The sequence below is a fragment of the Cnephaeus nilssonii genome (genome assembly GCF_951640355.1).
Source record: "Cnephaeus nilssonii genome assembly, chromosome: 14".
Lineage (NCBI taxonomy): Eukaryota > Metazoa > Chordata > Mammalia > Chiroptera > Vespertilionidae > Cnephaeus > Cnephaeus nilssonii.
This window is the reverse complement of record NC_137085.1, coordinates 70,888,058-71,032,236: the sequence shown is the minus strand read 5'-3', so window position 1 is coordinate 71,032,236 and position 144,179 is coordinate 70,888,058. Positions and strand designations below refer to the sequence as shown.

The 144,179-nt window shown below is 44.6% G+C and overlaps 3 protein-coding genes and 1 pseudogene across 5 annotated transcripts; 1 reads left to right on the top strand and 3 right to left on the bottom strand.

Annotated features, from left to right (window-relative positions):
* Positions 1-50,176: 50,176 nt before the first annotated feature.
* LOC307110422 (large ribosomal subunit protein eL39-like) lies at positions 50,177-50,331 on the bottom strand (annotated as a pseudogene). The gene has a single exon. The product of its transcript is annotated as a large ribosomal subunit protein eL39-like (transcript).
* A 34,199-nt stretch (positions 50,332-84,530) lies between these two features.
* On the bottom strand, positions 84,531-117,173 carry LOC307111506 (uncharacterized protein). Of its 2 annotated transcripts, XM_079791484.1 has the most exons (5): positions 116,695-117,173; positions 116,349-116,606; positions 85,373-85,509; positions 84,932-85,045; positions 84,531-84,833 (listed from the first exon to the last, which is right to left on the bottom strand). In XM_079791484.1, exons 3-5 carry the CDS (start codon positions 85,496-85,498, stop codon positions 84,696-84,698), a joined length of 378 nt encoding a protein of 125 aa, XP_079647610.1. In that variant the 5' UTR covers positions 85,499-85,509; positions 116,349-116,606; positions 116,695-117,173; the 3' UTR covers positions 84,531-84,695. The 2 variants fall into 2 exon arrangements, with proteins under 2 accessions (XP_079647610.1, XP_079647609.1); XM_079791483.1 differs by having other exon boundaries at positions 116,349-117,173.
* A 10,408-nt stretch (positions 117,174-127,581) lies between these two features.
* LOC307111351 (uncharacterized protein) lies at positions 127,582-130,562 on the top strand. Its single transcript, XM_079791180.1, has 5 exons — positions 127,582-127,614; positions 128,866-129,002; positions 129,307-129,477; positions 129,746-129,989; positions 130,088-130,562. Exons 2-4 carry the CDS (start codon positions 128,877-128,879, stop codon positions 129,974-129,976), a joined length of 528 nt encoding a protein of 175 aa, XP_079647306.1. The 5' UTR covers positions 127,582-127,614; positions 128,866-128,876; the 3' UTR covers positions 129,977-129,989; positions 130,088-130,562.
* Positions 130,563-139,449: 8,887 nt separating this feature from the next.
* On the bottom strand, positions 139,450-142,246 carry LOC307111349 (uncharacterized protein). Its single transcript, XM_079791178.1, has 5 exons — positions 142,096-142,246; positions 140,967-141,103; positions 140,535-140,705; positions 140,023-140,265; positions 139,450-139,924 (listed from the first exon to the last, which is right to left on the bottom strand). The coding sequence occupies exons 1-5, from the start codon at positions 142,229-142,231 to the stop codon at positions 139,907-139,909; spliced, it is 705 nt and encodes a 234-aa protein (XP_079647304.1). The 5' UTR covers positions 142,232-142,246; the 3' UTR covers positions 139,450-139,906.
* Positions 142,247-144,179: the final 1,933 nt, after the last annotated feature.

Below are 144,179 nucleotides of genomic sequence, written 5' to 3'. Positions count from 1 at the left end.
GCCATGACTGATATATTTAAACTAGAGGCCCAGTGCATGGATTCATGTACCGGTGGGGTCCCTCAGCCTGGCCTGCAGGGATCAGGCCAAAACCCGAAGTCTGACATCCCCCAAGGGGTCCCAGAGTGCAAGAGGGCACTCTGCAAAGTTGCTGTAGCTCGGCAGCTTCTGCGTTGAGCTTCTACCCCCTGGTGGTCAGTGTGCATCATAGCTACCGGCCAGTTGGCCGGTCGCTTAGCCTTTTATATATATATAGAAGCCTTTTATATACTAGTATGTAGATGGGATATGACAAAGCCTCTTGGTGCAGTAGATAACCAAGGCGCTGACCTAGAGGGATTTCTCCCCACTCCTAAGACTATAATCCACAAACTCTTCTTTGGATGCCAGAGGATCTTTTCCTCCAATCTGAAAAAGACCTCATGAAATAAGGTATATTAGTTTCCTATGGTCGCTGTGACAAATTCCAACAAACTCCATGGCTTCAAATGACAGGAATTTATTCTCTCACAGTTATGGAGGGTGGAAGTCCAAAATAAGCATCACTTGGGCTGAAAAGCAGGTGTTGCACTGTCTGGAGGCTCCAGGGGACAGCCTAGTTCTCTTCTCTTATGCTCCTGGTGGCTCCAGGCACTCTGTGACTTGTGGCCACATCATGCCAATCTCTGCCTCTATGGTCATGGTTTCCTCTCCTTTTCTGTCTGTGTCAAACTCCCCCCCCCCCATTTCCTTATAAAAACACTTAGGAGTGCACTTAGGGTCCACCCAGACAACCCACGGTAACCTCTCCTGCCAGGGTCCTTAATTTGATCACATTTGCAAAATCTTTGCCACATAAGTTAACATTTACAGGTTCCAAGAATTAAGACCCAATATCTTTGGGGTCCATTTGTGAGCCTACTACACAGAGGATAAGTAAAAATCAGTTTCTTGTCAAGGTTGATCAAAACTTTGAGTCTAACATACCTTTAGGTTGGCTTGACTAGGACCGCTAGGCACTAAATTCTATGTGATCTTCCTACACTCTAACTTTTTTGCTCATGGGCCTGAGCACAGCTAACATCTCATGCCTCATCTCAGCTGTCAGTGGAAAGTTTGACAGTTTTTGTTTTGTTTTGTTTTGTTTTGTTTTAAGTTTCAAGACTTCCAAGTCTCTCCCTGGGTAGCTCAGTTGGTTAGAGCATTTACTGATACACCAAGGTTGTGGGTACATACAAGAGCCAACCAATAAATGGAATGACAAATCGATGTTTCTCTCAAATCAATAAATTTAAAAAGAAAAAGAAAAAAGATGTCGCACTGCAGTTTTTATTACCCCCCCCCCCCCCCCCCGTTTACTTTTCACACAGCCACCTCTCCCATAGTCTCTGCATATCCTAGTAAAAACATTACTTACCCACCCCTTCCTGAGACAGTTCTGGTCTAGTCTCTGCGCATCTCCCTAGTGTAATCACCCCCGTTAATTAATGTAGATTCTTGCGTGTCCCCCCTTGATGCCCTCTACATAGTAAGTGGTCAAGACAGAGAAGTCCTTGGTGCTGTCAGGAGAGCCGGCTCCCATCTATAGGAGCCAGCGGCTTGTTCCCCATGACAGGGGTCTCCATCGGCGGGCATCTGGAGCCACAGGGAATCTCAGCATTATTAGAAAGTGTCCTGTGATGAAGACGGTGGTACTAACAGCCGGGTGCAGCTCTGAGCCTGATACATATGCTCCTTCAGGTACTGTTCACAGCACCCCCATGACATGGTTCACAGACTTGCATGTGCATCAGTCACCTGAGGGCTTGGGAGGACAGATTCCAGACTCCCGTTTCCCGAGTTTCTGTTCCAGGGGGTCTGGGAGGGGTTCCTGAATTGGCTTTTCTAACAAGTTCCCATCGATGCAGCTGCTGCTGGTCAGGGGTCCCACTTTGAGAACCTCCGCCTAGGAGAGGGGTGCTGTTGACACAACTGGCTCCAGGCCGCCTGTCACTACTTGAGCCAAAGTGAGCAGACACAGGGTGGAATCATATTTGAGCATTTATTCTAATGATGCCGGCAGCATGGGAGAGCAGTCCGAAATTCTATTACTCCCCTCGCCAGTTGGCGGATTACATACGGGCAAGGAAGAAGATAACTAGGTGCAGCTGTGAGCTACAAATGTAACGGCGGAAGGGGAGGGGAGGGTCTGCAGTCCGGCCTTCAGGAGTTAAAAGTTGGATAACAAGTTGACTAATCTTCTATGATGTTACAAACAGCTCAGCCTGTTCCTGGAACCTGAGAATAGTCAGCGTGCCTGAGAAAAACTCCCAGATGGGGTGAGAGTTCAGGCACACCAGCCAAATCACAGTGAGTCCTGTCCTTGATCTGCTTTTAAAATGCATTTCCTTTTATAACACACCCTCCAGTTTCCCAGGGTCTGTCAGAAAACCTCTTATCTATAGTTAGTAAGATGAATCATCATTAAACAACTGTGTTCCTATTCTTATTACGTGCCCTCCCCCCTTCACTATAGTATGCCCATTTTACAGATGAGGTGGTCCCAGCTGTGGGGTGTACAAAATCAAGGGGGGAGTCAGGTTCCTCTCTCCAGTGAAGGAGTGACGTCAATGTGCTTCAGGCCAGCAGGGCTTAGAAAGGAAGCTGAGCCTGGGGAAATCTGCCCTCATTTCTTTCTTTTTCTTTTTTTAAAATATTTTTTATTGATTTTTTTTTTACAGAGAGGAAGGGAGAGGGAGAGAGAGTTAGAAACATCGATGAGAGGAAAACATCGATCAGCTGCTTCCTGCATACCCCCTACTGGGGATGTGCCTGCAACCAAGGTACATGCCCTTGACCGGAATCGAACCTGGGATCCTTGAGTCCGAAGGCCGACGCTCTATCCACTGAGTCAGACCAGTTAGGGCTGCCCTCATTTCTTACCACTGGCCCCATCGCCTACATTGCACACTGGACTCTGGGTGCCAGAAGGCAGCAGGAGAAGCAAATGGAAGCACTGAGATCATCCTGAGATAAAGCACCAAAGCTCCCAGGGCCAGGCTCTTGACTTCGATGCCAGCTTACCTGGTGTCATGCCAAAAGGAGGAAAAGACAGGTGAGCCACACAGAAGGCACGCTGCTGCCTACACGGACTGGGCCTCCGCATCTTCACGCCCCACCAGCTTCCAGGTAGGTGGTTTGCCCTGTGCCTCCTGGGTGTTTCCTTGCTTGATTATTTCTGAGACAAAAACTCTGCAGCTTCTCTATCTATGATCAAGTCTTTGTCACATGTTTAAGCCTACCTCTGATAACAAGGCTTCAATGACTCATGGTTTTAAGAAACTCAGGTATTAAAAAAACGAGGTTCATTCATTGACCAATTCTAAAGACAAACATTAAACATACTTTTAGAAAATGTAAGTCCACAAAAAGGATATAGAACCATATAGTCAAACTCTCTCGATTCCTATATGATTTCCCAAAAGCCAAAAAGAGGGAAATGTTTTCAATAGAAGCTTTGAAAATTTTGCCGAGTCACTGACTCCATTCTGGTGGATTATGTTTTTTGTTTTTTGCTTTCTTATGTCGTCCTGTGTCCCTTCAACCCCCAGTGGTTGCTGCCTCCTGATCTGGGTTTTATTGTCCTCAAAGCTGACCTGTAGCTCTGGGTCAAGCACATTTAGACTTTACTCTCAAATCCATAGGGCCCACTGAGGAACTCAGCTTCCACTCAGAGAACTAACGCACCCTCTGCATTAGGAATCTGATCTTCCTTCAGATCACTGCTGACATGGCCAGAGGAAATAGCCTGTGAGAGCTCAGTATAGAACACAGTTCCCATCCAAGGAAGTAACAAATACTTCCTTTAAATGGTTTCATTAGTACCAGCATCCTGTGTGCAGATGGTGGTCTCGGCTCTATGAGGAGAAATCAGGCAAATGGTAGAATCCCCCGTCTCATAGCCCATCCACATGTTGAATTAGTAAGGCTTTTAGTCTGGTTGCTCTGACTGAGTGTTTCCTTGTCCAGCATCCGAGGTCCGTAGGCCAGGGAGCAAGGATCACACACAGTGTCATTCCAAAGCTAATTAGTGTCTGTCCATATACTATGGATATGGCATGTGTGTCTTCTAAGTCCATCCACCCCTCTTCACACCATGCTACTCCTCACACATACTTTCCCAGTTGCTAAATCTCCATGGGATCCATGTAAAATGTAACTGACAAGCAGTGATAGTGTCCAGTGATGGTTGCATGACTCTGTGGAAAGTGAGTGGGACTTGATTGAGAAAATTTGGGGAATGGTACAAGAATCTTTTCTCCGAGTTCAAGAGGGAAATGGGATTAGTGGTAACTTGAATGATATAAGAAAAGTGTTTTAGTTTCACCAAGAGGAAAGCAAAAAACTAAGTCTCATCTCTCGTCTCTCCAAAGAAAGCTTCTTGAGACTTTGTTTTATAGTGTTGGGTTTCCCTTGTGATAGACACACAGAAAATACCACCACGGAATGACAATTATTGGTCTAAGAGAGGACTTGCTGCCAATTTGGCTCAAACTCCTTGGGGACCCTGGTCCCTGGCCAGAACTCAGTGGGTCTCGGGTGGGTTTGGGAAAAACCTGCTTCCAGGACACAGAAATCCTAGTCCTTCTTCATTGCCCTTGGGGATCTTAGAAATGCAACAGAGAGTGTAGAACTACCTCATTCCTTAGTGAGTTCCTAAAACCAGAAACTAGCCAGGAGGATCCCCTAAAGTCTCATCACCCCATTCTCAGGGTCCTGGTGGATTCGAAAACTCCCAGGGAGTCCAGTAGAGCAGTGCAAGAGGTCCTTGTGGGGGACATCTTGGGGTGGTAAGCCAAGTACCTATGGTTGCCTGCTTGATCCTCTGAAGTGAGACCTTTTCCTGCCACCCCTCTCCTAGAAGAAATCTAGCTGGACATTGTGGAGAAAGAAGAATAATTTGAGCTGCATAAAAAAATAATGCTAAAAATGAGAATGGAGGCAAAACTCATCTTGATGTATTTAATCTAGTAATTTCCAAGAATACAAGATAATAATCCTACCTAATAAAAGAGTAATATGCAAATTGACTGTACCCCCGCTACACCCACAAGCCATGGCCACCAGCTAATCAGGAGCGAGTATGCAAATTAACCCAACCAAGATGGCTGCAGCCACAGAGCGAGCAGGAGGCTTGGGTTTCCCCGGAAATGGAGGAAGCCAAGCTTCCTGCACACCCTGGCTGGCCCAGGCCTCTGCTCAAGGCTACAAAGTTTTAATTATAGAAGATAAATAAATCCCAACAAAAATGGCTGCAGCCACAGAGTGAACAGGAGGCTTGGGTTTCCCCAGCGATGGAAGAAGCCAAGCTTCCTGGCTGGCCCAGGCCTCTGCTCAAGGCTACAAAGTTTCAATTATACAAGATAAATAAATCCCAGATACCAGGACCTCTGCTTGGGTCGCCGGGGGGGCGTGGCTGGCCTGCAAACCACCACAGGCCTCTTGCCCAGGCTGCCCCACACCCCAAGGGAACCCCCACCTTGATCTGGGACACCCTTCAGGGCAAACCAGCCAGCCCCCATCCGTGCACCAGGCCTCTATCCTATCTAATAAAAGAGTAATATGCAAATTGACCATCACTGCAACACACAAGATGGCTGCCCCCATGCGGACACAAGATGGCCGCCACAAGATGGTCAGCAGGGGAGGGCAGTTGGGAGGGATCAGGCCAGCAGGGGAGGGCATTGTGGATGATCAGGCCAGCAGGGGAGGGCAGTTAGGGATGACCAGGCTGGCAGAGGAGGGAAGTTGGGGTGACCGGGCCTGCAGGGAAGGGCAGTTGGGGGGGAACCCAGGCCTGTAGGGGAGAGCAGTTGGGGGGGACCAGGCCTGCAGGGGAGGGCAGTTAGGGGTGACCAGGCCTGCAGGGGAAGGCAGTTAGGGGTGACCAGGCCTGCAGGGGAGGGCAGTTAGGGGCAATCAGGCTGGCAGGGGAGTGGTTAGGGGTGATCAGACTGGCAGGCAGAAGCAGTTATGGGCAATCAGGAAGGCAGGCAGGCAAGCAGTTGGGAGCCAGCAGTCCTGGATTGTGAGAGGGATGTCTGACTGCCCAGGAAGCTTGGCTTCCTCCATCACTGGGGAAACCCAAACTGCGGGACAGTGGTTGGCAAACAGGCAGTTGGACATCCCTCGAGGGGTCCCAGATTGGAGAGGGTGCAGGCTGGGCTGAGGGACACCCCCCCCCCCGTGCACAAATTTCATGCACTGGGCCTCTAGTACTGGTATAATATGGTTGCATTTACCCCCCATGAGCACACTGAAGATCTAGGCATTGTACCCAACAGGCAACCAAAACTTTTTGTAAGCACATTGGGGAGTAGTCATTTGAACATGAATAATTCTATTACTTTAATGAAAGGGTAGAAAATTGGGGATTTTTTCTGAACTTTTCAGTTTTAATTTTTTGGTTTTTCTTTTGGATTGCAGAAGCAATGAAAAACCATTTATGCTTCCTCTTCTTTCTGTTTATTATTTTGATTGAGGTGGAGGAGAAGGTTGATAAATAAGAATGTTTTGCTGGAAATACTAAACTTTGATAGCCCAAATTACAGAATATCCCAAAGCTTCTATTTTGAAACCTTTCTACATTATAGTCATGTCAGCATTAAAACATTCAGTGGAAAATGACAAACAAATAAAAGCATAATTTTTAGTACCTCTTGACCCAATTTACTACCCAATTACACTGGCCTTGGAATATAGATAACTTCAGTTTCATCTTTGGTAGGCATAAACTGTGAGCAATGACTTACTCTCTCCAAGACTTGGCTTCATCTACCATCTACTATAACACATGGATAATATCAATGCACTCATAGGTTTATATTAAAAATTAAATGAGCCCTGGCCAGGTATCAGTTGGTTACTGTGTCATCCCAATATGCCAAGGTTACAGGTTTGATCCCCAGTCAGAGCATAAACAAGAAACCAATGAATGCATAAATAAGTGGAACAACAAATTGATGTTTCTCTCCCCCACCCCCCTTCCTCTCTCTCTAAAATCATAATGGGTACAGAACCTATCACCTTCCAGCACTCAAGATATTAGTAGAATAACTAGGATCAAAAATGCTATCAAATAATACAAACTCCTATTTTAAATGGAATACTATACTATGGACATCTTTCATTCCATTGTTCAGCCTGTGAACAAAGGGACTATGTAGTAAATCAGACACATTCAGTGACCAAAAGTGACCTCACAGGATGATGTGTTCATGAATTCTTTCTTTTTTTTTAATATTTTTTAAAATTTATTTTTTAGAGAGGAAGGGAGAGAGAAAGAGAGAAACATTGACCTGAGATGGGCCCAGGTCAACACCGAACCAACTGAGCCATACTGGCCAGGGCTGATTGTAAATTCTTAACTGAGCAGGTCATGGTTGAGCAGTCAGGCCTCAGGCCTATAACTTCCTTAGTAAAAGGTTCGTCTTTGCTTTAAGCAGGCCCTGTCCATTGTTCTTGTACACCTAGGTTAACATATCTTAGAAATGTCAGAATAATATTGTCTTTTAGACCCTTCAGAAGCCACTCTAAAAGGAGTACATGATCTTATTACATGAATACCATCCCTATTTACTGTAAATGTTAATAATCTTGTACCCACCGATGTAACTGAGGTCTGTATCTCTTCATTTTACCTTTTATCCAATCATAGGGATTTCCTCACTGCTTCCTCCCACCTCCCTAACCTACCAATGGATTTCTTGCAATCTTCCTTCTGTTCCCGCCTTTGATTCCAAATGCATAAAAAACCCCTGAAAAACTGCTATTCTCAGACTGTTGAGATCTTGTTTCCAGACATGTCCTCAGTTTGGCTCAAATACATAAAATTTTATACGGATTTGGACATTCTTATGCCAACAGACCATATCATAATTTATTTAATGCTCTCCTTTTCTCTCGATAGTCACTTAAATGTTTTGTTTTATTGATTGATTTTCAGATTGTATCATAATTTATTTAACAGTCTCCTCTTCTCTTGATAGTCACTTAAGTGTTTTGTTTTATTGATTGATTTAGAGAGAGAGGAAGGGGGAGAAAGAGAGAAACATCCATTTGTTGTTCGACTTAGTTATGCATTCATTGGTTGCTTCTCGTATGTGCCCTGACCTGGATTGAATCAGAAACCTTGGTGTGTCAGGAAGACGCTCTATCCAATTGAGCTACCCAGCCAGGGCCATTTAAGTTTAGTGTTGTTTTTTTTCATTTTTTTTTTCCATTTACAAATAAGATTGCAATGAATATCTTTGCATATCTCTCTTTACAGGTATATACAAATATTATAAAACTAATTCTTGGAACTGGAACTGCTTGCTGAAAAAAGTGATTCCAGCTTGTGCTCCCACCTGTAGTGAGAATGTTCCTTTCCTGCTAACCTGTAAACCAGCAGTTTTTATAAGCAAAATGTGGTCTAATCGCTGTTTTCTAACATGGAGAACCCAGGGTGCCAGGGACTTTACATACACAGTTGGAACTGATTTAATTTACTTCTTGAAACAATAATGAGGTAAGAATTTCTAACCTTTTTACAATTGAAAAACAAAATGTGAGTTAGCTGTGTGCCTTAGGCCCGTGGTCGGCAAACTGCGGCTCGAGAGCCACATGCGGCTCTTTGGCCCCTTGAGTGTGGCTCTTCCACAAAATACCACGGCCTGGGCGAGTCTATTTTGAAGAAGTGGCATTAGAAGAAGTTTAAGTTTAAAAAATTTAGCTCTCAAAAGAAATTTCAATCGTTGTACTGTTGATATTTGGCTCTGTTGACTAATGAGTTTGCTGACTACTGCCTTAGGCAAATGATTTAAATGCCCGGTGCTTCTAGTAGAACACAAGTGGTGATACTGTCCTTATGTACTACTTGGGTGCTATGGTGTTTTCTGTGCCAATTTAGATAGGCTCCAGTCCCCAGTTATTCAATCAGACAGTAAGGTAGGTGTTGTCATGCAGGTATTTTATAGCTGTGATTAAAACTCATCTCAGTTAACGCTATTGTTTCTTTTGTTTTCATATCAGTTGACTTTAAGTAAAGGAGATTATTTTGGATAGTTTGGGTGGGTCTGATTTAATCAGTCGAAGCATTTTAAGAACAGAGCTGGCCGAAACCGGTTTGGCTCAGTGGATAGAGCGTTGGCCTGCGGACTGAAGGGTCCCAGATTCGATTCCGGTCAAGGGCATGTACCTTGGTTTCAGGCACATCCCCAGTGGGGGTGTGCAGGAGGCGGCTGATGGATGTCTCTCTCTCATCGATGTTTCTAGCTCTCTATCCCTCTCGCTTTCTCTCTGTAAAAAAATCAATAAAATATATTTAAAAAATAATAAGAAGAACAGAGCTGAAACTTCAGGCTTAGCTGTGCCCTGAGTTCCAGCATGCTTTTCCTGACGGCCTGCCTCCCAGATGTCAGTCTTGCCTAGCCAGCCGCACAGTTACATAAACTAATTCCTTTCAATAAATCTCAAGATATATATCTTACAGGCTCTGCCTCTCTGATAGAACATGACGGGGATGTGTTAAAAATAAAAGGACTCTCCATATGGAAGGTGTTTGATGGTGCCTGTAAGTTGTGTGATGGACACGTTCCTTTCACAGTTGAAGTGTGCTGGGGAGCAGGCAGCACGGAAAGAAGGTGGAAGACTGGGTGCGGAGCTGTGTTTCGCCATCAGCAGGCTTAATGGTTTTGAATAAATTATGTGATCTCTCTGGGGCCTCCATTTCCTCGCTTATAAAATATAAAAGGAAGGAGTTTCACCAGATGGACTCTAACTACTTTTTCTGGGCTAAAATGTTTAGAATTTTGAATTTGCTTTATATTCACAGGTAGGCTTTAAAATCCTGGGACCGGAGAATGGTCAGCATTCCTGAGGCAATCTCCCGGAGGGGTGAGAGCCCAGGCACACCAGCCAAATCACAGTGAGTCCTGTCATTGGTTTGTTCTCAAAATGCATTTTCTGAGTAATGGACCCATTGGGGCTCTGAGGTGTTTTATCTGTTTTGTTTGTTTGCTTGTTTTTAATCCTCATCTGAGGATATTTTCCCCATTGATTTTTAGAGAGAGTGAAAGGGAGGGAGGTGGAGGGGGAGAGAGAAACATTTATGTGAGAGAGATACATTGACTGGTTGCCTCCTGCACATACCCCTACTGGTGCCAGGGATTGAACCTGCAACCGAGGTACGTGCCCTTGACTGGGAATCAAACCTGTGACCCTTCAGTCCATGGGCCAATACTCTAACCACTGAGCAAAACTGGCAAGGGTGGTGTTTTATCTTTTTGAAGCCTTTTTTTTTTCTTCTTGTAATTATATCTTCCAGTGTCCCAAGATCTGTAAGAAAACCTCTTATATACAGTATAGTTAGTAAGGTGAATCACCATTAAACAGCTGTGGTCTTATCCCTATTATGTGCCCTTCCTCCTATCACTTTGTCAGAATCTGGGATCCCCAAAGAGTGGGACCCTCCTCAGCATCTTTCCTGTGGAAAGACCATGTGCTCCATTCGCAGTTGCAACACAGATAACCCCTGTGAAGCTCAGTGGTGAATCTCAATGAGTTTGTTCTATTGCGTGTGACCCAGGTAGGCTCAGACTTACAGGTATGTTTGTTCTGTGTTTCATATTCAAATGCACAGCTCCAACAGTTTACGCTATAAGGGCTGCTCTTTGTTTTCCTTGCATTCTGTCAAGCACCAAGTACAGTGTCATCTCCGTGTGGGTGCCCTGCACATGTAATTGGTGATGACCAGGATAATGATGGTGACGAATGGCCGCATGAAACTGGTGAATCATTTAGTGGAAGAGGCGGTACAGCAGTTATGTAATGTTACTTCACCAAACAGGTAATGTTTCATACCTCAGAGCAATACAGAACACGTTGCCTGTCGGTGCCTAGTCATTATTTCCAGTCACAGCCCAAAAGGCTTCTTTGTAGAGAGTAGAACTTTGGGATGGCCTTGACCCTGTAGGCAGACTCTTACTGCAAGAGATACAACTCTTTCCTTTGATTCAGGCTGTTACCAAAACCTGGCTCCCACATGAGTTGGTAATCAAATAAACAAAAAGAATGTAGCAAGAAGTTTGAGTCAGATAATAAAAGCAAATAAACGAATTCATATGAGTATCAACAGCACAATGGCATTGTTCTCACTGTCCTGTGGTAAGGCCTGGACCTTTTAAAGTAAAATAGCTATGGCATAGGTAGATTTATAGAAGATATTTTGCTTTATTTAATGAGCTTGCTGGTATTCAACTATTTTGACCTTCAAAATGGCAATTTCAAGTGTTTCAACTTAAAAGAATTAAGAATTCTTGATTTATTTAAACCTCCAAGCATTTACAAATGTTCTTCTCTATATGACATCTCTTTCTTTCCCTTTTCTCTAGTTAGTACACGTATATTCATTTTTTAATATCCAGCTGAAATGCCAGGCACCAAAGTACAGGACAGTTCTTTGTTTTTGGCTTTTCCATAGTGCAGAATGCAAAATTACATTGCAAACAGTTATCAAAACATGTTATAGATATTTTCTTTGTGTCTATTACCCTTAATTGCATTATGAGGTAATCAAGTAAATGGACTAATTTGTCTAATTGTTTGAATAACATATGAGATGTAGGTAAAAACAATTCACAAAATTATAAAGAATAATGAAATTGTAAAAAAAATTCCTTTAATCAGAATGTGTCTATATAAACACAGATAAATATTAAAGCAAAGAAACAAATTCTTAATACTTGCTTCCTAGGGAATTCATAATTACTCTCCCTTGACCTTTCATTTAGATCTAAGTGAGACAAAAAAGTACTTTACATGTTTTCTAAACATTAAGTTTCACATTGACTTTTTTTTTAAATTATGGCCAAGAGACTTGGCTTAACCATCTTTATATATATATTTTTTGTCATGATCCATTGAGATATTTTATTTATTTTTTATTTTATTTTTCTATTTTTTTATTACGGTATTATATGTGTACATATCTTACCATTGCCCTCCCACCCCACTCCCATGTATGCCCTCACCCCCCAGAGTTTTGTGTCCATTGGTTATGCTTATATGCTTGCATACAAGTCCTTTGATTGATCTCTTATCTCCCCCATCTCTCCCTAACCTTCCCGCTGTACTTTGACCTTTTGTTTGATGCTTTACTGTCTCTGTATCTATCTTTTTGTTCAACAGCTTATAATTTTCTTTATTATCCATAGATGAGTGACATCATGTGGTATTTTTCTTCCATGGACTGGCTTATTTCACTTAGCATGATGTTCTCCAATTCCATCCAGGTTGCTGCAAATGGTAGGAATTCCTTCTTTTTTATGGCAGCATAATATTCCATTGTGTAGATGTACCACAGTTTTCTGGTCCAGTCATCTGCTGATGGGCACCTAGGCTGTTTCCAAATCTTTGCTATTGTAAATTGTGCTGCTATGAACATATATCCTTTCTTATTGGTGTTTCCAGTTTCTTAGGATATATTCCTAGGAGTAGGATTACTGGGTCAAATGGGAGTTCCATTTTCAGTTTTTTGAGGAAACTACATACTGTTCTCCACAGTGGCTGCACCAGTTTACATTCCCACCAGCAGTGCACGAGGGTTCCTTTTTCTCCACATCCTCGCCAACACTTGTCATTTGTTGATTTGTTGATGATAGCCATTCTGACCGGTGTGAGATGGTACCGCATTGTTGTTTTGATTTGCATATCTCGGATAATTAGTGACTTTGAGCATGTTTTCATGTGTCTCCTGGCCTTCCTTATGTCTTCTTTTGAAAAGATTCTATTTAGGTCTGTTGCCCATTTTTTATTGGATCATTTATCTTCCTTTTATTAAGTTGTATAAGCTGCCTGTAGATGTTGGAGATTAAACCTTTATCAATGATAACATTTGCAAATATGTTCTCCCATACAGTGGGCTTTCTTGTTGTTTTGTTGATAGTTTCTTTTGCTGTAAAAAAGCTTTTTATTTTGATGTAGTCCCATTTGTTTATTTTCTCTTTAGCTTCCATTGCCCTAGGGGCAGTGTCAGTGAAGAGGTTCTTTCGGCATATGTCTGAGATTTTGCTGCCTGTGGATTCCTCTAGTATTTTTATGGTTTCCTATCTTTATATTTTTTAAAATAAATCTTTATTGTTGAAAGTATTACATATGTCCCCCTTTCCCCCCCATTGATCCCCTTCAGCCTGCTCCTGCCCCCACTCCAGGTCTTCAGCACCCTATTGTCTATGTCCATGGGTTATGCATATATGCATACAAGGTCTTTGGTTGATTACCTCCCACCCACCCACCCTCCTCTGCCTTCCCTCTGAGATTCCACACTCTGTTCCATGCTTCCATGTCTCTAGATCCACTCTGTTCATCAGTTTATTTTGTTATAGATTCCACATATGAGTGAGATCATGTGATACTTGTCTTTCTCTGACTGACTTATTTCACTTAGCATGATACTGTCCAGGTCCCTCTATGCTGTCTCAAAGGTAAGAGATCCTTCTTTTTCCTGCTGCATAGTATTCCATGGTGTAAATGTGCCACAGCTTTTTATCCACTGTCTACTGATGGTCACTTAGGCTTTTTCCAGATCTTAGCTATTGTAAATTATGCTGCTATGAACATAGGGGTGCATAACTTCTTTCTGAAAGTGTTTTGGGTTTCTTAGGATATATTCCTAGAAGTGGGATCACTGGGTCAAGTGACAGTTCCATATTTAACTTTCTGAGGAAACTCCATACTGTTTTCATAATGGCTACACCAGTCTGCATTCCCATCAGCAGTGTACTAGGGTTCCCTTTTCTCCACATCCTTGTCAGCACCTGTAATTTGTTGATTTGTTGATGGTCACCATTCTGACAGGTGTGAGGTGACAATTCATTGTCATCTTAAGTTGCATCTCTCTGATGATCAGTGACTTTGAGCATTTTTTCATATGTCTCTTGGCCATCTGTATGTCCACTTTGGAGAAGTGTCTATTTAGGTTCTTTGCCCAATTTTTAATTGGATTGTTTGTCTTCCTTTTGTTAAGTTGTTTGAGTTCCTTACGTATTTTGGATATTACCCCTTTATCAAATGTGTCATTGCCAAGTATGTTCTCCCACACTGTGGGCTCCCTTTTCATTTTGATAGTTTCTTTTGTTGTGCAGAAGCTTTTTATTTTGATGTAGTCTCTTGTGTTTATTTTCTCCTTAGTTTTCTTTGCCCTAGGACAGTGGTCGGCAAACTCATTAGTCAACAGAGCCAAATATCAACAGTACAACGATTGAAATTTCTTTTGAGAGCCAAATTTTTTAAACTTAAAGTTCTTCTAATGCCACTTCTTCAAAATAGACTCGCCCAGGCCATGGTATTTTGTGGAAGAGCCACACTCAAGGGGCCAAAGAGCCGCATGTGGCTCGCGAGCCGCAGTTTGCCAACCACTGCCCTAGGACAAGAATATCAAACATGCTTGCCCTAGGAGATGTATCTGTAAACATATTGCTACAAGAGATGTCTGAGATTTTGCTGCCTATGGTTTCTACTATGAGTTTTATGGTTTCACAATGTACATTTAAGTCTTTTATCCATTTTGAGTTTATTCTTGTGTATGGTGTAAGTTGGTGATCCAGTTTCATTTTTTGCATGAATCTGTCCAATTTTCTGAACACCATTTATTGAAGAGACTGTCTTGACTCCACTGCATGTTCTTTCCTCCTTTGTCAAATATTAATTGAGCGTAATGGCTTGGGTTGATTTCTGGGATCTCTGTTCTGTTCCATTGGTCTATAAGTCACCTCTTGTACCAGTAACAGACTGTTTTGATTATGGTGGCTTTGTAGTATAACTTGGTATCTGGTATTGTGATCCCTCCAACTTCATTCTTACTTCTCAAGATTGCTGTGGCAATTTGTTTGTTTGTTTGTTTTGGTTCAGTATAAATTTTTGGAGCATTTGTTCTAGCTCTGTGAAATATGCTGCTAGTATTTTAATAAAGATTGCATTAAATTTGTAGATTGCCCTGGGTAGTATGGACATTTTAATGATGTTAATTCTACTAATCCATGAACCCGCTAAATTCTTCCATTTGTTTACATCTTCTTCTACCTTTTTTTTCAACGTCCTATAGTTTTCTGAATACAATTCTTTTACCTCCTTGGTTAAGTTTATTCCTAAGTATCTGAATTTTTTTTGTTGTTGTAATGGTAAATGGGATTGTTTTAGTTTCTCTTTCTGAGAATTCATTATTGGTGTATAAAAAAGCCATAGATTTTTGGGTGTTGATTTTGTATCCTGCTACATTGCCAAATTCATTAATTAAATCCAGTAATTTTTTGGTGGAGTCTTTAGGGTTTTCTATGTACAATATCATGTCATCTGTGAATAATGACAGTTTTACTTCCTCCTTTCCAATTTGGATGCCTTTTATGTTTTCTTCTTGTCTGATCACTGTGGCTATGACTTCCAGTACTATGTTGAATAAGAGTGGTGAAAGCAGACATCCCTGACTTGTTCCTGTTCTTAGGGAAAATGGTTTTAGTTTTTGCCCATTGACTATGATGTTCGCTGTAGGTTTGTTGTCAATAACCTTTATTATGTTGAGATATGCTCCTTCTATTCCCACTTTGCTGAGTGTTTATCAAAATGGGTGTTGGATTTTGTCAAATGCTTTTTCTGCATCTATTGATATGGCCATGTGATTTTTGTCTTTCAGTTTGTTTATGTGATATATCACATTTATTGATTTGCGAATGTTGTACCAGCCTTGCATCCCTGGAATAAGTCCCACTTGGTCATGGTGTATGATCTTTTTAATATATTGCTGGATTCGATTTCCTAATAATTTGTTGAGGATTTTAGCATATATGGTTATCAGGGATATTGGCTTGTAATTCTCTTTCTTTATAGTTTCTTTATCTGGTTTTGGAATTAGATAATACTGGCCTCATAAAAAGAGCTTGGAAGTGTTCCTTCCTCTTGGAATTTTTGGAATAGTTTGAGGAGGATGGGTGTTAGTTCTTTGCATATTTGGTGAAACTCCCTGTGAAGCCATCTGGACCAGGGTTTTTGGTTGGTGGGAGGGTTTTGAATACTGCTTCAATTTCATCCATTGTTATTGGCCTGTTCAGGTTTTCTGATTCTTTCTGATTCAGTTTTAGGAGATTGTATTTTTCTAGGAATTTGTCTATTTCATCCACATTGTCCAGCTTGTTGGCATATAGTTGTTGATAGTATTTTCTTATAATCCGTTGTATTTCTATGGTGTTAGTTGTTACTTCACTGCTTTCATTTCTGATTTTGTTTATTTGGGTCCTCTCTCTTTGCTTATTGATGAGTGTGGCTAGGGGTTCATCAATCTTGTTTACCTTTTCAAAGAACCAGCTCTTGGTTTTATTGATTTTTTTTAGTCTCTATGTCATTTATTTCTGTTCTAATCTTTATTACTTCATTTCTACTTACTCTTGGTGTTCCCTCTCTAATTCTTTAAGTTGTTGGGTTAAAAATTTTATTATTATTATTTTTTTGTTTTTTTGAGGTAGGCTGGTAGTGCTATGAACTTCCCTCTCAGGGCTGCTTCTGCTGTGTCCAGAGATTTTGCCTTGTTGTGTGTTCATTTTCATTTGTTTCCAGGAAGTTTTTTTATTTCTTTCTTGATCTCATTGGTAACTCATTCATTGTTTAATAACATGCTATTTAGCCTCCATGTGTTTGAATGTTTTTACTGTAGTTGATTTCTAATTTCATTCTATTGTGGTTCAATATGATACTTGATATGATTTCAATCTTTTTGAACTTGTTGAAACTTAGTTTGTGTCCTGACATGTGGTCTATCTTTGAGATTGTCCCACGTGTGAAAAGAATGTATATTCTACAGCTTTGGGGTGAAATGATTTATAAGTATCAATTAAATCCATCTGATCCAGTGTGTCATTTACAGTCACTGTTTCCTTGTTAATTTTTTTGTCTGGAAGATCTATCCAGTGAAGCTAGCAGGGTGTTGAAGTCCCCTACTGTGACTGTATTGTTGTTGATCTCTTCCTTAAAGTCCTCTAAAATATTTTTTGTATATTTAGGTGCTCCTATATTGGGTGCATATATGTTTACCAGCATTATATCCTCTGGATGGATCAATCCCTTTAGTATTATGTAGTAACCTTTTTTTGTCTCTAGTGATGACCTTCATTTTGAAGTCTATTTTGTCAGATATGAGTATTACCACCCCAGCTTTTTTTTTTTTTTTCATTTCCATTTGCATGGAAAAATTTTTTTTATTCCTCCACTCTCATCCTGTGTGAGTCTTTTCTTCTGAGGTGGATCTTTTGTAGACAGCCTATAGTTGGGTCATGTATTTGTATCCATTCAGCTAACCTGTCTTTTGATTGGAGAATTTAGTTCTTTTACATTTAACATTATTATTGATAGGTACTTATTTATTACTATTTAATTTTGTATGACTATGTTTCTCTCTCTCTCTATTTCTTCTCATTACAGCAGTCCCTTTAGCATTTCTTCTAGTGCTGGTTTGGTGGTGATAAATTCCTCTAGCCTTTTTATTTTGGTCTAAGAAGCTCTTTATCTAACCATCTAATTTGAATGATAGCCTTGCTGAATATAGTAATCTTGGTTTCAGGTCCTTGCTTTTCATTACCTTGATTGCTTCATGCTATTCCTTTCTGGCCTGTAGAGTTTCTGATTAGAAATCATCTGACAGCCTTATTGGAGCTCCTTTGTAGCTGACAAATTGCCTTTCTCTTGCTGCCTTTAATATTCTGCCTTTGTCTTTAATTCTTGGCATTTCAATTATGATGTGTCTGGGCATGGGCCTGTTTGGGTTCTTCTTGCTTGGGACTCTGTGCCTCCTGGACCTGTGTGACTTTTTCCTTCACCAGGTTAGGGAAGTTTTCTGTCATTATTTCTTCAAACATGTTCTCTATCCCTTCCTAACTTTCTTTTCCTTCTGGCATACCTTATTATGCAGATATTGTTATGTTTCATGATGTCCCACAGCTCTCTTAAGCTGTCCTCCTGCTTTTTAATTGTATTTTCTTTTTGGTTCTCTGATTGCATGATTTTTTTCTACCCTACCTTCTAATTCACCGATCGGATCCTCAGCTTCCCCTAATCTCTTGTGTATTCCTTCCACTCTGTTCTTTATTAGTTCTATGTCATTCTTCATAGTTACTATATCTTTTCTCATGCTGTTGAGCATCTTTGCCATCATTATTCTGAACTCTGTGTCTGATAAATTTCTTATCTCTACTTCATTTAGCTCTTCTTCTGGACAATTCTCTTGTTCTTCATTTTGGGTTTGTTTTTTTGTCTCCCCATTTTGGCTGCCTGTTTGGGTTTGTGACTATGTATTAGGTAGATCTGCTATGCCTCCTAATGTCTAGTGCAGGACAATGTCAAACACTGTTTCTGACTAATTATAGCAGGCAATGACTCAAAGCCTCCAGAGGCCACCTCTGCCTGCAGACTGATTGGATGCAGTCTTGAGTAGCCTCAGGCAATCATCCACAGGTGGGGTGAGCAGTTTTCCAACAGGTTGGAGCAATTGCTTCTGCCTGTAGGCTAATTGTTATTCTCAGTCTCTTAATAGGCCTCAGAAACTCCAAGGGGTTTTCCAATAGTGTGGGTCAACTGTCTTCTCCCCAGGCAAAAACTGCCTGTATAGCAAAGGTCTGCCTGAGAAAGATGTCCTCCTCAGCATTAGGGAATGACTCAACATAGGAAACCTGGGTGTCTGCCTTCTGAGCTCTAACCCCAGAGCCCCAAACCTTGTTTCTGCTCACACAGCTCCAGTCTACTTTACTCTCCCTCTGCTGGAGCCCAAGGTGGGTAGCTGCACATGAAATTTTGTGCATTGGCCCTTTAAGAGGGTGCCTGCCTTTCTAGCCACCTCTCCCATCAGACATCAACCCTGCTACTTTTCACAGCCAAATGTTATGTGGGCACTTTTCTCAGTTCTGGTGCTCTCTGATGGAGGGGGGCCCATCTTGGGGTTTTAACCCCAGAAGTCTCAGTGGCAACCCCCACAGCTGAGATATCTCTCTGGAACTTCAGCTGCTGTCTGTAGGAGTCCAGCCAGCCCATTTGCACCTCTGTCCTTCCTACCAGTCTCTATGCTGTCTCCACGTTCTGTTCTCAGTTATCAGGGTTCTCTCCAGCAAGTCTTCAGTTGATTATTCAGGCTTTTAATTTTTTTTTTTTTTTTTTTGTATTTTAGTTGTAATTCCAGTTTGGTCCTGGGAGAATATCTGTGTAGCATTCATTTACTCTGCTGCCATTTTTAATCCCTCATGTTGACTTTTAAACAAAAGTCAAGACAAAACCTTCAACTTAAAATATAATAAAATTTTGTAAAATTTCAGAATTTTTAACATAAACGATTTCTTTCAACAGAAGCCATAATCTAGTACTCAGGTGTATTTCTTTTGTTCTTTTTTTTTTTTTATAAAATATTTTTATTTATTTCAGAGAGGAAGGGAGAGGGAGAGAGAGATAGAAACATCAGTGATGAGAGAGAATCATTGATTGGCTGCCTCCTCTATGCCCACTACTGGGGATCGAGCCTGCAACCCTGGAATGTACCCAGACTGTGTCTCAAATCCTGACCTCCTGGTTCATAGATCGACACTCAATCACTGAGACACACTGGCTGGGCTCAGATGTATTTCTTTAGTGATCAGCTCTTTATCATTTTAGGTCAAAGTTAGAATAGCTAAGACTAGTGACATTCAGTCTGCACAATCATTAACACCTTTACAAAGGATAGTCTCTGTAGCGAGGTCAGCACTCTCCAGTTACCAAAGTCCTCACCACTCTCTACTGCCTTCCCTTCAGCTTTCGTTGGCAATTTCCTGCTTATTCCTCCAAAGCATTTCCATTGCAACTTCTGTCTTAGATGACATTGATGTCTCATCTTTTTTGCTCCTCTGATGTGATGAAAGCATTGAATCAAGAAATCAACAGGGAAGTCCTGCCATAGATTTCACCTGCCTTGTTTTCAGAGTCTTGTTTTGAGCAAAAGGAGACAAAGTACTGGAAGAGGCTCACCTCTCATTACCCCAGGGATACAAATTAAAATAAGATATCTTTATGCTTCAAACCTCTCAAGTTTGAGTAAGTGTAAAAATTGATGATATTTGGGGTTGGTGAAAGTGTGAAGAAATAGGTTCTCTTGTTTGCTTTCATAAATTGATATTATTTTTTTGGTCCAGCTATTGGGAAATGCTCACCATTTTGATTATATAGGTTGTCCCAAAAATGTATACACACACTTTGAATGATTATAAAGGCAGTGTTTATTAAAATACATTTCATTTTCAAAATTGGGCTATCAGCTGTTAAAGTGTGTATACATTTTTGGGGACACTGTATATATGTCACATATTCAAATATTTTTATTGTTACTGTTTGTGATAGGAAATTTAAAAATAACCTAAATGTTGATCAATTGGGGAATGTTTAATCACAGTGATATGTATACAAACAAGTAAAGTTGCCTAGCATTTATGGCTGAGTCCAAAAGCAAAATCTAGAATAATGTGCCTAGTATGATCTCATTAAAAGTCAGAATACTGGTATAATAAAAGTACTGCATCTATATATTTTGATGAGTGGAAATCAGTGTGTATATATATAGAAAATCTGGAAGCATATGTCATAAACTATAACAGTTATCTGTAACTATTAGAAAGAATGGGTTATGTTGGAGACACTAACTGTATACTTTATGTTCTTTTCCATTAATCAGCATTTTTTATTTAAACAAAAACTTTAATAAGCATTTTATATAAATTCACATACCAGTAGTTCCTAGCCCCAAAATATATGAAGGTATACAATAAAAAGTTTTCTTTCATCTATGTCTACACCCAACCCATGTAACAGCTATTGTAAGTTTCTTAGGCAATCTTCTATCATTTCTTTTCTTTTCTTTTTTTTGCTAAGCAACTGAAATTTATTTTGTTACAGTTCTGGAAGCTGGAAGTCCAAGATTAGATGTTGGTAGGGTTGGTGTCCTCTGAGGCCTCTCTTTTTGGCTTGCAGATGGCCACCTTCTTGCTGCCTCTTTCACAGGTTCATCCTCCTATGCACAAATCTCCTATACTTTCTTTATGTTTCTATGAACAAATATAAATATAGATTCTTATTCTCTCATTTTCTTTCCACAAAAGATAGTTATATCCTGCTTGACACAGTTTTTTTTCCTATTCAACAATATACACTTTTGTACTGATTGATAAAAACATTTTACAATAAATACTATTCCTTTGAAATTAAAATATATGACAGATGTTGGCCCTTGGGGAATGGGTGAGGATTGCAGTTGTGGCGAGGGATTGCTCATCTCTCACAAAGATGGAAAGGTCACTTTAGCAGTTGGAAATCTAGACAATATTTCTAAAATTGAGGCAAAAATAGTTATTTCAAGTAAAGAAGCATTTATCGGTCAATCATGAGTTCGCCCGCAGAGCACTGAGTTTACTCTGCTTAGAAATGTAGTTCCACATCTCTAGACAGTCACTGTCCCCTTGTCTTGAAATACTTCTGTGAAAGCACCCAGTGTTCTTTCTTCACATGTCTGTGCTAAGCACTTCTCTGCTGTGAGAAAGCACTTTACATGGCTCAGAGTCAGAGCTGGGGCAGAGTGGCCATTATGCAGCTTTCCAGCTGTGAGAACTTAGGTAGGTAATGTAATTCCCTACGATTGTTTCATGATTGAGGAAATGGGGTAACACTAATAATGTCTTCATAGGATTGTTGTGAAGATTAAATGAGATGATATATGGAAAGCATTAGCACACAGTAGGGATGCTTTATTGTGAAATCAAAGGCAAAATCCTTTCAGAGGTCTTGCTTAATTCAGAAAGTATTTATTTGAGGATTTGAGGCTCAGGTTATCCCCACTTCTGTCTTCCTATGAGACAGGTTACCAAATGGGTGAAGTGAGCCATAAAACATATATGTTTAAAGCCAATAAATAAGTAATTAACATTACCAACTTATGCTCCCAAACTGGTAAAATTAGGCAGACATGTCCTAACACTACACCCACAGGCCCTAAAATACAACCCATTGTCTCATATGTTTGACCTCTCGTGATACAGATAAGACCATATTTTAAATCACAGATTGCTTGCCTTATTAGACTTTAGGACAGGCGTCCTCAAACTACGGCCCACGGGCCACATGCGGCCTGCCGAGGACATTTATCCGGCCCGCCAGGTGTTTTTGCCGTTTTGTTTTTTTACTTCAAAATAAGATATGTGCAGTGTGCATAGGAATTTGTCCATAGTTTTTTTTTAAACTATAGTCTGGCCCTCCAACGGTCTGAGGGACAGTGAACTGGCCCCCTGTTTAAAAAGTTTGAGGTCCCCTGCTTTAGGAGATTATTTGAGGTGTGCTAAGATGGCTCAAGTTTTCTTTTTTCAAATACAAGCAAAAGTTTATTTGTAAAGTCACAGAGGTAAAAGAAGGGAGCCATGAAGAAGTGAGCCAGCTAGGCTATGTGGACTCAGGAGGCAAGTTACAGAGGCAAAAGAAGGGCTCTTGGAGCTTAGGAGGAAGATAGCAAAGGCATGCACCTTGAGGGAAGAAAAGGGGAAGGAAGGGCACAGGCATGCTCAAGAGCGAGAGATACCACACCCAAGTATTCTTAAAAACTGTATGACCTGGCCGGCTCGGCTCAGTGGTTGAGCATTGACCTATGAACCAAGAGGTTATAGTTTGATTCCTGGTCAGGGCACATGCCTCCGTTTCGGATTCGATCCCCAGTGTGGGGCATGCAGGAGGCAGCCAATCAATGATTCTCTCTCATTATTGATGTTTCTATCTTTCTCTCTCTCTCCCTTCCTCTCTGAAATCAATAAAAAAATATTTTTTAAAATACTGTATGAGATTACAATGCGATGACATTTCACAACCACGAGAATGGATAAAATTAAAAAGGGGCCCAATACTAAGTGTTGGTGAAGATGTGGAACAACTGGAACTCTCACATTACTAGTGGAGTGTAAAATGGTAAAAGCGCTCTGGAGAGGTGCTCAACAGTTTCTTGAAACATTCATCACACACCTACCCACTGACGCAGCAACCCCAGTTTAGGTGTATACCCAAGTGGGATTGTTCATAGGTAGCAGTTTTACTCATAATGGCTCCCAACTGGAGACCGGTGGGCCTATCCATCCACAGGAGAATGGATAGACATACTGTAATATTTTTATACACGAAATTTGTGTAAGGGGCTCGGCCCTTGCAACCATGACGGCTTGCCTTTGGCCCCCGCAGCCTCGGCGGCTGCCTTGGCCCTCACAGTCCCAGCTTTGTCTGGAAGGTCATCAGGAAGGACATCTGGAAGGCCGTTAGGCTGTCCAGTCTGATTAGCATATTACGCTTTTATTATTATAGATTCAATAATCAAAAAACGAACAAACTATCTCTGTGTGCAACAACATGGAAGAATCTCAAAAACACTATGTGGCAAAAGAAGTCACTTATGGAAAAGAACATATTCTATATATAATTTTTATATGAAGTTTAAGAAGAGGCAAGACTCTTCTCTGGTGAGAGATCTCAGAATAGTGGTTGCCTCAGGGGAAGTATTAGCAGGAACAGGCATGAGGGATCTTCCTAGGATGAAGAGAATTTCTATATGTTGATTCGGGGGATAGATAGGCCCATGGGTGTATACATGTGTCAAAATATACACAAGATATGCTAATTTCATTCCATGTAAATCAGAGCTACCTCAATAGGAACTTTGTTAGCATAAACATGTCAGATATCAAGGTAAAAAAATAATATTGAGAAGATTTATTCCTTTTCTCTGGGGTAAAGAAATCATCTGTAGACAGTTGACAAGAATCTATTGACCCTTGTCCAAAGTAAGACTCATAAATAACTGTGCTTATTGACGCTGGTAGAGATAAGGGGGTGAGAGTCACCCTCCCTCTGAAAAGCCGCTGGAAAAGGAAAGGTTGACCTTTGACCTGTCCTTGCAGCCTGGGCTCATGCACAGGCAGATGGGCAGCTGCTCCAGTGGAACGAAGCCTTCTGAACCCAGGATGAGCTTCCAAGAAGCCTCTTCACCAGTCTGGGCCTCACTTTCTTCTTCTCTAAACTATTCTGAACTACTCAGCTGACATAGGATTTCAACAGCATTCTTTCATCTTTCTGGCTGCAGGAGAACTATTTGCTGTTGAGTGCACACTTCCTTTGTAAGGCGATACAATTTTCCCCAGGGCCTTAGTCCCTGTTTCTAAAGAGGAGTTTGAGAGCGTCTCCCAGGAAGGCTGAGATGCACACAGCTGCCGGGAACAAGACCCGGACTTTCCCTCAGGGACTGAAAAGCCTTTTTTTCCTTCTGTAACCTATGCCTTTTGCGTTCAGACAGTTTTTCAGCCTGCCCTGCTGTGAGGACCTTGTCTCTACTAAACTATAAGCCCAAGTCATTCCATACAAATTAAAAACTCCAGAACAATGGAGCATTTAGAACATGTTTATGTCTCTGGGGAAATATTTCTTTAAAAAAATTATTACTTCAGTCAAACTTATTTAGGGTAGTTATCTGGTCCAGTACATCAAATTTTTAAGATTATGAGTCCTTTAAATATATATATTTCCACTAAGATTTTAAAAAATGCTTAGTGGCCAGAAATCTGATATTGGAAGTTCTTTCTGTCATTTAAACCACTAATGTACAATTGAATGAAACATTATTTGTTAGTGTTGGTAATAGATATATTAGGAAGTGAAAACTTTAGAGATGCCTAGTTTAGTTCCTTTCTCATCTTTGCCTAGTAAATCATTAATCATATCTCTATTTATTTATTATTGATTTTAGAGAAAGAGAGAGAGAGAGAGAGAGAGAGAGAGAGAGAGAGAGATTGATTTGTTGTACTTATTTATGCATTTATTGGTTGATTCTTGTATGTGTGCTACTGGGAATAGAACCCGAAACCTTGGCATATGGGGAGGATGCTCTAACCAACTGAGATACCTGGCCAGGGCCAATACTACTTTATTTATTTATTTATTTATTTATTTATTTATTTATTATTTATTTTCTGTAGAGGAACTCATTTATTTCATGCCGAGATCCTCGTGGGTGACAGGTTCGCGATGGGTACCAAAGATGCTGCGTGGCAGATGGCACGCAGCAGTAACTGTGTTGGAGAGGCCGCGGGGTTGCTGGTGAAATGGTCCAGTCAGGGTGACCCTAAGAAGGTCAGTGGGTGGCCATGCCAGAGCCTGGGTCATGACGCTGGGGTATGGCCCTGGGTCCCACACGCAAGACACTCCACCGTGGGCGCTGCAGAAGCCAGTGGGGTCACAGCGTCCCGTGCATGCTGTCCAGAGCACCTGCTGGTACTCCGCAGGTGGGGCTGGTGCAGCCCCAGGGACAGGCAGGGCCGGGTGTGCAGCGCTGTGCAGCGTGGCCCGCAGTGTGGGGGCCAGCTCCTCCACGATGGCGCGTCAGGAGGAGCCTGTTAAAGATGGGCTGTGAAACAGGGGAAGGAGGGGCATTTGCTGTCCTGCCCATAATGGTAATTTTCCAGCTCACACACTCCCTTGGCAGTTGCAGACAGCTTTCCCATTTCCACCTGTGTTTTGGTCAAACCATCTAAGGAAGCCTGCAGCTCCTGGCACAGCACCTCCAGTTCCCTACTGCATTCCGGAGGCCTCACTCTGCATTTTCATCGCTAGCCGGGCTGCCCCTCTCTGACTCTGTCTTGTCTTTACTCAGTGAATGGATGTTCGTGCTGGCAATGTGATTTGTAGGAGCAAAGCCTGCATCATGCATGTGGAGAATGGCATTGGTGGTTGCCACAGGCAGGGAGTGGGGAGTGGGGTAAACGGATGATGGGGGTCACAAGGTAAACAATTAATTAAAAAAAAAAAAAAGCTCTAAGGAGAAAACTGCTGATTCCTCTTTTTATTTTATCTCCTGTTCCACTTATAGCTTAAATTCCAACTTTAGGCTGGGGTAGAGAATTTAGTGTCCAACCCTGCAAGTAAAAAGATAAACAGAATCTAAATTATCTCCAATTGTACACAGAAAGGTTAAAAAATTTTTTTTTTCTGTCTCCAGATAGACTAGAACACATAAACATTTCTTTGTAAAAGAATTTAGGAAGGCTGAGAGGATGGGTAGAAAATGACATCTGGGTAATCAGTTATCCCAAGATTCTGCACATGGCCTGCTAAAATTTGGACTTTAAAATTCTTTCTGAAAACCTTTCTCATTGTATTTTGATGGTAATACCTATAGTTACTATTGTAGTAGTTTGTTAAAACAGCTGTCCATTTATGAATGAGATAGAAGACAAAACAGGAATAGATGATATAACTGACTTACATTCTTATATCTTTCTCCCTGCTGTGTCTATATGGAAACTGTATATGCTTTACTAGGCCCTGTCAACACAAGGACATTCAAATCTGTAGAAAATGTTATGAATTTGTTAAAGTTTATTTGAGCTAAACAGAGGACATGCCTGGAAGCCAGATCAAGGGACTGAGAAAATGCTCTCTTGAGGCTGATCTAGAAAAGAGGATTATAAGAACAGTGAACAGAACTTGCTTAAGGCAAAGATCAATCTTTTACTAAGAAGTTATAGGCCTGAGCTCCGACTGCCCACTATGACTTGTCCAGTTAGGAATTTATGTCAGGTCTCTCTGTGAGGTGCTTTAGGTCACCAGACTTGTCATATTTCATACATAGCCCCTTTGCATTCACAATTCTCCCTTTTGGTCCTAAACCAATTCAATGAATGCAGTGATGACCAACCTTTTGGTCAGATAGTGTGGTCCCACAGCACTAGGAAGTCCCAGTGTTGACGTTGTTTTGTAGAAATGGTGGACCACTGGGGATGAGGAAATACTCTAACCATAGCATATGATTTGAGTCCAAATTTTGTTTCCAAAAGGAAGAGGCAGTCAGGTCCTATGATCCTTTATTATGAAAAACACTAGAGGCCCGGTGCACGAAATTCGTGCACGGAGGGGGGGTGTCCCTCAGCCCAGCCTACACCCTCTCCAATCTGGGACCCCTCGAGAGATGTCCGACTGCCCGTTTAGGCCTGATCCCAGTGGGATCGGGCCTAAACGGGCAGTCAGACATCCCTCTCACAATCCAGGACTGCTGGCTCCCAATTGCTCGCCTGCCTGCCTTCCTGATTGCCACTAAATCGCTTCTGCCTGCCAGCCTGATCACCCCCTAACCACTCCCATGCCAGCCTGATTGATGTCTAACTGCTCCTCTGCCAGCCTGTTTGCCCCCAACTTCCCTCCTCTGCCGGCCTGGTCACCCCTAACTGCCATCCCCTGCAGGGTTGATTGCCTCCAACTGCCCTCCCTTGCAGGCCTGGTGCCTCCCAACTGCCCTCCCCTGCTGGCCATCTTGTGGTGGCCATCTTGTGTCCACATAGGGGCAGGATCTTTGACCACATGGGGGCAGCCATATTGTGTGTTGGATTGATGGTCAATCTGCATATTACTCTTTTATTAGATAGGAGGATAGAGGCCTGCTGCGCGGGTGGGGGCCAGCTGGTTTGCCCTGAAGGGTGTCCTGGATCAGGGTGGGGTTCCCTTGGGGCGTGGAGAGGCCTGAGCAAGGAGCCTGTGGTGGTTTGCAGACCAGCCAAGCTGCTGGTGACCCAAGCAGAGGCCCTGGTATCTGGAATTTATTTACCTTCTACAATTGAAACTTTGTAGCCTGGAGCAGAGCCAAGCCTCTTGCTGGAAATGTGGCTGCCGCTTGGATTTGTTTACCTTCTATAATTGAAACTTTGTATCCTTGAGTGGAGGCCTGGGCCCACCAGAGTGTGTGGAAAGCTTAGCTTCTTTTGTTGCCGGGGAAACCCAATGGTAGCCATCATAGCTGGGGTTAATTTGCATACTCGCTCTGATTGGCTGGTGGGCGTGACTTGGCTGGTGGGCGTGGCTTATGTATCAGAGTGATGGCTAATTTGCATATTATCCTTTTATTAGAGAGGATTGGATTATTTCTATCCTGTGAACTATGATGATTCAAGTTATTGCCATTTGTCTCACTTTTCTGTATTTTACATCTAGTATAACATTTATATAAGTGACAAAAAGAGTACGAAAAGTTATACATCATCAGCAATCATTAACAGTTGGGCTATATAGAAAAGGCTCAAAGAACTAGTATAACTATTATTATGACAGATAAAGACAATCAAACAATTGGTTTCTGAGTTTAACATCCATCTGTTTGTATACAGACCTTGTCAATGCCTTGGGATAACTGTCTACCTTTGATATCATCAGCTTCCCATACACCAGGAGTCTTTGGTGTTTGTTGTAGGTGGAGGCAAGTATCAGAGACAGGGGTAGATGTCCATTTATGGTTAGGTGCCCAATAACATCCCTTCCAATGAGATTGTATAATGTATTTTATTTTATTTATTTTCCAATTTAAAAAAAAAATCTCCTTGTTGTAAGTCATGGTCTTTGAAGCCTTCATCTCCCAAGAGTGTACTGTGAAATAAATCAGTTACTACCAGTAGTTTATCAATTTCTTTAAGCTGGTTAATAATTTTTTTGGTAATAAGGCAGAATGTCTTCTGTTAGTAAGGTTGGTTCATATGCCCCTTTATCTAGATGAATAAGATGACTATTTCATTAGGAGAAAGTCTATGCTTATCCAAAGGGGTAGATCTCAGGTTGAGGAGCACCATGGGGAGAGCTTTTGGTCAAGGGAGATAAAAAGCTTCTGAAAATTTAGCTGGTTGAGTTTTGATTGTACCTTGGTGTGTTCCAAGAGGGCTATGGGTGATAAGCACCATGAAAATGCTGCACAATAGGTCACATGTTACAAATGGATTGTATTATTTGACTTGTGAAATGGGTCCATAGGCCACTATGTAACTCAGAGGGAATTCACCAATTGGTAATTATTTAAAAAAAATAATAATACTTTACATATCACGGCTGTTGCTCTTCTTCAAGGGAATGCCTCACCCCTGTCAGAAAACACACAAATCATAACTAATACACATTTGTATCATTGAGATGGTGGCATTTGGATAAAATCCAATTGCCAGAGAAAAGAAAGATGGCTGCCAACGGGAAGGCAGGCTGTAAGATAGTGAGTGAGAGAACGAAAGGAGAGTGTGTGGATGTATGGGGAGTGTCTATTTGTGAGTGAGGGACAGCTATATTCCAAGGGACTGTTAGGGACTGCAGGTTTGGGCTTCCCTGACCGGGCAGCCTCCACTGCTGCTGAAATCTCTCCCGGAGTGACCGGCTCTGCCGCAGAGACCACGCCATCTTGAAGGGGAGAGTGGCTGTGATCAGAAGCCTAGCTTTACCTTCAACCGGGAAGAATCGGATACCTGCTGGGACCCTACAACCACAACACCCAGGGACCAGCAGCGAACCCACGGACACTGGGTCTCAAGCAGCTCAAATACGCGGACTCAGACAAGCCCTGCACCTTCTCACAGAAAGGTCAGATTTCGCCCAGAGAAAGGTGAGGTCTGCGATCCAGGCTGGATGGAGAAACACACGCAGTGGGATCTAGAGGTTCAGAGGAAGTCTGCACCCCACAAAATCCGCAGCCGTTGGGGCCAGCATAGTCCGCGAATGTGGAAGGGGGTCCGCAGGGCTGCTGGCAGAAGGGAACTCTAGAAATCAACCCATAGCTGGGCTGGGCACAGAAAGGCAGCCTGAAGTTTTACCAGTAAACCGGCTGTGCTGTGCCAGAAGAAAAAGACGTGCGCAGAGATGTGCTCAGAGTCACGCACAGTGCCAGGGTGAAAAAGTCGCAAATTCACATGCTTACTCTGGCTCTTTTTTCTCTTTAAATCCTTGCTTTTAATTACTAAGCCAAGTACATAGGATCATCCAATTAAAACACTCTTAGAGCCCTAACCGGTTTGGCTCAGTGGATAGAACATCGGCCTTCAGACTGAAGGGTCCCAGGTTCGATTCTGGTCAAGGACATATACCTTGGTTGCGGGCACATCCCCAGTAGGGGTGTGCAGGAGGCAGCTGATCGATGTTTCTCTCTCATTGATGTTTCTAACTCTCTATCCCTCTCCCTTCCTCTCTGTAAAAATCAATAAAATATATTAAATATAAAATAAATAAAATATATTAAATATAAAATAAATTAAATATAAAATAAATAAAATATATTAAATATAAAATAAATAAAAACACTCTCAGAGACTGCAGGGGAAAGTTGTTTTTGTGGAACCTGGGGATCAGAGTGGGGAGAAACGATCAGAAAACCACCTCTGGGGCAGTCCATTCACCCAAACCAGTATTAAGTGCGACAGGGAAAACAAAATCTAAATACTGGGTAGAGAGGACTTATAACTCTGGATATCAATACAGAAACACTGCCACCCACGGATTGAATCACAAATTGACTCTTGTGTAACTACAACTAAAGGCAGGCTCAGAAACAAAGAAATACTGCCTGCTTGAAAATAGGATTGTGGTTTATGACACAGAAGAGTGGTGGAATGCAGGGAACTTCAATACTGTCCTGATTACCTGACAGGAAGCAGGCGTGCCAAATAGAACAGTAGAGGAAGTGAATGACCTTCACTATTGCACATTTTTATTTTTTAACTTTTACATAAGAAACTAAGTTTTTTTTCTTTTTTTCTCACTTGATTTTACCTTTTTAATTATTATATTTTTATTTTTAATCAGTATTATTACTACTATTATTTTACCTTTTTTTAAAATTTCATTTTATTTTCTCTTTATTTTGGGATTAATGTTCTACATTTTATTTTAATTTTTCCTTTAGCATCATTTTACTCTATCTCAACTTTACCTTTATGCCAACACTCTCTTCCTCACTTTTCCCCTTTTGTTCTGTTTCTCTTACCCTATTCCTGCTTTAGATTTTCCCTATTCCTTTTTACCCTGTTAAAAATTCATCCTACTTATATATCTAATTTCTGATCCCCTGCTCCAAGTCCATACACACTTCTCTCTTCTTTTTCTTCACTATCCATTTTTTTCTCTCTTCCCCTTTTTTTTTTCTTTTTAATGTTTTTTGTTTTATTTTGTTTGGTTTCGCCCTTCTTTCTCTCTGTCCTATTGTTGTTTGTTTGATTGTTGATTAGATTTTTTTGTTTGTTTGTATGATTGATTCTTTCTTTTTTTAAAATATATTTCTTTATTGATTTCAGAGAGGAAGAGAGGAGAGAGAAATAGAAACATCAATGATGAGAGAGAATTATTGATTGGCTTTCTCCTGCACACCCCCCCCCCCCCACTGGGGACTGAGCCACAATCCAGGCATGTGCCCTTGGCCAGAATCGAACCTGGGATTCTTCAGACCACAGGCTGACACTCTATCCACTGAGCCAAGCCAGCTAGGGCATCTCTCTCTTTTTTTTTTTTTTTTTTTTTTGCTTCTTTTTTTTTCTCTCCTCGCTTGTTATTAGTTGTTGTTTGTAGTTTGCATTCATCTCTGGGTGTTAATTGTTTGCATTTTTTTGGATTAGTTGTTCTATTGAGTTTTCTCCCCATATAGTTTTTTCCCCTTCTATTTATTCTCTTTCTTTTCTCTCTTACTTTTTCCCCTTTCCTCAATATCATTTTTGCACTCTCTCTCTATTTTTTTTTATCCCCTAATTCTCTTTTCTCTGGTGGTCACCTTTATTTGGGGTTATTAGTATCATGAATACATTTGTGTTCAGTGCCTTGTGCATTGTGCCTTGTTGTGTTGTATTTTGTGCCTTTAAGTCAACGCAGGAGAGAGAGAGCTACATAACCAGACACCCAGGGAGGAGAGGTCATGGGGTGACAAAGAGCCTGCATACGAAAGAAAAGGAGGCATCACCAGAAAAAGGAAGTAAATAAAATGGAAGCAAGCAATATGTCAGAGAAAGAATTCAGAGAAATCATCATAAGGTCGCTGAAAAGATTGGAAGACAAATTCAACAATATGTGTAAGAACCAAGAGGAAATGAAGAAGAACCAAGAAGAAATGAAAAATAGAAAGCATCAACAATAGACTAGAAAAAGCGGAGGACCACATCAGTGAGCTAGAAGACAAGATAGGAAAAAATACCCAAGCAGAGCAGCATCTAGAAAAAAACTTAAAAAACTTAAGGAGAGCCTAAGGCAGTGATGGCGAACCTATGACATGTGTGTCAGCACTGACACGCATAGCCATTTCTGATGACACGCGGCCGCTGAGGCGGCTGCATGCTGAGGATGAAACATTTGCTGCTCCTGAGGATGAAACATTTGCAAAATAATGTTTTTTCCTCAAAGTGACACACTACCCGAGTTATGCTCAGTTTTTTGGCGAAGTTTGACACACCAAGCTCAAAAGGTTGCCCATCACTGGCCTCAGGGAACTTTGGGACAACATGAAACGAAACAATATCCGCATAATAGGGGTCCCAGAAGGAGAGGAAACTGAGCAAGGAATAGGAAACCTATTTGAAGAAATAATGACAGAAAACTTCCCTGATATAGGGAAGAAAAAACTCATACAAGTCCAAGAAGCTCACAGAGTCCCAAACAAAATGAACCCCAAAAGACTGACCCAAGGCACATTATTATTAAATTGGCAAACACCAACAACAAAGTAAGAATCTTAAATGCAGCCAGAGAGAGACAGAAAGTTACTTACAAAGGATCCCCCATCAGACTAGCGACTGATTCCTCAACAGAAACACATAAGATCAGAAGGGAATGGAATAAAATATACGAAGTCATGCAAAGCAAGGGTCTGAATCCAAGAATACTGTACCCAGCAAGGCTATCAATCAAAATTGAGGGTGAAATCACAAGCTTCACAGACAAAAAAGGACTAAGGGAGTTTATCACCACCAAACCAGCAATGCAAGAAATGCTAAAGGGTCTGCTGTAAAAAAAAAGAAATAGGAAGCGAAGAAGGAACACAGGGGTAAAGAATAAAAATGGCAACAAACAAGTACCTATCAATAATAACTTTAAATGTAAATAGATTAAATGCCCCAATCAAAAGACATAGGGTAGCTGAGTGGATAAGAAAGCATGACCCATATATCTGCTGTCTATAGGAAACCCACCTCAGAAAAAAGGACTCACACAGACTGATGGTAAAGGGATGGAAAAAGGTTTTTCAGGCAAATGGAAATGAAAAAAAAAAAAGGCTGGAGTAGCAATATTTATATCTGACAAATTAGATCTCAAAGTGAAGGACATAACAAGAGATAAGGAAGGCCTCTTCATAATACTAAAGGGAGCAATCCAACAAGAAGATATAACTCTGGTAAACATATATGCACCCAAAACAGGAGCACCCAGATACATAAAAAAACTTCTGGAGGATATCAAGGGAGAGATTGACAGTAATACAGTCATAGTAGGGGACTTTAATACCCCACTAACACCACTGGACAAATCCTTTACACAAAAAATCAGCAAAGAAACATCAATCCTAAATGACACACTAGATTTGATGGAATTAATTGACATCTTCAGAACATTTCACCCCAAAGCCACAGAATATACATTCTTCTCAAGTGCACATGGGTCATTTTCAAAGATAGACAATATATTGGGACACAGGCAAAGTCTCTTCAAATTCAAGAAGATAGAAATCATATCAAGCATCTTCTCAGATCACAATGGCATAAAACTAGAAATCAAGTACAATAAAAACAATAAGAAAATCAAACACCTGGAGGCTAAATAGCATGCTTTTAAACAATGACTGGGTTACTAAAGAGATCAAAGAAGAAATAAAAAGCATCATGGCAACAAACGACAATGAAAACCCAACAATTCAAAATCTATGAGACACAGTGAAAGCAGTCTTGAGAGGGAAGTTCATAGTTCTACAGGCCTACCTCAAAAAACAAGAAAACAATGGTATTAAATTATCTAACTCTACAACTCAAAGAATTAGAAAGAGAGCAACAAGAACAGCCCAGCGTAAGCAGAAGGAAGGAAATAATAAAGATCAGAGCAGAGATAAAGATGTAGAGAAACAATACAAAAGATCAACAAAACCAAGAGGTGGTTCTTGGAAAGGATAAACAAGATTGATGAACCTCTAGCCAGGCTCACCAAGAAGCAAAGAGAGAGGACCCAAATAAAGTCAGAAATGAAATAGGTGAAGTAAAAACCAATCCCACAGAAATACAAACGATTATGAAAAAATACTATGAACAACTCTATTCCAACAAAATGGAAAACCTAGATGAAATGGACATATTCTTAGAAAAATACAAGCTCCCAAAATCAATCAATAAGAATAAAAAAACTTGAATAGGCCAATAATTACGTAAGAAATTGAAGCAGCGATCAAAAATCTTCCAGTAAACAAAAGCCCTGGTCTGGACGGCTTTACAGGGGAATTCTATCAAGCATTCAAAGAACTAAAACCTATTCTCTGCAGACTATTTCAAAAAATTCACGAGGAAGGCACACTTCCAAGCTCTTTCTTATGAAGCCAGCATTACCCTAATCCCAAAACCAGATAAAGACACCACAAAAAAAGAGAACTACAGACCAATATCCTTGATGAACATAGATGCTAAAATCCTCAACAAAATTCTAGCAAATCAAATTCATTAGAAAGATCATACACCATGACCAAGTGGGATTTATTCTGGGGATGCAAGGATGGTACAATATCTGCAAATCAATAAATGTGATACATCACATAAACAAGCTGAGAGACAAAAATCACATAATCATATCAATCGATGCAGAAAAAGCATTTGACAAATCCAACACCCTTTCTTCATAAAAACTCTCAGCAAAGTGGGAATAGAGGGATCATACCTCAACATAATAAAAGCCCTATATGACAAACCTACAGCCAACATCATACTCAATGGGCAAAAACTAAACTCATTTCCCCTAAGAACGGGAACAAAACAGGGATGCCCACTTTCACCACTCCTGCTCAATATAGTACAGGAAGTACTAGCCATAGTGATCAGACATGAAGAAGAAATAAAAGGCATCCAAATTGGAAAAGAAGAACTAAAACTGTCCTTATTCGCAGATGACATGATACTATACATAGAAAACCCCAAAGACTCCACCAAAACACTACTGGATCTAATAAGTGAACTTGGCAAAGTAGCAGGATACAAAATTAACACCCAGAAATCTATGGCCTTTTTATACACTAATAATGAACTCACAGAAAGAGAAGCGACAAAAACAACCCCATTTACCATTGCACCAAAAAAATTAAGATACCTAGGAATAAACTTAACTAAGGACGTAAAAGACCTGTACTCAGAAAACTACAGGACATTGAAAAAAGAGAGAGGAAGACATGAACAAATGGAAGAATAATACCAATGGCATACTTCAAAGACCTAGAACAAACTCTCCAAAAATTCATCTGGAATAAAAAAAGACCCCAAATATCTGCAGCAATCTTGAGAAAGAAGAACAATGTTGGAGGGATCACAGTACCAGATATCAAGCTATACTACAAAGCCACTGTTCTCAAAACTGCCTGGTACTGGCACCAGAACAGACATATAGACCAGTGGAACAGAAGAGAGAACCCAGAAATCGACACAAGCCATTATGCTCAATTAATATTTGACAAAGGAGGCAAGAGCATACAATGGAGAGAAGACAGTCTCTTCAATAAATGGTGTTGGGAAAATTGGACAGATACGTGCAAAAAAATGAAACTAGACCACCAACTTATACCATACACAAAAATAAACTCAAAATGGATAAAGGACTTAAATGTAAGATGGGAAACCATAAAAATCTTAGAAGAAGCCATAGGCAGCAAAATAGCAGACATTTGTTGTAGCAATATCTTTACTGATACAGCTCCCAGGGCAATGGAAACTAAAGAGAAAATAAACAAATGGGACTACATCAAAATAAAAAGCTTCGGCACAGCAAAAGAAACCATCAACAAAACAACAAGAAAGCCCACTGCATGGGAAAACATATTTGCCAATGTTATCTCCGATAAGGGTTTAATCTCCAAAATTTACAGGGAACTCATACAACTTAACAAAAGGAAGATAAACAAACCAATCAAAAAATGGGCAAAGGACCTAAATAGACACTTTTTGAAAGAGGACATTCAGAAAGCCAAGAGACATATGAAAACATGCTCAAAGTCACTAATCATCTGAGAGATACAAATCAAAACAACAATGAGGTACCATCTCATACCTGTCAGAATGGCTATCACCAACAAATCAACAAACGACAAGTGCTGGAGAGGATTCGGAGAAAAAGGAACCCTTGTGCACGGCTGGTGGGAATGAAGACTGGTGCAGCCACTGTAGAGAACAGTATGGAGTTTCCTCAAAAAGTTAAAAATGGAACTCCCATTTGACCCAGTAATTCCACTTCTAGGACTATATCCCAAGAAACCAGAAACACCAATCAGAAAGGATATATGCACCCCTATGTTCATAGCAGCACAATTTACCATAGCTAAGATTTGGAAACAGCCTAAATGTCCATCAGCAGATGAATGGATTAGAAAACCGTGGTACATCTACACAATGGAATACTACACTGCTGTAAAAAAGAAGGAATTCTTACCATTTGCAACAGCATGGATGGAACTGGAGAGCATTATGCTAAGTGAAATAAGCCAGTCAATGAAAGAAAAATACCACATGATCTCACTCATTTATGGATAATAAAGAACATTATAAACTGATGAACAAAAATAGATACAGAGGCAGAGCAGCATCTACCAGACTGTCAAACTACAGCGGGAAGGTTGGGGAGGGTTTGGGAGGTGGAGGTAAGAGATCAATCGAAGGACTTGTATGCATGCATATAAGTATAACCAATGGACGCAAGACACTGGTGGGGGGTGGGTGTGAGGGCATGTGCCGGGAGGTAGAGGAAGCTGGGGGAAGGTCAATGGTGAAAAAAAGGAGACATATGTACTACTATTTGTAATACTTTAAACAATAAAAAAAAATCCAATCGCCATACCTCAAATGGACATAAGGGAGTGGGAGATGTCCCTGGAATCTATGGAGTGGTTTTCCAGGGTTATATTTTATTTATTTATTTTTATTTTTTTATTTTTTTATTTTTTTATTATTTTTTTAAATTTCTTTATTGATTAAGGTGTCACATATTTGTCCTCATCCCCCCATTCCCATCCCACACCCCTCCCCATGGATGCCCCAACCCTCTGTTGAACTTAAGTATTGGTTAGGCTCATATGCATGCACACAAGACCTTTGGTTGATCTCTCCCCCCTCCCCCCACCCTCCCCTATCCTCCCTCTGAGGCCCGATAGTCCGATCGATGCCTCCTTGTTTCTGGTTCTGTTCTTGTTCATCAGTCTATGTTGTTCATCATTTCCCCTAGATGAGCGAAATCATGTGTCACTAGAGATATACTTATAAGAATTGAATGTGCGACGAGCAATAATAGTTATGCTGACAGGCAAATGAATCAGTCTGTAGTGAGTTTCTTTCTGGACCAACAGTTCTTTTGAGACCCAATATCAATGTCCACCAGTTCCTTATGAGTACATGTCGGCACTGACCCCTCAGCTCTGGATGGTGGACAAATGGTGGTAATGCAGGTCCGACTCCCTCTGGTTTGGTCTCGGCCGGACCCAGGGGCACAGCTTCACCCGGATCCAGGGGCCCACGGCCTCACCCGGACCCGGGACCCAGCCTCACCCGGATCCAGGGGCACACAGCCTCGCCCAGACCCAGGATTCAGCTTCACCCGGACCCAGGGGCGCATGGCCTCACCCGGACCCAGGGGCGCGTGGCCTCTCCCGGGCCCGAGATCCAGCCTCACCCGGATCCAGGGGCCCACGGCCTCACCCGGACCCGGGGCCAGGCTCACCCAGATCCAGGGGCCCACGGCCTCACCCGGACCCGGGGCCAGGCTCACCCGAATCCAGGGGCCCACGGCCTCACCCGGACCCGGGGCCAGGCTCACCCGGATCCAGGGGCTCACGGCCTCAGGACTCGGGGCCAGGCTCACCCAGATCCAGGGGCCCACGGCCTCACCCGGACCCGGGACCCAGGCTCACCCGGATCCAGGGGCCCACGGCCTCACCCGGACCCGGGACCCAGGCTCACCCGGACCCGGGAACCAGGCTCACCCGGACCCGGGACCCAGGCTCACCCGGATCCAGGTGCCCACGGCCTCACCCGGACCCGGGGCCAGACTCACCCGGATCCAGGGACCCACGGCCTCACCCGGACCCGGGAACCAGGCTCACCCGGATCCAGGGGCCCACGGCCTCACCTGGACCCGGGAACCAGGCTCACCCGGATCCAGGGGCCCACAGCCTCACCCGGACCCGGGGCCAGGCTCCCAGGGTTATATTTTAGACAGATAGAACATTATTTTCTTAATTGGTTCAGTATTTTTTTTTAAAATATTTTTATTGATTTCAGAGAGTAAAGGAGAGGGAGGGAGAGATAGAAACATGAATAATGAGAGAGAATCATTGATTGGCTGTCTCCTGAATGCCCTGACTGGGGGATTGAGCCCACAACCCCGGCATGTGCTCTTGACCGGAATTGAACGCAGGACCCTTCAGTCTGCAGGCCAATGCTCTATTCACTGAGCCAAACCGACTAGGGCTTGTTTCAGTATTTGATTCATTTACTTTTAAATGTATTTCCTGAGAAAAATAAATGTAGACCTCAAGGGTTTCAACAAAGTCTCACTCTATTAGGTGAATTAGGGTAGATTTGAATAGTAAACTTGTATGTTGCCCTATAACATTCCTTAGCTGGGAGAAAATAGGTTTTAATTGGCTGATTAGATATCCTTACCATTTTTACAGAAGCTTTACTCTGAGGGAGAGGGCAATTTAATTGGGTGGGGGTAAAACAGATAAAAGTAGCCCCAGTATCTATAAGAGTCTTAGCAGTTTCCCCTTTTATGATAATTTCAATTTCTTCTCATTGGTCATAAGAAAAGGAAATGCCTTCTCCTAATCCTCAGAGTAGCTTTATGCTTACTCCTGTCTCCTTACTTTTTCTAAATTCCATTTCAATTTTCTACAACCCTTCTTAAGATGATTTGGCTTTTTACAGTAAAAGCAGATTCCTTTCCCCCTTACTGAAAAAGCCTTCAGGGAGGTCTGGCCTGATTGCTTTATTGCTGGAATTATAAATTCATGGTTTTAGTACCTTTATCTTTGTCCTTCCTAAACCAATAAGTATATTAATTGAAATAGGTCAGAATAGCCAGAATCATATGTTTTAATTCTTAAATCAAACTCCTTGGTGAACCCATCAGGATCTTGGAGGGAATGAGGAAAACCTTTAGCTCGATTTCTTAATTCTGTTCTAGTCCAAGGAAGTTAAACAATTGCTGGTTCACCCTTGCTGAAACTGGCTTTTCTTTAAAAGGAGATGCCAGAATTTCTTTTCTATTCTTTCTTTTTTTTTCCTGGTCTATCTTGATCTGGCTCTCTTTTCTGATTCTCTCCTAGCTCAGTAGGGAGTGATGGTGTGGGAGGTGAAGAGGAGTGAAACGGGAGAAGGAAGAGTGGGTAAGTCTTGACAAGGAAGCTCTGAAAAGTAAAGGATACAGAGGGGCAGTTGGAGAAGAGGGAAAGCGTGGTGTTGGCATAGAGCAGCTTTGGAAGCCATTTTAAGTTCTGAGACAGTCTCTAGAATTTTCTTGTTAACTCCCCATGGAGAAGATAATTTATTTGTGCACTCATTTAGAGGCTTCTATTTGCCAATTGAGATTTTTTTCATTCATATAGTTAGATTTTAGAGCTTGCTTTTTCCAATTGAGCACACAGAAATTAATTCAGAGGTGTCAAAGAGACCTATTTTGACGATCTTAAGCTGATACCACTTTTAATTAAATCTTCCCATTTTTGTAGCTACTTGCAAGTTAAGACTTCATACAAATTGTACATAGAGTTTGTAGGAATATTAGTAGGGGGTTCAGGGTATCTTGGGGCTTGTTGGCCTTGGAGGCATGATTTCTCACATTAATTTTAGTTTTCTTTGAGATCTACAGAGTCTGAACAACTAGTAATATTTTGTGGTGGGTTGAAGTGTGCTGCTTGTGGGTTGAGCTCTGAAGGACTGTCTCTTCTCAAGTTGCTGGAACCCTCTCACATGTCTCGACTTCTCTCCCTGGCTGTCTAATACAACATTAGGACTGGAAGAACTAAGCAGCCAGCCATTATGTGAACATCCCCTGATGAATCAATTATGTAATTACAAAGTCTTGGAGTTCCCTATGGGGCCACTTTGCACCTTGAGCATTCCTCAGGCACTCCCACGGAGATTCTTAGTCACCTAAAATCCCCAATATTGGGGCGGGGGGGAGGGGGGAGGCGGTCATGGTATGTGCCCCTTATTTTTGGAGTTGAACGAGTTCAGACTCTCATTTGCCCAGCAAAAAAATTTGTTCAGATCCACAGTATTTCAATTGAAAGGCTGAAATTAGAAACAGTTGTCCATTTTTTTTCCTCCTGTTCCTGGGTTATCTCAGCTCTTATCCATTAGTGCCACCTTAAGCATTTTCTAAGAATAGCTCAAAAAAGTTAAGACCAACCTCAAGTGAGGGAGGTCCAGGATTCCAAAAGAAAACTCACCCAAGCTCACCAGATAGGAAGCAGAGTGCCTGTGGGGCACAATGGGCCCCTGCTGGTACCCAACACTGGATATGGGTCTGCAGGTTGGTCCTGGGTGGACTTCTTTGGAATCCTGCCGACTATGCCAAGTAAATGTTGATGAAAGAATAGCCAACATATAGAAAAGTTTTATAAGAGTTTATTTAAGCCAAAGTTTTGAAAACATGTCCAGAAGCAAAATCTCAATAAATTGAGAAAATGTTCTGGAAAATGGCAGTCTTGTTTGTTTGTTTATTTATCTCTCTTTGAGAATGGTAGTTTTAAAGCTGATTTTATACATTTAGAATAACAGGAAAAAATGTAAGAAAGGTTACATTAACTCTATTGGAGAAGAAAATGAAGTGGGGAAATGTCTAGGCCTGGATATGAAGCAAAATGGATAAGCACATACTTCTTTTACATTGGTGGGCATGGGAGTTAATATTGAGCATTCACAGTACATAGAAATGGGCAATGAGGTAACAATGAGGAGTTTTGTGGCCTTGTGCTCTGGTGCCAGCGGTTGTGCTTTCGAAGAATCCGGAAAAGAAAATTACTCTGACCTTTCGAAGGTCTATTAACCTAGATGCATAAGAACAATGGCCAGGACTCACTCCAGGTAAAGACTGACTTTTGCTAAGAAAACTATAGGCCTGGCACGTGCCCACCTATGATGACCTGTCCAGTTAGGAATTTATGATGAGACCAAACTGTGTGCTTATTTTTGGTCATCGAGTTTCTAACACCTGCCATGCGGCTCCACTTCTAGCTTTGAGTATTGCAGGACATGAGGTGCTGTTTGTGACAGCTCAGCTTTCTCTCTGAGGGCTTGGACCTCGCCTTGTCCTTGGGGATTTTCCTAATGGGGGGTATGAGAGAAAGTACTGAGATGAGTCCTTCTTCCCCAACAGAGAGATGAAAAATAAGAAGAGAGAGAGAATGCTCTGCAGTGTCTGCCTGGTAGAAGTCTCAGAAGCAGCACTCTAGCCTCTCAGCTGTCGCAAACACAGTCCTCGGCCAGCAGGGTTGGCACATTAACCCTATTACTCATGGAGGAATTAGAAAACAAACCTTGGGGACGTTAGCTCCAGAGCTGGAAGAGCTGGTTCCTCCACCCTGGAGGCCTGAATCAGCCGCCAGGCTGGGCTCTTTTGGAGTGTGGGGCTGACCAAGCCTCTGGCACTGGAGCAAGGGGAGATGCTATTGAATCTGGAGATAAACACATGTTGTTAGTTGTTCTGCCACCTGCCAAAACATGCCCTTTGGGCTTGTCAGTTTCTTGAGGGAAATACTCCAAGACCAGAGGAGCTCAATGAGTCAATGAGCGTTATGACACAAAGGCTGAACGGGGAAGGAAGAATCAAGGGCATTATCTAAACACAGAGCCTGAAGAAATGGAGCCTGTTGACCTGCCCAGAGTGACTCATGGATATGTGATGGGGCTCTAGCTCAAGGATGGCCTCTATTTCCAAGCTCCTCCCACAGCACTGGTGTTGGTTTTCTTCATTCCTTTTAAAAATTGTTATTTATTGATTTTAGAGTGGGAGGAAGGCAGGGGGTGGGGATATCAATTTGTAATTCCACTTATTTATGCATTCATTGGTTGCTTCTTGTATGTGCCCTCATCAGGGATCGAACCTGCAACCTTGGCGAATCAATGCTCTAACCAACTGAGCTACCGGCCAGGACCTCTTCATTCTTTTAACCTTGGTTTTTGCCTGTTTTGGATAAGATCTCCCATACTTGAAGGAGCTGTGGTAACAAGAACTACTGGCAATAACAGCACTGTAGCAGTGAGCTTGTGTTAACTGTAATGCCGACAAAGTCTCCTACCAGAACCGTTCTAGTGACTGGACAGCTCAGCAGAGGTTGAGGATTAGTACCCAGGCTGATCAGTAGTCAGTGATGAAGGTTTTTATGCTTAGACCTCAAAACTGAAATTCACAAGGCCAGCCCAAATTTGCCCAAAGCAGTCACTGGGACTCTCACCACACCATCACGCCTCATCTTAAATCTTGAGTTACCTTCCCATATAGTGACATTTATACAGGAACTATGCTCCCTTGTGCAAAAAGCGGTACTGGTGCCCTTGAGTGAAGTGTAGTAACTCTTCATTCGCTGGGAAACATGCTAGCATTTCAGCAAACATTGAAATGGGGGAAAAACCCATAGATTGAAGTCCCTCCTAGTTTTAGGACAAGCTATTCCACTCAGGGCTTCTACTTGTGAGTAATCATGTTACTGGAGAGGGGACCCGGCCCTGAGCGGGTCTGCCTAGGGCCAGCGAGTAGTGTGTGGGTTCTTGACGTCATGCAGGAAAAATGTTACGAGTCCAGGTGAATTTTCGAGGACGTTTATTAAAGCTGCGGACAGTGAAACAAGAAAGGGCTGGGGAAATGGGCCAGGCCGGGCTGCTCTGGCTCACTAAGAAGTCAGAGAAAAGGAGGCCGTGGGGACAGGTCCAGGGGGTTTGCCCGGGATGAACTGCCACTGCCCATTACTCCCCTGGTTGCAAGCCTCGTGGGTTCCTGAGAGTTTAGGAGATGCACGCCTGTGGGGAGAGAAGTGGCGGGGAAGGGCATTCGTGCTCCTGGGAAGCAGAGAGCATACACTGGGACCTTCATTTTTCTGGCTTCCAAGGCTGGTGTTTAGGGGAGGTCTTAGGGGACGGTCTCAATAGAAGATTCGTCAGCTTTATGCTGAGGTACCAAAATGAGATTTATTCTTTTAACTTCATCTGTCCTTGGGTGTGGCTGGCAAATGGCACTAATGGATTCCTGCTATCTGTCTCCCTGAACAGGGTGATTTAAGCTATTTACCTTCTGGTTGGGGAGAAGTGCAAACCATTTCCTCTTAAGTGTCCCTGCTTTAGGGAAGATAGGGTTTACTGATGGCTGCCAACTGCTTGGCATCTAGATTTTCTAGATGGCTGTCTACTGCTGTTTAACTATCTGCCTCAGTTTCCCTTTCTCACTTGTCCTGGCTTACTGGCTTGTCAAATCAGGTGGAGTAAGGGGCAGGAGTGCATCTTGGACTTCCTACTTGATTAATAACAGCTGTGCCCTGAGAAAGGAAGGTCAAGTCCTTCCTCCTGTGACACGTTTTCTGATGGGCAGGCCCTGCTGTTTGCTGCTGCCTCCTGCATTCAGGTGGGGCCTTCTCATCACGCTGACCCATCACGTGCAGGGCCACTGCTGGGCCTTCCCACTCCCACTCCCACCAGCGACCTCCATCTGACCCTCTCCTTTATGCTCCCTACTGAGTTCACGGTTCTGCACTGAGTGCCTAAAGTAAACGTTCAAAATCCTCTCTACAAACTTATTAATAATCCATTGAATGCTTCCCTTTTAAAACAGTCTTCAGAAAGCCAGGCTTTGTAACAGGCTTCCTGATTGTCTTTAAAAGACCCCAGGTGGCCTTGACGTTCCATAGACAATGCCTTTAGTAGCAAAGTGCCTCTAGAGATGCAGCTGAGGATTTAGCATTCAAAAGTTCCTAGTTTCTAGAGACATAGGGAAGGCATTCAGGAGAAGGAGATGAGCAGAGGTGCACACACCTGCTTAGTGTGGCAAGACTGTCTCTGGGGAGAATGAGCTGGAATAAGTAGAAGAACAGGTGATGTAAAACTGGTTGTTGAGAAGAGTCAGGAAGAAGTCATTTTGTGTCAGAGAAATGAGATGTGTGGACGCAAGGGGCCACATGCTAACCTGACAAGCTCAGGGGAGGCCTGCATGGCGGTCTTGCAAACTCAGAGACCTAAAGTAACCACAAAGGGTGGTCTGAAATTAAACATTAACTAAAAGCAGTTATGGCGGGCAGTTACATGCTAGGCTGGTATCGTCACTGACAAGGTCAACCTTTACCTTAATTGAGCCTATCTGTCTTTTTGCATCTATGATAACATGCCCTTGAAGTGTCTGGGTAACTTGTAAATTCGCTTTTTCTGGACCTCCTGGGGCACAACCTAATGTGCTGGGCGCCAGGACAGATACCACAAATTCCTTCATTATCATGTTAATTGTTCCTGCACCCACCTAAGTGTGTGTCCATCATTTTACTTTTTATCCAATCCCAGGGGTTTCCCACCGCTTTGCTTTATCCCACCTCCTTAATCTATCACCAATGGATTTCTACGTCCCTTCCTTTGATGGCAATGTATAAATATAGATGTAGCCTGCCATTCTCCGGAGCATTATCTCTATTCATTGAGGTTCTGCTTCCCGGCATGTCCACAGTTTGGCTCAAATAAACACACAAAAATTCTTTACAGGTTTGAATGTTTTTATGTTAACAGATGCCTGTAGAAGTGACTTTAATTTTCTGTAGGAGAACAATGCCAGCCATATATTTTTGGGGATTAGATATCTGGGTACAGAAATTCCCCCTTTAAGGCTAGATTTAGTTTTTTCCTCTTGTAAAATATTTTGTTCATGTTTTCTACTTAATCCAACATTTCCAGGTCTATAACAACTTGAGCTGATTGATCTAGCATATATAATATTTAAAAAATAAAAAAAAATCCTGCAAAAGTTCCTATATAAAGTGTTTCTGCAATGTAACTAGTTCCTGCTTCTGTACCAGGGAGCCACCGAGTTGGCAGGACTTGTTAGGGGCACAGGGATACTGGCCCTGCTATTTCAATGAACTGTGAGACAAACCATGACCTACCATACCCCACTATGCCTCTGTTCCCTAGGTCTTGAGGGGAGATAGCCTTCATTCATACCACAAATAATTATTAGGACCTATTTAATTAGGTAAACACAATGGTGGTCAGGCAAAGACAGGTAATAATCAAATAACAAATATGTAGTTATTAAGGCCACTGATTTGTAATTAAACAGTTCTGGGTCCAAATCTTGGTTCTGTCTCTTAACAGCCATGTAACCATGGGCAAGATATTTCCCCTCATACAGTGTCCATTTTCTCATCTGTGAAGGGGGATTAAAAATGCTTGTCTCGCCGAAACTGGTTTGGCTCAGTGGATAGAGCGTCAGCCTGCGGACTGAAAGGTCCCAGGTTCGAGGTACATGCCCTTGACCAGAATCAAACCTGGGACCCTTGAGTCCGCAGGCCGATGCTCTATCCACTGAGCCAAACTGGTTAGGGCCCATTATTATTCTTAATGGTGTTTTGAAATTTTAGAGTGCCCTTATATCATCAAAACATTCTTGCTTGGGTTGTACCTTACGATATATTGCTGAAGATTTAGAATTGTCACACAACACGGAAAAATTATAAAACACATGAGAAGTCCTTGAAGTCTAGGAAGGGATGACCACCTGAGGACAGATGGACAGAAGATTAGGGACATGAGGCCAAAAGCACTCACCTAGTCATTTCAGCACAATGCTTGGAGATGGAGTGCACTGTTCCTGTGGTTGGATATGGAGGTAAAGAACCACTGTGCCCTTGGACTTTCTCAGCCAAATCAGCTTCCACCATCATTGTTCCCCCTGCTTTGCTTTGGTTGCTGAGCCCTCAAATAAGTGGGATGCACTGAAATATGTGAGCTGTTGGCAGAATCTGGCATAGGAGTCCAGGCCTTGCCTGGCTAACACTTGCTGACCAGTGATCCATCTGAGAAGCTGGCGTCCTTCCTCCTCTTCCCTTGTGTAGCCTCAGAAAAATAAGAAGGGAATAAATAATGACATTCTTGCCTTCTATTGGACTGACTTTCCAATTTGTCCTAGCAAACTGGATTTGTCAGTAGACATGAGTGAACTCTGCCTTAATTTCAGTCTGTAACTCCTGACCTATTCATAATCTAATCAGAAAGGCACTGGTTTGTTGTAGAGTATCCTATTTAATAAAAGCCTAATATACTAAGTGTCCGGTCGTCTGGTCGTCCATTCAACCAATCAAAGCGTAATATGCTAATGATATGCTAAGGCTGCTTAACTGCTTGCTATGATGTGCACTGACCACCAGGGGGCAGACACTCTGATTGGTAGGTTAGCTTGCTGCTGGGGTTCGGCCGATTGGGACTGAGTGAGATGGGCCAGATGCCCTGGAGTCCTCCCGGTCCCTCCCCGGCTGGCCAACCTCCTGTGTCCCTCCCCGGTCCCGATCATGCACTGGTGGTGTCCCTCGACCTGGCCTGCGCCCTCTTGCAATCTGGGACCCCTTGATGGATGTTGGAGAGCTGGTTTTGGCCTGATCCTGCAGGCGAGGCCGAGGAACCCCACTGGTGTACGAATTCGTGCACTGGGCCTCTAGTGAGAATATAAATCACCAAATAAAACAATTAACCTGGCTCATGAGAAGTAATGTCATCCGTTCCTTATGTCCTGTTCCTGTGGATGGGACAGTAAGCACATCATTAATTTGGCTTGTTTTCCTCCCATTAGCTTTCAGTGAATAAATTGGTAGTGGCTGTTTTTAAGGATTCTTAGTGAGATGTTGGCCATTATTCTTCCAGCAGTTTCTCCTGTAACTATTTTTTGTTAGTTAAAAACAAACAAACAAGTAATCATTATTAAAAACTTAGGAAGTACAGCTAGAAAAGCAAAATGGGGGAGAAAAATGCATCCAAAAATCACTGTGGCGTTTACCTGTAGACAGTGCAGATGTATGGTTCACTCCCTCTGCTTTGGATTATAGCATTTAATCATCATAATAATCCTAATCCCCATTTCACAGGTGAATAGATGGAAGCTTGGTGAGTTTGGGGAACATCCTCAGCTGGTAAGCCAGGAAGCCAGGGCTTGATCCGAGATGGGGTAACTTCAGACAAGCCAGCACTTTCGGGTTGGACCAGACCCCGGATTGAAGATTGATGGTCATTAAAAATCATTGAAAACAATTGCAAGAGGACAACAGTTAATAATAATTTTTTAAAAATATATATTTTATTGATTTTTTACAGAGAGGAAGAGAGAGGGATAGAGAGTTAGAAACATCGATGAGAAACATCGATCAGCTGCCTCTTGCACACCCCCTACTGGGGATGTGCCCACAACCAAGGTACATGCCCTTGACCGGAATCGAACCTGGGACCCTTGAGTCCGCAGGCCGACGCTCTATCCACTGAGCCAAACCGGTTTCGGCAATAATTTATGCTAGCAGAAAAAAAAGGTGGCTGAATAGGCAGACCTGTCATGCACCTCATCCCAGGGCCAGACTGGAAATACAAAATTGGTGAACATTCACCTGGAATAACCAACTGAGGTCCAGCTGAGCAGACTTACATCAAGGAAGGACAGAAAGCACCTGGAGTCCAATAGGAAGGGCGAGGTCACGGAGGGAGCTGACCCAGCTCCCAGGGGCAACAGGCGGGCAGGCTGAGGGTGAGGAGGGAGCACCTGGCCATGGGAGGGTCTGTTTCCTCAGGAGATAGAGACGGGAAGCCAGGCTGGGCTCCACCGCCCTGAGCACCAGAGCCAAGACCTGCAGCCCACGTAACATCCAGCCGTGAAAGGCGGCAGGGCTGCTGGCCGAGGTGGAGTCTGGAGCCGGTAGTAGAGAAAGCTGCAGTTTTATTTTGTTTGTTTTGTTTGTTTTTTAACCTAGAGCACAAGAGTTTTCTTTTGCAGCTACTCACCCAAGGCTTTGGTGCGGGGAGGGAGACAGGGACTCGAGGTGCCGAAGGAGAAGCCGCGGTGGGAAGCTCTGCAGGAGACTTGGGAAAACAGCAGCCAGGAACGTTTGCTCATAGGCCCCAAACGGAAACGGCCATTTTCCTGGGAGGAAGGAGCCGCTCCCAGCAGCCACAGGACAGGAAAAGAAAAACATGCACCCTGGGTGACAGCCTGCCCCACCCGCAGGAGGCCTGCAGGCCACACCCTGTGTTTTGTTCTTTGCAGAGGAAACAGCAGATGCCAAGCCTCTGGGTTTGAACAGTTGCAGGAGCCCAGTGACAGGATTGGGGGAGGCCTATCCTGGGAACCAGACTGGCACTGTCCCCACACTAGAGAGCTGATAAAAACTGCAGGCTTCCAGCCCACCCAGCTGGTCTCCATGTGAGGATCTCTGTCCAGCCGAGGGCAGAGTAATACTGTGGGCCGCTCACGGAGGAGTAGCTCTGGGACAGGGAAACACACCCACCACATTTCCTGAAAGCTAAACAGCACCTCCCCGTCTAAAGCCCTTTCGGAAACAGACTTTTGAGGGATAAAGATTGACAGCTGGCTGACAGGCAAAGGCGGGCAGAGGCGGAGCCTGGGGAAGGGCGAGCTTGCAGAGCCAGCCTGGGCCCAGGCTGCTAACAAACCCACTTTAGAGGACAGACTGGCCCCTCCTGATTGCGGCCAATAACTGTGGGTCAGACACAAGTGGTGGTTCAGTGGATCCCTTGGAGCTTCAAGCAGGTGCTGAAAGCCCCAGGGGCCAGTGCCTGACAGTGGTCAGCACCTAAGTACCTGGCAGGAAGCCAGGAGTGGGCAGACAGGTGGGATCCAAAGCGAGCCCCAGAGGGCACCGAATGCTGCTGGAAAGAAGACCACTTCGTTTTTTTCACTTTCTTTCTCTTCCTTTCTTTTTTTTCCTTTTAAAATTTATCTTCTTTACCTGCATTATTGATTTGTTATTATTCTAGTCTCTGTTGTTTCATGCATATATCTAATTGTCCTCTTCCCTTTTCCTACTCATTTGTTCTTTCTTTCACTACTCGTTTTTCCCCCTCTTTTCTTTCTCTCATGATTTCTCATCTTTTTTCCTTTTTCTTATTTTAGGTCTATCTGCTTTCTCCTCTATTTTCCTTTTCAAACATTTTTTTTCTTTTCTTTTCTCCCTTCTTCATTTTAAACCATTTTCCTTCCCCTATTGCTACTGTCTGGACAGTTGGGGCCTATTCCCCTAATACTTTATTCTTATTTTCTTTATCTCAGCTCTGCATTTACATATTCCTTCCACCCTTTTTTGTCTGTGCTTTTTATTGTTTGATGTAGTACATTCACATTGTTGTGCAGCCATTACCAGCACCCATCTCCAGAATTTTTCATCTTGCAAAACTGAAGCTCTGTACCTATTAAACTAATTCTTCATTCCCTTCTCCTCCCAGCCCCTTAATTTCAGATGTGATGAGGACAGTATTTTTGGGATGATAGTGTTCATTTCTTATTTTTTATTTTTTAATTGAGTTTATTGGGGTGACATTGGCTAATAAAATTATATTAACCAAAGGTTTAAGGTGTACAATTCTGTAATACATCATCTGTATATTGTATTGTTTTCACCACCCCAAATCAAGTCTCCTTCCATCACCATTTATCCTCCTATAACCTCTTTTACCTCTCCCACCCTCCTTTTTCCTCTGGTAATCACTACACTATTGTCCCTGTCTATGAGTTATTGTTGTTGTTTTCCTTAATCCCTTCACCATTTTCACCTAGCCCTGCAAACACCCCTCCTCCCCGACAGTTGTCAGTCTGTTCTCTATATACTAGTATGCTCATTTCTTCTCTTCTTCTTCTTCTTGCAGTTTAAAAGGTCTCACACATTTATTACTGAATGTAATAACCTACTACTGCAGAGAGAAAAAATCAACAGAGCAAAATCATGAGTCCATTAATTTTCCAATTAAAATGCCCCAACTGTCCAGACAGTAGCAATCTTTTCAATCATTTAAAGGTGTAGGCAACCTGGATACAGCGTAAATAAATATGTGAGTCATCTCTCATGTGTGATTCCTCATAGGCCCAGCTTGGTTCTCCTCCAATGTCTCCTCTTCGAGTTGTACCTGATTTTATTACCAGTTTTCATCCGAATCCATTGGGAATGGGCCAATTCTGCTTTTGTTTCTTGGCCAGGAACCTCTTGATCCTGAAAGTCTTGTGGGGAGACATGGTGAAGGAGAAGCGAACGCACACACCTCGATGACAGAGAAAGAGCTATGTTCATTTCTTGTTGACTTTTTTTATCCTGGCCTTAGGATATGTTTATTGCTTTTTTTTTTTTTGGGGGGGGGAGAGAAGTGAGAAAGAAACATTGATTAGTACACACCCCAACTGGGGATGGAACCCAAGACCTAGGTATGTGCCGGAACTAGAGATCAAACTGCAACCTTTTTGGTGGATGGGATAATGTTCTAGTCAACTGAGCCACCCAGCCAGGGCTCCTGTTGACTTTCTTATATGCAACCCTCCCTTGATTCAGGCAAGGATAGTCATTGCTTTGGGAAATGTTAGGATTATTAAAGTAGAAATGAAAGGAACAGAGTCAAGTGTCAGGCTATAAGTTCAAAAATAGGGATCGCCTCGCTTTCCATAAAGAACCAGGTTTTACGGAGAGACAAATGTCTTTCCAAATTCCAAAAGCCCCCGAGAAGCTGGGGTGGCCCCCAGGATGTCCTGACTCCGATCCTCTCGTCTCCACTGGACTTGTCTTCAGGAGATGAACAAAATCAGCAAGCAGCATAATAACTGTTTTTTAAAAACGACTAAGTGCCTGTTGTGGACAAGGAATCTGGATGTCTGTGTAACTTGGAAGACAAAACAAGGATGGGCACTCAGGTGGCAAGTGTGAGCGCACTTATGAATTAAACCTGCTGTTCCAAGTCTCCATCCTCGGACTGTTGGAGCAGAGATGCGTTACCCTTGCATTTCACGGGGGGGGGGGGGGGGGGCGTGCTCTGGCCCACCTGCCTGACTTCCAGGTTTCCTCCTAATGCTGAGATCCTGTGACCTGTTTCAGGTGCAGCCAGAGCCCAGGTGTTGTCCCTGGAGCCTCCCCCTGGAGCAGTGGGTGAGTTTATAGTTTTCAGAGGATGGAATCAACGTGGCCACGAACTACTCATGGGAAGGGCCTGGGCGGCTTTCTCTGCGCTTCCATACACAGCAAATTGCAAAGGCTCTGGACAAAAACACAGTACGCTTTAAGCCCACACAGCCCATGACGACTGGTCACTAGTCCGTTGAAATGGACTAGTTAATCTGTCTTGTGTCAATTGGACTAGTATACCAGCCAAAGAACTTAGAAGGGGAAGGAAAAAATTTTCTCCTCCAACAACACATATTACATTACAATAGAAATACTTAGCAGAGGAGGATAAAAGACCCCAGTTGTAGTCAGATGGCCTGACAGTCTGAATCGTTAGTAATTGAATGCTAACATTTTACCTAAATCTCTTAAACTCACCCCCCCCCCCCCGCCCCAGTCCCCAAAGAGCGTGGTTAACCCAAACCAGCTGGTAACCTCTTCATTGTAAAATCCTGTGATTTCACTGGGACAATGTGTGTACACGCAGACCCAGGGAAAAGCCCCAGGTCTGAGAATCTACCCCTGTGGGAGGAGGGCCGGGAGGGACTGAAGAAAGAGCAGGCCGCTCGGTCACGTGATTAACAGGGTTTATTAAGGAAAACTGCATACGAGGTGTGTCTTGGTGGTGGCAAGAGGAAGAGGCTATCCCGCGTGCTTCTTGGCAGGAGCTAAAGAATGACGTAGAGCAGGGCAGCGTGGAGGGGGGTACTGGTATGACTCATCCCAGATGAGGGAAAACGCCTTACACACTTGCCGGGATAGATGACAGCCTGTTCCAGGAACCAGCATGCCTGGAGCATGGGGCTGGAGTGGCGGGGCGGGGGTGCGGGGGGGGGGGGGGGGGGGCAGACAGTCTCTGAGGGCATTTACAAGAAGCAATCTCTGTTCAGGCCCAGATCAAGCTCACGAGTCCAGCAGTGGTCCCATCATCATAGAACAGCCTCTCCTCCACAGACAAGACACCCCACCTACCAAGAGCTTGTCTCCGACCCTCCTCTGTACCCCTGAGGGGAGCACCACTGGCTGGAGTCACAGCATTCAGCACCTGCCAGGCTTCCCTCCCTCATCAGCCCTGAGAGACAATGCATCACCTCGGATCCCAGGGGACCCTGCTGTAGTTGTTTGTGAAACTCTTTTCTTGTTGCTCATCCTCACAGCCTCACACCTCTTCACGCCCTTTGAGAGAAGACTTGTCCTTGTGATCAACAGTCAGGAGCCAGCAGCCCTCTGACCTGGGTGGTTTGGGAAGATGAGCAGCTGTGTCCTGGGGCCACTTCCTGCTCCGCCACCAGTACTTCCAGGGCTGCACATGGAAGGGGGCGACTACTCCTTAAACCCCCTTTTGGGGCACCGCCCTGTCCACCCTCAGGCCAGGGGGTTCGGCTGGGACAGACCCTCCTGCCCCTGTCCTGGCTGTGTCTGCAAGCTGCTTCCTCCTGGGCCTGAGGGGCTGAGGCTCAGGCCTCGCATCAGTTGTGATCTTTGCTTATAACCATCAAGTCGGACCTCAGGTTGTGACCCACAGCACAGCCTCAGTCCCTCAGGATGCTAATGAGCTGAGCCCCATGACCAGCCTCAGTGAGCAGGTGCCCAGCCTCAGTGAGCAGGTGCCCAGACTCAGTAAGAGGTGCCCAGCCTCAGTGAGAGGTGACCAGCCTCAGTGAGAGGTGACCAGCCTCAGTGAGCAGGTGCCCAGCCTCAGTGAGCAGGTGCCCAGCCTCAGTGAGCAGGTGACCAGCCTCAGGGAGCAGGCACAGGTGTGTTTGGCTCAGTGACCCTGTTGTGAGCCTGGGGCTGGAGCCCAAAATAGGGGCTCAGAAACTTCTGGAAAATGATGCAGCAGATCACGTACCTCCTCATGAACAGTTTGTCCTGATTAAGTCTGAAGGAATCCATCTCACATGATCACATGGGACTTGTAAAAAAGTCCCAATTTTACAATGAGGAGACGTATAGGTGGTTTGGTTTAACCTCACTCTTTGGGGACTTGGAAAAAAATGAGTTTAAGAGATTTGGATAAAATGTTACCATTCAGTTGAATTCAAACTGAAACAAACAAATAAAAATTAAATAGCAAATAATAAAAAAGCTAAACTAAATTCTTAATCCCCCTATCATAACCACTTTAAGATATTTTTGAAATAACTAATATAAAATTCTTCTGAAAATCCATCTGTCATTCTTTCTAGCTCCCCTTTGGGGAGTCCTGCTTTGCTGGGCGAGGTGAACACAGTGGCAGTCGTGTACATTACCCTGAAGCTCCACTGTGACCTGGGCAGTTTTAGGCTCCAGTTTTATCTTTCTTCTTAAAAAAAAAGTGGCAAAGGGATATAATAGAGAATTTGTCACTTTAACCATTTGAACTGCACAGTGCAGTGGCATTAAGGACATGTCACATTATTGAGTAACCATCACCACCATCCATCTCCATAACTTCGTTGTTGTTGTTAATCCTCACCTGAGGATGTTTTTTCCATTGATTTTTAAGAGAGAGTGGAATGGAGGGAAGAAGGGAAGAGCAGAGGAGAGGAGAGGAAAGGAGAGAAGAGAGAGAGAGAGAGAGAGAAAGAGAGAGAGAGAGAAAAACATCACTGTGAGAGATGATTGACTCCCGCACGTGCTTGGACCGGGGCTGGGGATTGAACCTGCAGTCCAAGTACGTGACCTTGACCTGAAATTGAACCCAAGACCCTCCGGTGCTCTGGCTGATGCTCTAACCACTGAGAACACTGGCCAGGACTCAAGAACTTGTTTTTGTCTTGCAGAACTGAAACCATCTCTTTACTCTTGGTGGACGTCTTCCATTTCTAAGCTCAGATTTCCACCACGCTGTCGGGGTCACAGCCTCCCTGGATGTAGCTGCTGTTTATGCAGGAATAACCAGGTCCTGTTTGCTTCCCTGGGGTCACATCATCAGGGTTTAGTGAGATCGTATGGACTCTAGACACTGATGGGCCAGCTGTCGCTTTACGGTGTCAGGGAATCCTGTAATTGTAATTGTAAACCTCTTTCTGCAAAAATCCCACCAAGTCCCAGCCTGAGTTCTGATTCTGTTTTGAAGGTCTGGGGTCCAGATTTGGAACCAATCAGAACGCTCAGAAATACCCTCCAGCCCATGCCTTAGATCCTCTGGGTCCCTGGGGGGCTTTTGTCCACATGGGGACCTCAGGCCGACATGGCAGCTCAAGTTCAGACTTTGTCCTCTGGCCCGCATGGCAGCTCAAGGGCAGCCACAGCCCCGAGGGGATGAGGAGCGTGCCGTCCAAGCTCGTTTCACAGCAACTCTGAGGACAAGGGCCCGTGAAAGGCTCTTCTGGCCCCTAAGAACTTGCACCTTTGGATTCGCAGTGTGGCCGCAGGAGCTGAGCTGTGGTCTGCTTTCCTCCCTCCAGCTGCCCGTGGTGGGGTTTGCCAGACAGTTTCAGCCTGACCAGGGATCATGGCACTTAATGCCCCTGGAACGTCCCCAGGACACTCCTCAGGATGTGGCAGTGAGCTCAGTGGCCCTTAAGCTCTTCAAAGTTGGCCTGTCATGATTCCTAACTGTGGCTTCAACTGTTAGGAGCCCGGCTGGTCCCACAACCTTATGAACAAGTGCTGTCCTCACACGTACATGGAACAAAAGTATGAAGACTCTTACAGTCCTTTGACTTGCCCAGCAGCCTCCCTCTGCACCTTTCTCCTAAACAGAACTCCTTTCTTGGGGAGAACTTCTCCGTCCTCAGCACAGACCCAGGGTTACCAGGGCCAGGCCAGTCACGTGGCTCTGTCTCCTCCATCCTCCATGTTTGCACAGGGACAGCTCCGTGACCCAGGCTGGAGCAGTCACAGCCTGCTCCGGGTTTTCACACACAGATGCTGTCAAGGTCAAACCTCTGACCTCTGGGCTCCAGTGGCTGGTGCTTTTATCCCTGTGATGGGAAGTTCTCTTTTGACGTGACAGACAGTGAGGCCGACATTCAGGAGGAAGCTGACACCAGAGAAGGAGGTTCCACTCTTTAAGGCAACCACAATTTCAATGTCAGTGTCACCCTTTCTAGGCACGTGTATGTGCAGTTTTTAATTTTAATTTATTAATAGTTCTTTTCTCATTATAAAAGCAAATCATGTTTATTGTCACCAATTTGGGCAAAAGAGAGAAAATGATTGTTATCTTTTTATTATTTTCCTTCCTTTTTTCGTTGACCATTTTTTAAAGGCAGCCTTGAGATTTTACTAGCATGGGTTGGTCTCTTAGAGCCTTGTCACTCACAGCTCCATGCAGGTGAAACCCAGACTTCCTACTTGGTGGCCTGTGCACAGTGGTCTGTACTGAGAGAAGGGCAGGGAGGTGGGAGTATTTGGCAGGAGGTTTTCTCTCGCTCCTGCAGGACACCATTCCCTCACCTTTGTGCACAATCACAGAGCGTCCTATGTCCCCCACTGCTGACACTAAATGACTCCACTTGGGTTTTGGTTCACCCAAGGGAAATGGAAGGACCCTCTTTTCTTTAAAGTGAGAACAAGCCCTAGCTGGTTTGGCTCAGTGGATAGAGCATTGGCCTGTGGATTGAAGTGTCCCAGGTTCAATTCTGGTCAAGGGCACATGACTGGGTTGCGGGCTCAATTCCCAGTAGGGGGCCTGCAGGAGGCAACTAATCAATGATTCTCTCCCTCATCATTGATATTTCTATCTCTCTCTTTCTCCCTTTCCTCTCTGAAATCAATAAAAATATGTTAAAAAAATAAAAATAAAGTGAGAACAAATCACCTAGGCTCTTTTTACTTCTCCACACCATTCCCAATATTAGTAATAATTATACACCTACATAAACTGGCTGGTTTCCATCACTGGGAGATTAGGTTTAATGACTCTCTTGATTTCAGATTGGTTTTCCCACTATGAGGAGTACTGAGTGAAAACAAAACAAGAAAACATTTTTTTTTCTTTGAATTAAAAGACCAACATATTTATGTAACAGGCAACAATTTTTTATATAAAAAAGATAAAGGACACCAAAATTACAAATAAACTACAGAGCAACTATCATAGCCTCTTGAAATCTATGTGAATAGAAATCCTGTAACTAAGGATATACAGAAGAAGAAATCTTGAGTCTGGTAGGAGTGGCAGATATGCAGAACGGGTTGGTCCCACACCCATGTGTGGTGGTTAAAAATCGGGAAGGATATCTCAGCTGTGAAGGTGCCCCCTGAGGAGGGGTGTGTGTGTGTCTAGATCCCATATCAGGTCCCCAGCCCAGGATTCCAGTGTCATGAAGAGAAGTCTTTGTAATTTCTAGCTGTGAAAACCAGTGGGGATTGTGGCTGAGTAAGGTCAAGGGCTGCTGGAGTTCCATACATTCCTTTTAAATGGCCTGTGCATGGACTTACCTGGACTTACTTCCTCTGAGCTATAGCTCTGGGGCAGCTGCTTGAAAGGTGCCAGGAACATATGGGGAGGGACTGAATTAATTGGCATCAGGGTGAGAGATGGAGAGGCAGGTTTCTCCCAGAAAGAAGCATTGGCAGAGGCCATTGTTTCTTTTCTGAGCCCTCCCTCCACAAAACTGGCAGGTGGAACATGTTTAAGTCTCCATCAACCCAGCTAACACTGTGGGCCCTGCCCTGGTGGTTCCCTGAAATCTCGCTCCAACCAACTTTTGGGCCAACTCAAGCCATTTCTACAAAATTTTCCATACAAATGGCCTGTCTTGGTTCATGCTTAAAATTTTTCTAACGTCTCTCAAACAAGCCATATCTTGCTAAGCTGTATCTAGCAGCAGTTGGCCTTGGTTTGCAGCTTGGCCTCTCCTGGGTACTTCCAAGCCTAGCACAAGTAGCAACCATTTGAAGATTGCTTTGTAGCTCATCCTGGATTGCCCTAGGCAGGGAACAGATGGTGGCTGACCTTGGCCAGCACCTCCCCAGAGACAGCACCTGGTAGACAGCTTCAGACACACTGAAGCACCACCCAACAACCTTCATGAGCAACAAACTCCAGGGTGGACTCAGTGGGCATCAGAGCCCAGCTGAAGCAGTCCTGCTTTGCGGAGTCGGCCCCTGCACAGTGGTCATAGTCAGTTCTCAAAATCAATGGTCTGGGTGTATATCATTCCCATTGACATGCCAAGAGCAAGCAAAGCTCAATTACATCAGGAAGGTGAACAGAGCCCACATGGAAGAAGGGGCATACCCTGAGCACACAGCTCAGGTAAGTGGGGAAGCTACAACACAGGGCCCCACAGGACACCTACTACATAATGCCACTCTACCAAGACTGGGAGATGTTGCAGCTCTACCTAATGCATAGAAACACGCATGGGAGGCAGCCAACATGCAGAGACAAAGAAACAACTCTCAAATGAAATAATAGAACAAAAATCCAGAAAAAGAACTAAACACAATGGAGACAAGCAATCTACTAGATGCAGCGTTCAAAACACTAGTTATAAGAATGCTCAATGAACTTAGGGGCAGAGTAGAGGAACTTAGTGAGAATTTAAACAAATATCACACAATACAGTGTGCAGATAATGTGTTGTATAATTGTGCACCTGAAACCTATATAATTTTGTTAACCAGTATCACCCAGTAAATTAAATAAAATAAACAAAGGCTATAACATAAAACTGGAGATAGAAAACATAAAAAAAGAACCAGTCAGTAATGAAAAATACAGTAACTGAAGTGAAGAATACATTACAGGGAATCAACAGTAGAATAGATGAAGCAGAGAATCAAATCAGTAATTTAGAAGATAAAGAAATGGAAAACAATCCGAATAGGAAAAAAAAAGGGGGGGGGATAGTTTAAGGAACCCCTGGGACACCTTCCAGCATACCAACATTCGCATCACAGGGGTGCCAGAAGAGAAGCAAAAACATTTAAAACATATTTGAAAAAATAATGATGGAAAACCTCTATCCTGGTGAAGGAAATAGACATATATGTTCAAGAACCACAGAGATTTCTAAACAAGATGACCCCAATAAGGCTCATACAAAGACACATCATAATTAAATTGTCAAAGGTTAAAGACAAAGATAATTGTAAAAGCAGAAAAAAAAAAAAAAAAGAAAAAAAAAAAGCAGTTACTTGCAAGGGAGCTCCCATAAGATTGTCAGCTGATTTCTCAACAGAAACTTTGCAGGCCAGAAAGGATTGGAGAAAAATATTCAAAGTGATGAAAAGCAAGGATCTTCAACCAAAATTACTCTATGTAGCAAGGTTATCATCTAAAATAGAAGGTGAAATAAAGTGCTAAAGGCGTTCATCAGCACCAAACCAGTATTACAAAAAATGTTAAAGGGTCTTCTTCAAGAAGAAGAAGAAATAAAAAGATAAAAAATATGGATAAAAATTATAATAAATACATATCTATCAACTACTATAAGTGCAAACAGATTAAATGCTTCAGTAAAAAAAAAACATACAGTCATTGAATGGATAACAAAACAAGACCCTTACATAGTCTGTCTACAAGAGACTCACTTCTGATTGAAAGACACACACAGACTGAAAGAAAAGGAGAGAAAAAGATATTTCATGAAAATGGAAATGAAAGGTAAAAAAGCTGGATTAGCAAGAGTTATACCAGACAAAACAGACTTTAAAACAAGGACTATATTTGGGGTGGTGAACACATACTACAGTATATAGATGAAGTGTTGTAGAATTGTGCACCTGAAATCTGTATAATTTTGTTAACCAGTATCACCCCAATAATTTCAATAAAAAATAAATAAAACAAAGCCTATAATAAGAGACAACGAAGGACAATTCTACTTCTGGTATTTATCTGAAGAAACCCAAAATACTAAATTGAAAAGACAGATATACATCCATATGTTCCTTGCAACATTATTTACAATAGCCAAGATATAATAGTAGCCTAAATGTCTATCAGTAGATGAATGTATAAAGAAAAAGTGGTGCATATATACAATGGAATATGACTCAACCATACAAAGAATGAAATCTTGCCATCTGCAACAACATGAATAGATATAGAGGGTATTGTTCTGAGTGGAGTCAGACAGAGAAGGACAAATGCCAGATTTCACTTGTATGTGGAATCTTAAAAAAAAAAAACACAACACAAAAGAAAAGAAAAAAAAAGCAGAACAGAAATACACTCATAGATACAGAGAATATTTTTATGGTTGTCAGATGGGAGGGTTGCTGGGGGATGGGTGAAAAAGGTGATTAAGAAATACAAATTTGCAGTAGCAGAATAGTCATGAGGATGAGCAGTACAACATAGGAAATATAGTCAACAATATTGCAATACCTACTAGTACATATGGTGTCAGATGGGTACCAGATTTATCAGGGTGGTCGTCACTTCGTAAATTATATAAATGTTTAATCATGGAGTTGCACACCTGAAACTAATATAATATTGTACGTAAACTGTAATTGAAAAATAAAAAGAAAAAATATTTTAAAAAATGAAAAAGGAAAGCTTGTGGCTCAGTTGGTAGGAGTGTCATCCCATATACCAAAAAGGTTGCAGGTTTGATTCTCAGTCAGGGTGCATACCACGGTTGTGGGTGCGATCCCTGGAGGCAACCAGTCGATGTCTCTCTCCCTCTCTCCACCCCCCCCCCCAGCAATTATATCTTCAGGTGAGGATTAAAAATAAAATAAATAATGCCGAAACCAGTTTGGCTCAGTGGATAGAGCGTCGGCCTGCGGACTGAAGGGTCCCGGGTTCGATTCCGGTCAAGGGCATGTACCTTGGTTGCGGGCACATTCCCGGTGGGGGGTGTGCAGGAGGCAGCTGGTCAATGTTTCTCTCTCATCGATGTTTCTAGCTCTCTGTCCCTCTCCCTTCCTCTCTGTAAAAAATCAATAAAATATGTTAAAAAAAAGAAAGATAAAAATAAATAAATAAATAAAAAAGAAGTAAAACAAATAACTTTTTGCTACACCCTATAGTTAAAGTAAAAATACCTGTATTACTATTTATGTATACGAACACTCATACATATAGTCATATGATATAACATTAAATTACATGCTTCTCATGACTGAAGAATTCAAACTTGTGTGGACAAGAGACTACTCCAAGGTATGACCACTGACTGACCCTCGAGCTAATGCCAGGCCAGAGGGAGGTTGTTTGTCATGGACCCCCTCAGAGACCGTTTATTGTAAACAGTGTTAATTCTGAGAGAATCTAGTAGCCCTCCCCTGCCTCCTGCTATGTGCTGGTTCCTGAACAGGTTGTTATCAAGACCTGGTCAAGCATGTAAGCTAATTCCCTGTACCTGTTAGCATTCATGGACTAGAACCTGTGACCATCCCCTTCTTTGCCTTCTATAATTCTTTGGCACCTGCTAAACAGCCTGAGAGTCCATTTTGTCTCGCAGTCATCCAAGATGCAAGTTGTATGTAAGTTTCTCTTAATAAACTCTGTTAGTTACCAGACTGGAGTGGCCAGTCTCTTAAGTGTTATTTTAAATTTAATTTTTTATTAAATTATTGGGGTGACACTGGTTAATAAAATTACATAGGTTTCAATGATATAATACAGCGATTTTCTTTCTTTTTTAAAAAAATATATTTTATTGATTTTTAACAGAGAGGAATGGAGAAGGGATAGAGAGCTAGAAACATCGATGAGAGAGAAACATCGACCAGCTGCCTCCTGCGCACCCCCCACCGGGGATGTGCCCGAAACCACTGTACATGCCCTTGACCGAATCGAACCTGGGACCTTCCAGTCCGCAGGCCGACGCTCTATCCACTGAGCCAAACCGGTTTCGGCGTATTGTCTGTTTATAAGTAATACACTGGGGTTCCATACATGGGAGTTTTTCTACAGATATAAAAGACATAAGCTCAGACAAGGTATAATAAGGAAAAGGGTATAAGGAATACACATGTGGAATAAATGTGCTCTTTAAAGAACAACCAATATAGTAGTGAAAAATACATTTGAAGTGTTAGGAATTCCCGTGAAATGATCAATGAGGAGCAAGGTGCTAGAGGCTGTGAGATGGAGTACAGAGAAGAGAGATACCAACCTTTCAAGTGGCCGAAGGAGAGGATAAGGTCGGCTCTCCCATAGAAAAACCATCACATACATTAGAATGTGTGTGTGTGGGGGGGGGGGGGGGGAGAGGGGGTGAGGGGGCAGAAAAATGGGTGAAGTGGGAGGAAGGGTGGGCATAGGAGTGATGACCTGGAATGTCAGTGGGAAAGAGGCGCTGCATCCCCCTTGCTACTGCATCCAAAGAGACGCTGCCCCAGACGAAGGCTGCCCTCACCGAGACACAACTGAACTCGTGGGATTAGAAGACGTGCCCGGTGGCAGCTCCAGACGTAGGCCCCCTGGCCATCGCCATCAAGGTTGACTTTGAACACAGAGGGCACTTAGAGTAGAAAGTTCGCCGCGTCCTAGGCGCCCCGGTTCCCACAGTTTGGACATGAGGTTGCTGGCCACGCTCTGGGGTTAGGAGGTCTGTTCTGGAGCAGGAGGAACTCCTTGGTGGTATTGTACTTGCTACAAAGTGAGGAAGCCCAAACTCATCGCCCAAATTCGTTCACCATGGGATGGGGTGGGTCTAGTGGCCGACGGAGTTTCCTCCAGGTTCAATGTGAAGTGTGGATGTCCAATCCCAGGCTGGCCCTAGAGCAGATGGGGCACTTGAAGCTCATGCTGCTGCCAAAACTTTCCTTGCACCCCTGGTGTTAGTCAGGGAGGTCGCCTTATGAGTCAGCGCCCAGATACGGAGCTCCCGGTGCTCCCTCAGCTGCTGGGTGCTCAGGAATTTGGAGCTGTCAGCCGCCGGGCAGCATGGTGACGGAGATGTTCTCCATGGTGCTGCACATTGAATCCAGCAGGAGGCAGCACCGATCTTCCGTCTCCGGAATGCACGCCTGGACCTCGATGCCCTGTCCGTGGGTGACCAGGGGCGCCAGCAGCTCGGCTCCCCCTTGGCATTCTTGCAGCCGCTCACCCAGAGGTGGATGTCCCTGTCTAGCTCAGTGCCCTGCTGGTGGATCAGCCCCCAGAGGTTCACCTGCACCTTGTAACAGATGCCGCACGTGAAGGGGTGAGGTGCTGCAGGCACGGTGTGCACACCCCCAAAGACCTTCACCCCGCCCTCCTCATCCGTCCAGGGGCTGCAGGCGTGTCTTGATCAGGGCGGGGTTGCCCACCAGGGCCTCACTGCTCAGGTCTCTGGTGCAGATGCCCTCGGCATGTAGGGTCTGCAGCAGCTCCTCCATCACTGCTGGGCACCAGGAGCTGGACGTCCAGGGTGTAGCAGCCCCAGGACGGTGCAGAGCCCGTGGGGTCTGGAGGGAAAATAGCTTCTTCAGGACTTTGGTGCAGAGCAGGCGGGGGTCCAGCAGCCGCATGTCCTGGACTGCTTCTTTCTGCACGATGTGGATGTGCCCGAGGGCACAGCAGGAGGTCACATATAGGAACATACATGGACAGAGGCACCAGCTGCTCAGAGCACTCAAGGATCTGAGCAGTGACAAGATCTGTGGGGATGTGACAAGGAATGGCCCAGGGCATTGGTATGGATGGATCTCAAATATCAGTACTGAGCCAAAGATCCAGCTTGTGAATGTCATAAGAGAGATTCTGAAAAACTGCCTCTGACTCTTAAGAAAGGTCAATATGAAAGAGAGAGAGAGAGAGAGAGAGAGAGAGAGAGAGAGAGGCCAAAATAAGTGATTTTTGACTGGATTCTGAATCTCAAAATAAATACATAAATGAATAAAATAGCCATAGAATAAATTATTGGGAAAGTGGAACTCACTTGAATGAGTACCATATATCTTATCTAATAAAAGAATAATATGCAAATTGACCATCACTCCAACACACAAGATGGCTGCCCCCATGTGGTCAAAGATGGCTGCCCCCATGTGGACACAAGATGACCTCCACAAGATGGACAGCAGGAGAGGGCAGTTGGGAGGGACCAAGATGGCCTGCAAGGGAGGGCAGTTGGGGGCGATCAAGCCTGCAGGGGAGGGAGGGCAGTTAGGGGTGACAAGGCCTGCAGGGGAGGGCAGTTAGGGGCAAACAGGCTGGCAGGGGAGCAATTAGGCATCAATCAGGCTGGCATGGGAGTGGTTAGGGGGTGATCAGGCTGGCAGGCAGAAGCAGTTTGGGGCAATCAGGAAGGCAGGCAGGCGAGCAGTTGGGAGCCAGCAGTCCTGGATTGTGAGAGGGATGTCCGACTGCCCGTTTAGGCTTGATCCTACTGGGATCAGACCTAAACAGACAGTCGGACATCCCTCGAGGGGTCCCAGATTAGAGAGGGTGCAGGCTGGGCTGAGGGACACACCCCCCATGCAGAAATTTCATGCACCGGTCCTCTGGTTTAATAATAATATGTCAATGTTTCTGCATCTAGATACTTAATTCTATTGTAGTTATGTGGGATAATGTCCTCCTAAGGAGATCCAGGTTAACTTATTTAGGGCTGAAGTGTCTTGATGTTTGCAAAGTAAATAAACAAATAGAAGAGAGAGAGAGAGAGAGAGAGAGAGAGAGAGAGAGAGAGAGAGAGAGAGAGAGATAGCAATGTAGGAACATGTAAACACTTGGTTAATTTAGGCAGAGAGCATGTGGATTCATTGTACTATTCTTGTAACTTCTCTGAAGGCTTAAAAATTACAGGAAAAAGATTTATATTGTTATAATATTACACTGTTATATGAAATTTTAACACATATACATTACAAAGGCCTGGAAGTAAACACCATGGTAACGGTGATTGGCCTTGGAGATGGGGGAGAGGAATGAGGCTACAGATGATGATCAGAGGGGACTGTAGCTTTATATGTCAGGTTTATTTCTTTTTCATTTAAAAATTTTTTTTATTGATTTCAGAGAGGAAAGGAGAGGGAGAGAGAGAGAGAAACATCAGTGATGAGAGAGAATCACTGATCAGCTGCCTCCTGCATGCCCCCAACTGGGGATCAAACCCACAGCCCAGCATGTGCCCTTGACTGGAATTGAACCTGGGACCCTTCAGGCTGACACTCTATCCATGGAGCCAAACCAGTTAGGGCGGGTTTGTTTCTTTAAAAAGCAAAAGTCAGAAAGAAAAAATAATGTGACAAAAATAGAAGCACGTTCCCCTTTGAAACACTTACCTCTACCCCCTTCCCTCCCTGTCTGGGCTAGTTCTACAGATAATGCTGATCCAGGATGGACTCCATTCTCACCTGGCGGCTGAGACGCTGGGTCTGTCGGCACCCAGAGTTCCTTTCTGCTCGTCGTCTGGTTTAATTTATGAGATGCCCTCTGAACATGATTCTTCTCCAAACTGAGCCTCAGAGAGAAAATTCCTGGAGGGCAGACAGAGTATGTATTTCTAGATACGGCATTTGTGGAGCACCATCTGCTTTCAGTCCTAGACGCTGCCAACTCCTCAGGGCCATGGAAGACACACTGGTAACCTGTCCATACCCAGGAGACTATGGAGACAGGTGACTAAGCAGAAAAAAGGCATCAGAAGGTGATATTTGCATAAGATCCAAAGGTTAGTTCCTAGCGGGCAGTGACAGTACTGGAGAAGGAGTTGGTGGCCAGTCATAGTGGAGCCACCTGACTTAGATTTCTATTCTTTTCCCCCTCCTATGTTTAAGTTCTCATTTATTTACTTACTAAAATCTCAGGGGCATGGAGGAATGTGATGCCAAATTAAGTGAATTATAGCCCTGGCCAGGTAACTCCATTGGTTAGATTAGAGCATTGTCCTTATACGCCAAGGTTGCAGGTTCAATCCCTGGTCAGGGCACATATAAGAATCAACCAATGAATGCATAAATAAGTGGAATAACAAATAGATGTTTCCTTCTCTCTTTCTCTTCCTTTCTATCTAAAATAAATTTTTAGCCCCAGCTGGTTTGGCTCAATGGATAGAGCATCGGCCTGCGGACTGAAGGGTCCCGGGTTCAATTCCAGTCAAGGGCACATGCCTGGGTTTCTGGCTTGATCCCCAGAAGGGGGCGTGCAGGAGGCAGCCGATCAATGATTCTCTCTCGTCATTGATGTTTCTACCACTTTCTCCCTCTCCCTTCCTCTCTGAAATCAATAAAAATATATTTTAAAAAATAAAATAAAAATTTAAAAAGTGAATTATGCGCTAGGATCTAGAGAGTTGCTGGTTAAATACCAGAAGGCAAGATAACGCTGTGCCAAAGGAGTGAGTTCGTTATTATGGTTAAAACATTTTTCATACCCAGCAGCATCTCATCATGTGAGCTTCGATTCTCCCCCTTCCCCCATCCTTGGATTCAGTCTCCTTCCAGTATGGCTGCAGGGGCCAGCAGGTTAGCCAGTAGTTTCACTGAAATTTAAAAAATTCCGGGTCCCTGGCTTCTAGACTCAATTTTAATGTCAAGCCTGTAATATCCGTACAAACTGGCCACAGGGTCAGACCAGCACCTGGGCCTGGAGAGGCAGCTTCATCCGCTGACCTGGGGAAAGCGGGCCTAGTCCCCGTGGGCAGGGGGCGGGGAGATGCTGCTGCAGCTGGTGATGTGAGAGCAGAGGAGGAGCATGGAAGGCACGCTCCGATCTAAGAAGATGAACGGAAGCCTGAGCTTTCGTGTCAGGAAGAGAACACGCAAGTGTCTTCAGTGGGCAAAGTGAGAATTCAATTTATTAGCATGTGATACAGAGCTGCAGGTTTCAAACTACTACGTGACACTTTATTTATTTTTTGCATGATGACCCTGTGCACATCCATGTTTATAAATGAAACAAAAATCTTCCAAAATACTTGACTTGGAATGCACACCGATATTTTCCTCATCACTCTACTCTTTTCCTCTCCACCCCACTGGAGAAAGGGTTGGGGAGCCCCCTGAATGGAACTCATGACCTCGAGTGGGTTACAGCTTCTGTTTCAGAAACATTGGTCAGGGGTAGGATGATGAGCATCAAAAGAACTGAAGCTAAAACAACCAAAAACCCGAGGATCTACTGTACGACATGGTGACTGTCATTGACAACACTTTATTACAGAATTTACATTTGTGAAGAGAGTAGAACTTTAATTTTTTCATCAAAAAAAAAAAAAAAAAAAGGCCCTAACCGGTTTGGCTCAGTGGATAGAGCACCGGCCTGCAGACTGAAAGGTCCCAGGTTCGATTCCGGTCAAGGGCATGTACCTTGGTTGCTTGCACATCCCCAGTAGGAGGTGTGCAGGAGGCAGCTGATTGATGTTTCTCTCTCATCAATGTTTCTGACTCTCTATCCTTCCCCCTTCCTTTCTGCAAAAAATCAATAAAATATATATTTAAAAAAAAAAAAAAGACATACGTGAGGTGATGAATGTTTTGTTTTCATTAACTAGGTGGTGGAAATCCTTTTTACAATGTAAATATATATGCAATCATCACAATATACACTTTAAATGTCTTAAAATTTTATTTGTCAATGATCCCTCAATAAAGCTGAAAACAACAACAACAACAACAACAACAACCATACACAACAGAACCCACTGAAAGAAGTTATGTGTGGCCGGGGTGCGGGGGGTGGTGGTGGTGAAGAAAGAAGACAGAAGACTGCTCCTTTTTATCCCGTGTTCTTCACTTCTACGTGATTTGTTAATATGTGCATTCATTGCTCTGATAAAAATAAAAATTACAGCAAAAAAGTCAACCAACGGAATTCCGTTCTCTGGTTCACGTAACGCTGGTTGGGTTGCTCCTGAAGACGGCGGCCGCCCGGACCCGTTCCTGAGCTCTTCCACAACATCTTGTCTTTGTCACGTCCCGACCCGTCTCCGGCTGGAGGAGGAACAGTCCTGACGTCAGCATGGGTGGCCGTTGAAGCGGCTTCTTTATCTCGCCATCGAGGCTGGAGGCAGAGCCAAGGTGCCAGAGGCAGCCCTCCTTCCTGGCCGCCTCTCCTCCCAGGTGAGCTGGGTGCGCTGACCTCTGTCCGGGGGGAGGTGCCCATGCCCGCTGTGCAGTGTGACCTCTAGAAGGTCCCAGGCCCAGCCACCAACAGAACGAGCCTATTTCTTGGGCCTTCAGGAAGGTTGCTCAGAAGTGGACCAACACTGACCACAGAACACAAGGCCGCTTCTCAGCTCTTCCTCCAAACAGCCCCTGCGAGCACGGTGAGGGGATCTTCCTCTGACCTCGGGGCCCTTTACAAGGTCAAAGAAGGCCCCCCAATGCAGCAAGCCCACAGGAACGGCTCCGGAGAGAAACTCCTGCAGCTCACAGGACAGAGGGCCTCTCAGTGCTGTGAGTGTTTAAGACGAAGCGTGCAAGAGAGTGAGAAAGAAGGAGGCAAAGTGCTGGTACCCCGAGGGCAATTCAGCTCAATTTATCTGATTATTTTCTGCTCTTTAAAAGAAAAGTGACTCCTGGGCTTTGCATTCACCAGGGAGGCTGTTTTGGTTGTATGAATAGAACAAAAGAAGTTTATTCCATGCTGTCCCCTCCTCCAGGGATCAAGTTAAGATCATATGTTCAGTCAGTATGGTCCCTTTTCTTGTATTTAAAAAAAAATCCTCACCTGACAATATTTTTGTTGATTTTAGAGAAGGAGGAAGGGAGACAGGGAGGAAGGGAGAGAGGGAGAGGGAGATAGAGAGAGAGAAACATTAATGTGAGAGAGAAACATCGATTGGTTGCCTTATGTAAGCGCCCTGACGGGGATTGAACCCGCTACCTCTTATTTTGGTGTACGAGATGACACCAACCGACGGAGCCAGCAGAGGGGCTTTCTTGCACTTTTGATGGAACTGCAGAATGAGGGAGAGCTTAGTCTGCTGATGAATTATGTGCCCATCAGGTAAAAGCGCAGTAGCTAAGAAAGGAGGTATTGCCCTCTGAATCGAACAAAAGTGACCACAGCTCTAAAGTAGGAGGAAATTCCGTTCTCTGGTTCACGTAACGCTGGTTGGGTTGCTCCTGAAGACGGCGGCCGCCCGCACCCCTTCCTGAGCTCTTCCACAACATCTTGTCTTTGTCACGTCCCGACCCGTCTCCGGCTGGAGGAGGAACAGTCCTGACGTCAGCATGGGTGGCCGTTGAAGCGGCTTCTTTATCTCGCCATCGAGGCTGGAGGCAGAGCCAAGGTGTCAGGGGCAGCCCTCCTTCCTGGCCGCCTCTCCCTCCCAGGCTCTCAGGGGATATTGCTCAGAGTTGGGTCTTTGGGGCAGGACTGTGAGATCCTGAGCAAGTCCCTGCAGAACCAAATGAAGAGCTGAGCCTCAGGAAACCTTGGGAGAGGAGGCCTTCTAGTAGGAAGGAGGAACAGGGAGCCACAGCTGTTAGTCAGCAGCTGTAGGATCTGAACATGGCCTACAGGAGGGGTTGCAGGCCAGCAGGAGGGCAGCCACCCCCTTGGGGACATCTTAGGTTACCTATGGCTCTTCTGACACAGGAGACGTCAGGAAGCTGAGCCAGAAAAATCACTTGGTTCAGCTGGATCTTGTCGGGGTCTTCCTGACAAAAACCAATGGCATGGGCCAACGGGGGCTCATTTGCAGCAAAAGAGTCAGAGAATTCCTACACACTGACCCCACAAACTGCTACTGAGAAACACCATCCCCCAACTTCAATCACAACTTTTCCTAGTATTTAGGCTTCCCAGTAGGAATAATGACATCCATAGCATCACCTGTGTGGTGGCTCTACGGATGTGTGAATCTGCCTACGTAATACTGACATATCTCCATATCTGCTGGTATGACTGTGTCTTTTCAGATCCATGACCTTTATCTATACATCTATACGTCTACTTACATCTGCTTATCCATTTTCCTAAACACCTTTGTTATCATATCTGTGTCTTGATCTCTATCCTATCTACTTACAGTACCCTGGAGTGGTACACACACACACACACACACACACACACACACACACACACACACAAATATTCCCCCATACCTGTATATATGTGCATCCTATAAGCATACATGGAAATGTCGCTCTGACGTGTAATTTTGGTGGAATAGGGATGAAATTCACCTTCCACATGTGAGTGAGTGACCGGTTCAGGTTGGTCAGAAGCCCGCAGGCTGCTGTGCACAGGTGTAAGATGCATTAGTTGATTAGCAATTTTGTACATGAAGGATGTGGGTCATATGTGAGGAGGTGACATCTGAAAGGCCACCCATTCTGGGGGAGGCAGCAAATGAGGCAATCAGGAGAGAAAGACTGTGTGTCTGTGTGGAGGGGGCAGTTGCTCCCCCACCTGGGAACTGGGGCTGCTGCAGGTGTTCCTGGAGGTGCCTGTGGGTGAGAACCGAACCCGGAGATCCTGAGGCACCTGGGACCTCCTCATAACCATCCAGACACACAGACACTCTGCCTCTACGCTGCCACACCCACCAGGACGGTGACCACCCACTCACTGGCCTCGGGCAGCCAGGTAGGACCAGTTAAGTTACAGCCTTTCAGCCTCCCTTTTCCTATTTGAACCTTTGTTTTTATTTTTTATTTTGCTAGAAATTCTGAATAAAGAGTCATTTGGATGATCCACAGCGCTTGTCTAGAGCCTCCTCCTGGTGCACAGACAGCCTGGGGATACAGCCCTCTGAGTCTGTCAGCTAAGCCCTTTGTGTGAAGAGTTCTAGAACACAGACACAGGCCCTGGGGGCCCTGGGGCCCTGGGGGCCTGACCTGGGACAGGGAGAGGGCCCTGGAGGAGCAGGAGTGAGGCAGGCATGGTGGCTGCTGAGGCACGCTGCTCCTCTCTCCATGCTGCAGGCCAGCTTTGCTCTGGGAGCTTGAGGGAACACTTGACTTTTGGAGAGCAAAATGCACATGGACTTTAATTCCAGTTCCTTAGGGCCAGTGGTTCTCAGAGTGGGGTTCCCAGGCCACCAGCTGCAGCACACTTGGGAACCCCCAGACCTGCTGAGTCAGAAGTTGAAGGCGAAGCCGCCATCTATGTTGGCACAAGTCCTCCAGGGCACTGGTGAGCGAGGTGGGCTTAAGAACACTGCTGTAGGTCACACACACTGACCAGCTACTTCTCACGGGTTCAGGGTAAGAAAAGGAACTTCATGAGAGGCTCCCAGGTGCCTTTTTCTGAGTGCCTCCCTGTGCCAGACACCAGCCCAGGCCCTCAGATAACCATCAGCTCATAAAATGATCAGAGGTGGGAAACTGAGCCTCAGAGAAATTGCGTTATCCCGGCTCCAATCTGGGTCTCAACAGGCAGGGGCCGGTGTTCAAGTGGCCTGGACCCAGCTGGGGACCTGCAGCTCGGGGTGCAGTGTGGAGAACTCGCTAGGTGTGGAGGGAATAAACTCTCCTGGTAGCATTTCAAACTGCACCCCCTGTGAATGTTTGAGAGCAAAGAACAGACTTGACATATAGCCAATGAAAAATTAAGCTGTGTGTCAGTATCAGAGTATTAGCTATGAGGGCAGATGCATTTAAAAATAATTCTTCTCATACTTGGGCACAACAAACTGCTTGTGAGATGGTATTTTATGAGATTCCCATCCACGTGGACGTGTAGCTCTACTTTAAAACGTGTGTTACCTTACTCAGCAGCCACTTACTAAGCACCTGCCGTGTGCTCATGGCTGTGCTAGCTGCCAGGGTCTTTATTTTACTTTATTGTTCTTATTAACCTGTCATGCTCCAGCCCTGGATCGCTCGCAACATCACTCCGCACTGGAGTTTCCTGTCTTATGTTTAGCTGTGACAGCCAAGGCACCGGGCCAAGGCAAACACTGAGATCACCCTCAGGTCTTCCTCCTACCTCTGCCGGCTGTTGAAGGGGAGGTGGTGTGCCTCTCAGAACAGGGGGGCGGGAGGGAACGGGATAAACAGAGATTTGCAAGTTGAGGGCAGAATCTCAAAGCAAGGTCAGCCAGTGAGTTCAGTGAGTTCCAAGCACGGGGAGTGTGCAAAGAGAGCCATTCCCAGTAAGTGAGTGCGCGGTCTCCAGGGCGATGCTGCTGCTGCGGGAGCATCTTGACTTAACGTAGGTTTTAAGTCATTGCCGCAGAAAGGCAAGGAGAGGCCCCCCTGCTCCGGACTCTCACGGACACGGGGCCCCTCTCATTTCAGCCCCGCCTGTGTCCCAAGCACATGAGGCGGATTGCTGCCCGGGGTGGCATGTCCCCAGGGACTGCAATGTGTCTCAGACACGCGGTTTGAGCCGTCATCCCGGGGCCTGTGCTCATCCCAGGATCAGTCACAAGCTCACATGCTGTTTGCCCAGAACTAATCGTCCAGGAGAATACTGCTCTGCTGCTTTCAGAGCTCGGCTTTTATGAGGTCCTCCATTCAGGCTGAGCGTACAAACACACTCACCCGTGCTCACCTGTCATTCAGGCAGGAGAGAGGGCAGGTGGGTAAAGGCTTTCAAACCAAAGCAGGTAAAGGGGCTTCAGGGGTCCCACCGTCCCCCCTGCTCCTCCACCTGGGCCTTTGCACATCTTCTCCCGCCACCCCACTCCCCTCCCCTTCCCCAGGAGCTGCGGGCCTGGGCCGGACTGCCTCATCCCCTCCCTCCTTGTCTTGGGAGGGTAAACCGAACCTCTTCTCTGTACCCAGAATCCGCCACAGTCTTGGAAAGGTGAGGAAGAACAAAATACACTTGAGTCCTCTCCTTTCTGAGAAACTCTAACCTCTCCTGCAGGCAGGTCCCTCTGAACCCCACAGTGAGCAGTACACATGTTCAGGCATTAGATCCGGTGCCCAGGCATACAGGTACAGGCTTTAACTACAGGTTTCCATTGGTTTGGTTGTCATGTAGCTTATGGTCAAAGATTAAGAAAGCAGGTGAGTCATGCCGTAAGGCCTGCCTGCAAAGCAAGTTTCCAGGAAAAACGTTTAAGCAGACATCTTGCTTGAGACAATAGAAAAGTGGAATGAGTTAAGCACGAAGCAATGACAGCTTAAACAAGATGCCTCGTTTCTGCCTTTTGCTTTAAAGATAACATCACTGACACACAATCACGAGATCTTTTACAGAATCCTGGTTCTTCAACCCGGTTAGATCACCTGACCACAGTTGTGCGGGCTCCAGGCAAGACAACCTCAGGAGCTAAATTAATCAGACTAAGGAAAACTGCCGAGGCTAGACAAGAACTAGCCAACCAGCTCCACCCATGACGCCTAGCCCCTAATTCGAAATCTTTGCCTTTAAGAATCCTTGATCAAAAGCTTTGGGAAATTCCGCCCTAGCTGGTTTGGCTCAGTGGGTAGAGCATTGGCCTGCGGACTGAAGTGTCCTGGGTTCCATTCTGGTCAAGGGCACATGCCCAGGTTGCGGGCTCGATCCTAGAGGTAGGGATCGTGCAAGAGGAAGCCCATCAATGATTCTCTCTCATCATTGATGTTTTCCTCTCTCTCTCCCTTCCTCTGAAATCAATAAAAATGTATTTTTTAAAAAGGGATTGGGAAATGCAGTTTTAATCAGGTTTTCTGTTCTGGCTTGGGGCACTGCCAATAAACTGCTTTAATTTCTCCACTGCAAACCCAGCATTCAGGGTTGGCTCCACGGTGCACTGGTGGGCAGACCCTCTTTGGGCTTGGTAACACCCTCCTCCTGCTCACAAAGAACGTGAGGAATCTGAACAGAACCCAATTGCTATAGGTGACCGGCAGAAGTTTCTAAAATCTCTCCTGGCGGGTGGACCTGTGTCTTCACTGTTCCCCACCAGATGGCGCAGCAGGGCCAGGTGGCAGGCTCGGATCTGCAGCAATGCACTTTATACCATAGATGAGGGATGAATGTTTAATACTGAACAAATGACTTCAATATTTGTAGAACTATGAACGTCATAGATGCATTATAAATATTTAGACATCACTTCAAGGAGAAGGTCAGAGATCTGCAAGCCCCACCCCAGAGGTGACCATCATGTGTGGCCTGGTGGGTATGTCTCAGGCTCCGCCTCTTGTCTGTCTCTCTCTGTCACCGGCAGACTCAGGTTCACAAATGCACGTCTGCCTGTTGAGATCTCATGTATGTGGTCTGACAGGTGGGATCCTGGATGCGGAAGGCTGGTCCACGTGTCTCACGTGAGAGGACCCCTGAGGTCTTTGTCTGGCAGCAGAGACCTCTGCACCCCCTTGAGCGGCGGCTCAGCTTCCCTCGCCCATGTGGGCCAGGAGTGGTGGATCCCATCCCCTCTCCATGCTCATTAGTGTGTGGGTTTTATTCCAGCTGTTTCATCAGTGCTCTGCTGGGTGGTCTCAAAAAGACATCTTTGAAGTATTTGTGCAAGAACTTGTGTGGGGTAACCTCCTAGGGTGAGCCCTGCCTGGTGTAGGGGTGCACCTGTGGAACCTGGATGGGTCCTGCCCACTGTTCTCCCAGAGGGGGGCCTTTCCCCTCCCCCCCGGGGATCTGCGGGGCCTTGTCCCCAGGGCTGGTCAGCTCAGACCAGAAGCCTGCCAACCGGATGGGGACAGTGCCCTCCCCCAGTGTTGACAGTGTGGGTGTCCCCATCGGGGAGGTGGGGCATCTCTGACATGTACTAGCGTGTGCACTGCCTCCCCTTGGAAGTGCCTGTGTTGGCCCTCTGTCCCCTTAGAAAACACCGACTTTGGAGAGTTGTCTGCACCACAGGGAGGTGACACCTCTCTCTGGCCTTGGGCTGTGAGAATGCTTTCCAGCTTGGGCTTTGTCTTTCCAGTTGTCTGCATTTTTCTCCTTTTTCCTTTAGGGCACAGGAAGAGCCAGCCATTCCTCACTGGATTCTGGCCCCGGGGTCACATTTAGCGCAGTGGTCTCTACCCCAAGATGATGCTCACTCTTCCTAAAAGGGCTCCCTCTCCCCTCACTCCCCCTCCCTTCATTTTTTACATCTAATCTCTAATCCATCTGGGATTTCCCTTCCAAATAACAAAAATGCTGTTTCAGAAGAAAACAAACCAAAGTATGTGAGCAGACAAAAAGGCACCTACTGTAAGATTCCATTTATAGGAAACGTAGAGAATCAGTAAAGGAGCCGAGACAGAAAGCAGATCTGGGGCTGCCGGGGGCCGGAGGAGAGGGCAGTGAGCAGCTCTGGTGAGGGTGAGGGTTTCCATTCGAGGGGAGGGAACATTCTGTAACCAGATAGTGGTGCTGGTTGCACAGCATCATGAAGGTACTTCATGCTCAGCAATGCCACGTTGATAGAAACAATCACTTTTATTTAATATAAATACGTTTTATTAATACAAACAATAAAAATATAAACAAGGACTTTTATTATTATTTGAAATGAATCATGCCATAGAAAAACAAAGGATAAGAAAATAAAAAAGAACCCCCTCCAAAACCCTAATAATGATAACTAATAAACAAAACACTGAATCACACAATGGAGTAAAGAAAGCTATGACAATTTAAAAAGAGAAAAGAGAAAGGCCAAATTATTCGGGTGGGAGAGGGCGAGCAGATACAAGCGGCTCTCATGCTGGCCCTGGTGCATTTTATTTAAAAAAATCTTTATTGTTGAACGTATTACATATGTCCCCTTTTCCTCCCATTGACCCCTTCCAGCCCTGAGATTTCAGACTGCAGACATGGACAATGGGGACACCCAACATAACGAGGGGCTGAGGGGCTGAGGAGAAAAAAATGTGGAGCTCCGGGCAGGTGCAGGCAAACACAGAAATGTAAAGAACTCAATGCCAAAGTGGTATTTTAGTGTATTTCTTCGCACATCATTAGTGCAAGTCTGACAAAAGGCACGGGGTTTCCCAAGCATGGGTTCAGCCATTTATTTCCCTGAGCCATGAAACCTGTGTGTGGGATGCCCATGGTCAGGCTCAAACCTTGTCTCCGTGACCAGGTGGGCTGTGGACTGCTACCTGTCGATGGAGAACTGGTCGGATTTGGTAATTGACAGGCATTCCTGCACCTCCCAACTGTTTCTCTTGGGAGGATAAAAGGCTGGGACTGGTTTGTATTTGGTATTAATAAAACAATTTCACAGGGAAACTTGATTCTAGGAGGAAAACATTTTTTGCCAACTCCTGCCCCCTGGTGGTAAAAGCTGGCAGGCACAGATGGAGAAGCCCCTTGCTCCCAGTTGCTCCTCTCCGGTGAGAGCAGAGCGGTCTCCTGCACCCTCATTCCTCCACTGACATCGGTGTTTCCTTCCACCGTGAACCCCGGTTCAGCCACTGTCCAGAGAGAGAGAGAGAGAGAGAGAGAGAGAGAGAGAGAGAGAGAGTGTGTGTGTGTGTCAGTCAGACAAGCGGGGTGGGGTAGACCACCAAGTGTCCTGGGCAAATGCAGGCTGGGGTGGCCTCGCTTCACCCACACCAGGTCTATTGGCCTGTTGGCATTAGGGGGCCACTCTCCTCCCCACTGACTGGCATCAGGCAAGATTGTGAAGCCAATGTGGCCAGAACTTCCAATTTTTCACAAGAAGCCAAACTATGCTGAAATCTCTTAACTTTTCTCTTTTTTTTAGTCCTCACCCAAGAATATGTTTCTATTGATTTTAGAGAGAATAGAAGAGAGAGGGAAAGACAGAGAGAAATATCGATGTGAGAGAAGCACATCGATTGGTTGCCTCCCACACTTGCCCTGACCAGAGCCTGGGCCGGGGAGGATTCTGCAACTGAGGTACATGCCTTTGACCAGAATCGAACCCGGGACCCTTCGGTCCGCAGGCCAGTGCTCTATCCACCAAGCCAAACTGGCTAGCTAGAGTGAAATATCTTAATTTTTCTTCTCTTTGTTAAAAAATATATTTTTATTGATTTCAGAGAGGAAGGGAGAGGGAGAAAGAGATAGAAACATCAATGATGAGAGAGAATCATTGGTTGGCTGCATCCTGCATGCCTCCTACTGGGGATGGAGCCTGCAACCCGGGCATGTGCCCTCGGTCTGAATTGAACTCAGGATCCTTCAATCCGCAGGCCAACGCTCTATCCACTGGGCCAAACCAGCTAGGGCTCTTAATTTTTCAGTATTGGCAGCTAATTCCATTGTTTTCCTTCCTGCCCTCTCCGACACAGACACTGCAGCTGACCAGGCCGCCGGCTCAGGTCTCTGCCTTAGGCAGACACACTTTATAGGTCTCTGAGCCTCAGATACTTTCTCTGAAATGGGTTTAGGATACAACCTCCCTCAGTGGTGAGAATCCAATGAGACACGCCTGCCTTTTGCCCCTTTCTTGCTTCTACCTGGGTTTTGGTTTTGTCCCCCAAGAAATCAGCAACTTTGCCAGTTGGACAGCATTTTGGTGTGCCCTGGCCTTCTCTTACATCTCTCTGGCACCTGTGACTGTTCAGTCTTGTGAGTGCCCGAGGGGACTTTCTTTCAGGCAAGTGCCCACAGACAGCGGAGGTGAGCTTCCCCAGAGAAGGCTGACAGTAGCTCCCAGGAGCAGGGGCGTACTTAGAGGGTTTCCCCCCCTCAGTTCCTTCTGGTAGCAGAGCTACTCCTCTGAGATGACAGGAAGCCAGCGATTCTGAAAAGCAAAGAAAGAGCAGTGTTGACCTCTTCACACACAGTCCTTTCAGAGAAGCTGGTCCCACGTGAGTTGCCTTGACATTGAAGGTGCAGGTTGGACCTGGAAAGCAGCTCTGAACGAAAGGAGCCGAGACAACAGGACAAGCTCCTCCCAGGACACCGGCTGTGTCCCTGTGCTGACCGCAGCGGGGCTCACAGGGCCGCGAGCGCACACTGTCAGCAGGGGACTCTCTGTCACGTGCCCCTGACCCACGTCCCCCCAGCACTGGCTGAGGGCTTTGTTGCACACGATGCGACTTGCTGGTAACCTGGCCACCCCGAGTCACATTTTATCCAGGATCTTCTTCCAGATCCTCCGCATGTGGAAAATGAGTGGAGATGTGAAGGAAGATGAATGGAGACATTGCTCCTGAAGGGTGAGGGTTGAGCAGCAGAGAAAAGCTCTTCCTCCAGGGGAAACCGTCTGCCACTTGAACTGTGGCTCCTTTCGGTTAGCTCCAGGGCTCCTGCGGCATAATCTCCATATGCAATGAGATTTATAAAATTTCAGGTCACAGATCTGAATAGATCTCTTTACCGCTCTCTGTCTCTGTCTCTCTCTGTCTGTCTGTCTCTCTCTCTCTCTTTCTCTCTCTCTCATATACACACAGGCACACATACATGGTCTCCTACCCCACTCGAAACACTGGTTCAGACCCTAGTAACTAACCTTAACTCATAGCGGAAGAGAACTGCCTCCCTCTAGGGGTGACACCAGGAACTGCTGGAGAAGCTGACCTGGAACTAGAAACACTGGCCTGGACCACACCCTAATCATTAAATCTGAAAAACTGTTGCCTTCAGAGAAGGTCCAACCCATCTTACATCCCCAAACTGAGCCAAAAGGACAGTGGAAAGTGGAAAATGTGCACCAAAATGCCCCTCTCAGGAGCGATGAGCATCATCAATGAGCAGTGGCTCAGGAAGCACGCTTCCTCCTCTGCCCCCTGAGTGACCCCGGGCAGCCGCCGTGTCCCCCAGGCTTCAGTAAGACGTGGGACAAAACGAGGTGTCACTTCCTGGCACACAGGCGGTGCTCAATCAGGATTAGCACTGTGGTAGCAACACTATAATCACACTTATTATAAACCCGTTTTGTTGTTATTTCTTCCCCAAATTCCTATTTTATTGCTGTCGCTGCCCCACAGGCTTCCCAGACAGCCTTCTTTGGAGACACAAATACATAGGAACACAAACTTCAAAGCAGTTCCTTCCCACTGGGGACAGACACGGCGCTTGGTGATAGCAGGTTCAGAAAGTGCATCCAAGGTCCAAAGCCCCCAGCTGCCGTCTCCAGAAACCCCTCGAGGGTCTCTGTTTATCTCCACGGAACTTCCTCCCTGACCTGGGGTTCAGACTGCATGGTCTCCTGGTGCTCATTGCGCTGTGTCCCTGGGGCAGGACAGGCGACCCTGCGATTCTGGGGGTGAATCCCCAGAATCGTGTCTGCGGAAGGTGGGCGAGGACAGCACAGCCAGCTTCCCAAGGAGGGCTCGTGAGCGGAGCGCCCGCCTGGGCCCACGAGGCCTTGCCATTCGCCAATTGGCTTCTCGGGTGAGGGTGCCCGTGGGCCGTGGCCGTGGCCGGAGGAGTCCTCCGCGTCTGGGAGCGTGGACGGGGGAGAGCCGGGGTCACAGGCGAGGGGAAGGCGCTGGGCAAACTGCCCGCTGCCTCTCAGGGCTCAGCACCCTGGGCTGCAGCCTTCCCGGCTGTGCTTCTCACCAACGCTGCACATACATTTTGTTTACAAATTCATGTAAAATGCACATAACATGTTTAACCATTTAAAATGTCAAAATTTTAACATCTAAAGTGCACAATTCAGAGGCTTTTAGTACATTAAGTGTCGTACAACCTCCACTGCTGTGGAGTTCCAGAGCATTTGCATCCCCGGAAGGACACCCTGCTCCCACGGGCAGCCCCGCCCCCGGCAACCTCCACGCTGTGTCTCTGCAGATTCCTGACTTCCCTTGCATTTGATGCATCAAGAACCAGATGGAGCAGATCCTGTAAAGCAATTAATTTAAAAGTGAACCTTTGTCAGCCTGTCAGGCTGGCCGGGGCGCCTCGCCTCTTTGTGGAGGCCTGGTCCTTAAGGGCACTGGGATGCACTAGGCGACAGAGCATGGGCGTCAGTAGATGCCAAGCTGAATGCTCAGGAGGGGATGTGGGGCACAATAACCTTCCCACTTTCTTCTTTCTCAGTCCTACAGGGCGATCAAAGAGTCTCCCCAACACCAGATAATTCACTCACTCATTCACTCACTCACTCACTCATTCATTCATCAACAACATTTGTGGAGGGTGTCTAGTGTGCTAAGCACAGTGCTAGGAACAGAAAGGTCTAGACCAGCCCCAGTCCATGGTCTTGGGAACATGCAGACATATAGAACATGAGTGCTTTTAATACTAGTATATTTTTATTGATTTCAGAGAGGAAGGAGAGGGACAGAGAGATAGAAACATCAATGAGGAGAGAGAGAAACATCAATGATTGGCTGCCTCCTGCACACCTCTCACTGGGGATCAAGCCCGCAACCTGGGCATACGCCCTGACCAGGAATCAAACCGTGACCTCCTGGTTCATAGGTCGATGCTCAATCACTGAGCCCTTCCGAGATCCTAGCTCATTAACAAGGGCCTGTAGGGGCTGTGACAGGCAGCCTGAGGTGGGTCCCTTCTCCCCTGCTCAGGATGACCCCTGTGCTTTCGCCTCTTAGCTTCTGTGCATCCCACAAAAGTTATCTTGCTGTGGTCTCTGCTGGAAGTTTCCTCCTCAGAGGCTCAGACCACTCGTGGTTCTCCATTGTGATCCCATCAGACTGCAGGGCGATTGTGTGATGCGCTTCCCTCTAGACTAGGAGTCAACTTGAGGGAAGAAAGGATATCCCCAGCAACAATGAGTTGTAGTAGCTTGGCGGGCGTGGCACAGTGGTTGGTCATTGACCTATGAACCAGGAGGTCCCGGTTCAATTCCCAGTCAGGGCACATGTACGGGATTGCAGGCACAATCCCCAGTGTGGGGTGTGCAGGAGGAAGCTGATCAATGATTCTCTCTGATTATTGTTTCTCTCTCTCCCTCTCCCTTCCTCTCTGAAATCAATAACAAATATATTTTCAAATAAAAGAGTTGTATCAATTACTTGACTCAGAGGTGACCCAGGCAAGAGCAGTTCACAGATAAATACCTGTCTTTCCATCTCAGGGTGACCTTAGACCTGACAGGACCATTGCTTCCAGCTCTAAATTCTGGGAGACACTGATGTCCTGCTGATCTCTTCCAGCTGAGCCACTGCTACTTTCCCCACTGACTTCTGAGCAAGCTCATACAGCAAAGTCACAGCTCCCCTGAAGGCTGGGACTTTCTGCCCCCTTCCACAGGATGATCCCTCATCCTGCTCACCATGAGCCTTGGAGAATCTAAACACAACAGATTTTGATACAGAGGTTACACCAGAAAGTCTCTGGCATCTCTCCCCACTTTGCAGGTTGGCGTGTTCTCACTTGTGACCACCAGATGGCGGAGCAGAGCGGGTGTCAGCACTACTGAGTCTTTATATTTTATTTTTTGAAAAGTATAGAACTGTTTTATTAGATAGTAACTAAGAAAAGTTTAGGCAGTATTTTAAAAATATTTTTTCTCTTTTTCTTTATTGATTAAGGTATTACATATGTGTCCTTATCGCCCCATTGCCCCCCTACCACCCCACTCATGCCCTTACCCCCCTGGTGTCTGTGTCCATTGGTTAGGCTTATATGCATGCATACAAGTCCTTTGGCTGATCTGAGTCTTGGGAGGCAGCTTCCACCAAGCTAAGGGTGTGTGCTCTCCAATGAGGACTGTGGTTTTGATGCAGAGAGCGCAGGAGGAAGACACTGGGTTGGCTCCTGGTTTTCTCTGAAGGTGGGAGGATATCTATTTCTTTGGAAAAGAAGCACAAAAGTCCATCCATGGTCAGGCCCTCACTGCAGTAACACCACCAGGGAAGTGGAGAATTGGGACTATGGTGCTACCTAAATTCTGGCTCATGCCTTTAAATAACTTCCTGTACCTGCCCAACGCTTGTGGCCTGTGGTGTGGCTGGTAGGCAGACATGAGGCCCAGAGTGTCTGTGGGTGTGAGAATCTCGCATGCAGGCTGCCAGGGTTGGGAAGAGGAGGGGAAAGTGGCATCTAATGCCGAGGAATCTGAATTCTAACCCGGAACCTGGCCTTCAGGTGGTCAGAAGGGTGTCTGTGTGAAAGTAGGAGGCTAAAACATATGTTTCTCCATTTGTTAGCTTTAATTGTTTACTTATGTGGACAAAAAAAGGGTTCTATGGAAAGTAATCTCAAAGGTGATCTGATCATAAATTCCTACCTGGAAAGGTCATGGTGTGTAGACACACACCAGGCCCATGACTTCTGTAGTAAAAGGCTTATCTTTGCCTTAATCAAGATGCCTTGGTTTTGTGCATCTAGGTTAACACACCTTTGACATGCCCCCTTTCAGACTCCTCCTTCCAACGCTGACCACCCTCAAAGACAGCGCAAAATCGTAACTATTCTAGTATCGTATCCCCATCTTGCTTCTCCCACCTCCATGTAGTCTTCTTATGTTTCCTCCTTAATCTCAAATGCATACAAACCTGCAAGCCTGCTATTCTCTGGAGCACTTGAGATCTTGTTCTGCAGCAGATGCCTTCCGTTTGGCTCAAATAGACTTTTGTAAAAGTTCTCTGCGGGTTCGGACATTTTTTTTTTACACTGACAAAGGTATATCAAATCAGATTGTGTAGCCATTTCAATATACAGGTGACCCTTGAACAACACGGATTTGGACTGTGTGTTCTCCTTATAGTGAGATTTTTTTTCTATACTAGCAATTCCTGTTGTTACTAAATCACCAACCAAAATATAGGTTCGTGTGCCAATGTGCTAGTAAGTGCAACAAAGAGACCCAGGTGCCTGGAGGTAGAGAAAGGTTTATTTGATTTGGGCAAAGTGAGAGGACAGAGGGAAAGATCTCCCAATGTCATCTTTCCTCCACAAGCAAAGGCAGGGAGTGTTCCCTCAGCCGGGGAGTAAGGGAGGGGAGTGCAGGGAACCAGGGGAGTGTGCTTCTCGGTTACAGGTAACATTTGTGCAGCGAGGCTCCTGGGTGTCAGGAACTGGTCATAATTCCCTTACAGACACGCAGTCCTCTGCAAGGCAAACACCTAAACTCCCTTCAAGACCCTGAGGTTATCTCTCCTGCTTCACAAAAAGGCAGCACATCAGCAACTCACAGTTAGAGTTTGAGAACAAGAATTGCTGGGCTGCAGAACCACGATTCTGAAACATATCTCATAGGTGTGCATCAGTGACGTCACCTTAAAGTGAAACCCAGGAAGTGGACATCTTGTGACCCGTGTTATTATTTCAGGTGTCGTTGTATTGCACTTAGCTCGCTCAGCTTTTCCATGATCACAAGCAAAGTGTACTTGGGAGCATTTCCCCTGGAACTTGCGTTATGGGCAGCCTTCAGAACATGGCTAGCATGCTTTCTCAGTCCTCGTCTGTGAGCTGTGTGACAATCACAGCATATAAAGCGTGTAGTGAGAGCCCATGCCTGTGCCCCTGGACTCTATGATCTAACACCTGAACATGCTTGCTGTTGACTCTCAGTTTCACTGTAAATGTATTTTCTCTTCCCTATGTTTTCTTCATAAAATTTCCTTTCCCCTGGCTTACTTTATTGTAACAATACAGTATTGTAATACATGTGACATACAGACTGTGTGTTAACTGACTGTTTATGTTCCTAGTAAGGCTTCCTTCCTGCCATGAGTAAGCTTTCAGTATAGATTTGTAAGAAGAAAAATTATACACACATTTTCTACTGCAAAGGTGGTTGGTACTCCTAACTCCATGTTGTTCAAGGGCCAATTCTATTTATGAAACACTTAAAATCAGGGACATATGGTTCAAGTAATGTCAAATGGAAACATAAGGCACAAATATTACATCTACAAATATGCTAAATCCACACACTTAAAACATTCTGCATTGAATTCTACATACCGAAGAGTCCATCTAGCTTTATGTCATGGTGGTTTCCCAATTGTTCTGATAAATATCTTACCTTCTTTATAGAACCGGCAGGTAATCTGGTTTGAATCTCAACCCACAGAGGGAGAACCCACACTGAATACTGAGGGCTGTATTTTCAAGGTTTATCCTTAAAAGGTAAAGGGCAAGACACTTGATTACCACCACCAACCTAATGTGAAATAGGAGGTCCAGTTTGCAGCTTAAAGTTTTCTAAGTCAAATTGGTTATAAAGTATCCCAGGAGGTGAAATGCTTTTCTGAAATTGAAAAATTAGCTCATTTCTATTCACTGAGACACTCTTGGTTCACCTGGTCATAAGACATGATTCATCTGGAGAAATTTGAATGATAGATAGAATATGATGGATATCTCCACATAACATAGAAGTAAGAACAGCTATATGGTCACCACTGAAACAGAAATCTGAACAAGGTAAGACATTTTAATGGCAGTTCTGACAGTGTGTATAGATTCCACAATCTATAATTTTTTAACGTGTTTATAGTTCCCAAGCAGAGCTGGAACGGGGGACATAAGCAGCTCTGCTTACCATGCAGGGGACGGCGAGCGTAGCGCTGAGTCCAGGCCTCCACTGGCCTTCACACCCTGGAAGGCGTCATCCCTTAGGCAGCATGGCAGCCAGGCTCTGCTCACTCAGGAAAGGAAGTTTCCACTCTTCCGGAACATCTGTCCTTCAAGGGCACCCATTGTACTAACAACTGAATGAGAGCCACACTGACCAAGAAAACCAATGAAAAAGCTCTCAGTCTCCAAGGGCGAACTGCATATTGGTCAACAGTCTACCCTAGAAAGGACACAATTTCATTTTATTAAAATGTGTTACGTTTTATTCCGGTTTTATTGAGAAATAACTGACACATGTGACTACATACATTTAAGCTATTGATTGTGATGGTTTGGTGTCCATATACTGTGGAATAATTACCACATTAGACTCAGCTACCATCTATCTTCTCAAGTAGATAAGAAAAAAAAAGAAAAGAAAAAAATAATAAAGGGCAATGTTTTGCCCTGTGATGAGATCTCTTAGGATTTACCCCCTTAATGACTTTCCTTTACACCTGGCAGCCGTGGTGGTCAGTCATCATGCTGTACGTTCCATTCCACACACTGACTGTCTGACACCTGGAATTCCTGCCTCTCACCACCTTCCTCCAATTCCCTGTCCCCACCTCCATCTTGGTAACCACAAGTCTAACTTCTGATTCTCTGAGTTTCTTGGATTGTTTGTTGGATCTCAGACAGAAGAGAGATCATACAGTATTTTACTTGCTCTGCTGACTTATTTCATGGAGCATAATGCCTTTACAGTCCACCTGTGTTGACACAAATGGTAGGATTTTTGCATTTTTTATGGCAGGTTCTTTTTGATTTCCCTTGGAGAGAGAGCTGCTGTATGTGGTGACACCTGTTCTTCACAGGGGTGTGCTGGGCCCAGAGCTGATGTATTAAATGAGGGACATGCGGATTATGACCTGCTGGAGGAGGAGCCATGTCACCCCCGGGTCAGCAGGCAGCTCCCGCAGCCCCCAGCTCCCACTTTGGAGAAATGAAAACTGTGGTGTGGTTTTTATTGAAAGCGCAGTTTGAATGAACTCACACAAAAGAAGTAAAGTCAAAGATTTATTAGTTACAGGTCCCATAATTGGGGGAGGGGAAGGGAGGAGCCACAGAGTGCTGGGGGTAGGTGCTGCCCTCCAGCTCAGATCACAAACCAACAGGAGGGGAGAGAGCACATAGCAAGAACCTATTATAGCTTCAAAGGTGGTGGGGTGAGCTTTTGTAAGGCTCAACTTTAGTGGTTATTTATAAGGGGCTCCTGAGAAATCAAAGCCGGTACTTGAGTTGAGTATACGAATGTTCAGTCCTTATCTCACATCCAGACCCTGGGTGTGAGCAGGGTGGCCACACTGTAAATTCCCAGGCTGCAGCTCCAAACAGCTATTTCCTTATCGCAGGAGTTCCATAGCCGTCCTCTCCCAAACCCATGGATAAGAGGGTCTCCACAGCGGCTCTTTCCACTTTCTGTGCCTCTGGCTCTGGGATCAGTACATCTCCTGCCTGGAATTCTGCAGCGATCTTCAAGGAAAAGGAAATAGCGTGTTGAGAAGCAAGAGATGATTTTGCTAATAAACTAGGAGAGGACACAAGAGTCCAGCCAACCATGTCACACTCACCTCATCAGCGGGGGCATTGGCTACTGTCTCCAAGCTCAGTGCTTTTCCCCCAACAATTGTCTTAACCACGCTGCCGATGGCCGTCTTGAGCACACCTGTGAGTATATCTTTAAGCTAAAAGCAAACATATAACATATCATGTTTATTCTATTTCAAACTAACTCACCTTCCTCAAGGGGATTTGCAGACAGAGAGGAGGAGAAACCAGGACCAGGGAAGGGTTTATAGGTCGGGGAGCTGTTCTCCAGCACCCACACAACAGGGATGAAAGCCCTATAGTGTCAGTAACAAGGGGGGGGGGGCAGGGAGGGAGAGGTGTGTGTGTATGAACTTATGGCCTTGGGAAGAGCTGGTCTGAAGAAGCTACTCTCTGCTGTAAACCCCCAACATCATGGACCCTTCCCTTCAGGGTCCCTCTGGACAGTTTCACATGGTACCTACCACGCCAAGTATAGTTCCGGGAATCGAGATAAACTTATTTGCTTCTGCATCTAAACTGTGATCAGCTGTTGGAGCAGCGGAGGCAATTCCCAAGCAAAGAAGTATTAGGAAGATTGAAGCATTCATGGTTCAAAAACCTAGGGAGAAAAATAAATGAGTCTAATGAGAGCGATCCTTCTAAAAACCCATCATACCTTCTTCTGAAGAAAGTAGGTGGGACAAAAAGATTGAATTCCCTCTCCCGAACACTTATCCAAGGATGTGGAGGAAGGATGAAGATTTGTGTGGAGAAAACCAGTCCAGATGGAGGTATGTGATTCAGTCACTGAAGGAAAAGCAGCAGAGAAGGACTCCAGGTTTGAAACATGATGTGCAAAGATCATTTAGGTTGGGAGAAGGTTGGGAGGGTGGCTTATGGGTCAGGATCTTGAGGCTTCAAAGAGGAACCAAGTAAAAGGTTGGTCCAGGGATTTAGCAACTGGGCCGAGGTGACCCAGGAGAGCCTCCCTAACGAGGACTCCTGACCCCAGGTAGGGACAGAGGTCCCAGGAGTTAGGTGGCCACTTCCCACTTCCTCCCTGACTACTGCATGGCAGGGTGAGATGTCCTTCCAACCGCCTCTCCTTGAATTGGAATCTCTCCTAAAGGCCCTGCCAGGGGAAGGTGGGCAGGAGGGCAGCCAGGGCTCAGCTGCCCCCACCTGGCCTGGGCCACCCATCCTCCCACTCCTCCCCCAACCAGAGAAGTGCTCACTTGGCATGATGGAGCCCAGAGACACCCCCACAAACCAGTTCCTGCCTCCAGACAGGGCCCAGCTCTTTTGAGGCTCAGATCACTGGCCAGGGACAAGGGCCAGGAAAGCAGGCAGGACCTGGGGGAACGCAGCCCTGCTCCCTGCCCACCCACACTCCTGCCTCTTCCACAGATGCTGAAACAGGCAGGCAGCGCGGGCCCAGCAGTGGATGGGCTGTGCTCAGGCTGCTGTGTCCTGCCCAGCAATGGAAGAGGATCTTTCCCACTGGGGGCCTAGGATCCTGTCCCCCAAGGTGGTGGGCAGGCCAGTTCCTGGGGTGGCCTAGCCCAGCCTGGCCTGGCAGAAGCACTCACCTGCGGTGGATGCAGCTGAGAAGGTGCAGTCAGCGGTGGCAGGTCCAGGGGTCTCTGATGCATGGTTGTGGCCCCAAGGCCTCCCATTTAAGGATCCTGAGCAGCCTGGCCAGCCCCGCCCCCATCTCTTACTAATGCCTCATTGGCTAGGATAGTCTGTGTGCAGGCCCGCCAAATTTTGGGTCTCCAGGTGAGTGACAAATCTCAATTCTGGGGTATGGGAATGACCAGAGAGAGGTCAATGGGGGAAAAGGGAGACATTTGTGATACTTTAAACAATAAAGACTTTAAATTAAAAAAGGAAAAAGCTCACTTGGTCCTAACTGCCTTGGTGACACCTGGGGTGACTAGCTAGGTAGAACCAGGAGAACACTGAGAAGCATTCCAGGGAGGGACTGGAACCCATGTTAATCCATTACCTACAGTTCAGGCCCTGGGCAGGGGGTTCAGGAACAAGAGCTCACAGGGGACCCCAAGTGGTATTGCAGCATAACCCTGCCTTTGCTCTCAGTTCTAGGGGTTTCGGTTAAAATCCCAGCAGGGCTGAGAACAGCCATCTCTCTGGTGGCTCCTGTTTATTTTGAGGCAAAGGAGGGGCGGGTGGGGGAAGGCAGGGCTCACAGGCAGAGGTGCTCACTGTCTCAGGAGGGGCGCAGCTGGGCTTGGGAAGAATGGGGAGTGGGATGGCCATGCCCAAAGCACAGACATGGAGGTCCAGGCCCTGGTGCTGGGATGACTGGGACGGACTGGGAGGGCTCCAGGGAAGGGGGACACTCCTAGTGTTCCTGTCCTGTCAACCCAGGCAGGGAGTCTCCTCCCTCCCAGGCCTTTCTCCAGGTCCCCAGGAAGGACTCATTTACAGAGAAATGTGGCTTATCTATGGAGGCGAGGGGGAAGCAAAACGGCTTTTACCTGGCCCCTCTGTGCATCATGAACCATCATGTCTTCCTCAGTGTCCAACCAGCTGCTCTTGAGATTTCACTCAAGAAATTTACTTTAGACTTTTATTCAATGAAGTTTTACTTTGATTTACATTTAATGCCAGCATTTTAATGATGTTTGGTGAAAATGTTTTAAATGAAGAAAGTATATTTCTATATTACATATTAATTTCTATAGTTAAGTATTTAGGGAACACAAACCAGAAATGTTGTATGTTTGTTTGTATTCATTATAGAAAATACCTGTGAGACAATATTATTCTGATCTCACGTCCCTTCCCACATCAGTGTTTTCTATGCATATTTTCATTTTAAAAAATAAAGAGGGAGTCACAGTTCATGAAGACTAGTACCTATTTTCTACTTACAATTAGATTGACAAACTTTCTAGTACCTCAATGAGGCACATAATTTTGTTTTCTACTCTGGCGATATAGATGTAACATAAAAATACTGATTGCCACCATTTTTAAGTGCACAGTTCAGTGGCATGAAGCTCATTCACATTGTCCTTAGCTGTCATCACTCTCCATTCAGAACCTGTTCATCTCCTCAAACTGAAGCTCTGTCCCCTTTAAGCAGTTCTCTGCATTCCTCCCTCCCCCAGTGCCTGGCAATAAAATAGAAATGTTATACTTTCTGTCTCTATGAATTTGACTACTCTACGTATATCCCATTAGTGAAACCGTGTAATATTTTCTTTTGTACCTGGCTATTTCACTTAACATAATATCTTCAATGTTCATCCATATTTTAGCACATGTCAGAATTTTTATTTTTCAAAAGTGAATAATATTTTGTGAGTAAACGTGTTATGTTTGTTTCTCTAGTCATCCCTGGGTGGGCATATGGCTTACACCCACATTAGGCTCCTTTGAATAATGCTGCTGTCCTCATAGTTGTACAAATGTTTGAGTTCCTCCTTTCAATTCTTTGGGTGCAAACCCAGAAGTGGAATAAATTTCTGGGTCTGAAAATTCTATGCTTTTAAATTTATATTTGATTATTTACCGAGAGGAAGGGAGAGGGATAGAGAGTTAGAAACATAGATGAGAGAGAAATATCAATCAGCTGCCTCCTGCACACCCTTTACTGGGGATGTGCCTACAACCAAGGTACATGCCCTTGACCGGAATCAAACCTGGGACCCTTTAGTCCACAGGCCGACGCTCCATCTACTGAGCCAAACCGGCCAGGGCTGAAAATTCAGGGCTTATTTTCTTCTATGATTACCACAGGGGCCGCACAATTTTAAATTCTTACCAGCATTGCAACAGGTTTCCAATGTGATATGATTTGCAAGAATTTTCTCAAATCCTCTGATTTGCCATTTTATTATGTCAATAGTGACCTTAGATGGAAATTTAAAAATTTTTATTTGATCATATGAAACATTTATTTTTTTGGCTGCCTATTCTTTTAATGTATTTTTTTTTGCCAAAAATTACTAATACATTTAGTATTATGAGGTTCTTCCTTTGTGTTTTCATTTTAAGGTTTGTAATTTTAGTGTTCATGCTTTGGTCTTTGATTCATTTTTTGGTTTACTTTTGCATAAGTTTATGGTAAGAGTCTAATTTTATTCTTTTGCATGTGGATATTTGATTTTCCAAGCATCATTTGTTGAAAAGATCATCCTACCTCTATTGAATAATCCTGGCAACCCCATACAATTTTTAAAAATCAGTTCATTTAAATTTTACTTTAAAATCATTGAGAATATAGAAGCCCTCTTCTCTCAAACACAGGAACCTGAATCTGTTAGGTGGTTAAAAATATGTTGTATTCTAAATCAGTGGAGTTGTATTATTTGAGAACACCATGCATTTCAACCCAATCAGTGATCACGGGATGTAAGTAGATATTCTGATATATGGCTTTACAGTTTCCCTGGGGTCACAGATCGATAAGATAGTTAAACCTGCTACTGCAGGAACCCCTGCCCTCAGGCAATTGCCTCACAGGAGGCTGTGTGGCAGGTGCTGCTCCAAAGAATGGCATCCCCTTTGGGTTTGAGGAAATGCCAGGCCACTTTCCACAGTGGCTCCTTTATTTTACAACCCCTCCGCATGTTGTGAGGGTCCTGATTCCTGCACATCCTCTCTAACATCCTACTGTCCACTTTTAAACTGTGTCCCTGCTAATAGGTAGAATTGGTATCTCATTTTGTACTGGATTTGCATTTCCCTGATGAATGATGATGTTGAATATCTTTACAAGTACTTATGCATATGTGCATCAATTCTTTGGGGAAATAGGTATTCAAATAATTTACCCATTTAAAAATTGAGTTATTTGTTCTTTTATTGTTGAGTTGTAAGGGTTCTTTATATATTCTAGATATTATTAATTTATGAGATATATGATTTGCAAATACTTTTTCTCACTCTGCTGTTGCATTTTATCTCTTGGGCATGTTTTCTTTTAAAATCATGGTAAAATAAACATAACATAAAATTACCACTTAAGCCATTTTAAGTGTACAGTTCAGTGGCATTAGGTACACTCGCATTTGAATTCTCGTGTCTGAAAATATGCACCCATTCAATACAATTCTCCATTTCTCCCTCCCACCAGCCTCTGGCAACCATCATTCCACTTTCTGTGAATATAACAAAACCAGTGGATTGTATATGCTTATCTGGTGAACTTTCTCATATGAGAATCATATCTCAGTTTAGAAAATAAAGAGGGGAATATATGGAAGTCATTAGACACTCTATGATGCCTCATAACATTGCTGTAGTCCAGCAGGTTGACTAGCAATTGCCTGCCCCTCCCCCAAGATAGATCTCCAGGGAAATTCAAGAGAAAGAGGAACAATTTGTGGAGAAGTAGTAAAGCATGTGGCAAATATACGGGTTAGGTGGATGTCTCCCCTGGTGATTTCCAAGAGTGACAGCATGGTAAAATCAGATGGTAAATGTTGCGTTACTCCTGTTGAGCACTCTGATATAGAGGCATTGCACCCCCAGGCAGAAATTTTTGATAAGCGTAACGGAGAACTGCCACCTCAGCATGGATAGTTTGATGGCTCTGCCCAGCTGATGAAATGGGGAAAAAGTTAAGACTTGGCTGAACTTCCTGTTTATGAAAAAGGGGTCCTATGTAAAGTAACCCCTTTACAGGTGATCTGATCATAAATTCCGAAGTGGGCAGGTCACGGTGGGTAGTCACATCCCAGGTGTCTAACTTTTTATTACAAGATTTATCTTTGACTTAAGCAAGCCCTGTTCATTGTTTCTGTGCATCCAGATGCACACATCTTTGCCATAAGCTCTAACCAACCTCAAGAGAGCATATGATCTTGTTAACTATCCTGTACTTACATTCCCATCTTGCTTTCTGCCACCTTCATATACTCTCCCTTACATTCCATTTTAAATTTCAAACGCATAAAAGAAGCCGCACAACTCTTATTTTCTGGAGCAGGTGAGATCTTGCTCCCCAGCATATGTGGTCAGCTGGCTCAAACAAACTCTTATAAAAATTCTCCACAGGTTTGGATTTTATTTTTAGGTCAACACTTCTGATTTAGACGTTTGCTTTTCATTTTGGATAGGAGAAGCAATGAAAAAGCTTCTATTTTAAAACCATTGTATGTTACTGCCTTGTCTGCATTAAAATAGGTAACGGAAAAATGAGACAATAATTGAAACATTTTATTATTTTTTTTACTTCTTGATTTCACAGTTTTACCACCCAAATGCAGATAAATCCAACATCATCTCTGACAGACATAAATTTGGGGCTAATGACCTATCTTCTCCAAACCTTGGTTTTATTCACCATAAATGTGGTGAATACCAATAACCTCATAAGTTTGGGTTAAAAATTAGGTGAGGCAACACAGGTGATGACAGAACTAGCCATGCCTAGAATTTCTCGTTTGAAAGTGGACATGTCCTTGATTAAATGACATTTAATCCAAAGGCCTAGTAACATGGAAGTGACTACTCTTGCCTTTAAGTACTTAATTGGCATTGGATCATGCTTACTGTATATATGTATCACATCTTCTTTATCATTGTCTATTGGTGATATTGGGTTTCTTCCATATCTTGGCTATTGTAAATAGTGAAGCAATAAAAATAGAGGTCCACATACCTTTTAAATATGTATTTTGAATAAGAAACAGTTTTTTTTAATCCATTTACTGGTTCATGAACATTTAGGTTGTTACCATACCTTGATTATCCCATAATACACACACACACACACACACACGCATGCACACACACACAATGTGATAATGCTAACCATTAGAAAAATGAAATCTTGCAACATAGATGGACCTTGATGGTATTACTGTAAGTGAAATAAGTTTGACCAAGAAAATCAAATACCATGTGGTCGCTCTAGTACATGAATATCCAACACAAAATAAATCAAAACATAACAAACAGAAAACAAGCTCATAGATATAAGAACAGATTGGTGGTTGGTTGCCAGATTCGGTGGTAAGTGAAATAAATGGATGAAGGGTTCAAAAAGTAAAAAAAATAAATAAATAAAATTAATATTTTAAAAGCCCTAGGTAAAAAACAAGACAAAAGCTCTGGTTTCTTACCCTTATCTAATCTCCTGTCCCACTTTATTCTCAATTCCCCCTTTAGCCGGGGGCAGGGAATTTAGTATCTCAAAATCTGCAAGTAAAAAGATGAACAGAATCTAAAACATCTTCAATTACTCCCATTCAGAAAGGCTGTTTCACACAAGTTTTTCTTCCCTTTCCTCTGCTTCCAGGTGTGCTGGCATGCCGAGAATTTTCTCTGTAAAAGAAGTAATTTACTTGCTGGAGCTCAGCGAAGGCTGTGAAGAGTCATCAATCCATCCCTACGTTCCACATTTTCTCTGCCATTTCCTAGTTTTCCAGCCTGGTTAGCTGTTTTCTATATCCCAGGTGCAATAGGTGACCGGTCAACCACCTTGTCACAAATATTTTCAAATTCTTAGTAAGAACAGAAATTTTCCTACTGCCATCTACCGTATTACAGCACTGCCCATTGCCAAATTTATGGACGTTTTTGATAACACCCTATTTCTAAGGACTGGTTTCTGCATTAGACATACCTTTTTCTTGTTCTGGTGATTGACACCTAACTCAATAAGCTTTGAAAGAGTCTTCTGTATGTGACACAGGGTAGCTTTTCTTGAAGTAGAGCTGGATTCCACCAAAAGCTGAGTAGGTTTGGTATTAATCACCTGGTTGATGTCACAACCAGGTGCCCCTTCTTTTCACCCAGACATTTACTTCCTTGTTTTTGGCTTTCTTCTCAGAATTCTTACATCCGCATTTGGTGATTATAAACTTATATGCTCTAAGGAGGTGTCCTGAGAAGAAAGAGAAAGGCGCTTGGCTATTAGCGTGACATTGCCTCTAGGTGGCCAACATGAGCTCACCTGGAAGAGGTGACTGCAGGTTGCACATGATTAGCAGGTCTGGGGTTTCTGCTGTGGGCAGGTTTGGTAAGCCACACCTGAAACACTTTCAGGATCTTGGGGTGATAGAAAAGAAAAAAAATTGCATTTCAGGGTCATATGAAAATTGCATAGTTAGTTTTATAAGAAATTTCTTGTGGTTGGTGAATGTCGTCAAAGGTGCAAACTTGCACTTGTAAATAAATAAGCTCTGGAATGTAAAGTAAAGCATGGGCCCTTAACAAAACTGTGTTGTACACAGGCATATTGCATTCTGTTGTGCTATCCAGATACTGCCCTCTTGATACACTGAAAGAACATGCACCATCAGATAGATAATGAGGTGCTGAAGGCTCAGGTGATGGTTAGCTGTTTTTAGCAATACGGTCTTTATATTTATTATTTCTTTTAATCCTCATCCAAGGATATTTTTCCATTTACTTTAGAGAGAGTGGAAGAGAGAGGGGAAGACAGAGAGAAACATCGATGTGAGGGAAACATATTGACTGGTTGCCTTTTGCATGCACTCCAACCAGAGCCCAGGCCGGAGAGGAGCCTGCAACCGAGGTACGTGCCCGTGACCACAATCGAACCCAGGACCCTTCGGGTTGTGAGATAAGAGACCATGGAGCGGCTCTTTGTAATCATTTTACATTTGAACTCATTTACAAAAAGAGATGACTGTGACCATTTGTGAAATTCAGTGTTTAAATTGACGGAACTTGGGATCTACATATGTTTAATCACCACTAATATTTTTCTTTAAAATACATGTGTTTTCTTTTCTTTGTAGACTTTTATATCAGTTTAAAGAAAAATAAATTTAAAAACAAAACCACGTTTGATTTTTTAGGGAAACACACAAATGTGGCCTAATTACCATTAATGTTTTCTTCCATCATTAGGCATTGGAACAGGACGGATTTTAATAACTTCTGATTTGTAACGATACTTGGTGATAATAATAGAAATACCTGTGGTGCTTTGAAGAGTTTCCTAACTATTCTGAGTCCTTCTCCTCTCCTATATGATACCCAGGTTTGAAATTACCCACACACCTGAATTACTCTTCAAAATATTCTGATCACCTGCCTCTTTTGCGATTTAAATACAATAGAAATTATGAAGATATGGAATATGAGAAGTACTAGTAGTAAGTCTATGCTACAGGTAAGTCTTGTGTAGTAATTCAATTTGTTTCTCTTTTATGTATTTCATAGTATTGGCTCCTTTTATAATGCTTTTTTATAGATGCGGTTTGGAACTTTTTACAAGTTTAAATAAATATAAATGCCTTTGAAAGTTATAGAGGCTTCTAATGTCTTTTTCATTGCGAGGCCCAGCTCGGTCACTCACATCAGCCTGAGGCTCTGCTCAGGGTCTTGGCTCAACTTGCAGGATCCGTGAGGAGCAGCCTGAGCTGGCCTGTTGTGGGGAGGTAAGAAGACAGCCACAAGGAGACCTCTCTAGTGGTTTACCAGAGACTGAATGCGGCAGACTGCATTTTCCAAATGTGACCACAGCCATAGCTCCCCCCGCCCCCCGCCATGCTCTCCTGCGAAGTGACCCTGCCTCTCTGCAAGAGAAAAGCAGATGGAGTTGATTTTGTCAAGAGACCAGGAGGCCTAAAATGGAGCCAGGCAGCCTCAGGAAAGCTGAGTTGACTCGCCACCCTCCGTGTGAATCTGAACTTTTCCAAACCAAACGGCTACCTCCTGATACAGTCCCTGGAACTGGCTCTGCATCACTGATCGCATAAAAGATAAATGTTCACCTGGCAATAACCATGCGTACCATCGTGCACGCCTGCTGGCCAGCCGCGGTCACAGCTATTTCAAAGCAGTTTGTGCAATCCCTTTGGAAGCCCCCTTTTTTTCTCTTTAAAAATATGTTCCTCTGCCGAAACCGGTTTGGCTCAGTGGATAGAGCGTTGGCCTGCGAACTCAAGGGTCCCAGGTTCGATTCCGGTCAAGGGCATGTACCTTGGTTGCGGGCACATCCCCAGTGGGGGGTGTGCAAGAGGCAGCTGATCGATGTTTCTCTCTCATCGATGTTTCTAACTCTCTATCCCTCTCTCTTCCTCTCTGTAAAAAATCAATAAAATATATTTTTTAAAAAATATGTTCCTCTTTCTACCCCCATCTGTGTTTCTTGAAGTTCAGTTGCTAAAATAGAGCTTTTGTTTGCCTTTCGCTCTTGGTCAAAATTGATTGCCATTATGAGGTGTCAGAGGTGTGGGACCCGGAGTGACTTGCCTCCTGCTCCGGCCCCTGCGCAGACAAGTAAGGAACCAACAAGGGTCCATTGCACTCTGTCTCCTCCCTGCTGGTCCCGGATCCAAAGATACTTCCTGCTGGACCTGAACTTCCCATCTTGTGTGAGGTTCTGGCCTATTTGGGTGTCCTCTGTGTAGTCTTTTGTCCATGGGACTGAAAATGCCTGTCTGGTGAGTAGTAATTTTTAAAAAAATATATTTTATTGATTTTTTACAGAGAGGAAGGGAGAGGGATAGAGAGCCAGAAACATCAATGAGAGAGAAACATCGACCAGCTGCCTCCTACACACCTCCTACTGGGGATGTGCCCGCAACCAATGCACATGCCCTTGACCGGAATCGAACCCGGGACCCCCCAGTCCACAGACTGATGCTCTATCCACTGAGCCAAACCGGTTTCGGCTAGTAATTTTTTTGAAACATGAGAAGTTCACTTTCTAACGGAAGAACTGCTGCAACCCCTGGACCTCCTGCTGGATTTATGCACAAAAATTACAGGCACTTGTTGTGCAACTTTCCTTTTTGTGGGCTGTAGTTACCTGGCATGGTTTACAGTTAAACCGGGCTAATGAGAACTTTTTAAAAATCCTCCAACTAGTCTATCTGCTCAGCCAATTGGGGGGGAAAAAAAGACCACAAAACTAAGCACCTGAATGAAAAGCCTATTTTAATTGGCATTTGAGACCCCCAAAGTGTAAGTGGTTCAGAATTTTCTTTCCCCCAATCTGAAATTCTAAATAAACGAAGCAAAATCTCCGCTCTCCTAGAGGCTGACTAAACCTGAGGAAACTTGTAAGTGTCCTCCCGACCTCTCATTATCTGCCACTTCTGCTCCTGAGTGGCCTGCCTGTCCCCCTCTTTGCCCTGCAGTCACTAAGCTCCCTTTTGATTCTGATGGCTCCATTGGAACCCCTGTTCTTACTGCCCCACGTAAAGTTACCCTGTCAGATGGACCGGGCCCAGGAAACAGCCCTCATTTCTTACACCCTGTGGACTGAAGATGAGCTCTGTGCCATTCTTAAAAGAGTTCCTAAACCCAAGGATGACTACATGGTTTCACCAGGGAATTTCTGCTCAGTATCCAAAAATATGAGCCGGGGATCTGTACCTCAGTCAGCTTTACCTATGCTTGGGGGAAAAGGACATTGTAGTCATCAAATTGCCCTTCTTACTTCTTTGTCTATGAAAGAGAAGGAAATGCCTCAGGTGTCTTGATCCAACAACATGGAAGCCAATACAGGCCCATTGGGTACTATAGTCAACAATTAGGTTTGGTTATCAAAGCCTCTCTCCCTGAGGGAGAGCTATGGAGGCCATCACCAAAGCACTACAGCATGTAGCAGAAGTACTATGGGCTCCACAGATTCTTCATGTGCCTCATTCAGTGGCAGCCCTACCTCACTCCCATCATACTCAGCCCTACCTCACTCCCATCATACTCAGCTCTACCTCACTCCCATCATTCTCAGCCCTACCTCACTCCCATCATTCTCAGCCCTACCTCACTCCCATCATTCTCAGCCCTATCTCACTCCCATCATACTCAGCCCTACCTCACTCCCATCATACTCAGCCCTACCTCACTCCCATCATTCTCAGCCCTACCTCACTCCCATCATTCTCAGCCCTACCTCACTCCCATCATACTCAGCCCTACCTCACTCCCATCATACTCAGCGCCTCTCTGCCAGCAGAGTTCTTTTATTGTCTTCATCCAATGTGACTCTTGCTCACTGTGACACTGGGAACCCTGCTACTCTCCTTCCTCTGCCATCAGACAACACCCCTCATGACTCCCTGACTTTAACAGACCGACCACTTACTCTTCAGATTGATTTATGGAAAATATCTCTTAAAATGTTGAATTAGTTTGGTTTGCTCATGGTTCTTACCCAGAAGGAGAAGCAGGCCACAATCTAGCTGGCTGTGCAATTTGTCTGAATAAAACCACCAAGGCCAGTGTAATGCCTTAGGCAACTTCTGTTCAACAAACAGAGCTCTCTGCATCCATCTGAGCTTGCAGTTGGCCCAAGGTAGAATGGCGACCATTTATACTGGCAGCAGGTGCACCTTTGGTGCTGCCCATGACTTCTGTAGGCTCTGCAGACAGAGACATCTTGACTTCTTCTGGACAAAAGATAGATGACAGCTTTTATGTTTTAAAACTCTTAGAGGCTGTCCAATTGCTAAGTCTAGCAATCATAAAAATCCCTGGATATTTGATGACATACACGAAGAAAACTAGAGGTAATCATTTGGTGGCATTGCTGCTAAGTTAGCAGCATTAAGACGATCTCGGACCCCAATAAAGCACCTGAGCTATTTATTGGCTGAAGCACTTGCAGATTTCAAAGATAAGATGTTCTATAAAATAGAAAGAAAAAAAACGCTTGAAACATGGCTCAAATTTTACCCCCAAAGAATCTTATAGTAGGTCCAAACAACTGACCACTCCTCCCCGATTGCATACAACATCACAAATTACAGTATGTACATCACTTAACTCACTGGAACACTGACAACATCGCTTTATGGGGAAAGCAATAGTCCTGGGAGACATCTCTAGAGACAGCTCCCAGGTATACCCCAAATGCCAAGTCTGCCCAAAGCACAAGCCTGGAAAGCTCATTCATACTTCCACGGGGGAGTTTTCTCTTGCCTTTAGGACCCTTTGAGATCTGGCACACAGACATTATTTAGTCAATCCCATATTCAGAATACAGGTATGTGTTAGTAATGATTTATTTTCTCATTGGGTGGAAGCATTCCCATGCCACCGAGGCACAGCCTCAGCAGTCAGTAAAATACTCCCACAGATGAGCTTCCCACTTTGGGAACCTTGTCAGAGCCCCATAGGTACCAGGTAACTCCTTTCACCGGACACGTTGTACAATCTGTAAGATCTGCCGATTTTGCAACCTTTCCACTGTGCTTATCATCGCCAGTCCTCTGCTCCTGTGGAATGTCTATGAGGGTAATTAAAACTCAATTGGAAAGACCTGTGAGTCTTTTAATCTGCCTTGCTCTGAGGCATTTTCCTTGGCGTTGTTCAACCTAAGGTCTGCTCCTTCCGGCAAAGACCGATGGTCTCATTTAGAAATGATTACGGACCAGCAGATCCACGAGATTAGATCAAGGAATGTGTAAACCTGCACTGCTGAAAGGAAACCTCCTGATTTACTATAAAGAACTTGCAGGGGTTCTTAACTCCAACTCTCAGCTGATGGTGCAATCTTTCCATAGTGTGCTACCTGGAGACCAATGTCTACATTATGATCTCCAACCCCAATGTCTAAATTATGTCTATTGGAAACACCATATCCATAAGGTTGCCCTTCAGTTTTAATCAAAAGGGCCAAAATCAGATATTACTTATTAATTCTCATGTTGCTACACTTAAGGGCATTCACTCAGGCATTCATGATGATCATTTAAAAAAGGATACCCAAACCTGATTAGTTATCTCAGCCCCATTATCCACTCTCACTTGAGGGCACTGGGTGTTATTGTTTTTTTTAATGTGGAACCCATATATAGTAGTATCACCTTGCCAACCTGATGGTGAGGCAGCTGTGGTATTGTTATGTTAGTATCTGATGCTGAAATCAGAAAGAATCCCCTTCCTCTGCCATTATCCCCAATCTAGGCTCTTTTGTCTGTAAACTGCAACCAAAATTGAGATTTGGGGCATGGCCTCTTCAGGCCTCTCTCCTCCCCAAACCCCATAATACATCAGCAAGGCCTTCAATATGCCCTCACTAGAGCTTTTTTTCCTTGGCATGGAATAGCTGAAATAGAAAAGTCTACCAGAAATCCTTCTGGTAGCACAACCATGGAATTCTACTGCAACTGCTCTATCAGAACAGCAAGAAATGATGGGCAGTCGGGCCGAAAGAGTCCTAAACCACAGGCCTGTAATGTGTTGGTTGCCAATCGAGCAGTGCTTTGCCCTATGGGACATTGTTTCTTTGTTAACCAATCAGGTAAAGTGGAGCAACAGCTTGAGGTTCTGAAACAAAATGTTTAAATCCTTGAACAGACAGACATTACCCTATAGGTTGTGTTGGACAGATTGATGTAGCTGGCTGATGGTAAGAATAGGGACCTGACTTTATTCTATATCACAGGCATCAATGATATTGATTTTCATGATTACTATTGGCCCCCTTAATTAGGTGCCTTGCCAGATTCACTGAACAATGACTAACAGCCACTACTAGAATAATGGTAGCACAATGCCTAGACATGTTACAACAAATAAATCCCGTGAGACCACCTCTACCAAGGAAGTTTGATCTGAGGAATACGTGCCATAGAGGGTGCTTTCTACCGGCATCCTATTGCTGAAATGGGGCCGTATGCTCTCTTTCTGCACACTCAGGAGACTGCTTTCCCTCCCACATGCAACAGAACATACTGGGAATAAACATTCCTGGCATCGAGGGATCAATGTCGTGTTTCAATGATGGATTGCAATATCCATCCATATTTCCTAATAATTGATCATCAATGATTTCTAAGAAAATATCCTGGTGGAAAGGGGAAATGTGAGAGAAAAGCAGCAAAATGAAGGTGACACCGTCCAGAGAGCAACATGAACTGGAGCCAGGAGGCCTCTGGAAAGCTGAGCGAACGCACCGGCTCCTTATGAAACGGCTTTTCTAAACCCAATGGCTACATCCTGAGACAGCTTCTGGGGCCGGCTCAGCACCACTGAGCTCTCTATGAAAAAAGACTTTTTTTAAAATCCAGCAATAAACATAAGCAATTAATCATATGTAGCACGTGTAAGTCGGCTGGCCAGCACCAATCACTGCTTTTTCAATGCAACTTGTGAAATCCTTTTTAAACCTTCCCTCCCTTTCTGTTTTTTTAAACTCTGTCAATTTCTTTCCACCTGGAAACACAGTTTGGTTTCTACCTAATTCTGTGTCTCATTGTAATTCTTAAAAAATGAGTCCCAAGTAAAGCTTTTCTTTGCCTTACAGTTTTGGTCAAAGTCGATTAACATCACCAGGTAGCTGTCAGTCCCTTCCCTTGGGACCTGGGATGTCCCCCAAATTCAGCGCAGCAGCAGAGGTTTTCTGGGGGTTAAGGCCAGGTCATAGGGGCCTTGGGTCCCTCCTGGGCATTCTGGCACACTGTCTTGGGATGTTCCTCTCAGAGCCAGTGCGCATGCTGAGGGAGCCCAAGCCATGGAGAGAGCCATCGGCTGCCTGCTTAGCAGCCAGGGCTGAATGGCCGGCTCACAGCAGCATCTAGGACAGGCATGGGAGTGAGCCCGTCAGAATGCCAGCCCTGTCGGAATGCCAGCCCCGTTGGAATGCCAGCCCCGTCAAGCGTAGAGATTATCCCATATATGTGAGAGACTTCCAAGGAAATGCCACCAGCTAAGCCCAGTTAGAGATGGGCAAGCAGCTATGTTTCTGGCTAGTTGGTTTTACAGTAACATAACCAGTCTTTTCACCGCACTCCCAGTGGTCCCTGTGTCTGTAAAACCTGAGTGTGGACCCGGCCTCATCTCCCACACCTCAGCTCACTCTCTCCCCACTTTCCCTAAACGTGGTTTCTCTTTTCTCAGGGATGCTGACCACCAGTCTCTGCTCAGACACCACCTTTATCCTGTCTCATTGCGGGGCTCCCCTGGGTTCCTGTCAGATTCCTCCTCCTCCTGGTGTTCCCAGGCCTCCCTCTCCCTAAAGCACCAGCTCCCGCTTGGCACTCCCACAGGTGATGACTGGGGCACTGTGGGGGCACATCGATTCCAGATGTTTCACTCTAGGTCCATCCCGGCACCACTGATTCATCTCAGGAGCCTCCAAAGCCTCCCGTGACAGCGCTGGATGGTATGATCTCAAATCCCACAGAATCCCCCCGAGTACATTCTTTTTTTCCATTTTAGGTCAAAGTTCAAAATTTCAGCCCCTGTGAAGGGAGACCACATTGATTGTCCGGCACGGCAGGGGGTCCAGGAGAGATGAACTTGGCTACAGGCTGCTGGAGGCCTGTGAGCTGAGTCCCCAGTTCACCTCTATCTCATATCCTCATAAGGAATGACAAGGTCTATTAACTCAAATACTTCCACCTACTCCCTACTCTGTGCATTTCCTTGAGTGGAAACATGAGAATTTTAAACACACTGGGAACAAATGGAACTATATGCTTCTTTGACCTGCAGAATGTCACAAGGTTTTTTTCTTTTTCTTTTTTTTTTTTTTTTTTTTACAATAAATTCACGGAAGAGGTAGCCAGGTTAGGCCTCAGACTCTTTCTTCTGATGCTCTTACCTGTCCCCCACCTCTGAGGCTACAGCACTATTTTGAAGTTCAGCCTCAAACCCTGGAGCTCATCCTACACTTCATTTCTTATTCTTTTGTTTTGTTTTGTTTTGTTAATCCTCATTGGAGGATATTTTTACCAATGATTTTTAGAGAGAATGGAAGGGAGAGAGGGAGGGGGAGAAAAAGGGAGAGTGAGAAAGAGAAATAGAGAGAGAGCGTGAGAGAGAGAGAAAGAGACACACATCAATGTGAGAGAGAGAGCGTGAGAGAGAGAGAGAGAGAGAGAGAGAGAGAGAGAGAGAGAGACATCGATGTGAGAGAGACACATTGATTGGTTGCCTCCAGGGCCTGGTCAACCCAAGTATGTACCCTTGACTGGGAATCAACCCCATGACCCTTTGGTGCTCAGGCTGATGCTCTAACCATTGGAAAACACTGGCCAAGGGCTCATCTCTTATCTTTCATCCCCAATGGACAAACACTCCTATAATCCACTGTGTCTGGTCCTTTCTCGATGGCAAAGTAGCCACACACTCTTCACTAGCATTTGGGGGAGATGCCCAGAAACTGGCTCTGTGACATTCATCCTGTAACTCGGTGGTTTATAATCAGCTTGGGTCAAATGACCATGACAGCTGAGTCCCTAGGCTACTTTGGAATCCCAAGTCTGTGTGTTCACATTTCTAAAATATAAATTTTCTGTATTAAAATGATTTACTATTGTCTGTAAGGATTGTTTGTCAAATTTTGCTCCATTCCAGGGTTGGGTTAGACAGCCAATGGGCATCTGACCTAAGATCTCCATATTCGTCACTAGAACAGCCAGAAGGCCCAGCCCTTCTCCTAAGGACCACGGATGCATTCAGGAACGCCTTTAGAGCCCAATCACCTTTTTCACTATACAAAACATTAATACATTAAATGAAAGAGCCCCACCTGCATTTTACACTTGTTTTATTTTTATAGGTAAAACTTTACACATCTTTATAATACATGAAAATTCACAAGTTATTAGGCAAGTCAATCACGCAAAGCTGTTGGTAGCAGCAATTAAAGAAGTGGTAACATTTGACCAGTGTAAAATGTCACAGAATTCAAATCACAGCTTAGATCTTCAATGACTCAACTGTTTTATCCCACACAACAAGGTCTGATCAGTTTTAAGATAAAATTCCTCCTCTGGATATTCTGTCCCCATCATGTCTCTCTTTCCCTCCACCATCTCACACAGCAGGAGAGCTGGCCACGCTGGCCATCCCACAGTGGTTGTCCAGGTGCTTAGCCACCTTTATGTCGCCATCCGTGCCCCACTGTACCCCAGCTGAGCAAGGAGAGGGTTCCCATTTCATTCAAAGAAGCACAGTTATCTTTATTAACAATAGCACCTGATGCTTAAACAGTGCACCCGAGGCCCAAACAGATTCAGAAAGAAGCAGGAGAGACCGCTGTTCTTGATTCCCTTCCCCATACCAAATAGAAGTATTTGTGTCATTTTATACCTGTTCTTGACAATCCAGGATTTACTGGTACCTTACTGTGTTCCCTCAAAGCCAACCTCCAGAACACCACGTCTTCACTGCGCGGTCTGGGTCAGAGTAAATGACTTGGAAAGCAATAGTCAGTTCTGGGTGAGGATCTGCAGCGACACATGTTCTCAAAGTGGAAGCTGCATTTTCCAGGGGAGCTTATTATTTGAGGATAAACTTATTTATTTACTTAATTTTTGTTTTTTTCTCCTTTGAATATATTGGAGTGGTATGGTTAATAAAATTATATAGGTTTCAGGTGTACAATTCCCTAATACATCATCTCTGTACTGTATTGTGTGTTCACCAGCCCAAGTCAAGTCTCCTCCCATCATAATTTATCCTTCCTGTTTCATCCTCGATGTCCCCCTACCCTCCGTCCCCTCTGGAATCACCAAAGGTTGTCTGTGTCTATGAGTCGTTTTCTTTTTTTTATCCTCACCCCAGGATATGTTTATTGATTTTTTAGAGATTGAGGAAGGTTGGGAGGAGAGAGAGAGAGAGAGAGAGAGAGAGAGAGAGAGATGAGATAGAAACATCAGTTGCCTCCCATACTCGCTGAATGGAGATGGAACCCGAAAACTTTGGTGTATGTAACAACATTCCAACAAACTGAGCCACCTGACCGGGTCTATGAGTTCTTTTTTTTTTTTTTTTTTCCGTGTGTGTGTGTTTTGCTTAATACCTTAACCTTTTTAACAACCTCACAACCTCTGTCCCCTTTGCCAGGTGTCAGTCTGTTCTCTATCTATGAGGCTGTCTCTATTTTGTTAGTTCATTTAAAAAAATTAAAAATGGAACTACCTATGACCCAGTGATTCCACTTCTGGGAATATATCCGAAGAAACCTGAAACACTAATTCAAAAGACTATATGCACCCCTATGTTCACAGCAGTGTTATTTACAATAGCCAAGATCTGGAAACAGCCCAAGTGCCCATCAGTAGATGAGTGGATAAAAAAGCAGTGGAGCAACCCTGGCCAGATGGCTCAATTGGTTGGAGCATCATCCCATGCACTGGAAGCTTGCGGGTTCGGTTTCCGTCAGAGCGCATACCTAGGGGTGGGTTCAATCCCTGGTTGCGGCTTGTATGGGGCCTGTAACGGGAGGACGCTGGATTAGTGTTTCTTTCACACATTGATGTTTCTCTCTCTCTCTCTGAAAATCAATAAAAACGTACCTTCAGGTGAGGATTAAAACAAAACCAAACCATGTTACATTTACCCAATGGAATACTACTAAGCCATAAAGAGAAGGAAATCTAACCCTTCTCGACAGCCTGGATGGACCTGCAGAGCATCATGTTAAGTGAAGAAAGCCAGTCAGAGAAATAAAAGTCCCATGTGATTTCACTCACATGTGGAATCTAATAAAATACACAACAAACCAAGTAGAAACAGAGGATGAGCTTTAGTTGTGCTTGACTCACAGCTTTAGGTCTGCTTTGAGGCCAGTAAAGCCAAGCTAATGAGTCAGTCCCCCTGGGATTTGGGGGATGCATACTGCACAAGGCAAACAAACCAGACCCCCAGAGGGGGTCAGTAACCAGCAGAAGTCCACAGTGTATCTACAAGTTTTTCTTGTGTTAAAAGTGATGACCACATCCCTCTTATATCATGGACTCTATTTGTTGGACAGACAAGCTTCCCTGACCTTGCCGACTTCCCAAAAGAAGTTATTTGCTGAGAAAGGACTTTGCCAGGTCTGCAAGAATACTGTGCTTTTTAAGAGCTCTGCGAAATAGGTTTCTTCTCAGGAATGGGAAGAGATGTTCTTGAGAAACAAGTGACTTGTAAAATAGAAAATGCTCTATTTTTCCCTAATCATAGTTCTGGGCATATAATTAATGGAACCTGAATACTCCTTTTCTCCCTTTTGCAAAAGCCCCTGCACCTAATCCTTGGATGAAGCATGTCAAACTCGCCGCCCGCAGGCTACATGCCTCGTTTGTTTGTCCCGGGTTAGCCTTTGAGTTTGACATGCTTGCCTTGGATGGAACACTTTCCTGGTTGCTGCCAGCTTCTTTGTTCCCAAAGTGCAATCAGGACCCTGAATACGTGCTTTTCTTGCCCTGCAGCCTGGACTTTTCTCTCTGTCCACATTCGGCACTTGTTTTGGTTTAGTAGGTTTGTGATGAGCCTACTTGAGAGATATTGTCACACTCTTTCTTTCGCCTAAGACTTTCTGTTTCCTTGTTGGCTTCATTTTCAGACTACTTTCCTCACTTTGGGAATTGCAGACTTACATATTTCTAAGGACAGTATCCTCAGAAGAATGAGAAAAGCTCTTACAACAGCACAAACAGTCTGGGAATTGTTTCATGGCCCCTGGTTAGCCTGACCGAGACGTGAGCTCATCCTGAACAGATCCCTGTGGGTTGCAAATGATTGGCAGGTCTCTTGCTCATGATGCAGGAAGGTTTGATCAGCTGCACCGGAAACATTTTCAAGGAGGAGCAGCGGATAGAAAAGAAAGAGTACAATTGACAACTGAAATGGCAATTGTGTGCTTAGTTGTTCAGGAATTGCTTTAGTTACAAGATAAATAAGTTCTGATGATGTAATGAACATCATGGTGACTATGGTTAATAATATTTGTATTGTGTTTTCAAAAGTTGCTAAGAGTAAATTTTAAAAGTTCGCATTACAAGGAAAATATGTGACTATGTGAAGGGATGGATGTTAATGAAACATATTCTGGCAAACATTTTGTAACATATACATATATTAAATTATTATGTTTTACAACTTAACTAATACAAATATTTACATTTATATGACAATTACACTACAAAATTATATCTGAGAATAGCTGTGCTATTTTACATTCCTACTAGCAGGGAGGAGCAATCCAGTTTCTCTGCATCCTCACAAGCATTAGGTGTTGACACTATATTTTATTTAAACCAATCTAATAGGTCTGTAGTGACATATCACTGTGGCTTTAATTTGCATGTTCCGAATGGCTAGTTGTGTTTTCACGGGCTGATTTGCCATTTGCATACCCTCCTTGGTGGAGATAAACTGTTGGTCATACTCCCCCTTTACACATATGGTGCACGGATGTCAGGAGCCCACTCGGTGTCAAACGAATGGCTGTGGTTCCTGCCTAAGTTTGGCTGGTGGTTGATCTAAGGCCCCTGCGCTGGAAAAGGCTCATTCACACTCCATGCCCATGAGACTTGATGTTCCAAGTCACACCTGATAGAGAAATGGAGCAAAGAGTGTCCTTTTTTCATCTTAACTTACTATTCACATGAGCATTGTGGTCACGTTGATGAGCTTCTCAGGAGGCGTGTGACGCTGACTGTCTCTGCCGCAGGGAGGCTGTGCCTGTGCCTCTGCAGTTCTGGGCTCTTCTCTGTGTGTAGTGACAGGACTCACTGGGGCTGCACGGGAATGCATGAGGAGGGGCGTAAGACATACCCCCAGCTGCTTCACTAGCAAGTGACTTTGCTTTAGGTGAAGCAACAAGAGAGCTTTAAAAGCTTCATGCCAACATTTAACAAGAATTTCTAAAGGAAAGTGTATTGAGTCCATGAATCCAGTGGACTGCTATTGCTATAAAATCCAATTTTTCAGATTTCGTGATCACGTGTTGATTTATATTTTATTTATTACTTTTTGCCCTTTCATACAATGTCACCAACATCACAGATTCACTGAGTTGCCTCAGCACATATCAGTTCACATCCTATATAATAAAGATCTAATATGCTAATTACACCAGATGGTGGAACGACTTTCCTGGACAACCAGTGGGCGGTGCCGTAAGGCAGCCGGGGCTGGGGGCTTCGAGGACCGAGCCCCTTGCATGAATTTCATGCATCAGGCCTCTAGTTCTATTATAATTCTTGAGGCTTTTTAAAAATTATTTAGATACATAATTATAATTTGATGTGGTGAGAAGCTAAGTGAGATCATTCTTGTTTTCTCCCCAAATCTAAATTAAGTCCACAGATGGATTCAGATAACCTCTAGCTATGAGGTCAGTGCCTTTTTTCTGGGTTTGTCATGTCAGCAGGACTCAAACATCCCAACCCCCTGTATTAATGACCTGTGGCTGTAACACAGCATTCCAACACTCTTCCTGAAAACAAGGGTCATGCACAGGTCTGTGTTTGGCTGCACGTTTTCTGATCCAGGTGATCAGCCAGCTCTCCGCCATGCATCCTTCATGCTCCTTGGATTGGCCAAGTCATGCTCTATGTGTGGCCATGACAGAGGTACAAGAGGTGAGTGGAAACAAATGGACTCATAAGGCTTAGGCTCTGGACTGGCAGTGTCCCTTCCACAGAGTCCATCAGACAAAGCGAGTCACACAGCCAAGCCCAACACCAAAGAAGCAGGGAAGTGTTACTGCCCATGCAAGTGAGATGGAGAGAATGAATATTTATGAATAAGAATCCAACTACAGCTGGGTGTGAAGATACATGTCCTTACACAGCAAGGAGGAAATGTTCGCCATTTTATGCCCCAGCCTCAGAAGTCACATTACACAACTACCCCCGTGCTTCCCAGCGGCTGTCAGAAGATTCCACTAGGTTCAAGGGGAAAAACAAACAAACACATAGACCCCATTGTGCAATAGATGGAGTACAAAGGTCATTTGTTAAAAGACCACATATAATCGGAGATCTCGATATGGTTATCTCTGGAAAATGCAATCAGACACAGGAACAAAGAAATGGTATTTCCAAGGATCAAGCTTCCATGGCAGTTAGTGTTTGGGGAACTAGAGGGCATTCCCTGGATCCCGGGTGGTGGTGGCACCATTTAGTGTCCTGAAGACAGGATTTCCTCAAAAGGAAATGAGCTCCAGTTTTCCAACTGTAAGTTTCTCCTGGGACCCTGGGATCTCCACTGCCTTTAAGTGACTCAACTTCTTTGTGGAAGCGCTTCACTCACTGGCTGATGTAAGTGTTCAGTGCTGATGGGACATAGGGCCTCCCGGAGATCTTCACAAGACCCACCCACACCCACGGGTGTATCCCCAGGAGGTGAGAGAGGCCAAGCAGAGAGGGGTGTGCAGATTCTGGGTGCAGACTGTCTCCTTCGTAGTGTGTGAAGCTGGGGCATTCTCTCAACCTCTCTCAGCTCCAGTTTCCTTACTCTGTACAACAGAACAAGCAGAAACTTGCTCTGAGGGGAACGCTGTACTAATGCACACAAAGTATAGGATTGGTACTGGGCAAGTTCTGGACAAATACACACTAATATAAAGATGGTGGTGACTGATGCTGCCTCGAAGTAGAGGAAGAGCAGAGAAACACTGGGTGTTTGCTAGACACTGAATGTTTGCTTTCCTCTCTCTAGTTATGTGTTTAATCCCTAACTCCTAGGTGATGGTTTGAGGAAGTGCTGCTTTGGGGAGTTAATTAGGACATGAGGATGGTGCCCTCATGAATAGGATTAGTGCCCTTATAAAGAAAGCTCAGGGGATTCCCTTTCCTCTTCTCCAGTTGAGGACATCCAGAAAACATAGAGTTCTATGAACCAGGAAGTGGGTCCTCATAAGACTCCAAATTTGCTGGTGCCTTGATCTTGGACTTTCAGAATACAGAGCTGTGGAAAATAAATTTCTGTTGTTTATAAGCCTCCTAGTCTATTTTACCCTTTCACAGCAGTCAGAGAGACTAAGGCAGTGTTGATGTATTGCTATCAGTTGAGTCCTGATTCCCCCAACATGGATCAAGTCTCTGTAGGGCTGGATGGACAAACAACACTCTCTACATTTTTTAAGATTAAAGAAAAGGTTTGTTTTGCTTGAGGAGTCAGATGGCTCCAGTCGTCCACCTCACGGGATAGAAGTTAAGGTTAGTGAAAGTGACTCTAGATATCAAACCTGTATTTTGAGGAGCAAAGAAATTATTTGGAATCAAAAATAGTCTAGACAATTAAAGAAAAGTTTTGTTTCTGAGCCTCCTTTCTATGTAACTTAATAGCTAAGATACATTAACCAGTGTGATTTCTTTTTAAAATCTGTACCAGTTAAAATTTACTTGCCACTCAATTTCATTCAAAAATTTGTCATGTTCATTTTTTTAGTCAGTACATATAGATCTGCAACATTCTATGTAATTCTATATAAAATTGTACTATGTGGACATATATGTTGGTTGATATTTGTCTTGTATTTATACTTTGTTTCCTATTATAAATTTGGACATTATCATACAAATATTCTGGTACATCTATAATATTTTTAGCTTCTTAAAAATTGATTACATGATTTAGCATGCCCATTAAAATTTATGTAGATGTTTTAAAAATATCCTCCCAAAATGCTGAGTCAGCTGATGCTCATGAGTCTTCCCATTCCTTACCCATCTCAGCCAAGACTGGATTTGGATGTATTAGCTGAGCATTGTAATGGGGAATTCTCTATGCTGGAAGTCAATTTACTATGAGAGTTGTTTCTTTGGTCTTTAAGATTAAAAAATAGTTTAGTGGCATCTGTAATGATCTGTAATAGGTAATCAATTCATAAAAATAAAATGATGTAGCATTTCATGTTTCTCCATCAGTGGCAATGTATAAATAGGTATATGTGAATAAGAAGCTAATTTTCTTCCCCTTTTCTGCACTCTTTCTTTTACTGGGTATACAGAATCAATAAAGAACAATTCTTGAACAGTCTCAAAAAATATTAACTGGTGTCATTCCCTCCTCACATCAGAATTACTTGATTTTTTTTTCTGAACACAAATTTATAACTGGTTATTTACTATTAAAACTCCAGGGTTGTAGTCCAAAATAAAGTTTTCAAGCAATAACTCCACCACTGCAGGCAGCGATTGGAGTCATGTGAAGACAGCATCATTGTCCTGTGCCTGTTACACAAGACCCAGGCCCCTTCCCAACACCTGAGATGAAGACAGCAGTGAGCTGAGGGGCCCGGGGGCAATCAGCTGGGTCAGCAAGAAGAGCTAAAATGGCAGCAGCACGGGTATAATGGTCCCTAAGGCCTGTCTGTCTAGTAGGTGTGTAGCATCATCAGCATCTTCCTTCATAGCTGAGCATGAGGTGTGTGACCACAGTGTGTGCCCTGGGGCAGGGGTGCTTCCTAGATAGGAGGCCAGAGGGTAAAATGGAAAGTGTGAGTGCTATGCAGTTGAATTAGATAAAAACCAACTAGTATTGAGTCATTGAACACGTGACAACAGATTTGTCCTGTATATTCTGTGCCTTGTGGGTAAACCCTGAGCACAAAAAAGCCTCTCGGGCAGGGCTCCTAATCTGTTGTCTCAGATGCCTTGCTTTCATGGATAGACTTTGGGAAGCTTTTATTACTCAGGGTTCCCCGAAGAAAGAGAACCAACAGAATATATATTATTTCAAGGAGTTGGACTAAGTGCTCCTGAACCCTGAGAAGTCCTCACATCGGTAGCCTTTGGTACACTGGAGACCCAGCAGAGCCAATGGTGTATGCCCCAGCCTACAGGCTGGCAGTTTCCAGGCTGAGGAGGAGCCAGTGGTCAGTCTGGGTCCGTAGGCAGAGAAAGACCAATGTTTCAGCAGGAAGGCAGCCAGGCAGGAGGCGTCTCCCTCCCTCTCAGGAGGGTCAGCCTTTGTTCTAGTCAGTCTCCACCTGATGGGGTGGGGGCTGCCCACAGTAGGGAGGGCAATGGGCTTTTCTCAGTGTCCCCTCGCACATGGCGATATCAACCCAAGGCATCCTTTCATGCACAGTGTTCCAGCAAATGCCTGGGTGTTCATGGCCCAGTCAAGTTGACATAAAATCAACCGTCATTAATCCACCTCTTGTGAACTTGGCACCTATGCACATCTCTTTACACCATGCTTTATCTCCAAATAAACACAATAACAAGATTATTCCTAACATGATGCAGCTATCCTGATACAATCAAAAAACAAACTAACTCTTTTTTCCAAAAGAAGAGATGAAGAGATAAGGGTGATATTTACTCTTCTATTTGATATCTCCTAACTTCAGTACTATGATGTAAAACTAAGAACATTTAAATGCTACAATATAAAGTCAATGAATCTTATGTTACATGACATTGAAATGAAGGACATACAGACATTTTATGCACACACAAAACATTCATAGCAAAAAGGGAGAAACTGCACATAATTACAGTCCTCATTTCTGTAACTGGTCACGTGCTCATACACAGCTGATAATTATAATTACGTTACTTTCTTCCATTCCATCAAGTAGCCCCATTGCCTTCTGAAATCACTCAAACTTGAATTCCTGAAGTGCCTGGGCCATGACTTGCCCTACCTGAATGGGGTTGTTGGTATTTGACATTGACCTTATTCAGAGGACACGCTAATTAATCATTTGTATTTCAGACCTACCCTTCCTCACGTCCACTATAGAGTAGCATTAATTTGCCCTGGTGGTTAAGATCCATTGTCCCTGCCAGACCACATAACTCCCTTCTTTGCCTTTTGATTCAGAGGCATGAGAAACCTAAAGTGGCCAGGAAGTAATCTTAAATTCTTAACTTCCAGTTCAATGGAATCATTGTTTTATCCCCTGGTGAAATCATCGTCCTTGTGAAACTAAAACTTCTATAGCAGCGGAGTATAGTTGGGTTGTTGAAACCAGAGCAACATTTTTACTGGTGGGTCCCTACTGGTAGCAGTAAGTGGTGTGATAACTATTTCCATTTCTTTGTTTTTGGGCCTTTGAATCTTGGCTGTTGGAGAAACAGCACCACCCATTAGACACTGGTTTGGACCATACACAGCCTCCTGGGGAACCTCCCCTTAGCTCTGCTAAGTATTGCCACTTCACTGTCATTGAAACCGACTCTTCAAAAGGATACGGATGGACCTGGAGAGTATTCTGCTAAGTGAAATAAGCCAGTCAGAGAAAGACAAATATCACAGGGTCTCACTTATATGTGGAATCTAATGAACAAAATAAACTGATGAGCAAAATAGAACCAGAGGCATGGGAACATGGAACAGACTGACCAATGTTAGAAGGAAGGTAGGTGGGGAGGACTGAATGAAAGAAGGTGAAGAGCTGGCCAACGTGGCTCAGTGGTTCAGCTTCGACTTGTGAACCAGGAGGTCCTGGTTCAATTCCCCTTTAGGGCACATGCCTGGATTGCGGGCTCGATTCCCATTGTGGGGCATGAAGGACGCAGCCGATGAATGATTTTCTCTCATAATTGATGTTTCTATTTCTCACTCCTTGTCTCTTCCTCTCTGAAATCAATAAAATATATATGTGAAGAGAGTAGCTAGAGAACCTAAAGATACAGACAACAGTGTGGTGATGGCCGGGGGGAGGGGGAGCGGGGGGGATGGAGATGGATAGAGGTAGGCAAAAGAGAGGAAAATGGGAGACATCTGTAATAGAGTCAATAATTAAAAAAAAGAACATTTCATCATTCTATCAAGCCAGCTGCTTTAAAGAGAAGGCTAATGGCAAGAACAGTGCATCCACAAGCATTCCAACAATGCTGCACTTCATTAGCTGTGAAGCAAGTGCTGTGAGGAGCACTGCAATTGTGAAGAGGGCATTCTGTGCGTCAACGGGTGGTACTTTCAGCGGAAGCATTACTTTCAAGGGAGGCAAATCTGTGTACAGATAGATGTCTATTCCAGGAAGAGCGCACCCTGCCTCTTTCATAATAAAAGTGGTCAAAAGTAACCAGCCTGCCCCCAGGTAGCTAGCTGATCACCTTCGAGAATGGTATCATATGAAGAAGTCAGTGCTGATCAGTGAGCTGACAGATTGGGAACCCAGTGGTGGTTGCAGCCAGGTTGGCCTTAGTGAATAAAAGTTCATACACGACCTCCTTCCCTGCCACTATGGCCACTTTGTGAATGAGCCCATTGAGTGATGACAGGGGTGGCTGGGAGAGAGGCTGACTGGTATTCTCAGAATGGGCCTTACCATCCACTTGATTATTAAAATCCTGCTCTACTGGGGACACCCTGTGGTGAGAATTCACATAAAATGAAATATCTTCTATTTTTTTCCCCCTATTTTGAGGTGTTTGCATATACTTTTTCCCTAAAATTTCTTGTCACCAGTTTCCCAGTAATGGGCTATTCAAGACCATGACCTTCCCACCATAGCATCAGATATAATCCTCATGAATCAGATATAATCCCAGGTCTGAGCATTTCTCCTTCCAAGCCAAGTGAACGGACACCTGGTGCACAGCGGGATGTTCTGCCCCCTGGGGAGTTGTCACTTCACCCCTGTCCTTCAGCGATGTCCCAGAAAGGGGCTTCAGGGCTGCAACTCTCCACTTTCGAGTGGAGCTTGCATATCGGGCAGAACGATTTTAAACTAGCCTCTGTCTCCACTTTCTTTGTCATTGATCACAGGAACTCCTCATGTGGCTCTGACTGCAGAGCGGGAGAGAGGAGGCAGGAGTGGGGATCATGGGCTTTTGGGTTCTTTCCTAATGTAATTCAGCTGTGTCCCCAGGTCCTACCTGGCCCCATCCTGCACACACCACTGCCACTGGATGATGGACTATAGCTGTGCATGCCCAAATTCATGGCTGGGTGGGTGAGATAACCCTGTGGATGATGCACAGGCCAGCTCTGATGGCTTCAAGAGCCATGGTCAAACAGTCAGTCTTTACTAAGACCCAGTAGCAGATCAAGACCTGCTTCTCAAAAGGGGTCCTGCGCTGGGCCTCAAACAGCATCCCTATCATTGACACTTTATGTACCATTAAATATGAGCATAATTTATACCAGAGTCCACAAAATTACAAGGGGAAATAGAACATCTATATTTTCACAAAATTTTCACCAAATATTAGCATTATCGTAAACCACGTATGTCAGCAAAAACACAGGAACATATCCCATGACTTTGTCATCATGAGGAACCAGATACTTCATGTCACATTTGAGTTGTTCCAGATGTGTATAAATTATTTATGCTGGCTACTATTTCAACATTACACATTTAGAAGATTTTCCCCTGGAGGCACAATATGTTGTCACATTATTAATTTGCTGTTATAGTATGATAAACATAATTCAATCCTACGTGTTTCATTGCTGACATTTAACAGCATCACTCGGAGACAGGAACCACAGGCATCAGCAGGTTTCCAGAGGTTCCAGCGCTGAAAGGCTCCTGCTGTCGGGGACCTCTATGCTCAGATTGTTGGACTTTGGGCCACGCTCCACGGATTGAAACTCATCAGGACCACTCTGGATGTCTCCGAAGTGAGGTGTGGAAAGTTTAGCTGACATGTAAACCACGAGGCCCCATCGACAAGACAGCAGTTTTATCATTATGGCTCTTTTATGACTGGACAACCCTGACCAAGAGTTGAACCGAAACCTCCTGGTTCACAGGTCTGTACTCAACCACTGAGCCACGCCGGCCAGGCAAGAAGCCCCCGCTTCTTCAGGTGGAACAACCGAAACCCACACAGCCACTTAAAATTTGCCCAAAGTAGTCACTGGAACTACACCATCAGGAGTCCATCTTACTCCTTTAGGTACCTTCCAATATGGTGGTATTTGTACAGGAACCACAACCCCTTATGTAGGGAGCAGTATTAATGCCCTTGAGTGAATGGTAATGACTCCTCATTAATTGGGGGAAGTGTTAGCATATTAGCAAAGGTTGAAATGGGAGAAAACATTTGACTGAACTGGCTCCTAGGTGCAGGACAACCTCCTACCACTCAGGGCTTCCACTGGTGTGTGTTCAAGTGGAATAAGGGGCAGGAATGCACCTTGCACTTCTACTTGTGTTTAATAACAACTGTGACTCGTGGGAGAATGGTCTAGTCCTTCCTCCTGTGACATGTTTTCTGATGGGCAGACCCCGCTGTTTGCTGCTGCCTCCTGCATTCAGGTGGGGCCTTCTCATCACGCTGACCCAGCACGTGCAGGGCCACTGCTGGGCCTTCCCACTCCCACTCCCACTCCCACTCCCACTCCCACCAGCAACCTCCATCTGACCCTCTCCTTTATGCTCCCTAGTGAATTCATGGTTCTGCACTGAGTGCCTAAAGTAAAATCCTTTCTAGAATATGTCAATAACCCATGGGTGACATTGAATTCTTCTCTGTTAAAAACACCTTCAGAAATTCAGAATTAGTAACTCCTTTACTGATTGCCTTTAAGAGACCCCAAGGCTATGGCCTTGAAGTTCCATAGACAACGTCTTTCAGCGGAAAGTGCTTCTGGGAGAAAGAATGCAGCTTTCCTTCTCTGGAATCCCCACTATTGGTGCTGTGTAGAACACAGTCATATTCTGAGGAGCAGCTCAGGTTTAGCATTGAAAAGAATTTCATAGTTTCCAGGAACACAGGGAAGGCGTTCCAGAGAAAGAAATGGGCAGAGGTAGAGACATCCGCTCAGTGTGGCCAGGGTGTGCCTGGGGAGAATGAGCCAGAAGAAAACAGAGGAGCTGATGTAACACTGGTTGTTGAGAAGTGTCAGAGAGAAGTCATTTTTGTGTCACTGAACGTGAGCTGCCTTGTAGAAGTGACTGACTTTAGTGTTTTGTAGGAGAAACAATGCCAGCCATATATTTTACAGGGCCTGATATTTGGCTGCAGAAATTTACCTTTTGACGATAAATTTAGTTTTATCATTCCAAAAATGTTTTATTTTTTTTCTACTTCCCTCAAATTTTCCAGGTTTATAACAACTTGAACTGAGCTATCTAGCATATATAATATTTACAAAAGAAAAAAAAAATCTTACAAAACCTTGGCATGAAGTGTTTCTGTAATGCAACTAGGAATTCCTGCTTCTGTACTAGGGAGCCATGGAGTTGGGAATTTGTCAGGGGAACCAGGATACTGGCCCTGCTATTTCAATGAACTGTGAGACAAACCATGACCCGCCACTACCCCTCTATGCCTCTGTTCCCTAGGTCTGGAGGGGAGATAGGCTTCATTCATGCCACAAGTATTTATTTATGACTTATCATATGTGAGGTGAGTGGTTATGATGATGGTTGTCAGGGCAAGATAATAAAATAGACCTACATGCAGTAAACGTGGGCCACTGATTTGAAATAGAATAGTTCTGGTTTCAAGTCTTGATTCTGCTTCTTAACAGTCATGTAACCTTGAGACAGACCTTGATAGAGAGTCCATTATCGAATCTGTGAAGGTGAAATTAAAAATATTAAAAATGTCTACTTCTGAGGGTGTTGTGAGCATTATAGAGGATAAGTTACATAGTGCTTAGCATACAATCGCCAGCCTGTTGCTACTAGTTTTATCATTCTTAATATTGTTTTGAAATTTTAGTTGCTTTATATCATTAAAACAGTCATACCTTATGATATATCACAGAAGATGTAGAATTGTTAGGCAATACAGAAAAAGAACAAGATATGTGACAAGCCCTTAAAGTCTACTGAAGGCAGAACACCTGAGATTTCAGGACATAGCAAAGATGACAGAAATTTAGGGACATGAAGCCACAAACACCCACCTGGAGCCATTGCAACATGATGCCTCAGGCGTGCTGTTCTCACTGTGGTCTTGGAGCTTCTCAGTCAAACCAGCCTCCATCATCAATGCCTTCTCCCCTGCTTTGCTTTGGTTGTTGAGCCCCCCAATGTGTGTGATGCACTGAAATAGGTCAACCTCAGGCAAGTTTCAGGAAAAGTGCAATGCTGAGTCCAGGCCCTCTCCTGGTGAACCAGTGACCCTCTAGAAAGCTGGTCTTCTTTCCCCTCTTCTCTTGACTCTTTTCAGGAAAACAGAAAGAATGTCAACAATTACTTTCTTGACTTCAGGTGGACCGACTCTAATTGGTCCTGACAAACCAGACTCACCGACAGACCTGAGTAAACAGTGCCTTAAAGTTTCAGTCTCTTCATCCGGACTTAGTTGTAATCTAATGAGAAAGGCATTGGTTTGTTGGGAAAGTATGTAAATGTCTAATTACTAAATAACACAATTAACTAAACCAGGTACCTGGCTCATGAGCCATAATGTCACCTGTTCCTTATGTCCTGTTCCTGCGGATGGGACAGTAAGCACATCATCCAGCTGGCTTGTTTTCCCCCCATTAGAGCTTCCAGTGAATAACTTGGTAGTGGCTGTTTCCATGAATTTTCAGAGGGTCCTTGGTTATGGTTCTTCCAGTAGTTTCTTTTAATTATATTTTGTTAGTTAAAAAAAAAAAACAGGTAATGAAACTAGTCATTATGAAAAACTTAGAGTGTGTAGATAAACAAAATGAAAAACAAATGCATCCAAAATTCCACTTTACTTTCTTGTGGTCTTTGGAGCCAGTAGACTTAGAATACATGGCTCATGTATACCTCCTTTTGGATATGGCATTTGATCTCCATAATAACTCTAATCCCCACTTCACAGGGGGATACACGAAAGCTTGAGGAGCTGGGGTTGGAAGGATTAAGTCTGACCTCACCCTCAGGCTGCTGCCCAAAGTGCAGCCACAATCTCTAAATATAGCCCTCAAGCGCAGTTGTCTGTCAGCTGTTGAGTTGAGCCCCGAGGCCAGCCTAGGTGAATGGTCACATGTTTGCTTGGCTCTAAACCCTGCTATGAGCCTGGGGCTGGTGCCCAAAACAGGTGCTCAGCAAACCTGGAGGAAATGAAGAACTGGAGCCGTTCCCTCCTCGTGAGCAGTTTGGCTTGCTTACATTCTCAGAAATCCAAGTACTGACAAATCCACGGTGCCATCCGTGTATGACTTCAAACAAACAAACAAGAATGAACAGCAGGTGAAAACAGAACCCATTCAAAGCTCTTGATTCTTTCTTCTATGAAAATCACTTTCAAAATATATTTGAAATAGCAAATATTACATTTTTTCCAATAGCCAACCTATCATCGTTCCATCCTCCTTTTGGAGGACCCTGCAATGCTTGGCTGCTTGGCTACTCTAAGCACATGGCAGTATGTAGATCGGTCTACAAGCTTTCCTCTGACCTAAATTTGTGTTACCATCCGGCTCTCTCTTTTTTCTTATTTAAAAAATGTGGTAAAACAGGAAGAACAGGTATCTATTTTATTTTAATCATTTTAACCACACAGGGCAGTGGCATTAAACATAGGTTCAGCTCTCCCCACCATCAGTCTACAGAACTTTTAAATTTTTATCACAGGGATGAATACACACGGTAGGAAACCAAACCAAAGGAAAGAGCACAGGACAAAAGTAGCATCCTTCAAGTCTTTGCATCACCTCCTGGTACACTGCCCAGAGGTAACTTCTGTGAGTGGTTTTATGTATTTTTCCAGCTTCATTAAGATATAACTGAGAAATACAATCATAAGATATTTATTTATTGTTTTAAAATATATTTTATTGATTTTTCACAGAGAGGAAGGGAGAGGGATAGAGAGTTAGAAACATCAATGAGAGAGAAACATCTATCAGCTGCCTCCTGCACACCCCCTGCTGGAGATGTGCCTGCAACCAAGGTACCTGCCCTTGATTGGAATCAAACCCAGGACCCTTCAGTCCGCATTTTTGAAATAACTTTAGAATGCACTGAAGACCCTTTTAAACAATGATAGAAAACCTTTATTTTTAAAAAGGTAACCAATTTGACAACATAAAAATTAAAAAAAAACCTCTCCCAAATAAATTCCATAAACAAAGTTAAAAGTTGAGATAGATTGGGGCAAATTATTCACAATGCCCTTGGCACATGAAAGGTCCCTACTCACAGTATTCAAAAAGCTGCCTGTAATTGGTGTACAAATGGCAAACATCTCTATGGGAGAAGCTAGGATGCTCCCTCAGGTTCCTGCTGCCCCGCCTGAGTGAGAGTCCCTCCTCCCCTACCAGGCAGAGGCATCCTCCAGTCACAGCTCCCTGCTTCCCTGATGGGAAACGCCACACTTCCAACCAGGCTCCCATTCCAGACCCGCTTCCAGCACTTTCAGAACCCTCCCCGCTCTCAGGAAGCCTGGCCCTTGCTTCTGGGGGAGCCCCAGTGTGGCGCAGTCAGTGGGTGGGGGCCTCAGGGGACCCTGTCACCGGAACTAGTGGGCACCCATCAGGAGCAGTGGTCTGGGAGGTGCTCTCAGTGCCCCTCACCGGGACCCCGTGCTCACTGCACCGTGGGCTCTCCCCACAAGGGGGCAGAGCCTGCACACTCCTCCACCCTGTGCACGCAGCAGGCACCTGAGCTGGTCGGGGCCTAGAAGATACAGTACAATTATGTTTACTAACATATGTACAGACATACTGCATATATATCAAATGTGAGTGACAAGGCGCTAAGAGACCAACCCATGCTAGTAAAATCTCAAGGCTGCCTTTAGAAAATGGTCAACGAAAAAAGGAAGGAAAAGAATAAAAAGAGAACAATCATTTTCTCTCTTTTGCCCAAATTGGTGACAATAAACATGATTTGCTTTTATAATGAGAAAAGAACTATTAATAAATTAAAATTAAAAACTGCACATACACGTGCCTAGAAAGGGTGACTCTGACATTGAAATTGTGGTTGCCTTAAAGAGTGGAACCTCCTTCTCTGGTGTCAGCTTCCTCCTGAATGTCGGCCTCACTGTCTGTCACGTCAAAAGAGAACTTCCCATCACAGGGATAAAAGCACCAGCCACTGGAGCCCAGAGGTCAGAGGTTTGACCTTGACAGCATCTGTGTGTGAAAACCCGGAGCAGGCTGTGACTGCTCCAGCCTGGGTCATGGAGCTGTCCCTGTGCAAACATGGAGGATGGAGGAGACAGAGCCATGTGACTGGCCTGGCCCTGGTAACCCTGGGTCTGTGCTGAGGGCGGAGAAGTTCTCCCCAAGAGAGGAGTTCTGTTTAGGAGAAAGGTGCAGAGGGAGGCTGCTGGGCAAGTCAAAGGACTGTAAGAGTCTTCATACTTTTGTTCCATGTACGTGTGAGGACAGCACTTGTTCATAAGGTTGTGGGACCAGCCGGGCTCCTAACAGTTGAAGCCACAGTTAGGAATCATGACAGGCCAACTTTGAAGAGCTTAAGGGCCACTGAGCTCACTGCCACATCCTGAGGAGTGTCCTGGGGACGTTCCAGGGCACATTAAGTGCCATGATCCCTGGTCAGGCTGAAACTGTCTGGCAAACCCCACCACGGGCAGCTGGAGGGAGGAAAGCAGACCACAGCTCAGCTCCTGCGGCCACACTGCGAATCCAAAGGTGCAAGTTCTTAGGGGCCAGAAGAGCCTTTCAGGGGCCCTTGTCCTCAGAGTTGCCGTGAAATGAGCTTGGACAGCACGCTCCTCATCCCCTCGGGGCTGGGGCTGCCCCTGGGGACAAAGTTTCCATTTGTGCTTCCTGGATGCCTGAGGCCCCCCTGTGGACAGAGCTTCCCAGACACAGAGTCTCTCTCTATGGTGTGGCCTGGAGGGCATTCCTGGGATTTATGATTGATTCCAATACCTGGATCCCAACTTCCATAAAGAATCAGAATTCCGGGTGGGACTTCCGAAGGACATTTTGCTGCACAAAAGGTTTGCAATCACAACTACAGGATTCTCCCAGGGCTGATGCTTGCTGAGGCAGCCTGGCAGGTGCCGGATGCTGTGGCTCCAGCCTGCAGGGTCCTGTCAGTGATGCAGAGGAGGGACCAAGACCAGGGCTTTTGGGTGACATTTCTTGTCCCAATGAAATCACAGAATTTTACAATGAAAAGGGACTGAGAGAGGGTTTAGTCTAACTGCACTCAATGGAGACTGGAAGGAAAGCGTTCAAGAGATTTACTCAAAATTGTACCATCAATTATTAACAATCCAGACCAAGTGGCAGGCCAGCTGACCACACCTGATTCCTTATAAACCTCTGCTAAGTGTTTATATATTGTGATGTAGTGGGTATGTGTCATGAATGTACATGTTTATGTGTGTATATTGCTTGTATGCAGATGTATGCATACGTGTATGTATGTATGTATGAATGTGTGTGTATGTATAATTATGTGTATGTGTCCCTATTTATAAGTGTAAATGTATGTGTGCATATGTATATATGTGTATGTGTAAATGTATGAATGTATGTGTGTATATAAGTGTGTATGATATGTATATTGCATATACATTTGTGTATATGTATATAAATGTGTGTGTATGTGTGGTGCATATATCGCATATAAGTATGTCCATGTGTATGATTGTGTAATGTGTGTATGTGTGGTATGTATGTTGTTTATAAGTGTGTGCATGTGTGTATGTTTGTAATGTGTGTCTCTGTGTGTCTGTGTTTCAGGAGCTCGCAGACTCTCAGGCCTAAAGAGATCTGTGCTTCTGGCCAAGAGCCTTGATTCTCACCGATTCAGCCACGAGCGCCCGTGTCCACAGCAGGGTGACCGACATCACATGGTGAAAGGACAGGAGGAACTCGCCAGAAGGAACAGGCTTTAAGTTTGAGGAACCAACTAAAGATACTCACGTAGAGACACCCACCCCCAGGGCAAAAATGCAAAACCAGTTATTGTGCAGAATAATCTGATTTGTGGGCTTATTTATTGCTTTCTCCTGGTGACATTTAACTTTTCTCTGTATAAACTGGACAAAGGTGGACTGAAAACTTGATTAGAGTCTCACTTATCATTTTAGCAAGCATGCTGTGATGAACATAGGAAATAAGAGTGAATTTCACGTCTCTTTGCCCCCAAAGCTGTAGCTGAAGCTGTTTTCCCACAAGGAGCAGCTTTTGTGTTTCTGACTGTGAGCCCTGAGCTCTGCTGTGTGCCGCGGTTCCCACACTCTGGGAGTTTCATGGAAGATAAAATTTCATAGAGAACGCAGACTGAGTCTTAGTTTTGCAAAGTGAAATGGTGTAGCTACAATGAAAACGGTCCGATATTTCCTCAAAAGGTGCTACATGCCAATTCCTATATATACACTCAAAGACATGAAGGCATTCCTTCACGCAAAAAATTCTATACAGATGTTCATAGCTGCATCATGCAGAGTTGCCCAGGGAGTGGAAACAACACAACTGTTCATCAATGAAGGAATGGATGAAAATCCACGGTGCTCACACACTGAATGAAGTGTTAGTCATAGAGAGGAATGAGAATTGATACGCACTGCCGTCTGCATAAACCTTGACCACTGTGCTAAGTGACAGAAGCCACACACAAAGGACATACTTTTTATGATTTTATTTAAAAAATATATTTTATTGATTTTTTACAGAAGGGAGAGGGATAGAGAGTTAGAAACATCGATGAGAGAGAAACCAATTCAGCTGCCTCCTGCACACTCCCCACTGGGGATATGCCCGCAACCAAGGCACATGCCCTTGACTGGACTCAAACCTGGCACCCTTCAGTCCGCAGGCCGACGCTCTATCCACTGAGCCAAACCAGTTAGGGCAGTGGTCAGCAAACTGCGGCTCACGAGCCACATGTGGCTCTTTGGCCCCTTGAGTGTGGCTCTTCCACAAAATACCATGTGCGGGCATGCACGTACAGTGCGATTGAAACTTGAGGGCTTGGGAGGACAGATTCCAGACTCCCATTTCCTGAGTTTCTGTTCCAGGGGGTCTGGGAGGGGTTCCTGAACTGGCTTTTCTAACAAGTTCCCGTCGATGCTGCTGCTGCTGGTCAGGGGACCCACTTTGAGAATCTCTGCCCTAGAGAGGGGTGATACTGTATGCCCATTTTTCAGATGAGATGGTCCCAGCTGTGGGTGTATAAAATCACCCCACAGGGGAGCCCGGCTCCTCTCTCCAGTGAAGGAGGAACGTAAATGTGCTCCAGGCCAGCAGGCTTAGAAAGGAAGCTGAGCCTGCCCTTGTCCCTCACCTCCAGCCCCATCGCCTACATTGCACACTGGCCTCTGGGTGCCTGAAGGCAGCAGGAGATGAGAAAGGGAGCCCTGAGACCATCCTGAGATAAAGCACCACAGCCCCCAGGCCGGCTCAGCTAGGAGGTCGGCTCGCCTGCTGTGATGCTGAAAGGAGGGAGAGGCAGGCGAGCCACACAGAAGGCACGCTGCTGCCCACACGGACTGGGCCTCCGCGGCCTCCAGGAGGGGGGTTTGCACTTGCTGGAACATTCCTCAGAGACAAAATGTCAGCATCTTACCTGTGAATATCAAAGGTCACACTGTGACCGAACTCCAATGGTTTGCCCCAATGACAATCTCCGGTATGTAAAAATGAGGTTCATTCATTCACCAATTCTAAAGACACACATAGAACATTCTTTTAAAGGAGTATGAGGCCACAGCCTTGGCCAGGTGACTCAGTTGGTTGGAGTGTCATCCTGTAAATCAAAAGGTTGCTGGTTTTATTCCAAGTCAGGGCACATACCTAGGTTTCTGGTTCTACCCCCACTCGGTATGCTCACTGGAGGCAAATAATTGATCGCTCTCTCTCTCTCTCTCTCTCTCCTTCTATCTTCTCTAAAAATCAATAAAAACATATCCTCAGGTGAGGATTAAAAAAATGAGATCCAATATCAAATAAAATATCAAAATAAAACCATAATATGGAGCATCCCTATTTCCTGTAGGTTCCTGTCCAAAACCAAAACCAAGGAAATGGTCTCAATATCAACCTTTGACATTTTGCTGAATTACTGGTGTTGTGAGTTAGGTCTGTGTCCTGTGTGTCCCGACAACTTCAGTCGTTGCTGCCTCCCTCTCTTGTTTCGTGTCCTGGAAGCAGACCTGTAGGCGTGAGTCAAGCACATCTGAACGTTACTCTCAATTCCGTCGGGCCCACCGAGGAACCCAGCTCCCACCTCTGAGAACGAGCCTACCTCTGAATTAGGAATCTGATCTGTGGGACCATGGCGAGAGGAAAGAGCACGAGAGAGCTCTGTATAGAACACAGTTCCCATCCAAGGAAGCAGCAAATACTTGCTGTAAATGACTTAATTAACACCAGCATCCTGTGCCCAGATGGTGGTCTCCCCCTCTGGAGGAGATGTCAAGAGGATGGCAGAACACAACGGTCAGAGGTGCAGAAGACATGCGCTGGCCTCCACAGGAGAGTATATGGGTTACAGAGGGCGGGGGAGGGGGATGAGGAACTTGGGGAGAAGTGCCCCGGGCAGTTCCCCTCCCTTGCTACCTGCTGCTCCAAGATGCTTGCCATGAGTTCAATGACATGTACCTATCGTGGGCTGTGCTTGTTTGAAGGAGAATCAAGATTACTTAGGTAATTTTAGGTTTTTTAATAGAGAGACAAAGCCTGTGACACTAGTAGGGAAAAAAAAATGTAGATTACTTTTTTTTTTAATCTTCACCCAAGAATATTTTTCCATCGATTTTTAGAGAGAGTGGAAGAGAGAGGGCAAGACAGAGAGAAATACCGATGTGAGAGAAACACAGATTGGTTGCCTCCTGCACGCTCCTGACCAGGGCCCTGGCCAGGGAGGAGCCTGCAATCAAGATAAGTGCCCTTCACTGGATTCAAACCCGGGACCCTTTGGTCCGTAGGCTGACACTCTATCCACTGAGCCAAACTGGCTAGGGCTAGATTACTTTTTTAAATGCTCAAACCACATAAAGCAAAAACAAGAACAGAAGACCATAGCTTAGTTAATTCATTTGCTTAATGAAATGATTGACTGTTTAGCCCTACCAAAAAAAAAAAAAAAAAAAGGTTCCAGTAGTTCAGAGAGGCAAGTTATTTCATAAGGGGCTTCATATGAGCATCAAACCATAAATGGACTCTGTTGCAGAAAATTATATATGGTCCCAAACAACCTTACAAATAGACAGTTACCTGCATAACAATTTTCAAGAGTAAGTCTTGGCTGATAGAATTTAAATAAATTGGAGGGGGTCATTACATTGGGAAGAGGTTCTCAGTGGTCATAGGACCATGAACACCATCGAAGTAGATTTGTTTATTTCACTGTGGTTTGAAACCTCCAGAGATGAAGTATGGCATTATAAACTCTTTCTCTAGTGAGCAAAGGAAATTGAGAAAGATACCCATAAGAATAAACTTTCACAGAGAACGCATTGTAAATAAAAATCAGGAAAATTGCCAACTGCATTTTATCAAAGGCAGAACTAAGGATTGTTAGACTTCACTTTGACCACTTTAATGATCAGTCACTCTGTCTTTCTGTAAAATGCTACTTAACAGATTTCTTGAATGAAATGATATATTTTATTGCTTGAATGGCCTTCTGCCATATTTCTCTGGCATTTAGATACCTCTTATCCTCATTCTAGATTTGGGGCACAGGTGGCCTAAGTAGAGCCCATGCTTTCTCCAGCAGCACATTGTACCACATTCCAGAAGCAAAGGGGATGCCATTCTTCAGAGCAGCACCTGCCACACAGCCTCCTGTGAGGCAATTGCCTGAGGGGCAGGCGTTCCTGCAGTAGCAGGGTTAACAGCTCTGTGCAATCTTTTCAATCTGTGAGCTGAGGGCAACTGTAAAAATGTACGTTAAAATATCAACTTAAATACCTTGAATAAGTGACTCTGTTGAATTTTATGGTGTATTATAAAAAAAAAAAAAAACCACCAAAAAATTTCCAGTCATTTACAATGTAACATACTGCAGGTGCTGGTTGTGTTTGAGAGAGAAGAGCTTCTACAAACTCTAAGATTTTAAGATAAAGCTTAAATAAACAGATTTTTAAAGACTGTATGGAGTTACCAAGACCATCCAATAGGGAAGAGATGGCCTTTCCAACAAATCAGGCTGGAAAATCCAATACCCACATGCTAAAGAGTGAAATTTGACCCTCACTTGGTTCAAAATTAACACAAATGCAGCGAAGAGTCAAACATAAGAAATAAATTGATAAAACTTTAGATGAAAACATGCAGGTAGAGACTCATGATACTAAAATATCTGTATTTTTGGCATAATACATTAAAAGAGCAAGCAACCCAAAGTAGATATTAGACATGATAAATTTTAAAATGTCTATCTATTGACTCAATGAGAAAATATTTGCAAATCACATCATATTGGAACCCTGTGCAATGCTGGTAGAAATGAATAATGGTGCAACTGCTGTGAAAAAAATCAGAAAAAAAACACACACTTTTTATATGTACCAATTTGTTCTACTTCTGAAGTGAAAGGAGGAACTCAAACATTTGTGCGACTATGTGGAAGGCAGCATTATACAAAGTAGCCTAATGTGGATGTAACCCATATGCCCATCCAGGGATGACTGGAGGAACAAAACATGGTACATTTACTCACAATTTATTATTCACCTTAAAAAAAATGAAAATTCGGACATCTTCTAGACATGGATGAACCTCCAGGCTATTTTGTTAAGTGAAATAGCCATGCTCAAAAGGACAAATCTTACGTGTTTCCACTTGTGTGAGTGCGGTACCTAGAGTCGGGAAATTCACAGACAGAAAGTAAATAAGGCTGCCAGGGCCCGGAGGCAGGAACGCAGATTGGAGCTCAGTGCGGACAGAGCTTCAGTGTGGACGATGGAGGATCTGAAGGTGGATGGTGGTGACAGTGGACATCCGTGAAAATGGACTTCATGCCCCGGAAGTGTACATTGGAAAATGGTCCACCAGTCTATTTATGCTGTCTACAGCGCCAGCGTGAAAAAGCATGGTCTGAGTGTGCTTCTACACACCTTGTCAATTTCATTGTAAACAGCAACTAGTCACTGGTGTACATGAGCTGTGACTTCTTTTTTATAAAAGAATTGAAGATCTGCATAGAAAATGGACATGCAATAGGAATGATTTCTTACAAGGCATTTTCTATATTGAGTACATACCTTACTTTAGGTAATGAAAGGACAGCCAGACAATGTTTCTGGTTTGTGTTTCTTCAGTTCTTCATTATACAAATTAGCATTAAATATAGTGATACATTCCCTTCATTTCAAACCTTTTCACAAAACATCCTTTACATGCTGACATTAACTGTAGATAAAAGTAAAAATCATTTAACACAAGTCTCAAGTACATTTTTTAGTTAAACCTGAAGAAAAGTCAGTTGGATACTGAGGACTTACAGAGTGGCGAGGTAAAAGCCATTTGCTTCCCCCTCTCCTCCATAGACCATGTTTCTCTGTAAATGAGTCCTTCCTGGGGACCTGGAGAAAGGCCTGGGTTGACAGGACAGGAGCACTAGGAGTGTCCCCCTTCCCTGGAGCCCTCCCAGTCCGTCCCAGTCATCCCAGCACCAGGGCCTGGACCTCCATGTCTGTGCTTTGGGCATGGCCATCCCACTCCCCATTCTTCCCAAGCCCAGCTGCGCCCCTCCTGAGACAGTGAGCACCTCTGCCTGTGAGCCCTGCCTTCCCCCACCCGCCCCTCCTTTGCCTCAAAATAAACAGGAGCCACCAGAGAGATGGCTGTTCTCAGCCCTCCTGGGATTTTAACCAAAACCCCTAGAACTGAGAGGAAAGGCAGGGTTATGATGAAATACCACTTGGGGTCCCCTGTAAGCTCTCAGTGTTCTCCTGGTTCTACCTAGCTAGTCACCCCAGGTGTCACCAGGGCAGTTGGGACCAAGTGAGCTTTTTTCTTTTTTAATTTAAATTCTTTATTGTTGAAAGTATCACATATGTCTCCCTTTCCCCCCATTGACCTCTCTCTGGTCATTTCCATCCCCCAGAATTGAGATTTGTCAGTCACCTGGAGACCCAGAATTTGGTGGCCCCGCAATCAGGCTATCCTAGCCAATAAGGCATGTGTAAGAGATGGGGGCGGGGCTGGCCAGGCTGCTCAGGATCCTTAAAGGGGTGGCCTTGGGGCCACAACCATGCATCAGAGACCCCTGGACCTGCCACTGCTGACTGCACCTTCTCAGCTGTGTCACCCGCAGGTGAGTGCTTCTGCCAGGCCAGGCTGGGCTAGGCCACCCCAGGAACCGGCCTGCCCACCACCTTGGAGGGCAGGATCCTAGGCCCCCAGTGGGAAAGATCCTCTTCCATTGCTGGGCAGGACACAGCAGCCTGAGCACAGCCCATCCGCTGCTGGGCCCGCGCTGCCTGACTGTTTCAGCATCTGTGGAAGAGGCAGGAGTGTGGGTGGGCAGGGAGCAGGGCTGCGTTCCCCCAGGTCCTGCCTGCTTTCCTGGCCTTTGTCCCTGGCCAGTGATCTGAGCCTCAGAAGAGCATGGCCCTGTCATTAGGCAGGGACTGGTTTGTGGGGGTGTCTCTGGTCCATTGTGCCAGGTGAACACTTCTCTGGTTGGGAAGGAGTGGGAGGATGGGTGGCCCAGGCCAGGTGGGGGCAGCTGAGCCCTGGCTGCCCTCCTGCCCACCTTCCCCTGGCAGGGCCTTTAGGAGAGATTCCAATTCAAGGAGAGGCGGTTGGAAGGCACATCTCACCCTGCCATGCAGTAGTCAGGGAGGAAGTGGGAAGTGGCCACCTAACTCCTGGGACCTCTGTCCCTACCTGGGGTCAGGAGTCCTTGTTAGGGAGGCTCTCCTGGGTCACCTCGGCCCAGTTGCTAAATCCCTGGACCAGCCTTTTTGCTTGGTTCCTCTTTGGAGCCTCGAGATCCTGACCTGTAAGACACCCTCACAGCCTTCTCCCAACCTAAATGATCTTTGCACATCATGTTTCCAACCTGGGGTCCTTCTCTGCTGCTTTTCCTTCAGTGACTGAATCACATACCTCCATCTTATTTGATTTTCTCCATGCAAATCCTCATCCTTCCTTCACAGGCCTTGTAGAAGTCCTTGGGAGGATGAATTAAATTTTTGTTTTTACCTCATCATAGTGGCTCTATGTCTCAGAATAAAGTATGATGGCAATTTACTTTTTTAAAAAAATATGTTTTTTTAATTGAATTCAGAGAGGAAGGGAATGAGAGAGAGAGAGAGAGAGAGAGAGAGAGAGAGAGAGAGAGATATCAATGAAGTGAGAGAATCATTGATCGGCTGCCCCCTGCCTGCACCCTACTCAGGATTGAGACCCCAACCCAGGCATGTGCCCTTGAAAGGAATCCAACCTTGGACCCTCCAGTCCTCAGCCTGACATCTGTTCAATGAGCCAAACCAGCTTGGGCAAGTATGATGGCAATTTAGAAGCATTGGTAATCAAAGATGCCTTTATTGTTCCTTCTTAGGAATTTGAAACATGAATGCTTCACTCTTCCTGACTCTCCTTTGCTTGGGAATAGCCTCAGCGGCTCCAGAAGTGGATCCCAGTTTAGATGATCAATCAAACCTGTTTGAGGCAACAGTTGAAGAAGTATCTGAAATGGTTGGTACCATGTGAAACTGTCCAGAGGGACCCTAAAGGGAAGGGTTCATCTGGTAGGGGTTTACAGCATATACTAGGTTCTTCAGATCAGCTCTTCCAAGGCCATAACTTCACCTCCCCTCATCATCCCTTGTTATGGACACAATGGGCACGCATCCTGATGTGTGGGTGCTGGAGAACAGCTCCCAGACAGATAAATCCTTCCCTGCTCCTGATTTCTCCTCCTCTCTGTCGGCAAATCCCCCTGGTGAAGCTGCGTTCTTTAAATAGCAATACAAATGACAGGTTATGTGTTTGCCTCTAGGTCGAAGACCTAATAGATGCAATCAGTGATGTGTTGGTAGAGGAAAGCCCCAAAGTGCTTGATACACACAGTCAGGAACAAAGTGAAGAACAACAGAGCAACAGAACTGCAAGCAATCACTCTGGTGACATAAGCCTGCTGATCAGACCACCCAGAAAAACACTTGGCAAGGTTGGTAACCCCTGCAGGTGTCCAGCTGGACACTGAAGAGAAGGGTCCATGCAGTTGGGGGTTCACAGCAGAGAGTAACTGCCATAAGGTCACAGCCCCGTTACTGACACAATGGGGCAGGCATCCCTGCTGTGTGGGCTAGAGACAGTGCCCAGATGTATAAAGCCTTCCCTGGTAATGGTTTGTCTTCCTCTCTCTAAAATCCACTTGGTGATGGTGAGCTGGTTGTAAATAAAAGTTAGATGACAGCTTATATGATTCCTTGTAGAGTAAAGGCACAACCAGGAATGGAAAGTTGGTGAAAATTGCCAAAGTTCTTGGAAAGAAACTTGTTAGTGAAATTTTAAAAAAAGCACCAGAATTGTTAGAAGTTGGGAAACGCATTGGAGAACTCATTCTGGGAGATGCAGAAATATCAGGGTCCTTTGGAGAAGTTTTCAAAGCCATTGGAGAGAGTGTTCTGGGAGATAACAACCCTCCCGTGACCCCAGACGACTGACTATGGTGATGAGGTGAGTGTGGCATGCAATACTTAACATTTTATCCTTCCTGCTCACTCTTTACCTAATAATATATTGCATTACAATATCCTGTTTCTTTTCCCTTGAAGACCAATGAAGAACCCTAGGCAGAAGATGCTGTGATGCCAGAACCAGAAGCACAAAAAGGGGACAGTACCGCGATGGTGATCCCCTGGTCTAAGGATCCAAGACAGGAAGCCTATGGGCCTCCTCTGCTGAGGAAATAGCTACTTGGACCTGCTGCCTAGGAATTTATAGGATAACAGCCCTGGTCACACCCAGGGTCTGCACCTGAGACAAGGACGCAACATTGGGATTCCTGCCCCAAGTATCAGCTTTGATTTTTCAGGAGCAACTTTTAAAATAACCACTTAAAGTTGATCCCTGGAAAAGCTAATGTCCTTCACCCCACCACCTCTGAAGCTATAATGGGTTCTTGCTATCCGCTCTCCATATCCCCTTGGTTTGTGACCTGGGGTGGAGGGTTATCCTTCCTCCAGCACTGTGTTCTCCTTCCCTTCCCCCAATTGTGGGATCTGTAAGTAATAAATCTTGTGGCTTTGCTTTCTCTGTGAGAGTTAATCCAAAATGCGCCATCAGTGAAAACAATCCCTGGGTTATTACTTCTCTAATGTGGGAGCTGGGGGGCTGCGGGAGCTGCCTGCTGACCCGGGGGTGACATGGCTCCTCCTCCAGCAGGTCATAATCTGCATGTCCCTAATTTAATACCTCAGCTCTGGGCCCAGCACACCCCTGTGAAGAACTGGTGTGACCACATGCAGGAGTTCTCTCTCCAAGAGGAAAGCAAAAAGAACCTGCCATGAAAAATGTGAAAATCCTACCATTTGTGACAACAAGGATGCATTGTAAAGGCATTGTGCTTCATGAAAAATTATACACAAATTTTCTACTTCAAAGGCAGTTGGTACCCCTAACTCCATGTTGTTCAAGGGCCAATCCTATTTATGAAACATTTAAAATCATGGACATATGGTTCAATTAATATGAAATGGCAACATGTCGCACAGATGTGACTTGTACAAAATACACAACTATGTTAAAATTCTGCATTGAGTCCTACATAACCAAAAGTCCATCTAGCTGTATCTCGTGGTGTTTTCCCACTTGCTCTGATAAATATTTACATACAGCATAGCCGTTGTGACTCCATGATTGAGCATACACTTACGAACCAGGAGATCGCAGTTCAATTCCTGGTGAAGGCACATGCTTGGGTTTCAAGCTAGATCCCCAGTGGGGGCATGCAGGAGGCAGCCAATCAATGATTCTCTTTTATCATGGATATTCCTATCTCTCTCCCTCCCTCTCTTAAATCAAATACACACACACACACACACACACACACACACACACACACACAAATGCTTGTTGTGAAATTGAAAAATTAGCATCTATTCAATGATACACTCTGGGTTCACCAGGTCATAAGACATGATTCACTTCTATGTTATGTGGAGATATCCGTCATATTCTATATATCATTCAAATTTCTCCAGATGAATTGGGCCTAAACTGGCAGTCAGACATCCCCTGAGAGGTCCCAGATTGAAGAGGGTGAAGGCCAGGATAAGGGCACCCCCTCCATTGCATGAATTTTCATGCACTGGGCCTCTAGTATATCAATAACAAGTGCTGGGGAGGAAGTGGAGAAAAGGGAACCCTAGTACAGTGCTGGTGTGAATGCAGTCTGATGTAGCCATTTTGGAAAACAGTATGGAGTTTCCTTAAAAATAAAAAATGGAACTTCTGTTTGACCCAGCAATCCTACTTCTAGGAATACATGCTAAAAATCCCAAAACACCAGTTGGAAAAAATATATGCATCCAGCCCAACTGCCCATCAGTAGATGAGCAGGCATAAAAGCTTTGGTCTATTTATGCAATGAATTCCAAGCAGCGGTAAAAAACAATGAACTCTTACCTTTTGCAAGAGCATGGGTAGATCTGGAGATTATTATATTAGTGAATTAAACAAGTCAGAGAGAGGCAAATACCTTATGATCTCCCTTACATGTAGAATCTAATGAGCAAAGTAAACTGATCAACAAAATAGAAACAGAGGCATGGCTACCTGGAACACACTGACAGCTGTCAGAGGGGAGGGGTGTGGAGGAGATGGAAGAAAGAGAGTGAGGGGATAAACAAAAAAACATACTGTATATGCATAACCTAGAGACACAGACAGCATTGTGGTGAGGTCCAGAGGGTAGGGGGCAGGGGCTAGGTGGAGGTGGGCAAAGGGGGGGGCATCTGTAACAGTGTCAACAATAAAAATTAAACTAAAATAAAAAAATGCCTACTCTCACCCCAAAAATCAACAAAATAAAGTAATGGGGAAAAATAGATTGAAAAAATAAAGGGTCACTCGTCCATTCCTGGAAGTATTTGAAATAGTACATCTATTCTGGGTTATTGTTTAGCAGTTTCTAGTTTTCCAGATTTATAGAGACACATAATTGACAAATTGCATTGTATTAAGTGAAAGTGTACAATATAAGGATTTAAAATATAAAAGTATTGCAAATTGATTACCACCATAGGTTTAGCTAACACACATCACTTCATGTAGCTGCAACTTCTTTTGGTGAAAACCTATAGGATTTACTTTCTTAGGACTTTCAAATATAGGTAGGTCCCAGAGATGTTTTGTGTTCAGTTCCAGACACCACAATAAAGCACATATTGCAATAAAGCCAGTCGCATATAAAATTCATGTTTCCATTATACTGTACTCTAAGGGTGTGCATAGCATTATGTCTAAACAAACAAGTATGCACCTTAATTAAAATGTACTTGGTTGCAAAGAAATGCTGAGTACCATTTGAGCTCCTCATAAGGTGTTAGCCAGTGTGAGGGCTTACATTCAACATGTAAGGAATACAGCATGTGAGAGGCATGAGTGAAGGACAGTACTACTAGTGCACCCGTCCACAGCACAGTTTGGAAGCCATGGTGACCTCACTGTACATCCCAGCCCCAGAAATGCTTTACCTCACGCTGAAAGTTTGGCCTTTCATCACCTTTACTCATTCCCCGCCCCAGGCTGTTCCTTATAAAACTAAACACACAATCACCATAAGACCCAGCCATTACCCTCCTATAAAAATGTGTTTCTATCGCCCACTCTTCCTTAAACGTGTTTCAGGTGCAGCTGGCCACACCTCCCCTCAGCATGAGCACCAGGCCTGCCAATCATCTGGAGCCACAGTGACCTGGTTAGGAGGAGCCCACGTGTCAGTCAGGCCAGCACAGGCCAGGGAGCAGTTCCAGGCTGTCTGTGCTGTGACCAGGGCCTTTCTCTTCCCCTGGGGCTACCGTCCTGAGAAAGGCCTGCGCCTGTGACAGCCACGCCTGAGGGGAAGGACTCTGAGAAGGAAGCCAAGGGCCATCGAAGGTGTGGGTGGGAGAAAGGGCACCTGGTGGACACGGCGTCACTCAAGTAGGTTCTTCCCCAAAAGCTAAGCTTTTTATGGAGTCCAGCTTTCCTTCAGGACACACGGCCCTGTTTCACATACAGAAAGCAACGCACTATTGTAAGTTCACTGAGTTAGGGATCTTCCACTTGAAAATGAAAGACTTATGTCTGATGCAGGAACCAGAACTTAGAACTGGGGTGTTGTACATAAGAGTCCATAAAATCAAGGCCTGGAGGAATGGATAACACCCAACAAGCCGGAATATTCGGAAACTGCAGAAAGACTAGGATGTAGGGATGTGTTGCTACTCCTTGCAGCCTGCTCTAAGCTCCAGCAAGAAAAGAGAAACTTCTCTGCTTGCCAGGCCACCTGGAAAGTGGGGAGTGAAATTACAGCCTTGTGAAGAAATACTGTGTGTACAAGTAACTGAAGGTGTTTAGATTCTGTCCATCCTTCAGCTTGCGGATTAGAGAGACGATGCTCTGCCCCTGGTAAGACTGGGATTGAGGCTAAAAGTGAGACAGAACCTGAGATCGCAGGAGGAGTCAGTAGTTTTCCTCATCAGGTTTTGTTTTAGCTGCTTATTTTAATTTTTTTACATCTTAACCTTCATCTTTTCTCCCTCTCCTCATTCCCTGTGCTGGCAATTGACAAATCATTATGTTGTACAACTGAAACTAATGTACCTTTTTTTTTTTAAAAAAAAACCACACACATATTTTATTGAATTTTTACAGAGAGGAAGGGATAGGGATAGAGAGTTAGAAACATAGATGAGAGAGAAACATCGATCACCTGCCTTCTGCACACCCACTACTGAGGATGTGCCCACAACCAAGGTACATGCCCTTGACCGGAATCAAAACTGGGACCCATAGTCCACAGGGCCATGCTCTATTCACTGAGCCAAACCGGTTAGGGCCTAATGTGCCATTTTTGGCCAACTATCCTATATAATAAAAGGCTAATATGCAAATTCTCCCCTCGAGCAGGTGGCAGGGTTGGCCAGCCAACCACCCGTGGCCCCTCCCCCTGGCCAGCCTGGCCCAATCAGCCCCAATCCGGGTGGGCTGGCCAGACCACACCTATGCATGAATTCGTGCACTGGGCCTCTAGTAGTTTAATAAAATGGTTTAAAAACAAAAGGAATTGCCAGAAGACAGTGTGGCTTCAGAGTAAAGTACAGGCCTGCCCCATGTTCACATCTACCCCTCTGCAAGGCCCCCAGAGAGGGATAGAGAACTGATAGATGGACTTTCAGAAACATTTGATATCTGTTATTTCAAAAATATCTGGAGGTCTTACTGGGTGGAAAGTAAAAAAGGAAAAGAGCATTCATTTTAGTTTGCTATTTAATTTTTGTTTGTTTCATTTTGAATTCACTTGTAGACATGTGAGATGGATTCCTTCAGACTTAATCAGAACAAACAAACTGTTCACAAGGAGGTACGTGCTCTGATACATCTTCCCAGAAGGTTGCTGAGAACATCTTTTGGGCTCCAGCTCCAGGCTCAGGGTCACTGAGCCAGGGAGACGTGTGCCTGCTCCCTGAGGCTGGTCACCTGCTCCCTGAGGCTGGTCACCTGCTCCCTGAGGCTGGTCCTGGGGCTCAACTCAATTGTTGAGCATTGACCTATGAACCAGGAGGTCAGGGTCAATTCAAAGCCTGAGGGATTTGCTCTGGGGAGGAGGGTTCTTTTCAGGGATTGAGGCTGTGCTGTGGGTCACAACCTGAGGGTGAGGTCAGACTTGATGGTCACAAGCAAAGATCACAACTGATGAGCGGCCTGAGCCTCAGCCCCTCAGTCCAGGAGGAAGCAGCTTGCAGACACAGCCAGGACAGGGGCAGGAGGGTCTGTCCCAGCCGAAACCCCTGGCCTGAGGGTGGACAGGGCGGTGCCCCAAAAGGGGGTTTTAAGGAGTAGTCTCCCCCTTCCATGTGCAGCCCTGGAAGTACTGGTGGCAGAGCAGGAAATGGCCCCAGGACACAGCTGCTCATCTTCCCAAACCACCCAGGTCAGAGGGCTGCTGGCTCCTGACTGTTGATCACAAGGACAAGTCTTCTCTCAAAGGGCGTGAAGAGGTGTCGGGGGCGGGGGGAGGGGAAGGAGGTTCACAAGCACCCACAGCAGGGCCCCCTGGATCCAGAGTGGTGACTGTCTCTCCCAGGGCTGATGCTTGCTGGGGCAGCCTGGCAGGTGCCGGATGCTGTGGCTCCAGCCTGCAGGGTCCTGTCACGGTCCTGGTTCCTTATAAACAAACCTCTGCTAAGTGTTCATAGTGTGATGTAGTGTGTGTGTTGCGGAGGAAATTATTTTTTTCTACTCTTCCAGGTGGGAGGATTTCATAATCACATTGACAGAAGACAGATTAGAGAAGAACAAATGTAATTTTGTATGGGGGCCCCATAAAAATATGAGACCCAGCCATCTGGTGTGGCTCAGTGGTTAAGCATGACTGGTGAACCAGGAGATCAAGGGTCAATTCCCAGTCATGGCAAAAGCCCCGGTTGCAGGCTCGATCCCTAGTAGGGGGTGTGCAGGATGCAGCCAATCAGTGATTCTCTCTCACCATTGTTGTTTCTAACTCTCTCTCCCTCTCCCTTCCTCTCTGAAATCAATAAAAATATATTTTAAAATAAATAAAAATATGAGACCCAAGGGTCCATGGGGCAGTTGAGGCCTGTATGCCAACCCGAGCTAAGGAATGGGATGGAGGCCTGGGCTTCAAAGGGGAGACAGGTATTTGGTGCAGAGGTTTGCCCATGCCCTACAGATAGGTCTTCCAGATAAGTTACGTCTGGTCCCAGCTCCTTTTCTAGGTCAGCTTCCACACCTCAACCAAATACCTTTAGGCTGTTAAGGGAGAGGTAAAAGTTTTTCTTGAATCCGCTGGGTTTTGACTGTCTTCTGCTCAGAGTAATCCACGTGCCATAATAATGCATCGTGGGAATCTTGTTAGAACATTTTCATGTGCATGTGTGCATCAAGAGTAAACACAGGTGTGTGTACTGTGTAAATGCATATGAATATGCGAGCATTTGTGCATATGTGCCTAAGTGTGTGTGTATATGTGTGTGCATGTATGGAATTGTCTGTGTGCATATGTGTAGATGTGTATAAGTTTGTGTGTAAGTGTATTATGTGTTTTGTGTATGTTTAGTGAGTATATATGTACGATGTGTATATTATGTATAAGTCTGTGTTATGTCTGTATTGTTTACAAATGTGTGACTTTGTGTGTGATGTGTGTATTGTATATAAGTGTGTGTATGTCTGTGTTTTATGAAGTGAGGGGCTCTCAAGCCCTAAAGAGAATCTGTGCTTCTGGCCAAGAGCCTGGTTCTCACCGATTCAGCCATGACTCCCGTGTCCACAGCAGGGTGACCACAGAGCATCCCAAGACGTTCTTCCCCCACGCCTGCATGCCACCCCCTGCCCCTGAGTGACGCCCGGGTTCTGTGAGCCCTCGGACTGTCACAGCCAGTGCCCTGACAATCTTTCTGTCTCCCAAGAAGGGAAGGCAGCCCCCCTAGAGGGAGGCCAGGGCTGCCTCCTGGAGGTCCGTGACTCTGTGGCCAGCACTCCCCTGGGAAGGAGAAGTGGGCGTTTCCTGCTGAGCCTTCTCTCCTTGCCTCTGCACAGAAAGTCAGCAGAGAGCAGTCCTGGTGCCCGCCCCCCAGGGCTCAGGCAATGCCCGCGGCTTTCAGAGAAATTTGATGGAGGAGAGTGTTGGCTTTCCTTTTTCTAGACATTTTTAAAGCAACTGAACCTATTAACCTAACATTAGGACAGCTAGTTGTCAGTGTTCTTAGAAGCTCTTCAGAAACATCGGTGTCAATGGCTGCATAGCACTGACGGTCATTGTCACACCCAGTGACTTAACTCTTCCCAACCTGAACAGCCAGGCCTTTTCCCTGTTACAGAGAAAGCTGGGATCAACATCCTTACGCACATTTTTTCTGCATTTTGGATTGGACCTGAAGCTGTTTTCCTTGCTTTATGTGCAGGACATCACCCAAGGCGCAGTTCTGGCCGAGCAAAATATTGCATTTTTGTTGATTTCTGTCTGGTTACTATTTTCCCCCAAAAAACATTATTTTATTAATTAACTCTTGACTCATCTGATACTTTTTTACTATTATTTGCTACAAATAATGGCTTTTAGAATATAAACCTTTGAGATAAAAATTATGAACAACAAATACATATCTATCAACAAGTGATTCTAAAAATCGAGTGAATTAAAAATCTGAGGAACATAATAAACTGGTGAACATAATAGAATCAGAGGCATAGAATGGGAGTGGATTGATAATTCCCAGGGGGAAAGGGGTGTCTGTGTGGGGGGTACGGGAAGAGACTGGACAAAAATCATACACCTATGGATAAGGACAGCGGGGGGGGGGGGGAGGTATGGGTAAAGGGGGGAGGGAACCGGGTGGTGAGGAGATATGGGGGGTAAAAAGGAGAAACAATTGTAATAATCTGAACAATAAAGATTTATTAAATTAAAAAAAAATTTGCATTGAATCCTACATAACCAAGAGTCGAACAATAAAGATTTATTAAATTAAAAAAAAATTTGCATTGAATCCTACATAACCAAGAGTCCATCTAGCTGTATGTCATGGTGTTTTCCCACTTCCTCTGATAAAGATATACATAGAGCATGGCGGGTGTGACTCCATGATTGAGCATACACCTATGAATCGGGAGGTCGCAGTTCAATTCCCCAGTGCAGGAGACAGCCAATCAATGATTCCCTTTCATCGGTGATATTCCTATCTCTCTTCCTCCCTCTCTGAAATCAACAAAAATATATTTAAATATATATATATATATATATATATATATATATATATATATATATATGCATATCTATATACACAAATGCTTACCTTCCTTATAGAACTTGAATGTAATCTGGTTTGAATCTCTAACAACAGAGGGAGAACCCACATGGAATACTGAGGCCAGTATTCATTTGCAAGATTCCTCCTTTCACAAGTAAAGGGCAAGACACTTGATTAATACCACCCACCTGATGCAAAAGATGAGTTTCAGACAGTTTGCAGTTTACAGATTTCCAAGTCAAGTTTGTTCTAAAGCATCCCAGGAGGTGACATGGTTGTTTTGAAATTGAAAAATTAGCATCTATTCAATGACACATTCTGGGTTCACCTGGTCATAAGACATGATTCATCTGGAGAAATTTGAATAATAGATAGAATATGATGGATATCTCCACATAACACAGACGTGAGAACAGCTATATGGTCACCACTGAAACAAATCTGAGCAGGGTAATAAATCTAATGGCAGTTCCAACACTGTGCATGTATAGATTCCAGAATCTAAAATGGGAATTCTAAATGTGGGATCTGTTTTATGAACGTGTTTATAATTCCCAAGCAGAGCTGGAATGGGGGACGTAAGCAGCTCTGTTTACCATGCAGGGGACGGCGAGCGTAGCTGAGTCACAGCCATCATGCTGTACGTTCCATCCCACACACTGACTATCTGACACCTGGAATTCCTGCCTCTCACCACCTTCCTCCAATTCCCTGTCCCCACCTCCACCGTGGAAACCACAAGACTGACTTCTGATTCTCGGAGTTTCTTGGATTGTTTGTTGGATCCCAGACAGAAGAGAGATCATACAGTATTTTACTTGCTCTGCTGTCTTATTTCATGGGGCATAATGCCTTTACAGTCCATCCTTGTTGACACAAATGGTAGGGTTTTCTCATTTTTCATGGCAGGTTCTTTTTGCTTTCCCCTTGGAGAGAGAGCTGCTACATGTGGTCACACCTGTTCTTCACAGGGGTGTGCTGGGCCCAGAGCTGATGTATTAAATTAGGGACATGCAGATTATGACCTGCTGGAGGAGGAGCCATATCACCCCCGGGTCAGCAGGCAGCTCCCGCAGCCCCCCAGCTCCCACTTTGGAGAAGTAATAACCCGGGGATTGTTTTCACTGATGGCGCATTTTGGATTAACTCTCACAGAGAAAGCAAAGCCACAAGATTTATTACTTACAGATCCCACAATTGGGGGAGGGGAAGGAGAACACAGTGCTGGAGGAAGGATAACCCTCCACCCCAGGTCACAAACCAAGGGGATATGGAGAGCGGGTAGCAAGAACCCATTATAGCTTCAGAGGTGGTGGGGTGAAGGGCATTAGCTCTTCCAGGGCTCAACTTTAAGTGGTTACTTTAAAAGTTGCTCCTGAAAAATCAAAGCTGGTACTTGGGGCAGGAATCCCAATGTTGGGTCCTTGTCTCAGGTGCAGACTCTGGGTGTGACTAGGGCTGTTATCCTATAAATTCCTAGGCAGCAGGTCCAAGCAGCTATTTCCTCAGCAGAGGAGGCCCATAGGCTTCCTGTCTTGGATCCTTAGACCAGGGGATCACCATCGCGGTACTGTCCCCTTTTTGTGCTTCTGGTTCTGGCATCACAGCATCTTCTGCCTAGAATTCTTCATTGGTCTTCAAGGGAAAAGAAATAGATTGTTGTAATGCAATATATTACTAGGTAAAGAGTGAGCAGGAAGGATAAAATGTTACGTATTGCATGCCACACTCACCTCATCACCATAGTCAGAGTCCTCTGGGGTCACGGGAGGGTTGTTATCTCCCAGAACACTGTCTCCAATGGCTTGGACAATTTTCCCCAAGCCCTCTGGTATTATTGTATTCACCAGAACCTCCTCTCCAATGCGTTTTCCAAATTTTTTCAGTTTGGGTGCTGTCTTTTTAAATGCTCCAACAATTTTCTTTCCAAGACCTTTGAAAATTTTCCCCAACAATCTCCTGGTTGTGCCTTTACTCTAGAAGGAATCATATAAGCTGTCATCTAACTTTTATTTACAACCAGCTCACCATCACCAAGTGGATTTTAGAGAGAAGAAGACAAACCATGACCAGGGAAGGCTTTATACATCTGGGCACTGTTCTCTAGCCCACACAGCAGGGATGCCTGCCCCATTGTGTCAGTAACGGGGCCGTGACCTTATGGCAGTTACTCTCTGCTGTGAACCCCCAACTGCATGGACCCTTCTCTTCAGTGTCCAGCTGGACAGCTGCAGGGGTTACCAACCTTGCCAAGTATTTTTCTGGGTGGTCTGATCAGCAGGCTTATGTCACCAGAGTGATTGCTTGCAGTTCTGTTGCTCTGTTGTTCTTCACTTTGTTCCTCACTGTGTGTATCAAGCACTTTGGGGCTTTCCTCTACCAACACATCACTGATTGCATCTATTAGTTCTTCGACCTAGAGGCAAACACATAACCTGTCCTTTGTATTGCTATTTAAAGAACGCAGCTTCACCAGGGGGATTTGCAAACAGAGAGGAGGAGAAATCAGGAGCAGGGAAGGATTTATCTGTCTGGGAGCGGTTCTCCAGCACCCACACATCAGGATGCGTGCCCATTGTGTCATTATCAGAGGTAAGGGGATTGGGGCGGGGGGGGGGGGGGGGTGGCGGGGGGGAGGAGCGGGTAATGCTTCAGGACAGTTTCACATGGTACCAACCATGCCAGATACTTCATCAACTACTCCCTCAAACAGGTTTGATTGAGCATTGAAAGTGTGATCCACTCTTGGAAATGCTGAGGCTATTCCCAAGCAAAGGAGAGTCAGGAAGGTTGAAACATTCATGTTTCCAAGACCTAAGAAGGAAAAATAAAGAAATCTTTGATTACCAATGCTTCTAAATTGCCATCATACTTTCTTCTCTGAGTCTTATAGCCACTATGGTGAAGTAAAAAACAATAATAATAATTCACCTCTACCCCTCCAAGTACTTAATATAAGACTGTGTAGGAAGGATGAGGATTTGCGTGGAGAAAATCAGTCCAGATGGAGGTATGTGATTCAGTCACTGAAGGAAAAGCAGCAGAGAAGGACTCCAGGTTGGAAACATGATGTGCAAAGATCATTTAGGTTGGGAGAAGGTTGTGAGGGTGGCTTATGGGTCAGGATCCTGAGGCTCCAAAGAGGAACCAAGTAAAGGCTGGTCCAGGGATTTAGCAACAGTGCCGAGGTGACCCAGGAGAGCCTCCCTAACGAGGACTCCCAACCCCAGGTAGGGACAGAAGTCCCAGGAGTTAGGTGGCCACTTCCCACTTCCTCCCTGACTACTGCATGGCAGGGTGAGATGTGCCTTCCAACCGCCTCTCCTCGAATTGGAATCTCTCCTAAAGGCCCTGCCAGGGGAAGGTGGGCAGGAGGGCAGCCAGGGCTCAGCTGCCCCCACCTGGCCTGGGCCACCCATCCTCCCACTCTTCCCCCAACCAGAGAAGTGCTCACCTGGCACGATGGACCAGAGACACCCCCACAAACCAGTTCCTGCATCCCAACAGCGTCAGGCTTTTCTGAGGCTCAGATCACTTGCCAGGGACAAAGAGCAGGAAAGGAGGCAGGACCTGGGGGAACGCAGCCCTGCTCCCTGCCCACCCACACTCCTGCCTCTTCCACAGATGCTGAAACACTCAGGCAGCGCGGGCCCAGCAGCGGATGGGCTGTGCTCAGGCTGCTGTGTCCTGCCCAGCAATGGAAGAGGATCTTTCCCACTGGGGGCCTAGGATCCTGCCCCCCAAGGTGGTGGGCAGGCCGGTTCCTGGGGTGGCCTAGCCCAGCCTGGCCTGGCAGAAGCACTCACCTGCGGTGGATGCAGCTGAGAAGGTGCAGTCAGCAGTGGCAGGTCCAGGGGTCTCTGATGCATGGTTGTGGCCCCAAGGCCACCCCTTTAAGGATCCTGAGCAGCCTGGCCAGCCCCGCCTCCATCTCTTACCCATGCCTCATTGGCTAGGATAGCCTGTGGGCGGGGCCACCAAATTCTGGGTCTCCAGGTGAGTAACAGAGCTCACTTGGTCCTAACTGCTCCCTGGGCAACTCCTAACTGCCTTGGTGACACCTGGGGGTGACTAGCTAGGTAGAACCAGGAAAACACTTAAAAGCGTTCCAGGGAGGGACTGGAACCCATGTTAATCAATTACCTACAGTTCAGGCCCTGGGCAGGGGGTTTAGGAACAAGAGCTAACAGGGTATTGCAGCATAACCCTGCCTTTGCTCTCAGTTCTAGGGGTTTTGGTTAAAATCCCAGGAGGGCTGAGAACAGCCATCTCTCTGGTGGCTCCTGTTTATTCTGCTGCAAAGGAGGGGCGGGTGGGGGAAGGCAGGGCTCACAGGCAGAGGTGCTCACTGTCTCAGGAGGGGCGCAGCTGGGCTTGGGAAGAATGGGGAGTGGGATGGCCATGCCCAAAGCACAGCCATGGAGGTCCAGGCCCTGGTGCTGGGATGACTGGGACGGACTGGGAGGGCTCCAGGGAAGGGGGACACTCCTAGTGCTCCTGTCCTGTCCCCCCAGGCAGGGAGTCTCCTCCCTCCCAGGCCTTCCTCCAGGTCCCCAGGAAGGACTCATTTACAGAGAAACATGGTCTATGGAGGAGAGGGGGAAGCAAATGGCTTTTACCTCGCCACTCTGTAAGTCCTCAGTATCCAACTGACTTTTCTTCAGGTTTAACTAAAAAATGTACTTGAGACTTGTGTTAAATGATTTTTACTTTTATCTACAGTTAATGTCAGCATGTAAAGGATGTTTTGTGAAAAGGTTTGAAATGAAGGGAATGTATTACTGTATTTAATGCTAATTTATATGATGAAGAACTGAGGAAACACAAACCAGAAACATTGTGTGGCTGTCCTTTCATTACCTAAAGTAAGGTCTGTACTCAATACAGAAAATGCCTTGTAAGAAATCATTCTTGCCAAAACCGGTCTGGCTCAGTGGATAGAGCGTCGGCCTGCGGACTCAAGGGTCCCAGGTTCGATTCCGGTCAAGGGCATGTACCTTGGTTGTGGGCACATCCCCGGTGGGGGGTGTGCAGGAGGCAGCTAATGGATGTTTCTCTCTCATCGATGTTTCTAACTCTCTATCCCTCTCCCTTCCTCTCTGTAAAGAATCAATAAAATATATTTACAAAAATCATTCTTATTTCATGTCCATTCCCACATCACCTTTTTCTATGCAGATGTTCAATTCTTTTTTTAAAAAAAATATATATTTTATTGATTTTTTACAGAGAGGAAGGGAGAGGGATAGAGAGCTAGAAACATCGATGAGAGAGAAACATCGACCAGCTGCCTCCTGCACACCCCCTACCGGGGATGTGCCCGAAACCACTGTACATGCCCTTGACCGGAATCGAACCTGGGACCTTTCAGTCCGCAGGCCGACGCTCTATCCACTGAGCAAAACTGGTTTCGGCTCTTTTTTTTTTTTTAATACTCTATGCAGATGTTCAATTCTTTTTATAAAAAAGAAGTCACAGCTCATGTACACCAGTGACTAGTTGCTATTTACAATGAAATTGGCAAGGTGTGTAGAAGCACACTCAGACACATGCTTTTTCACGCTGGCGCTATAGACAGCATAAATAGACTGGTGGACCATTTTCCAATGTACACTTCCGGGGCATGAAGTCCATTCTCACGGATGTCCACTGTCACCACCATCCACCTTCAGGTCTTCCATCGTCCACACTGAAGCTCTGTCCACACTGAGCTCCAATCTGCGTTCCTGCCTCCAGGCCCTGGCAGCCTTATTTACTTTCTGTCTGTGAATTTCCCGACTCTAGGTACCGCACTCACACAAGTGGAAACACGTAAGATTTGTCCTTTTGAGCATGGCTATTTCACTTAACAAAATAGCCTGGAGGTTCATCCATGTCTAGAAGGTGTCCG

Coding starts and splice junctions, on each gene's coding strand:
- LOC307111506 (XM_079791483.1), bottom strand. CDS start 85,498: ATGAATGCTTCAATCTTCCTAATACTTCTTTGCTTGGGAATTGCCTCC. Junction 85,046..85,372: donor CCGGAACTATACTTGGCGTG/GTAGGTACCATG, acceptor GTTTGCTTTTAG/CTTAAAGATATACTCACAGG. Junction 84,834..84,931: donor CCAATGCCCCCGCTGATGAG/GTGAGTGTGACA, acceptor TTTTCCTTGAAG/ATCGCTGCAGAATTCCAGGC.
- LOC307111351 (XM_079791180.1), top strand. CDS start 128,877: ATGAATGCTTCACTCTTCCTGACTCTCCTTTGCTTGGGAATAGCCTCA. Junction 129,003..129,306: donor TTGAAGAAGTATCTGAAATG/GTTGGTACCATG, acceptor GTTTGCCTCTAG/GTCGAAGACCTAATAGATGC. Junction 129,478..129,745: donor CCAGAAAAACACTTGGCAAG/GTTGGTAACCCC, acceptor GATTCCTTGTAG/AGTAAAGGCACAACCAGGAA.
- LOC307111349 (XM_079791178.1), bottom strand. CDS start 142,231: ATGGGTAAGAGATGGAGGCGGGGCTGGCCAGGCTGCTCAGGATCCTTA. Junction 141,104..142,095: donor CTCAGCTGCATCCACCGCAG/GTGAGTGCTTCT, acceptor TTTCCTTCTTAG/GTCTTGGAAACATGAATGTT. Junction 140,266..140,534: donor CCAGAAAAATACTTGGCAAG/GTTGGTAACCCC, acceptor GATTCCTTCTAG/AGTAAAGGCACAACCAGGAG.